The sequence below is a fragment of the Erinaceus europaeus genome, chromosome 10 (assembly GCF_950295315.1).
Source record: "Erinaceus europaeus chromosome 10, mEriEur2.1, whole genome shotgun sequence".
Classification (NCBI taxonomy): Eukaryota; Metazoa; Chordata; class Mammalia; order Eulipotyphla; family Erinaceidae; genus Erinaceus; species Erinaceus europaeus.
The window spans coordinates 27,860,781-28,000,372 of NC_080171.1; the positions used below are offsets into that span (position 1 = coordinate 27,860,781).

The window sequence follows — 139,592 nt, forward strand, 5'->3', positions numbered from 1 at the left end:
TTGGGGTTGCTAGTCATTAAGCTAACACCAGTAAAATAGAGCTAAATCAATACCTGTGGATCTGCAGAACCATCCAGACTGAGACTTAGAATGGGCAGGGCCTCTCGGTCTTGCCTTGGAGGTAGGGAGGGCCTAGTGTGTAGGTGTGGTGTGAGAAGGGACCCAAACATCTCTGAGCAGTCTTGCTATCTCAGACAGGAGCATCAGCCAGCACCGGAGAGATAGTTTGCCACATGGGAGGTGCAATGGCACTGGGGGAAGCCCCTATATTGGGATCACTGGGATCTCTCTCTTTGCCTCTCTCTCTCTCTCTCTTTCTCTTTCTCTTTTTCTCCCCTATGTGAATTAAAGGGTGGCAGTAAAATAGCATATGCATAAAGCCCCAGCTAAACACACACACACACACACACACACACACACACACACACACACACACACACACGGGCTGTAGGAGCAGGTCAGGTACAGAGAGGCAGGACCTCAGAGCCAGGTTTCCTAGGCACTTGACAGCCCTCTCCCCAGTAGAAAGTATTTCTTTAACTTAATTTTTAAAGATTTACTCAGTCACTTATTAATGAGAGAAACAGAGAAAGAGTAGAACGTCATTGGCATATGGGATGCTGGGGATTGAACTTGGTACCTCATGCTTGTGTCACATTCTCCCTTCTGGGCCTTAAATCTGAAGGTGCAGGCCATACCATTCATGTTTGCCCCTGGATACAGACTTCTGCCGTCCCTGAACCTGCTGGGACTTTATTCCTGTATTGCTGCCATCACCAAGGTCAATCCTGCAGTGTTTCCATCACCCTGGAAACTGGGGCCCGCATACGTGGGTGATGACCAAGGACTGTGTGCTGAGTCACAGAAGGACACATGCTATCAGACTTGATCATAGGAGGGCCCTAGAGGAGTCACATCCAGGGATACAGAAGGAGAGGTGGGTGCAGGCTGAGTCTCAGTTTGAGACAAAATTCTCTGTGGAGGAAGGCTGCTGACACAATGTGAATGTACTTAGTGCTGATTGGCTGTGCACAACTTCATTATTCTCAGAGCAGGGCCTTGTGTGGTCATGATTTCACCATCCCTGGCCTGACTTCTTCATTCAGATAGTAATACAGAAAGAATGAGAAAGGGGCTGGGTGGTGGTGCACCTGGTTGAGCACACATGTTAAAATGCTCAAGGACTGTGATCCGGGAGGTGTTGCAGTGGATAAAACGTTGGTTTCTCAGGCATGAGGTCCTGAGTTCAATCCCCGGCAGCACATGTACCAGAGTGATGTCTGTTTTTTTCCTCTCTCTCCTATCTTTCTCATTAATAAATAAATAAAATATTTAAAAAATGCTCAAGGACCCAGGTTTGAATCCCTGGTCCCCACCTGCAGGGGGAAAGCTTTGCGAGTGGTGAAGCAATGCTACAGGTGTCTCTCTGTCCCTCTTCCTCTCCGTGCCCCCCTTCCCTCTCGATTTCTGGCTGTCTCTATCAAATAAATAAAGGTAATAAAAATAAAGAATGAGAAACAGAGACAGAGAGAGACACCACAGCACCACAACTTGTGTGTGATGTCAGGGCTCTCAAATCCTGTTCGTGGGCCTGGCCAGCCCTGTGCCCTACCTGGTGATCCCTAAGCTGTGCACTTTAATGTGATCAACATGATGTATTTCATGTGCTATTGTTTTTAGTACTGCTTAAAACAGGAGAGCTGGGGGGCCCGGTTGGTGGAGCACCTGGTTAAATGCATGTATTATAGTGCACAAAGACCCAGGTTCAAGCCCCCGGTTCCCACCTGCAGGGGGAAAGCTTTACAAGTGGTGAATCAGGGCTGCAGGTGTCTCTCTGTCTCTCTCCCTCTTTATCACCCCCTTCCCTCTTGATTTCTGGCTGTCTCTATCCAATAAATAAAGATAATTAAAAAAAAAAAAACAGGAGAGCTGGAAGAAACCTGGGCTGCTTACACTTGTGACAGACTTGAGTTGGGTTCCTGTGAAATGCTCGTGTCCTCACCTTCCTGCATGGCTATTGCTCTTGTGTGTGTACCCAGGAGTGGGATCACTGGGTCCTACAGTTAAGCCTTGGAGGGATGGTAGTCTGGTCTACCATCCCACTCTCTGTATCTATAGGCAGTTATATGATCAAACTCGGTAGGGGAGAGGAATTCCCCTCATGAAAGATATTTTCCAGTTATCTAAAGATCAAGGGAAGGGAATGGGTGTTGGAGCACTGGGTTGAGTGCATATGTTACCATGCACAAGGACCTGGGTTTGAGCCTTCACTCCCCACCTACAGAGGGGAAGCTTCACAAGTCAGCAGGTCTCTCTCTCTCTCTCTCTTCTCCCAGTTTCTCTTTGTCCTATCAAAATAAAAATAGAGGGAAGAAAAGGGGAAAATGGACACCAGAAGCAGTGGATTCATTGTGCAGGCACTTCTTCTTCTTCTAGCGTTTGCCCTTCTTCCGTAACCAGTCAACAGCGTCAGGTTGAGCCTGATGTAAAGTTTCGAGACCTCCTTTGAATCTGGAGAGGTGGCAGTCCTTGACTATGTGGGTCATAGTCTGTCTGGAGCCGCAGGGGCAGTTCAGGTCATCTCTGGCTCCCCAGCGATGGAACATAGCGACGCAGCGGCCATGGCCTGTTCGATAGCGATTGAGGAGGGCCCAATCATAACGTGCTAGGTCAAAGCCGGGTTGACGCTTGCAGGGGTGATGAGGTGTTTGTTCTTTACCTCAGCTGACTGCCAACTCTGTTTCCAAGAGTCTGGAACAGAGAAGTTCAGTGTAGGCATAGGGGACCAGATTGGGTGACACTGAACCCCAGTGATAACCTTACTAGAAAAAAAATATATATATATCAAAGGGACAGGAAAACATCTAGTTCTTTTTTATTTCTTTCTTTTGTTATTTTATTGTTTGTTTTGCAGAGCTAAAGACTCATACATGTACATTTTCATCACTCCAGGCCACTTTTTCATTCAAATAAAATGACACAGAAAGACAAAGAAAAAGAGGGGGGGTAGATAGCTTAATGTTTATGCAAAGATACTTTCATGCCTGAGGCTATAAAGTCCCAGGTTCAATCCCCTGCACCACTGTAAACCAGCCATGAGCAGAGCTCACCTGACTGAGCACAGATATCACAATGCACAACAACCCATGTTTGAGCCCCTGGTCCCCACCTGAAGGGGGAAGGCTCTGAGAGTGATGAAGCAGTGTTGTAGGTGTCTCTCAGTTTCTCTCCCTCTCTATCATCCCTTCCCTCTAGATTTCTGCCTATAGCTATCTAAAAGGTAATTTAAAAAAAGTATTGGGGGGAAAAAGAGAGAGAGAAAGAGAGAGAGAGAGAAAGAGAGATATTAGATTTCTTCCTGTACCATAATATCTTCCCATGGTGCCAGGGATTGAACTTGGTGAGTGACAGGGCAGGCAGCCTACTCAGTGAGCATCTCTCTCTCCAGCCCCCAGTTATCAGCTGCTGAAGGGTTTGAAACAAGGAAGGATAATGCCCCATGCCACCACTCTGGACATTTCCAGTCTTTTAATCTTGCTGGTTTCCTTGAGACTGACTCTCCTGCTGGGGCAAACGGAAGTCTTGGAGGGCTACCTGCAAATATCTGCCTTTTCTCTGTGTTTCCTGCTTCCAGGGCCTCGAGTAGTCACCTGAAGGCTCTGCACTTGGGGTGTCATGTTGAGGACACAGGGATGCCATCACATCTGTATGTTGTGACTTCCTGTGTCTGCACCCCTCCCTGGCCCTGGGAGGACCACAGGCTGCCTTGTATGTAACCACAGCCTGGGGCACCAGCAGAGGTTCCAGTCACCCCAGGAACTGGTCCTATAGGGTCACTGTAGAAACTTCTACTTATAGATTCAAGGCCCTAGCCCACACCTGCTGTGCTGCAGAAATCTCTCTCTTCCTCTCTCTCTCTCTCTCTTTCTCTCTCTCTCTCCCCCCACTCTATACCTCCCCCTTCCCTCTCAACTTCTCTTTGTTTTATCCTAAAAATAAATAAATAAATCCTTTCAAAAAAAGAAACTTATGCATGCAAGGGATGTGGATCTTCAACTGACACTAACTAAAGTGTGGATGAGGGTCCCTGCGATTTGAGGGTGTGGCTCAGTGCTGGTGAAGGGCAACAGTGGGAGCCTTGTCCAAAGTTGGTGGGGCAGGCCTCCAACTCCAGAAAGAGCTTCCTTTTGCTCTGTCTCTTCTCACTCTGTCTGTCTCCATCCCCCAGAATGTGAGTGTCCACAGAAAGAGGTGTTTGACACTTGAATCCCACAAAAAATGAAATCAATTACTGAGTCAAATAAAGAACCCAGGTTTTTTAATTAAACTAAGCTTAATTAAATGACCAGTGTGCTCTGTCTATGGCTGATAGGGCCCTGGGGGCTGGGAACAGGGAAGGGATTAATGGAGTGGGGGGATAGTAGGTGTGTGGTATCACCTGGCAGACTCTGGGACAGAAGTCCATATTCCTGTCCTGGAGTACCCTGCCCTCTGGAAGGCCAATGACATTTGGCCCAGCTTGAAAGACTCCCAAGGCCGCAGAGACTAAGAGCCATGACACCTGAGGCACTGTATACAGGTAGCTGCACTGGGGTGACCCACTGGCCAAGCAGGTTAGGGGGGTGCTACCCCATTTGCTGTGGGCCCTGGGCATCAGCTCTGACAGTTTTGCAGGGGAACAAAGAGTTCAGGGCAGAGAAAAGGAGGCTTTGCTTCAGAGCCTGGTAGGGACCGGGCATGAGAGCTATAGCATCCTGTTTCTGTGCTTCTGTCAGTAAAAGGCAGGTGGAGAACCCCTCCCCAGGTGCTGGGAGGATGCAGGCCATCCTGGCATATACGCAAGGTCAGTTAGACTGAAAGAGATCTCCCCCATATTATTCCCCCCATCCCCAAGACCTTCCTGGCCTCAAAGCCAGCCTGGAGCAAGGACATGAGGGAGCTGCCATTTCCACCTGCCACCTGCCACATGAAGTCTGGGCAGGCCAGGCCGCAGGTGGTCCCTTGCCTGGAGCACTCCTTAGGTGGGACCCCACACCCCCCACCTAGCAGCTGGGGCAACTCCAGCTCACCTGCAATTCCAGCTGAAGCTCCCCAGAGGGAGCTGGCCCCCCTCCCTGATCCAGGTATCCAGCCCTGGAGGGCCTTTCTGAAGCTGCTGAGGCCATTCAGCCCTCCAGACCTCAGCCCTTCCTGGACCTCTGTCTCTCTCTGCCTCTTTTGGTTCTCTGGCTCCGAGTTCATCTGCTGCCTGGCACGGATCTGATGGATGATGCCGTGCAGGGAGCAGCATGCCCTGATGCCGGGGACTCAACTGCCTAATAAAAAGAAGAAGCACTTTCCCTGCGATTGTCTGATCTATATTTATTTCATAACATGCAGAATTAATAAGAGACTGGCTTAAGGCAACCATGGCAACCAAATGCAGAAAGGTTTGTCATGGCAAATAGATGAATTCATAAATAACCCGAGTGCTGAGATCAACAGTGGAAAGGAGGACCCTGCTCAGTGCCAATATGGGGTCCAAGTCTCTGTGTCCATGTGTGGCCAGAGCCCACGTCCCAGGGGTGACAGACACCAACTGTCACCTGGACCTAACCTGAGGTGAATGGGAGTTCTGTGGCTAAGCTTTGGACCTCAAGGGAATGGGTCTACAGATGAAATCCTTGGATCTGGACAGGGAAGACACAAGTGAGCCAGCTGTCAACCACAGTGCTGCCACCTGCACCACAGTTCACACATAAGGGTATTCTTATAAAATCATTCACTCATTGACACATTTGCTGGTCACCAGTTTGATTATATGGAGGTATGGCAAAGAGTGAGAGACCAGGCAGTGGCACACCTGGTTGAGTACACACATCACCACGCACAAAGATACAGGTTCAAGTCCCTGGTTCCCACCTGCAGGGATGATGAAGCAGAGCTGTAGATGTCTATCTTCCCCCTTCTCTCCCAATATCTGTCTCTATAAAAAAATTTTTTATCTTAAAAAGAGAGTGAAGCAGGCCAGGCAGGGGCATGGGGGAACCACTGGGCACATCTGACCCTGTGAGACACTCACCAATGGGGGAGCATGCAGGGTGGCCTCCACACTTTCCCTCTGCAGAGTGAAGGCCTTTAGGACTCTCCCTGAACTGGCCAGGCCCAGGCCTCCCTGGTTCTTCAACAGCATTTGACAGCAAGAACAACCCAGTGTGGTCATGATTCTGCCCAAGTGTGGCGCAGCTGGCCAAGGCCGAGGCCCCAAATAATAGCCACCAAACGCCTAACAGTGGTGCTCGGCACACTTCCTGGTGTGTGTACTCTGCGTGAGACTGTAGACAGGCTTCTGTTGCAAATCCACCTGGCGGCCTGTCCGAGGAGTGAGTTCCTCTCCCCAGGTCTCTGTGTCTCTGGATTGAAGAGATTGAGTTCTGGTCCTACTGACTAGATTCCCAAGACAGACTCCAGGTATGAAAGTGGGAAAGTGTCCTTTCCAGCTGGGGAAAGGACAGGGGCACAGGGATTTCTAGACTAGTGACACAGCTCTGAGAAGCACAGTTCAGTGCTGTTCAGACTGACAGTCCTCAAGATGTAGATGTTGACCACACTTATAGTGAAAGGGGAGGTCTTCAGGGGCAAAACTTTGCCCATATACTCAGTGATCAAACAGCTCTTTCCGAGCCCCAGAGTGGACTCCCACTCTACCCTCAACCCCAAGACCTATGAGACTGTCCTTTGTAGGCAAGTGTCATCCCTTTTGTTTCTGGGACACACTCTCATTTACCAATAGATGTCTATTTCAAATGCAAGGAGCTGGGTGGGCTGGCACACTCCCAGGTGGGCTGGGAGAATCTGAGGACCAGATTCAGGCTGTGCCCACACACCCAAAGAGAGTCAGATGAGCCACTCCATGGGGCTCTGGGGCTGATGTCACACCTGTAATGGAGGAGATGGATTGGCAGCAGAATTCTCTTAGATGTAGGTAGGGATGGTCCTAGGAAGCAAGTGTGCAACCAGAGAGGACCATGGGTTTCTCTGCAGCCTGGGCAGTGCTGACCCCTTCCCCAGGTCGCCTGTGCCCAGCCACTTCTGTTCTCATCCTGGGCATGAGGAGCCTTGGGGGGGGGGGGCGTTGTCCCATGGGTCCCCTGGCTACATCCCTTGCTATTTCCTTAACAGTTGCTATCCAACTCAGGCAGTGACCTACATTCACACAGTTCTTCCCCAACCTTGGCACCCACCATTCTCCTACCTGTCAGGGTTAGGAGCCACCTCCTCCCTCTCTGTCTCAGTTTCTGTTTGTCTGTCTCTGTCTCTTTGCCTTTATCTCCTTGACCCTCTGTTTTCATCTCTCCCTCTTGGCCTCTCTCTGCTCCTGTTTCTCTGTCTCTTTGTCTATCTCTGTCCACTGAACAAAGAAGCTTAGGTCTGAGTGCTGAGCACACACAAGTTGTGACCTGTGATTGGGGGTGACCCCTCCACCGTGTTGCTACACAAAAATTTGCAGCCCCCCCACCCTCGTAACCCCTATGGCAGTTCACCTTGTGCCAGGAAGAAAGCAAGGGGCTGAGGGACCTCAGTGCTGGGAAGGGACTGCTGAAGGAGTCTCCTTGTCACCCCACTCCAGGATGGCCCCCCACCTGATTCAGGGCCAGAGGCCCCTAGACAGCAGGGAAAGGGCAAGGCTGCCCCCTAGAGTCTGCAGGTGAAGTGGCCTGAGGACCCCAGCTAGTCACCCTCTGGGTACTGAGAAGGAGGTGGGCAGGATCTTCCAGGGAGGGAGGGTCTGTCCCTTAGGCCCCAAGGGACATCAACCAGGCAGGGTACCTGGGCAGTGAGCCCAGGAATGAGCCTGTGTGGACAAAGAACCCTCCTTTGGCACTGCTCATACTCTTCATTCCCTGTATCCCCACCCACAACCCCCCAGGGGTCCCTAATACAAGAGTTGTATGTTCTTTCTGGGCTCAGTGACTAGTATCACTCTTTTCTTAAAAGAAATTTATTTATTTATTCCCTTTTTTTGCCCTTGTTTTATTGTTGTAGTTATTGTTGTTATTGATGTCGTTGTTGTTGGATAGGACAGAGAAATCGAGAGAGGAGGGGAAGACAGAGAAGTGGAGAGAAAGATAGACACCTGCAGACCAGCTTCACCGCTTGTGAGGTGACTCCCCTGCAGGTGAGGAGCCGGGGGCTTGAACCGGGATCCTAAAGCCGGTCCTTGCGCTTCGGGCCACCTGCGCTTAACCTGTTGCGCTACCGCCCAACTCCCGACTAGTATCACTCTTAAAAGTGAGGCACCAGGGTTTCCCAAGGAAACCTGGGTTCTGAGAGCAGCTGTGCTTGGCCCCACCCCACCTGCCATCGTGCAGAAGTCACAAACAGAAAAGCCTAGCCAGGAAGCACTCACTAAGGAGGAAACTAAGAAATGGAGAATGCCAGAGACCTACTCTGGGCTTAGAAAGAAAAGAAGTAATTAGGGGTGGACCAAGCATGCCCCAGGAGGAGCCTGGCTCTGTGGGGTGCTGAAGCCTCCTCTCAGGTACAGTCTAGCGGCGCAGGAATGCAGCACCCAGCAAAGGCGGCCCACGACGCATGCCGAGCTGTGAGCGGCCCCTGCTGGCCCAAACTTGGCTACGCAGAGAATGGGGCGGGGCTCAGAGCATCCACAGGGCTGTATCCCCCAGCCTACTGCGCAGGCGCGGGACTTGCACCTACTCCTAGGGGCACACCTGCCGGCTGGCTGCTCACATCTGCGGGGCTCAGAATAGGCCTGCATTTGCAAGTTGTTTTTCTTTCTCCATCGTAAATAAAACAACATAAGGGGGCTGGGCGGTGGTGCACCCAGTTAAGCGCACCTAGTACTAAGCTCAAGGACCCATATAAGAATCTGGGTTTGAGTCTCCGTGTCCCCACATGCAGGATGGATGCTTCACAAGTGGTGAAAAAGGTCTTCAGGTGTATCTCTTTCTCTCTCGCTATCTTCCCCTCCTCTATTTCTCTCTGTCCTATCCAATAAAAAAATAAAATAAAAATAAAAAAATGGTCGTCAGGAGCAGTGAATTCGTAGTGCAGGTACTGCAAGCCCCAGCGATAACCCTAACGGTATTAAACAAATAAATAAAGTGGTCCTGGAGGTGGTGCAGTGGATAAAGTGTTGCACTCTCAAGCATGAGGTCTTGAGTTCGATGCCTGGAAGCACACGTACCAAAGGGATGTCTGGTTCTCTCTCTCTTTCCTATCCCTCTCATACATTTAAAAAATAAACAAGTAAATAAATAACATAATAAAAACAACATAGCAGGGGCCAGGTGGTGGTGCACCTGGTTGAGTGCACAGGTTGCAATGTGCAAGTACCCAAGTTCAAGCATCTGGTCCCTACTTGCAGGGGAAACCCTTTGCGAGTGGTGAAGCAGTGCTGCAAGTCTCTCTTTCTCTCTCTCTCTCTGTTAATATTTATTTATTCCTTTTTGTTGCCCTTGTTTTATTGTTGTAGTTATTACTGTTGTTGTTATTCATGTCATTGTTGCTGGATAGGACAGAGAGAAATGGAGAGAGGAGGGGAAGATGATAGACACCTGCCGACCTACTTCACTGCTTGTGAAGCAACTCCCCTGCAGGTGGGGAGCCGGGGGCTCAAACCGGGATCCTTAGCCGGTCCTTATGCTTTGCACCACCTGTGCTTAACCCACTGAGCTATTGCCTGACTCCCGCAAGTGTCTCTCTTTCTCTCTCCCTATCCATGCCCACCCTCTTGATTTTGATCAATAAGTAAAGATAATAAAGTTTTTTAAATAAATTATTAAAAGAATAAATAACATAGCTCGGGAAGAGAGTGGGTGGTGGCACATTTGGTTGAGCGCACACGTTATCATGTCCAAGGACTTGGGCTTGAGCAGGGGGACACTTCATGAATAGTGAAGCAGATCTGCAGGTGTCTCTCTTTTTTATCTTTCCATCTCCTCAGTGTCTCTGTCCTACCAAAAAAAATCTACTAGGAATGATGGATGTGTAGTGCCGACATGGAGTCCCATTGTTAACCCTGGTAGAAACAGGAAAAACAATATAATTTGGGCAGGGCTGGCAAAATAGCTCAACTGGAGAATGGATCTGCTTTGTCACATTCTCCATCCAGGTTCAAAGCCAGTCTCTGCTGCACTGAAGGGAGCTTTGGTGCTGTGGCTCCTTTCTACCATCCACAACTCCACTTGAGAAAACAATATAGCTAAATGATAGAGCACCTGCCTTCCACACCTGCCTGTGTGAGGCCCTGGGTTTGACCCAGGCTTGCAGGTACCTTTGCACATGCACACATGCAAACACACCCTCAAGCATTGTTGCCAACATGAACATCTCTGTGAAACACACTAGGCCAGCCCTTCTCTGAGGGCTGGGTGCTGTGATTGACTTTATTGTCCCACTGGAGTTCAGAGAATCTGCCAAGTGTACATGCTACACAGTCTCTACTGCTCCCAGAGTGTGTGAAGGCCATGGGAGGCCTCTGCAGACCCAGATCCCAAGGTCAGGTCTGCAGCTAGAGAGAGGAGCCCACTGAACAGCAGACACATAAGGTTGGTGTGGGAGAACTGGGCTGGAGCCACCTTCAGTACAGGCTGGATCCAGCATCTGAGTCCTGGGAGATGGTGGAAGAGAAGAATGTTTGGTGTGCTTTAACATCAACCCAGCACTGGTAAGAAGTAGCACTATGACATGTCTGGTGTTGGGGTAAATGAACTTGACAATTCAGTTGAGGGAAGCACTGGTTTGTGCCCACTGTAATGGAGAGGAAGCTGGGCTTCAGGGGGTGGAGAGACAGAGAAGCCCAGTGGACATAGGGGCCCAGTGAGTCATCCCTTCTCAGGAGCCACTGGTGCTGACTCAGGAGCCTCACCTATCCCACTCCAAGCCCTGGCTGATCTGCCACTCACACTCTACCTGCTGAAAGCTTGTTCCTTCCTTTGATTGTGTTGTTGACTACAGCATTCACCTCCAACCATCCCGCCCAACAGGAGAGCCCCCAGGTGCAGGGCCAGCCTCTTTGTGGTGTCCAGAAGTTCAGCTGGAACAAAGGACCAGAGGTTTGGTGAGCACACCTCAGGGACAGCCAGGGACAGCAACCTCTAAGGACTCCATGTTTAGAGATTTATAGAGGGCCACTTTGGTCTTTCCAGCCAGGCAGACACTGCTCACCAGCAGGTGAGGGACACACAGGCAGTCCCCCAGGGACAGGTTCTGGGACAGCTTGGGCACTTGGTCCAGCCTCAGGAGGTAGGAAGTCTTCCTGGAACAGGGGGCCTTGAAAGAACATTGTGGCAGAGCCAGATGGTGGCACATTTGGTTGAGCACACACATTAGCATGCTTAAGGACCCAGTTTTGAGCCCCACTTCCCACTTGTAACAAGGGGTGGGTGAAGCTTCATGAGCAGTGAAGCAGGTTTGCAGGTATCTCTCTCTAAAAATTTTATTTATTTACTTATGAGAAAGATAGGAGAAGGGGTAGAGAGCATAATGGTTATGCAAAGAGACTCTCATGCCTGAGACTCCAAGGTCCCAGGTTCAACCCCCTGCACCATCATAAGCCAGAGCTGAGCAGTGCTCTGGTTTAAAAAAAAAAAAAAAGTAGATAGGGAAAGAACCAGCCATCACTCTGGTAACATGTGCTGCCAGGGATTGAACTCAGGACTTCACACTTGAGAGTCCAATGCCTTATCCACTGCACCACATCCCAGACCACTTTTCTTCCTCTTTATCTACTCCTTCTCGCTCCAGTTTTCTCCATCCTATCTAATAAAATAGAAAGAAGGGGGAAAAAAAGAAAAAGAAAAGGCTGCCAGGAGTGGTGGATTAGTAGTGCAACCACCAAGCCGGAACCTTAGCAATAACCTTGGTGGCAAAAAATAAAATAAAATAAAATAAAATAAATTAAAATAAAATAAAAGCCAGACGTGGCTAGTGAAGGTCCAAGAAGAGGAGGACCTAAGGTCAGAGGCATTAGGCACCAAGGCAGGTAGTATGGTAGAGTGGCAACTGGCTTGGCTAGAGAGCTTCTGGAGACAGTGATTTGTCCCTCTTCAGCAGAGGTGGTAGCCAGAGGAACCACTAGAAGGTTCTAGAAGGAGTGAACCCATGAGGAAGGAAGGAAGGAAGGAAGGAAGGAAGGAAGGAAGGAAGGAAGGGAGTCGGGCTGTAGCACAGCAGGTTAAGTAAGTGCACGTGGCGCAAAGTGCAAGGACCAGCATAAGGATCCTGGTTTGAGCCCCCGGCTCCCCATCTACAGGGGAGTCGCTTCACAAGCAGGTGTCTATCTTTCTCTCCCCCCTCTGTCTTCCCCTCCTCTCTCCATTTCTCTCTGTCCTATCCAACAACGATGACATCAAGAACAACAATAATAACTATGACAATAAAACAACAAGGGCAACAAAAGGGAAAATAAATAAATATAAAAAAATTTTTAAAAGAAAGATGAGCTGTGATGTGATAGAGGGAGACAGGTCACAACTGGAAAGCTGTAAACAGTTCAGTAGTTGTTTTTTTTTATAATATATATATGTTTCATTTTATTGATGTGTGTGTGTGCGTGACAGAGAGAGAAAGAGAGAGAGAGAGAGAGAGAGATATCATCAGAGCACCATTCTGGCATAGGCAGTGATGGGGACTGAACTTGGGACCTCATGCATGCAAGTCCTATATACTGACACTGCACCACCTCTCCCATGCTTTACATCCCATGATGTAAATTCAAGCATTTAGAAATATGTATTTATGGAGCCAGGTGGTGGTGCACATGGTTGAGTGCACATATTACAATAGCTTCTGGTCCCCACTCGTAGGGGGAAAGCTTTGCGAGTGGTGAAATAGTGCTGAAAGTGTCTCTCTGCCTCTCTCTCTCTCTATCACCCCCTTCCTTCTCAATTTTTAGCTGTCTCTATCAATAAATAAAGATAATAACTTTTTTTAAAAAAGGAAATATGTATTTATGGGTGGGGGTAGATAGCACAATGGTTATGTAAAGAGATTTTTATGCCTGAGGCTCCAAAGTCCCAGGTTTAACTCCCTGCACCACCATAAGCCAGAGCTGTGCAGTGCTCTGGTGTCCCTCTCTGTGTCTTTCTCTCTCTGCATCTCTCTAAAAAATAAAATAAGTAAAATACTTTTAAAAGTAAATATTTTTAAAACTATCTAAAAATTATTTTTAAAAATATGTATTTATTTCCCCCACCCCTGCTGTTAGCTCCTGGAGGGCCATTTTGGTCTCTGAATTAAAAATTCAGCTCCAGGGAATGAACCCAGGTCCTTGTTCAAGGGCAGTTACCACTGAGTAGCGCCCTGGTCCCACCTTTTCATTCTATATACTTGGGGCAAAAGGAGGGGAGCAGAAAGAGGAAGAAACAGACTGCAGATCTGTCCTGCTCTCTTGTGCTTCTGAGGGTCAAACCCAGGGTCTTAAACATACTAAAGTATGCATTCTAACCAAAAAGCCAACTCCTAGAACTCTCTATTTTTTAAGATTTATCTTACTTATTACATGGAAGAGAGAGAAAGAGAGAGACTAAGTCAGAGCACTACTCTGGCACATGTAGTGTCAGGGATTAAATCAGGAAGCTCCGGTCTGCAAGCCCAATGATCTACCAGTTGAACTATTCCCCTGCTCTGCCCTCTCTTCTTTTTAATTGTAATAAACTACACATTACATCAAATTCCATGTGCCACATTTAAGTGCACAGCTAGGTGGCACATGGCACACACACACACACACACACACACACACACACACTCATAAGCCACTTACCCTCCTTCCACAGAACTGCTCAGTCTTCTCAAACTGACATTCAGTCCCCATAAAAACACTTCTTTTTTCTTTTTTTAAAAATATTTGTTTATTTATTCCTTTTTGTTGCCCTTGTTTTATTATTGTAATTATTATTGTTGTTATTGATGTTGTCATTGCTGGATAGGACAGAGAGAAATGGAGAGGGGAGGGGAAGACAGAGAGGGGAAGAGAAAGATAGACACTTGCAGATCTGCTTTACTGATTGTGAAGCAACTCCCCTGCAGGTGGGGAGCCAGGGGCTCAAACTGGGATCCTTATGCTGGTCCTTGTGCTTTGCGCCACCTGCGCTTAACTGGCTGCACTACCTCTGAACTCCCCTCCATAAAACACTTCTACTCCACTTCCCACTCTGCTATCTATGGGGCTTTTCTACTCTGGGCCTCATGTTTATAAGTGAAGTCTTATAGGAAGGGACATGTTTTCTTGTTTGTTGCCTCTCACTGAACATGGTGCTTTCTGGTTTCTATTAACCTGGCATCTCTACAGGCTAAGTCACCAGGCAGCAGGCTGTGGCTTGGCTGGCAGGGGCACTGTGCTGCTGCCCTTGCTGGCTGGGGCCTTCCTCAGGGCAAGGTGGATCTCCAGTGGAGTGGCTTCCACCCAGTTGGTAGTTTTTGATTCTGGCTCAGTCAGCAACAGACCAAGGCTGGTGTCCTCTTAGCAGAATCTGTCTGGCTGCCTTCCATACAGAGGAGGGAGAGAAATGGCTGCTGGCATGGAGAAACAGTACCTGGTGCTGTGTCCCTGCCCACTGCCAAGTGGGCACTTATTCATTCATCATTCCTGGTCTCTGGATTATTCTGAGCTGATTAAATTAGTGAATGCAATCACAATCTGAAGCAAGTTAATTGAGAGAATTTATTTGGGCCTGACAGTTTTATGCATATTTGATTAAGTATTATAAGGTTTGTTTTTGATTTTGCATAATTTAACTTTAAATTCTGCACTGGTGGGGGAATCAACCATTAACGACCAAAATAAACCTCTTTTAAGATGCATCTATTTATGATGGATCTCAGAATGTAATATCTTCTGGGGATTTTTGGTACTGTTGCCCCAGTGAAAAATATGCTAAGAGTAACATTTTGAGCCATTCCCTTCACCCTATAAATCTCCTGGAATATACACAATTCATTAAAAGTTTTGAAAGAAGTACAAGTTCGCATTCATATTGCAACAAGTGACATATAAATGTGTGTGTTTGTCTTCCCAGTGTGCCATAAACTATACCTGACATGTCAGCTTCTCAGAGCCAGACAAAGCACCCCCCACTCTGGGGTAATGATACGCAAGGTTACAAATCTTCACTCCCGTCAGCACAGAACTGTTCAATCACTAGGAGTGAGAGTTGTGTTTTTTGTGAAATTAGCACAGGAGAAAATATAGCTTGGACCTGGGCCTAGGCAACTGGAAGTGGCTGATGGTGGGAGGCTACCCTGACCATGGGCCTCTGCCCCTGGGCACCTGGGTTCTAGGAGGGCACATTCCCAAAAGGCCAAGTGCCTGCTGCTCTGGTGGAGGCCAGCCCCCTCTCCCTTACCCCTCTGGAGATGATGTGTGGCCTCCTCCTTCCCACCATGGCAGATGGGGTCCCAATCCTCAAGCTCTGTTGGTAGTTTCTCAGTGAACACTTTCCTGATGTGTTCACTGAGCATCAATCTGCCTCAGTCCAAGCTCAGGAAGCTGCATCTTTAAATCCTTACTGGTGGTGGTCCAGGAGGTGGCAGAGTTGGAGAATTCTGGACCTAGAAGTATGAAGTCTCAAGTTATGGTCTCTTTCTCAATAAAGATTTATTTTTTTTTTTAAATGTGACCCAGGAGGTTGCACAGTGTGTATGTGGGCACGTTAGGCTTGAGGGCATAGGGTCCTGAGTTCAATTTCTGGCACTGCATATGACAAAGCCATCCTCTGGTTCTTTCTCTATGACTCTCCTTCACACTCTGTAAAAAAAAAAAAAAGAAGAAGAAAAAAGAAAAAGAAAATTCTTAAAGGTTCCTTATTGATAGGACCAGTCATTCTGCTCTCTGCTCTCAGCTCTCATTCAGATGGAATCTGGGCACACTGGAAAGTCCACTCAGCTGCAAAGCTGCCTGTTATAGCTCCAGGAAGAGTAGGGGAGCAGTACACATCTGTAATCCGTATTTTATAGGGGCCCAGTGACAGCTCATCAGGTAGTGCACAGCCCAATTCCATGCCCTGGCACCACATGGGAGTACCACAACACTGGGGGAAATTTTAGTACTGTGTTCTCTGAAATAAAAAAAGAAACTTAAAAAAATTATTCACCAGATGGGGGGTAGAGCATAATGGTTATGCAAAGAGACTTTCATGCCTCAGACTCTCAAGTCCCAGATTCAATCCCCCACACCTCCATAAGCCAGAGCTGATTAGCGCTCTGGTTAAAAAAAAAATTATTCACCATCTTCCCTCTCTCTGTACAGCAGCAGCCATGAAGGTCAAGCTACGCAGTTTCAACAGATACAAGATATACCCTGGACACAGGAGGCACTACGCCAGGAAGTTAGAAAAGCTCAATAAGAGAAGCTATCAGGATTGCCAAGGAAGCAAAGAAAGCTAAGCAAGAATCTAAAAGGCTGAAATGGCTACTGCTAAGGCCCCTAAAAGGCGGCACCTAAGCAAAATACTGTGAAGCCTGTGAAGATTTCTGCTCCTCGATTCGGTGGGAAACTAAGTTGACAAGATCAGAATTTTGATTAAGATCTGACTGTAAATATATATGAAGAGCTGAGAGGTGGTGCATCTGTTGAACACACAGGTTACAATGAGCAAGGAATCAGCTTCAAGCCCCTGTCCCCACCTGCAGGAGGAAAGCTTTGCAAGTGGTGAAGTAGTGCTGCAGGTGTCTGTCTATATCTCTCCCTTTTCCTCTCAATTTCTAGCTATCTCTATCCAATAAATAAATATAGATTAGAAATTTCAGGGGCTGGGTGGTGGTGCACCTGGTTGAGTGCACATGTTACGTTGCCCAAGGACCTGGGTTCGAGGCCCTGGCCCCCACCTGCAGGGGGAAAGCTTCACAAGTGGTGAAGCAGGGCTACAGGTGTCTCTCTGTCTCTCTCCCTCTCTATCACCCCCTTCCCTCTCTACCACCCCCTTCCCTCTCGATTTCTGGCGGTCTCTATCCAAATAAATAAAGAAAGAAATAAAGATAATTTGAAATTGCACATGCTCAAGGCCCACCAAAACAAACCAACACTCTAGACAGTGCCTGTGTTACTCAGAGCCCCTACTTGTGGACTTGAGCACTTCTCTGGGGTCCCCCAGACTGCTTCTCTGCCCTGTCTTTACTTCCACACTGCACACAGCTGCATGTTCTTGGGGTCTGGCCAGACACTGGACACCTAAACACCTGGGAATGTCGTTGGGCCATCCTGGCTGGGTGCCACATGCAGGCTTCCCTGCTCCAAAGACTTTAGGCCCTGAGGGATGGGCAGCATGGGGGCTGCCTCACTGAGTCTGAAGGGCCAGCTTAACTCAGCTTTGATCTTGAACTTGAAGGGGGAACAATGAGGGATAGGAGGTTGAGAAGCCACGTGCACCCTGCCTGGCTCCTGGAATGGCACAGTGACAGGGAGAACTGAGGTCCAGGAGGCCTGGCCCCCAATGTGTGCAGAGGAACATAAACACAATGTGCTGGTCCAAGCCTCACCCTTCCTCATAGCCTGCAAGGCTCACGTGGTGCGTTCTGTGCCCCACCCCCACCCCCACCCCCACCCCCAACGCAGAGCAGGAACAATCAGCACCACTTCACAGACCCTTGGGCCCAGTGCTCTTGGAAACCGTGGGCAACCTAGTCAGCATCACAGTCACTGAGGGCAGCCAAAAAAAAATACCAGAAAACCCAAGACTAAGGGTTTCAACCTAATGAGCACATATATTAGTTTAAACATCAAACCAAGTCCAGTATCCTACTGCTAGCAGACTCCATGTCAGCTGATGTCCCCATCAGACTCCATCATCCTGTGTCCACACTCACCGCCCAGTGCTTATGTCCTGATAGTCCGTACTCTTAAGGACTTGGCACAAAGCACCGCTTCCCAGCAGGTGGCGCCAGGTGGCTGCTCATAGATCGGAAACTTCAGGGAGGAAGGGCAGAGCTGGAGCCCCACATCAAGAAAGCCATGAACAGACACTGCATCTTGGAGATCACCCCTTGCCCTAAGGACACAGTCCCATCCTGGGCACTGATCTGGGGAATGGTCTCATCCTGGGAATGCTTCTACCCAGTGACGTAGCCAACCATAGCAGATAGGAGTGGCAGGAGGACTATGGTTCTAGAACTTTCTGGAGTCGTTTAAGGACATGCACCTGTGGACTGGTTCATAAGGTATTAAACAAACAAACAAAAACATTGTTTGGGACGCGGTGGAAACAGCAAGAATCAGCGTCTTGCAGGTGAAGTGGGCGCCAGGACAGTCTCCGAGGAGATGCTGGAGCAGGGTCTTAACAGGGACGTGGGAACTGGGGCAAGAACTGCAGGCCAGTAAATGCAGTAAGTAGCTAAGAGACGCGAGACGGGGCAGGGCTAAGAGTGGGGAGGTGACACATCTGCAGGGATCCTCCTGGGAATGGGCCACCACGGGGCTATGTGGGTGTCAGCCGGGACCTTAGTGTGGGGAAGGAAGCGGGTTGCAGAGGACGTCAGACAGCCAGACCCGGCAACCTCATCGCTGACCTGGGAGTAGCCTCACCCACCAGGACTCATTCCTACGCACAGCTTATCAGAGCGCGTGCGCCAAGCTGCCACCCGGCAACTCGCTTAGATTCACATTTGCGCGTGCGCTTGATAGGCCGAGCAGCCCAGGGCGTGCGTGCGGGGGACTCCTCGTGCGCGCGCACGCACCTACGCACACTCGCCCTAGGGAAGTGCCAGTTCCGGGACGTTCAGTGTCTGCCGACAGTGGGGAGGGAGGCGCGCCTCGCTGTGGGCGCGGGTGGAGGGGGCGTCCTGAAGCTCCTACGGTGGCCGCAGAGGGACAGAGCTACGGCGCCCACGCGGGGACAAACGCCGGCGGCGGCGGGGCCCGCGAGCCCCTGGCCCTTCCCGGAGGCTCCAGGCAGGCGCGCGTGAAGGCCGCGCCCTCGGCATCATGCGGCAGCCCTGCTGCTGGAGCCCCGAGAGACAGAGGGGACCCCAGACCCGCCGGCCAACGCGGGCAGCCTCCCCCGCGGCGAGGAGCCGCCCCCGGTGAGCCGGCGTGGATGAAGCCGCAGCGGGGCCCGGCGGGAGGTGACCGCTCTGCTGGGTCCTGGAGCCGAGCCGCGGTTGCGGTGGGGTGGGCGCTGTCGTGGGGGGGGGGGGCGGGGCGGGGCGCAGGCAGCCCCAGAAGTCATGTGCCTCCCTGGCCTGTAACTTTTCTCCCCGCCTTTTAAACATTTAAATCGGAGAGCCCCTTGCTGCCTTTGGTGGCAGCCGTCCACTGTCAGCTGTCCATGCTCCTCCTCCCTCGCAAGTGAGCCATTTCCTTTATCACCCCTGGGGGCACAGGACCACAGCATGACTCCCCCAGCTTTGCAGAATAGTCAGGTCTTGGGTGAAATAACACCCAGCAAGTACAGTACCAGAAGCCCCTGATCTCTGATCCTCTGGCACTTGTCAAGTTGCTGAAGAGAATCACTTGTCTCCACCCTGTACCACGCCCTCCCTCACACCATGTGGGATGCCATTCAGGCATTTTATTTGCTCTGGAGGGTGAGGACTCCCCTGGCCGCTGTGGAAGGAGCCTGGGCAGCCTAGTTGGGGTGAGGGTGGGGATCTTGATTGCCTCTGGGCAGCCACCCACCCCCCACCCACGTTACTGATGTTCTAAGGGAGGGAAGGAGTGGGTGGCAGTCATATTCCCGGCCCATCTCCTGGCAGTGCTGGCAGAATAAACATGTCTCCATCCATTTTCTGTTTGTGGATCTGCCTGGAATGAAGAGTTGGGGGGGTGAGTGTGTGCAGATCCCAGACCCCACTTCCCTAGGGGGGTGGACTGCCTCTCACTGCGCTCCAGCTCACTGCCTCCCCTCCTTGCCCCTCTCCCAGCAGGCCCACGCCTTCCCTGGGACTGAGCCTGGGGCTCTCGGGACTAGGTGCCCATGCAGCCTATGCAGACCACCCCCAGGCCGCCGCTGCCAGCTAGTACTGCCTGGGCCCCAATGCCGGTGATGCCCATCCCGCGGCGGGTGCGCTCTTTCCACGGCCCGCACACCACCTGCTTTCACGCAGCCTGCGGGCCGGTGCGCGCCTCACGCCTGGTCCGCACCAAGTACAACAACTTCGACGTGTACATCCGCGCCCGCTGGCTCTATGGCTTCATCCGATTCCTGCTTTACTTCAGCTGCAGCCTGTTCACCGCCGCGCTGTGGGGCGCCCTGACCGCCCTCTTCTGCCTCCAGTACCTGGGCGTGCGCGTCCTGCTGCGCTTCCAGCTCAAGCTGTCTGTGCTGCTGCTGCTACTGGGCCGCCGGCGAGTGGACTTCCGCCTCCTCAACGAACTGCTGGTCTACGCCATCCACGTGACCATGCTGCTGGTCGGGGGCCTGGGCTGGTGCTTCATGGTCTTTGTGGACATGTGAGCGCCCGTAACTCCACAGCTCCTTGACTGTAATGGTGGCAGTCCTGCTGCCTTTCCCTGAAGGGGTAGATCAGGTCCTTGTGCCTTCTGCCCCCTCCCCACCCATGCTGCCGCAGATTTCCCCAGGTACCAGGCCTGGGAAAGGGCTGAGGATTTTCTGTTGACTCTGCTCTGCCTCTCTCCCACTGCATTCAGGTCAATGTTTCCCATGGCTGTCTGCTCCGGGCTCCTGCTCCCACCTTCTTCCCGTGCTATGTCAGGAGGTGGGATGCCCCTTCCCCATCCATGCTGTCCCTGAAGAGCTTCATTGTCCCTGCCCCCTCTCTAGGACCATATCTGGTGGTATTAGATGCCCCAGGAGAGCGTGTTTCTGCTGACTGGACCCATTTACTGCCAGGAGCTGTTCACAGTCTCCTCCACCAACACTACCACTTTCTGGCACAGCCCAGACTATCACCCTAATGAAGACTGTGGATCCTACCCAACTAGACTTTTGGGTAAAGTGGATTTGCTAAGATACAGCCTGCCTGGTTTAGGGATGAGGCCAAAGCAGGCCCCAGGTACAGGTCACAGCTGTCTTCATGCTGGGTGGGCCTGTTGAGAACTTCAAACCAGATGCTACAAATCTGTTCATAATGTGGATTTGGAGGGCTGGGGAGGTGGAAGGGAAAGCCTACTTGGTTTTTGGCTCTTTCTTTTGAAGGAATGCCCAGAATTGAGACTGAAGTGTCTGGAGTAGATGTCAGAGGCCTTGGGGTGCTCAGGGATTCAGTGCATCCCCCAGAAGTGTAAGTGAACACTTGTCAAATATAACTGAGAGCCAGGGTGTGCACCAGGCTGGGCCTCTGCAGCCCCGGCGCCTTGGATTTTGCCTCAGTGACTGTTGGAATGGCTCAGGAATGCCAGGCAGAGGTGGATGTGACCCCACAGGCATGGAGGGCAGTCCTCAGGGAGGGCCTCCAGTTACAGAGAACTCACACCAGAGGGCATCCTTGTACGCAGGCCCCTTAGCCTGGCCATTCTCATTAGGGGTGTCCCTGTCAGGTGGGCTGGTTGTGTTGCTTGGTGATCATCACAGGTAAATGAGAAAACCTCTGGGTAATTATTCCAGGATGACAGGGGAGACTCAGCCACCCAAGGGCTGGGCTTGGGCCTACACTGAGGATGGCAGATGAACTTGTACAGCTGCTCCTCATTTGATCACATCCCCTGAGCATGGGCCCTTTTGACCCTGCCTGGCCAGGTGGTGGGTGGCTAGGGGAGCCAGGGGACAGTAATAGGCTCCTAGAAAAGAAATCAGGTAGAGTAAGCAAAACAAACACTTGGCTATAAACCATGCTCTCTAGTTTGTAGCCAGAGTCTGATCCACGAGCCTAGCTATGAGGGGCAGGGGGACCGCAGGCCTTTCCCATTTCCTGGGCTGGAAGAGCCTGGCCCCCATTTCTCTGCTACAAAGCTTCTCTTGCACTAAACCACGCTGTTTCCTGATAGCTTTGTCTTGCATTACTAAGCTCAGAGTCCCCAAAGCCCCCCTACTAGAGGCGGGCACAAATCCTGGCGTGGGGGCAGCAAGAAGGGTCTGGCTGTGCCACCTGGAAGGTAGGCAGTGTAAGGAGCTGACATGCCCAACATGCTGCTGCCCTTTGTTGCGAGTGCCTGTCCCCAGCTTTATGAAATGAGCCACCTGCATTAAACTTATTTTTTTAACATGTCGATAGAGTGCTCACTTACCTAGCAAAAAGTTTAGCCCCTTCAGAGATCTAGTTAACCAAAAGCTCTGCAAATGCCGTTTTTCACAAGAACCTGGAAGCATCCTGAAGCAGTCATCCCCTCCTCACTCCCCCACACACCGGAGGAGAAGTCAGTGTGATAGACAGTGGAGAGGCCTCCATTGACCTTGACTGTGAGCCAAGGAACTCCAGGGTGGGATCCTATTCTGAGGTCTGCTTGTGATGGCAGTGAGGCCCAGATTCTTCCAACTGAGAGAAAGAGTGTATATATATGTGCGTGCCTTCAATAAGGAGGGGTGCTGGCATCTCTTATTGGGTAGAAAGATTAGTAACTGTTCCCAGGTGATGAGCTCAACATCAGGGGTAGACCCAGGTGGCTAGGACACAAATGCATAAAACCGAAATGACAATTCTCATTCAACCAAAAGAGCATCTGGAAAGTGAAAGACACACTAGCACACTAGCTTCTGTGAAGATTTCCCTGCTTGGTTCTCACTCCTCACCTGCAGTGACTCCTCCCCACACAATGATGACCTTCCAAGTAACAGGATGGCTGCAAAGTTTAAAAGGACCTGAGCTCAGCTTCAGAGCAAGCTGTCTGCAGAACTAGCTAAGGAGAAAGTATACCTGGTCATTCAGGAACTGTGCTTTGCATGACAGAGAGCTGGCAAATCCTCACAAGAGCCTCTGCTCCAAAAAGCAGCAGAAGTGTCTCAGGAGCAAAGCTTCTTTGAGGAAATACGGAAGAGGTTGTGAGGAGGGGGTGTGAGGTGACTTCATCTCACATGGGGAGAGTAGGTCCCAGAAGCACTCAGCTTCCTGGAGTAGGTGTCGCAGGCTTGTCCCTCACCACCCTTCACCCCATTCCCATTTTTGGGGGGCCCTTCTGCAGCTTCCAGGCTGACTTTCCTTGTTGGAGGTGACCAGAGCTATCCAGTAGTACTTGCTATCCCATGTTGGGCTACCAGCCTGATGCTGTGAGCAGGGACTGCACTGTCATGATGGAGTAACCACAGTTGGGTCACTCATGGGAGACAAATGTGGCTCATGGTCACCTCACTGGGCAGCAGGCTTACTGGGTTATAATGGGTTAATAGGCTCTGTAAGGTGGGCAGAAGAGATTCTCCAGCCACCTCCTGCCCTGGGCTGAATGAGCCACATGTCACTGTGTGACATCACCAATGTCAAGTTCTGCATCTTACCTACTGAACCACCTCCCTGATGATATGCTGAGCTGGCCAGGCCTGGGGTGTAGAGTTGCTGGTATTAAGTTACTGTCATTCTGAGAGGTGTCAGGGATGTTGAGGTACTGCATGGGTGGTGGGGGGGGGCTGATTGTGCATCCAATGTGAGGGCCCGCAAGGGTGTGCTGAGAGAAGGTAAGGATTAGGCCAAGGTGCCATTGGCATCTGGAGCAGGTGTGTGCACTCAAGGCCTGCCGTCTACAGGAAGAAATGGTAGTCACCATGTGCTCTGAGGTTTCCAAGGCTGAGCTAAGTAACCCAACTGCAAGGCAGCAGGTCAAGTCTGGAGCCCCAGCCCTCAGCCCTCAGCCCTCAGCCCCCAGGCCCTCCTGCTTCATAGTGCACAGCAGGACCTGAGCTGCCCAAAGGGTTCTGGCCTTGGTGCCTGGGCAGTGCTGGCGGCCATGAGTCGCAAATGCACACCAGTAACCATAAGAAGGCAGGTAGCCAGGGGCAGAAGAGTGGTGCTGGGTGGGCAGGACCAGTGATTTGCCTGCTTGGGGTAAGGGCTGTTGGTAGTCATGTAGGAAGTCAGTCAGGTTTGGGAGTCAGGAGTAGAAGCTGGGAGGTCAGGGCCAGAGGAAGCCCAGTAGGGAATCGAGGGAAAGAATGAGGGACAGGGAGAATCATTTCCATGGAGCAAAGAGCAGCTGAGGGGGGTTCCCTGCAGGCCATGTGTTAAGTGCAGGGGAAAGGCCACACTGATGTCCTCAGGCTGAATGCCAACCTTTTGGGCCTCTCCCAGGGTAGCGTTCTGCTGGATATACCCAGGTGTGAACTTCCTCCAGACCAGCCCAGAGGGTATGAGAGTGAGGGCCTGCAGTGGCAGAAAGAAATGGTACTTTGGGAATTTCTAGAAACCAGATGCTTTGAGAAGGTCTGGGTGTTGTCTGGTCTTCAGGCATGGGGTGAGTCTGGCCCTGATCAACCCTGGATCCTTAGCCCCTATAAGGAATAGTCAGACCCTGTACCCCCCTCCCCCACTCAGTGAGGCAGCCAGTGGACAGCCTGGGGGAGTCTGGACTCTGAGCACAGTCCCCAGCGGGAGACTGTGGCCAGCCCTGGATAGGAGCGTGACCCTGGTGCTGCTATGCAGAGCCCCAGATATTGATGTGCTCTGACCTTGAGAAGCCTGTCCCTCGCAGCCTGTGATTGGACAAAATAGGATGGATGGCAGTGCCCGGATGCTGACTCAGCACTTTGCAGAGAGGGAGCTGCCCTCTGCACAGCACAGTGCTCCTTCTCCGTTTTTGGTCTTGTTTGAAGGACCGTTCCAGCAAGCCCCTTCCAGGAAGGCATCCCTCCATTCCCAGAGGCCGTCTGACCGGCGCTCTGCACCAGTCTCCACAGGAACCAGTAGTCTGGCATACCTCCATAACAGCTCCCGCCTTGCCTCACCAGCATCCTGGCGGGGTGGGGGACAGGAGGGGGACACAGGGCAGCTGACTCAGCACTTGTGAGTTGGCACACCCCTCCCCCTCTCCACGGGCAGCATGCCCAGGCTGGCTGGCAGCTGTGTCCTGTGGGCCTCTGGTAGGAAGGCTGTGGCTCTCTGTGTGTGGCCCACACTGCGCCAGGGGTGGTGGGCTGACATGGGGAGACTGGGTGCTCCCAAGCAGTGGTGGTATATCCCCATAGGAGAGGTTGATCCCCACCCTAGTCTCAGGCTGAGGTCCCAGAAGCTCAGAGGGGCAGAGTTCCAACACCCCTGCCTGACCTCAGGCCTCCAGGGATGGCTGGGGACCACCCATGGAGCTTCCTTGCCCAGAACCACTAAGGATCCTGCATGGGTTTGGGCCACTTGTAGCTGAGGTAGGGAGCTCCAAAATGACAAGTGGCCTCTGGGTGCTGGTGGCAGGTCCCTGCCTTGGGCACAGGAAGATGTGTGTGTGTGTGGGGAGGGGGCTATGGTCAGAGTGGGTTTGGCTTGGGGCACTTCTATAGTGTTTGTCCTCCTGGAGGTGCAGTCCCCCACTCACCTATGAATGAGTGTGAGTGTGGTGTCCCCAGCCCCGGTCACCAGCCCATCTGACTGTCATTCATCAGAGGGCAGTGCAACACTCTGCTCCTAGAATATTAATGATGACTTCTGGCAGAAACAGCACATGAATATTCATCCAGGAATCAATCAAGTCCAGGCTGGTGGTGACCTCACGGGAGGGGACAGACACAGGAAGTGACCAGGTGGCCTGAGAGGAGGTGTGTCCCCTGTGCCTTTTGGGGAAGGGGGTGTTGCAGACCCCTTTCTTCCAGGGGAGCTGGGAGGGGGGTCTGTCCTGTAGCTGGGGTACTGCTGCTCAGACTGGAGAATTTCCTGCCTGGCACCCACTGTCTGGGACCCAGGTGGGGGGTCCTCAGGCTTGAGTATGCTGGGTGCCAGAGGCTAGTCCTCCCAGAGAAGCCCCAAACACATACAATCTGGGGGCTCTGTCACTATCCATCTGCACACTCACTGTAGGGATGTCTGCTCACCCCGGTGATTCTCCTGACCAGGAAGCCCAGCTTCCAGCTCTTCCCAGGGGGCAACAGTTCTGTCTCTGGCATAGCTGGCTGCCCTGATCTTCCTGGCTCTGATCCACAGGGCCCAATTCTCGGCAGGGCTCACCCACCACTCAGCTCTGCCCCCACCCCAGAGCTGCCACTCCATGTCCCATGACTGCCAAAGGGGCCCCTGGTGGCAACCAGGGCAACCCCTCTGTGATTCAGATCTGGGTTTTAAGTGTGAAATGGCTATTTACAATAACACTATGAATGACGTAATGTTGGTATGAATTACTGGGTTTTTTTTTTTTCAAACTGTACTGCCATGTCCTGCTTGTTTTTCCTGGCTTCCTCACTGCCCAGAAACCCCACAGTGAGCACACTCCCCCTTGTCCTCCTGTTACCCCTGAGCCCAATTCAGCCAGCTTGGTGGCCCCTTAGGAGGCAAGTAGGCTGCCGAGACTCAGTAGGCTAAGGCTGAGGCTGTGTGTGTGTGTGTGTGTGTGTGTCCGTCCCTGTCCCAGTTGGATCTGCTCTGTTCTTCTTCCAGGTGTTCCTGGGGAGACTAAGGGCTGGGCCCTGTGAAGAAGGCTGAACATCATAGACATTAGTAGCCTCACTCCTGCTAAGAGGCAAATGCCCTGACCTTCCCCAAATTTGGGTGGATGGTTCCTGTGTGAACTGATCTGAAGAAGGGCCTTGCTCCCTGGCCACCACACTGTATGGCAATTGTCCCTGCTGGACCAGCATTTCCTGCCAGATAAGGAAGGAAGCCCAGGGCAGCCAAACTGCTGCTTGAGTGGACAGAGCTGCTGGACACATTCTCCCACAGGGAGGAGAAGGGCCCTGGGAGTGCTGCCCAGGTGCCATTTCCTGCCAGCAGAGTTGCAAGGGGGAGGGCGTGGGGGAGTGACCAGGATTCCTGCCACCCAGACTACCCATTGCGCAGAACTCCCAGGGACCCTCTGCTCAAGGACAGGAGCCAGAAGTCAGAGGCTGAAGCTGCAGACTCTGACTGGAAGCAGATAAAATGGTCCTCAGTGTCCCAGACCCATCCTCTGGTCTTGCCCTCAGGGACATATTCCTAGGGACCAGCCTATAAGAGAACACCTGATTTCGTGGCACACCTTACTGTCAGCACACAACTGCTGTGTAAGTGAGAAAGTGAGTAAGTGAACGAGTGGCGGTGGTGGCACACCTGGTTAAGTGCATGTAGTACTATGCAGAAGGACCTGTGCAAGGATCCGGGTTCAAGCCTCTGCTCCCCACCGGTAGCGGGGATGCTTTACAAGCAGTGAAGCAGGTTTGCAGGTGTCTGTTTTCCCCCCTCTTGATCTCCCCCTCCTCTCTTAATTTCCCTCTGTCCTATCAAACACAATAGAAAAGAAATGAAAAAAAGGAAAAATAGCCACCAGGAGCAGTGGATTCATAGTGCTGGCACCAAGCTCCAGGGATAATCCTGGAGGTAAAAAAAAAAAAAAAAGAGTGAGCAAATGAGTAAGTGAATGAGTAAATGAATCAGCAAATGAATGGGTGAGTAAAAGAATAAATGGATGGGGTTTTCTGCCTCAAATCTGTTGGACTGCTATAACAGATAGATAGACGTGTGTTATTTAGGGGCTGGGCAATGGTACAACTAGTAACCATGCAGAAGGATGTAGATTCAAGATCCTGGTCCCCACCTGCTAGGAGAAAGTTTCACAAGTGGTGGAGCAGTGCAGCAGGTGTCTCTCTTTCTCTTTCTCTTTCCCTTTCTCTTTCCTGATCTCCCTATTTCTCTATCATAATTGAAAATTAAAAACATATATAACCAAATTTTTTTTAAAAAACGTGTGTTACTTATAAACAACAAATATATGCCACTATTTGGAGACTGGAAGTCCAAGTTCAAGATTATGGTAGATCCATATATGATGAGACCCATGTCCTGTCTCCTCGCTCATAGGACAGATAGGCAGGGATCTCTAGAGTCCCTCTTATAAGTGCCCTAATCATATTCACGAAACTCAACCCCTTCTCAAAGGGGTTAGCCCCTTCACTTTGAGCAGACAGGATTTGCTGCGTGAATGTAGAGAGCATAGATGACAGCATGTCTCTGTGTCCTTAGGGTCCAGGCCCTGGTCAGCTCACTTTCTGAATGCCTGTTGAGGTACACAAGACCTCTAGAATCAACTTCACAGGTCTGGTGAGCCCTCCACCCCAGTCCATGCTGGGAAGTGGGAGGTGGCCTTGCACTACACTGGCCTAAAAGGCAGTCCCCCACACAGAATCTGCCCCTGGGAAGTTCTTCTACCTGCCTCACTGGGTCTCTCTAGCTGCAGTGCTGGGTGTCTTTCCTGAGTCCTGCCCAAGAACCCCAAGGATCCTGTGCCCTGCAGCAGCAGCGACTCTCCCTAGGCCGCCTGCCCCTGGGCCCCACTCCCCTAGGCCTGCCATCCCTCCTGGGAGGAGTCAAGTCCTGCAGCCGCCTAGGACTCAGCCTGCTCGGGAGCAGGAGGCAGCAGCTGCTGAACAGCTGCACACAACGTTAGAGGGAAATTTAGGACAAAAGAGGCAGAAGATTGGAGTGTCCAATTTAGACCGAGGGGAGGCATTCAGAAGCCAAAACAGCATGATCCTAATTCATGCACAGAGATAGCTACGGGTTCTACAGCGGCTGCAGAGAAACCAAAATACTCACCCAGTTTCCCTCTGCAAGAGGCGCAGGTGTCCCCTGTCCCCCAAGGGGGCCAACTCAGCTGACTGGAGTCAGGCAGACCCCCAGCACTGTCCTTCTAGGAACAGTGGGGGTCCACGGGGTCAGGGCAGCAACCTGGCCAGTGCATGTGCCCCATGGATGGAGCAAGGCTACGAGGGGCTGAGTGAGGGTCAGGAAGCACCTGTGCAGACAGGTACCTGGCTTGCTCCAGCTCTGTGCCCCAGCCTGCCCAACTCCAGGCTTCAGGCAGATGGAGCCTGACCCAGGTCTTCCTGGGTCCTCTCCTGGGTAGGGGGTGGGGGTGGTTAGCTCTGCAATGCTCCTGGCTATTATTCTCTGCTGGAGAAGATGGTCCAGTGGAAGCAGAGACTGTCCCATCGAGGGATTTTTGGGATGGAGTCTCACTCTCCAGAGCAGTCCTTGGCAATGGCAGCTGCTAAGTGGGGACCCCTCTCTGACCTGTAAGCAAGAAAATGGCCTTAGGTGGGTCCTCGTTCTGGCTCATAGATGCAGCCTTGAACCCCATGATCCCCTCAGCAACCCTGCAGGAGAACCTCTGGGCTCCTGGTCAGCCTCAGGTTCTTGCACCAAGGCCAAGTCAGTTGGGTGGGGGTGGAGGGTTCAAGAAGCAGACTCCCCACTGGGAGTGCAGTTGCAGGGGCCCAAGCCACTGGCTCTTAGTCACAGAGTTTCTGCAGCCCCCAACAGGAACTGGGGGGTTATGACTTATCTCCTAAGTGATGTGACACTATAACCAGTCTCCCTACCCCACTCCATGGGAATAAAGACATCCACCCAGGTTTCTGCACCTATTCACACACTTGCCAAAACTGCCGAACAGGTGAGCTCCTAATCCAGGGGGCATGGTACCCTAGTCTCTCATACAGATGCTTTCTGCTGATTTGGCCTGCATCCCTAGCCCTGCTTCCACCCCTCCCAGCAAGTCATCAGACAGAGTACTGAGTTGTATATAAATCCTCCCTGACTATGCTCCCTGAATTCCTGGGTTTTGTGGGCACCTAGTTCCCCAGGTCAGCACTTCCTGTGTAACAGTTCCTAGAGGCTTTGCTTCCTGTGCCCTGGCAGACACAAGCCACAAAGGTGGGTGCTCCTTGGTGGAGCTTGTGCCCCACCTACCTTGTACCCATGTCATGGATGAGCACGTTCATTAGCACCAAACCCAAACCTGAGCTGAGAACCCATCTGGTGACAAGAAGAATGGGCACCCCATTCATGCAGGCAGCCTGATTCTGAGCCACCAAAGCCTCATCCAGAATTTTCCAGAGCAAAGCAGGTGACAAGGATGATGGCAAAGGCCAGCATGACCAGGGAGCGATACCCATGGCCAGGGCTGAATGCAGGGATCTGTGTGACTCCAGTGAAGAGAGACAAATCATTCCCACCTGTCATTACTGTCTCCTTCCCTGGGAAGTCTCAGACTGGGGGAGGGGGGACTGAGATGACTCCAAGGAGGGGGCATGACTTCATGACACACAGGCTAGGAGACTGGGGTGATGTGCACCCTTCCTACCCTAGTGGAATGTGAGAGTATGAGAAGAAAGATACTCAGAGGGTCCCTAACTCAAGGTTGGAGGATCTGGAGGTCACTTTCTCTCTGCTGTCCTGAGCCCTAGAGAATCCAGGGTGGGAGGTAGGGGTGGGGGAGGGACAAAAGTCTCATTTAGGTCAGGGAGCAGAGAGCCTTGTGCCCTCTCTTCCTGCTCCCCTCTGAACAGAGAACAGATCCTGGACCCTTGTCCAGAAGGGAAACATGGGAGCGGAGGAAGTACCGAGCAGAAAGCAGAGGATTCTTCCCAGAGAGGGGGTGGCTGGAAGGAGTAGGAGCCAGACTGGGGTGTCCTGCAGTGAATCAGGGCAGGGACAGGATTGGCAGAGCTCAGAGGGCACTCACCTCCTGGAGGAGCAAGCTTGGTAGAAGACCCAGAAAGGGTGGCTCACACAAAGCCCTTGTTGTGGTGTTAGGTCCCCTCTGAAGTCACAGAACTCAGCTACTACTTGGGGGGGCCTCCCAGGCTGGGAACAGCCACCTGGCCTTGTGCTACCTGAAACTCCCAGCCTCCTACAGGAAAGGGGATATTATACTTGGGGTGCCCGGCTACTTGTTAGCTAGGGGTCATAAACCATGAGGATGGAGCTGATGCACCCCCCTTTGTCAGGAAGGGCTCCCCCACACACACACACACACACACACACAACCTGGTCTCTGCTTAGTCTGGTCCAGTAATCACATCATCTCCAGGCAGGCTAGGAGGAGAAAGGCAGGACTTAATCATACACAAGGTGTGTGTGGGGGGGGAGGGTCTACATGGATGTAGAGACTAAAGCTGATGAGGCTAAATGAGGGTGCTGATTTATATCCTGTTTGAAGGGTGGGATGGATCCTGAGGCTTCCAGAATGGAGGAGGGAGTGATAAGAGAGGGACTCACATGACAAAGACCAGATGCTCTGTAATCACGTTTGCCCTGCCATGCAGAGAGGTTCCTCTGATGAACAGGTAAAAACTTCAGTTCCAGGTACAACCCCCAATTTTTAAATTTCCTAGGTGGGATCTTCTCAGGCTAGACAAGTAGGTGAAGCAGCTAGAGATAACCCTGATGATAAATCAATAGATAGATAAATATAATTTTAAAACTCATTATCAGACAGAAAATACACTTAATAACATGCAGGTGGGGAACTTAAGTGGCCACAAATGCTGAAGAAAGATGGAGGATAGAAATCTTGTGCTGAGGGAACTGGGGCATCATGGAAAAAGAGTGGGAAGCTACACATGGCAGGGAGAGATGACGTCACTGTGAGAGGAGAAAGGTGAGAGTCTCGGCAGAGTAGATGTGTGCACTGACAAACCCAGCCCCGATGACACCCCCCCAAACTACACACCCCAAGTCCTCCAGGTAGTAAAAGGGTATCTGTGCTTGCTTCTTCTATTGGGAAAAGGATTAAGAAATGAAACATGGATGAGAGCTTCTTCTTGTCTCTTTCATCTTTCTCCTTGTTTCTCTTTCTTAATTAATTAATCTCTTTATTTCTAAACTTGTTATTTATTTATTTATTTGCCAGCAGGGATTTTCTGGGGCTTTATACTTGCACAATTCCACAATACCTGTGGGACTATGTGAAACCTTGGTAGAGCTTAGGGGAGCTCTCCCATCCATGGATGGACGTCTGGAAAGACACCCCACTTGTTAGCCTCTCTCCTTACAGAGATGAGCCAAGAGTAAAAGTCTCCCAGACTCAGTTTCTCCTTGTTAATCTCTCAAGCTCACAGAATACCTACTGCCTCTCATACTTAGTTCATTCTCCTGCTAGCAGACTAACTGGCTGCTTGCTTCAAAGTTCATTCAAAGTTCACACTTCACTATAACTTCACCTTTTGATCATATAGGAGAACACACTCTATCATACACCCCTGCCAGTACCCCGGCAGTGAGACCAACCCCATATTCTATTTCCTTGCGCTCTTTGATATCTATGATTTACATCAAGTTTTGTTTTTCTCCTTCTCTACCTCACCTTACTGGTTTAACCCCTATGCTTTTTTCAAATACCTTTGGATAATTAACTTGCCTGCATCATGGAAACTAATTGTCTTGACCTTTATGTATCTCATCAATTCTTGTCATACTAACCTCCTACCATGGGACAAGCTGACCTTTAAAAAACCTGTAATTTCTGACACATGTGAAAAATGTTCTTTGTTTAACTCAATATAAAAGCCTGTACCCATATCCAAATAAATGAATGTTCATACCAGAATATCTCCCAATGCCTCTTTCTATATCCACAGTCACTAGAACTGGTGAGGGAGGGTCAGAGGCTTACCCCCCCCCCGATTGGAGCCACCTGACATGAGCACCAGCAAATACCCAGTGGCCTTTCTCTCTCTCTCTCCTATATTTTTTCACAGGTAGAGGAAGGGACAGAGAGAGAGACAGAGAGACAGAGACAGAGAGAGGAGGAGGAATGCTGCTTCACTGCTTCCCATTTGCATGGTACTCCCATATGGGTCAGGGGACTCAAACCCAGGTCTCCATTCATGGTTGTGTGTGCTCTATGGCAGAGAGATAAAACATTTCTCTCGAGCCTACAGGGCTGCATGACTTCAGCTGGAAACATCCCATGTGCCCAGCAGCATATCTATGGGAGGCCTGTTCTAAACATCTTTTTAGGTTATCTGTCAGTCTCCTACTCCTTAGGAAACCCCAGCTGAGCACCCTCAGCCTTCAGGGCACTGCCTGCCTGGGTAAGCTGGGCGGGCTGTCCCACAGGCACTGAGACCTCTTTCTCTAGATCTGAGATGAGCCTGGCCTTGCCCTCTGGTTGTCTCCTCTGGCACCAAGTGGACCTCCTACCTGAAAAGTTGCTTGTCCCTCTGCATTCCAGTTATCACATTCCTTCCTTTCCTCCCATGTGTGAGCAGGGCAGGTTGGCACCCAGGACAGCAGCGAGCCACTGGAAGCCACTAGAAGGTGTTTGGAGGAGGAGAATGGGCGGCTGTGTGGCTAGATGTGGAGAGGAAGGACAGGGCCTGAGATCCAGGACCTCCACCCATACCAGGGACCCCCAGTGGCCTGCCTTCACAGCACTGGTAGAACAGAGGCATGGACCCCAACAAATCCTCCAATTCTCTCCTATGAGGGCAGGGCAGGCCACTTTGCTCTTGTTCTGCATTCAGCCCCCGTCCTCTTGAGAGCCCTCTTTGGGTCCCCAAGAGTTCTCAGTGGGTCTAAGGGAGCATTCCTCTCCACCCAACTGGGGGCCATTTTATCATGTTTGTGGGGGAGGCTGTGGACTGCCTGGTATTGGGAATTAGGCTGAGCACCAACTTGTTGGTCAATACTACCCGAGGCCCTCCTGCCCATTGGGGTGCTGTGCCCTCAGCCCCTACCTGATCTGCTCATACCACAAACCCCCATCCTTCTAGTGGGTGCCCAGCACAGAAACTTGTTCCTTCTTGTGGGAAATACGTGTAACTTAACATACTCCACCATATATCTGCGCTTATCCTGCAGCTTGCTGACATCAACTATGCTCACATGTGGTGGAAAGAAATAACAGGACCTTGAAAGGAGGTGCTTGTGCCATGACCCCTTGAGATGTACTCCTCTTAAGTCCCCTTGGGACTCTGTCCCAGCTGGTCAGTGTGGAGTTTGCTGGCCAGCACCAGTGAGGTCCCCTTCCCAGCTCCACAGTTAGCACTGAGGCCTGAGAGAGTGCTCTTCCCTACACTGCTCTCATCTACCACAAAGCTCTTGTTTTGTACCACTTTCCCAAGCCCCTTTCTGCTCGCCTCATGGGCACTGCCTAATTTGCCACTCAGATAACAAAGCCAATTAAAGCTATGGACACACGGGCTTGGATTTTGTTATTGAACACATCTTTGTGCAGCCAGCCCCAGCCTCCACTTTCAGAACTCTCTCCTCTTCCCAAACTGACTCTGTCCCTTTGCACATGCCCCACCACTCCCCCAGACCCACACCCGCCAGTATAGATTCAGCTCCCCTGGGTCCCTCCTATGAAAGAGAACTAGCAAGATGTCCTCCGTTCACCTAGCACAGCCCTCCAAGTCCACACATGTATGTAGCAGGTGTCAGGATTCTTTTCTTTTTCTTTACTGCCACCAGGATTATTACTATGGCTTGGTGCCTGCACTACAAATCCACAGCTTCTGGCAGCCATTCCTTACTCCCTTTCTTTTTTCTTTTTCTTTTTATCTTCTTTTCTTTCTTTCTTTCTTTCCTTCTTTCTTTCTTCTTCTTCTTCTTCTTTTTTTTTTTTAATTTGACAGAGAGAAACTGAGATGGCAGGGGAGATAGATAGGGAGAAAGACACCTGCACCCTGCAGGTGGAAAGCTGGGCATCAAACCCTGGTCCTTGTGCATGGTGACATGTGCACTTAACTGGGTGTGCCATCTACCCCTCCTTTCCTTTTTAATTTTTTAATTATAATTCCTTTAACTAGAGTACTGCTTAATTCTGGCATACAGTGGTGCCAGGGACTGAACCTGGAACCTCTACGCCCTAGGTATGAAAGTCTATTGATAAACTGCTGTGCTATTTCTCTGGCAGAGGATGCTTTCCCTTGTTCTTCGTTTGTTTTTGTTGTTGCTGTTGTTACCAGAGAGCCTCAAAGCTCAGAGCTAGTTTTTGTCAGCTAGATGGAGAAAGACACAGAGAGAAAGATACCACAATACCGGAACTTCCTCTAATGTGGTGGGGGCTGAGCTCACACCTGGGTCATGCATGTGGCAAAGCAGGTGCACTAAGTGAGCTACTTGTCAGTCCAATTCCCTTCCTTGTTAAGGTTGAATTGCATTCCACTGTGCACACCTGAAGCCGAACAGAGGAAGGTCATCTGCCCAGAGCTTCAGAAAATCAAACTTGGTTGCACCAGTTTTTGCACTAAGAGGAAATTTTGTTTTTTATAAAGTCCAAGGCTAGAGACCAAGCCAGCATCCTCCCAGAAGTGTCAGCCTTTGACATCTCTGGAGGTGGGGGAGGCTAGGAAGGTCAGGAGCTGGATTTGGGATAAGAGATAGGTCAAAGGCCCCCAAATCTTCCCCATTTAGAGTCACAGCTGATCATCAACAAAGTCCTTAGTGAGTAGCTAGGAAGGTGGTGCAGTCAGGAAAGCACAGGACTTGCAATCATGAGGACCTGAGTTCAGTCCCAGGCAACATGTAGACTATCTCTCTCTCTCCCTCCCTCTCATTCATAAACATACTTTTAGGGAAAAAAAAACTTTAAAAAAATATATATATATTTATTTATTTTAGATAGAGAAATTGAGAGGGAAGGGGAAGGTAGTGAGAATGAGACACCTGTAGCCTTGCTTCACTTGTGAAGCTTCCCCCCTGCAGGTGGGGACTGGAAGCTTGAACCTAGGTTCTTGTAGATGGTAGTGTGTGTGCGCGCAACCAGGTGCATCAGCATCTAGCCCCTGAAGAACTTTTTTTTTTTTTTTTTTTTTTTACCAGAGCACTGCTCAGCTCTGGCCTATGGTAGTACTGGTGTCTGAACCTTGGACACGGTGCCTCAGGCATGAGAGTCTTTGCATAACCATTGTGCTATTTACCCCTGTTAAAGGATATTTTTTTAAAAGTCCAGGTCTAGCTTTTGCCATATAGTTGACTTTTGCCTGGTTTCTTCAATCTACCAGTCTCTTAACTTCCTGTGACCACAAATTTGATCTTATAGTCCAGAAGTTTCTTTTTTTCACCCACTTGTTTGGTATCTCTAGGTATCATAGATGAGTGACATCACACAGCATGAATAATTTCACAGATGAGTGAAATTTCTAACTTACTTCACTCAGTGCAATTCCCCCAGGTTCACACACATTGTTGCAAATGGCAGAATCTTGTCTCTTCTTAAAGTCGCCAAGTGGAGCAATGAGACAGCTCACTGGTAAAGGGCATGCCTCACTGTGCATGGGGACCTGGGTGTGAGGCATGGCAGTATATGGGAATACAATCAATAGCACATGGGAATGGTCCACGGACAGTGGAACAGTGCTGTGGTGTCACTCTTCTCTCTGCCCCTGCTCCTTTCTCTATTTGAAAGAAAAAGAAAAAGAAAAAGCTTTATGTGCACGTGGCGCAAAGCGCAAGGACTGGCCTAAGGATCCAGGTTTGAGCCCTCGGCTCCCCACCTGCAGGGGAGTCGCTTCACAAGCGGTGAAGCAGGTCTGCAGGTGTCTATCTTTCTCTCCCACTCCTCTCTCCATTTCTCTCTGTCCTATCTAACAATGACAACATCAATAACAACAACAGTAACTACTACAACAATAAAAAAAAAAAGGGCAGCAAAAGGGAAAATAAATATAATTTTTTTAAAATTAAAAAAAAAAGAAAAAGAAAAAGCTGTGGATCCAGGAGCAGTGCAATCAGCATGGTGAAGAACCAAATCCCATAGCATAGACGCTAGTTTGATCACAGTCTGGATGTTCTCTCCTGTTGGACAAAGCAGAACTCTGTGTTCACAGCATTTTTCAGTCCTTGACATTTGGGGCATGTTTTTCTCTTCTATTTCCCCAAGAGGACAGAGGGCCAGGAGACCAGGGTCCTGGTCCTGCTCTCCATTGACTCCATGGGATATGCCAGAGTCAGCTGTCACAGGGGATGGGGGTTTGTCCATGTGGTATGCTGGGAGCAGGGGTGCAGGTCATCCCAACCCCAGGGGAGGGGGCCTAACTTGCATGCCCCAGCTGTCTGCTCTTTCAGTAAGTAATTCCTTGCCCAAAAGTGGGTTAACCCTTAGCTCATGTGTAGAAATGGAGGTAGGGGACTAGCTATGTGATGGGGCATGGCTTCCCTAAGCATCCAGTTCCCCCAGGGCTGAAGGATGAGGGGACATATTAGATGAGTTGTGGCAACAAGAACAGCAGGAAAGAGGCCCGAGCTTTGCAAGAGTGGCAGGGGAGAATGGAGGCCGAGGAGGGCAGGGGCCAGCACAGAAGAAAGAGAGGCCCACAATAGGTCTGGTCAGCCGTCATTGAAGGACTTATAGGAAGTTTATTCAGCCAGGCTCTCCCTTGTCTTTTCCTTTTTTCAGAATCTAGAATCAGCATGTCATAGCTGTGCAGTCAGGCCTGGGATGGGGGCCTTACAGGGCACTATCATAGCTGCTCAACATCCAGGCCTGTTACCCTGGCCTGCGCTGTGACTTGAGGATGTCCTGAGTTGGGGACAGATGGCCAGTGAGGTCCCTGCTCCACTATTTATTTATTTATTTATTTATTCATTTATTCATTTATTCATTTATTCATTTATTGCCACAAGGGTTATCTCTGGGGCTTGGTGCTTACACTAAAAATCCACAGCTCTTAGCAGCCTTTTTTCCCCTTTTCTTTCTATTTTGATAGAACAGAGAGAAATTGAGAGGGGAGGGGGAGAAAGACCCATATAGAACTGCTTCATCACTCATGACGTGTCCTCATACAGGTGGGGAGCAGAGGCTCGAATCCAGGTCCTTGTGCATGGCGATATGTATGCTTAACCGGGTGTGCCACTGCCCGGCCCCTTGCTCCATTTCTCAAGTCACAGTTACCCAGAGCAGAGGTACTGTGAAAGCAACCTGCCTCATGCTCCCCTTAGAGGCTCAGCAGGACCGGCACTGCACTGGGGGGTGCAGAGCAGATTCCCTGGAGGAGGGGGTGCTGCCCACCTGGGGCAGTCTGCAGGACTGGAGAGGGGCTACTTGGTATGCAAAGAGGTGCTGGCCTTGGTGAAGCCCAGCATAGGCAGGAAACACCCAGCTGCCAACAGGGCCTGACTTATACTGCAGCTTTGGGAACTGGGGCCTTGGGCTCTGGCCTGAGCCAGTTCCTGCCTTGCTTAGGTCCCTGAGGCTGGAGGCCTTCTCCCTAGGCCCACAAACAGGGGAAAGCCGGGCCACTCACCCTCACCCTCCACCCCTGCAATGCCCGGCTGGCATGGAACTGGGACCTAACAAAGGGGTGCTTTGTGAAGTTCTGGCATGACCCCAAAATGGGGTAGCCATGCCCTCCCTTGTTTCACTCTGGGGTTGGGGAGAATGGGGCTTCCCTCAGGGGAATAAACTGGATCCTTTCTCTTCTTTTTGAGGGGAGATAAATCTGGCTTCTAAATGAGTGACAGTGGATTTGGATGAAGGCGGGGGGGGGGGGGGGGGGGGGGGCTAAGAAAACAAAGTGGGGCCCTTTGGTGGCTGAGGTGGAGGGAGTCAAGGAGGCCTGAAGCAAGGAGGGCAGTGGAGTGCAGGAGAAAGGGGTGCACTTCCAGGCAGAGGGACAAAATATGCAAAGGCCCTATGGAGAGCTGGGAGCAGAGGTGGTGGTAGCCCAGCATTGTGAATGTGCTAAATGCCCCAGTGCACGCATCAGAATGGTTACCTACAGAGGGCATATGGATCTCACAGTCTCACCTCAACTGTCTTTTTGTTTGTGTGTTTGCACTGCTGCAGTCTCATGCAATTTCACCAGTCCCCCATTGACTTTCTTCAGTCCTTTTACTTCCAATAAAGAGAGATAGAGAGAAGAGATACTACAGCGCCAGAGCTTTCCCCTAGTTCTAGGGATCAACCCAGGTTGGGTGTATGGCAAGGAGCTAATCCTATTGGTTGAGTTATCCCTCCCTCGTTCTCCAACTCCAATTCTAATAAAGCCTGGAGGAAGAGTGAATCCACCCCAAGACCTGCCTTGGGCCTTCCTATCCAGTCTGGGCTACCTCAGGTGGGTCGCTGTTCACTGGATGTGGGCTCCTGAAGGTCAGGTTTGGAGAGCCTTATTCTCAACAACAGGGGACTGGACCCCCAGGTAACTGGGGAGGTGGGGGACAGGTGCTCTTGTCACTGCATCTCACTCTGCAATCCCCCAAACATCACCATCCCCCTCACTGCTCCTCCCATTCATGGGCAGGAACAGCTTTCTTAAAGAAAAACAAAACGAAACATTTGTTTTATTTATTACATATGAGAGGGAGTTTCCTATAAGACAGAGGGAGAGAATCCAGAGCACCATTCTGAAATCTGTATGCTGGGGCTTGAACCAAGCAAGAATCTTGGTTGAGCAAGCTGAATGTTCTACCAGTTGAGCTGATTCCCCAGCAGCAAAACAGTCACCTGACTGTCCTCACCAAACAAGGATTTTTTTAAAGATTTTTTTTTTTTTACATATTCCCTTTTGTTGCTCTTGTTGTTTTATTGTTGTAGTTATTGATGTCATTGTTGTTGGATAGAACAGAGAGAAATGGAGAGAGGAGGGGAAGACAGAGGGGAGAGAAAGATAGACACCTGCAGACCTGCTTCACTGCTTGGTGGGGAGTCGGGGGCTCGAACCAGGATCCTTAACGCTGGTTCTTGCCCTTCGCGCCACATGTGCTTAACCCACTGTGCTACCACCCAACTCCCAAGGATTTTTTTTTTTTTTAATTTAAGAAAGGAGACATTAACAAAACCGTAGGATAGGAGGGATACAACTCCACACAATTCCCACCACCCGATCTCCATATCCCATCCCCTCTCCTGATAGCTTTCCCATTCTCTAGCCCTCTGGGAGCATGGACCCAGGGTCGTTGTGGGTTGCAGAAGGTGGAAGGTCTGGCTTCTGTAATTGCTTCCCTGCTGAACATGGGCGTTGACTGGTCGCCAAGGATTTAAAAAAAATTTTTTTTAATTTTCCCTTTATATTGCCCTTGCTGTTTAACATTGTTGTGGTTATTGATGTCATTGTTGTTGGATAGGACAGAAAGAAATGGAGAGAGGAGAGAAAGACACCTGCAGACCTGCTTCACCGCTTGTGAAGTGACGCCCCTTAACACAGGTTTGTGTCAGAACACTGCTGCTGCATGTTTTGTTCTGTGAGATTATTGGTGATGTTCGTGGCTTCATCGATACAGGTGTGTGTGGGTAATGGCCACAGGACGTGCTGATTCCCTTCTGGGGAAGGGTCACTGCTGGTTGTGGTCCAGGATATGGCACTGCTGACAGGAAAGATGGAGTCCCTCCTGTGCAGCCTGTGTGCTGACTGGAGAAATGGGGTGGGTGGATGTGGTGGTATCAGAGTCAGGAGAGGGATGACCTGGTATGTTCAGAGGCCTTCCTGCCTTCCAGGAGGAAGTCACACAAGTGACCAGATCCATGTGCATTGTCTTTGCCACCAGATGGTGCCTCCAGGAGCCCTTCTGAATCTCCCAGGCTCATGAATTTCTTTGCGTATTTCTCTTGTGGCCTTTCCCAGTTCCTCCAGTCTGATACTAGAAGGGGTAGAGGGAATCAAACTGCAGTTTATGGAAGCTCAGGACAAAATGCAGCCCAGCTTTACCAAGTTAGTGACCTCTCAGAGGGGCTCGGGAGTAATCAGAGTCTTCAGGAGAGGACTGTGGTCACCCCCCTGTGTGCCTATCCACCACAGGTTAAGGGAACTTGGAGTATGAAGGAAGCAGTGAAGGAGCAGATCAGACAATGAGTTCAAGCTCTGCTCTGCCCAGCCTGTGGGTCAGCTCTGAGTGAGTTAAGCTCTGAGTGAGCTTCAAGGTTGGGGAGGGACTGAGGAGGCACTTTTGAGTCTCTGGACTAGCAGCAAGATTGATTTACTAGTACCTGTTTTAAATTGGTGCCCTGGGGGCAGCAACTCAGGCGCCAGTGTTCCCTGATCACACCCGGCCTGAATGCAGAGCCAAGGCGTCCACGCAGCTCGCGCTTCTGTGCCGGGTTTACCTAAAGGAGTCCCGGCAGCCCGGTGTCCAGGTTCTGTTCCAGCGGCAGTGGTGGCAGAGGTCGCGTGTCCCCTTTGGCGGCAACCCCACTCGCGCTGCATCCCGGGGGACTCAAGGTGCAGATGCCGGGAGAGCGCTTCAGGGCTGGGGGGTCTCCCCGGCTCCTCTGGTCCGGGCAGGGTCGGGGGGCTATTGTTGGACTGTCCTAACAGGGTCTTCCCGCGAAGGGTCGTGCACTAGGCGCTCCTGGGATGACGCAGAGTGGGCGAGGAGCTGCCTCCCCCAACTGTCCAACGGCCCAGGACCCCCGCCCTTCCTCGGGGGCTCGCTCTCCAGGCCCCTCCGCCCAGGGCCCCAGCCCCTCACCTGGACCCCCAGCTGGGACCCCCGCACCAGGGCGCCCCACCTGGAGGTGGGGCGGCGCAAACCCGGGCGGCGAGTGCGCGCGCGCTGCGGGCGCCTGTCCCTTTAAACGGCCCGGGGCGCCTCCCCCGCGCGCCCCGCCCCCGCCGCCGCGGTGCGGCCGGTGCTGGGCGAGGTCGGAGAAAGTCCGTGCGAGCGGAGCGGGGACGCCGGAGCACTTCCTGCCGCGGCGCCGCAGCTGCCGCAGGCCCCGGGCCGGCGCCCGCAGGTACGCGCTCAACTTCGCCGCCGCCCGCGGGTCCCGCGCACTTCCCGCAAACTCCGTGTCGCCGCTGCCGCAGTGCCGGCGCCGGGCCCGCAGCCCAAGTTCGCGCCCCGCGGCCCCCGGGCGGGGCCGGGCCTGGCCGAGTCGCCCCGCCGCCGGGCGCGCACCCCCAGCCCCCGCACCCCGGGAGACCCTGGGGACCCCGGCAGGCGCGCCTCCCTCCCACCGGCGCCTGGGAGCCCGGGCCTCCCCGCCCCGCGGGGCAAGTCGGGCCCTGCGGGCGGGGAGCCGGCCTCGGGGACACACCCCTCCCTCCCAGTCTGGTCCGAGCCAGCCGCGCCGCTGCGCATCCCCAGACCCGCAGGGCACTGCGTCTCTCCCTCCCCCCCCCCCTTCTCACTTTCAGCTCGGGTTGGGGGAGCCCGGGGGGGGGGGCGGCCCGGCACGCCCCCTACTCCTTCAGCTTGCGGACCCCCTCTGGGGTGGGGGGCTGCTGCTGTCCTGGGAGGGAGCCCACCTGTCCAGGCCCCTTCCGCTGAACTCAGCGGTGAGCTCCCAGCCCGCTGCCCTCCCCCAGGACCCAGCCCAGTAACCCAGCCCTTCGGATGTCTGCTGGCTGATCTGTGTGTGTGTGGGAGGGGGGGTGTCACGAGGTCAGGGGTCACCTCAGAAGTTTGGTCTTGTGGTGGGTGACTGCCAGTTCCTTTCTGGCGCCCTTTAAACCTGTGGATTGCCTCGGTCTGGCCCTAGTAGCTGATCCTAAAGGGCTTCCATGCTGTCTTGTCTGATCCCCCCAACCCCAACCCTCCTCAGAGATGTTTTATCCACAGTGGCCTCTCAGTGTCTTCTTTCTCGTGATATTTCTTGGGACCCACGAGACACCTGGCTTTGTGTCCCCTAGCTGAGCTCCTTGCGTCCTGGGGGGGGGGGGTGAGTGGGCAGGGGCCCAACTAGCTTTCATCACCTCTTCGCGTAGCTAGTCTTTCTGAACCTCCTGCTTGCAAGGTGCCAGCCCCCCCATTTTCTTGTGTCAATCTGTGTTCTGGTTGTAGCCTTTCTCTCCAGGGTCCTCTTTTTGCTCCCCTCCCCCACCTCCTCTCAGCTTTTGAGCTAATTCTTACACACACACACACACACACACACACACACACACACACACACGCGCGGCGCCAGTGGAAGTCAGGCTTCACATCCACTCAGCAGAGTAGCTGATTGCTGGGCCCATTTCACAGGTGATAAAGTAGCGTTGGCTGGTGGCAGTTAGGTGAGTGGTGGGAAGTTGTCACTCCACCTACCCCTCCCCCAGCTCCTATGGTCCCCCAGACCCCTTCCTCTGGGTGGTGCCTATCCCTGCTAGGCGGAGTCCCTTTTGCCCCCACTCCCTGGACTATTCCTCTGTCGGGTGCCTCCCTCCTAGCTGATGTCTGCCCGCACCAATAGGAGGCCAGGCTCAGGGCAGCTGGTCCCAGTTCTTTTGGTGAGCTAGTTGGAAGGAGCACAAAAGTAGAACAAGATATCACTTGTCACCTCTTGGTGGCCAGGGATCTGTTCTCGGTGGTCACACCCAGGGTAGGGATGGTGCTGGTTGATGTCTGATACTTGCTGACTGTGGGTTGGCTTACCTCTCCTCAGCTCTGCGGACCTCTGCTCTCTGATGATGCGTGTGCAGTAGCTGATGCTTGGGAGCAACTGGGTGTTAATGAGAGACTTTCCAAAGACATACTGGGTACTCAGAGGGGCTGCACCCAGGAGTGGACTCCAGGGACTGAACTGAATCCTTCAAGCTGCCCTGTTTTTCCAGTTCAAACAGGTGCATACACTTCTCTCTTATAAGAGAGAAGGTGAGAGTGGCACTTAAAGCGGAGCCTCTCCTACCTTTGCTCTTGGGGTCCCTGTGCCTGGCTTGCATTGAGGCCTGGGGGTGGGAATTGTCCTCCACGCTTTATGCGACAGTAGGTGAGAACTGACCTTGATCCTGGAAGGATGTTCTCAGGGCTCTTCCCTGTGTTTCTTCATTTTGGTCTGTGATTGCAGAGCTGGATATGGGACTAATGCCACAGTGCACCTGCTACTTCCCCTTACTGTGCATGCTCTACCAAAAGGATTAGAAGCCTCAACCACCAAGGCCTCTGTCCCCAGACACCTCTACTGAAGACTCCCAGCCCCATGCTCAGTCTTGTCTATCCTCTCTTCTGCCTGCTTGTGGGTCAGTCAGGTGGCGGAGGATGAGTGGGGGGATGTCTACAGGACACTGAGCATAGCTCATGATCTCTCATTCTGGAACTCTCTAGAGTGTTTCCCTCCAGAATCATGGTCTTCTGGTATATAATTCATCCCCCCCACCCCCAGTATAAGGGGCATACATGGGAAGTTTGACTGTGACTGAGTTCTGGGGGTGATACAAGCCACACTTCCATTTCAGGACAGTGTTTAGCTGTTCTGGGCCTCTCTCACTCCTGTGGCGCCCCCTGCTGAAGGAGAGTAAAGCCCTTTGGTGTGGTTCCATGCTGGGTGCAGGGGCTGTGTGTGTCCAGGGGCAGAGGTTGAAGCTGTCAGCATTGGGGAGACCCCAGACTGCTCCTGTTGGGCAGGGGCTGGCCAGAGAGGCTCCACCACGATCGGGGGAGGGGACAGCAGCTGAATGAACTCTGGGTCATCCATGTAAGGCCTCCCACTTGCCTCAGCCACATCTCCTGTCCACAGGGTCCAGTCCTGGCCTTCCCTAGCTCTTCCTTTCTGGATGCCTCTCTCCTCAGGTACTTTCAGATGGCTAGACCAAAGACCCCACTGGTTTGTACCCCAATTCAAAGTTGTATACCAACCCCCCCCACCACCACCACTGTGACCCCTGAGGTGAAGCCTGTATCTAGTGCTTCCTTCCCCTCTCCCATTTTATTTCTCTTTACCTACACTTTTCAGCAGGGCCTTTTGGGAGAAGCTGTCCCTCTGGTCTTGGCCCCGGGCCCTCAGGTCGTGGCTGGTGGGCATTCAGCTCTCCAGCCTTAAAGCCCCACCCATAGGGCAGGGATTTGGAGCCCTCTGCTTCTCTTTTTCTCCACTAACAAATCCTTGCTTTCACTCCGCCTGTTCTGGATGAGATCATCTGCAAAATATGCTTCTCAGCTGGCCAGTGGGCTCCCTTTGTCACCTGCAGCAGCCTCTCCGCCAACCCTTCCTCTGAGCTGGCCTCTGGCTGCTCCTGTGAATTCAAGTTTAGGAGTGGGCACCTGTGGGAGTGACTGTTCTGCAGGTGGGGGGAGGGAGAATCTGGAAGTATGGGACACGAGCTCCCTGGTGACTACCTCCTGTGTTGGCATCCTCAGAATTTGGGGGCAGCATCCAAGAGGACAAGGCCCCAGGGCTCTCATTTCTTCTGAGCAGGAAGAAGGAGACCCTCACATTCCTCTATTCTGATAGCAGCCTGGGTCCTAGCGGGAAGACAGCGATGGGAGCAAGAGCTGCAAAGTCTCTCCCAGGTCACATCTAGTCCAAGGCTGTGTGACCTTGGATAAGTAACTCCTCTTCTCTGAGCTCTGTCTTGTAGAGTTACACAGTAGCTTCCTTATTTGTGCTGGGTCATACCCTGGCCTGATAAGGGGCAGGGGGGTGGCAAAAGGGGGGACTCTTGACTCACGCCCTCCCTGGAAGCTGGCAGGAGGCAGTGCATGCCCCTTTAAGAGGAGTTTGTTTCTGAGTCTCCAGGGAAGACCAAGGCATGCTTTTTCCCTGAGGCCCAGGGGGAGGAAAGGCTGGCTCCAGGTCTCTCTGAAGGAATCTTAACCCCCACCCTAGCAGTCCTGGCATCCATGGGCACATGGCCATGGATGGGCCCAGAAATCCTGGGCCCCGCCTGTGTGCCTGGGAAGCAGGCACAGTTGGGGCGGGACAAAGGGGCCTGAAAGTGCCCATATATAGTCACTGGGGTGAACAGTGGCGAGCTGAGCGACAGGACTGTATCCCAGGCTGATGGGATATCCCAGGCTGGCCCATCCCTGGGTCCTGAGGTGGGGTAGCCTGGTGGGGTAGGCAGAGGCCAAGGGGAGATGGATGGAGCTGAAGCATCTTATACAGTAGCTAGCACAGGGTTGATGCTCTAGGAGTGCTTGTTGATTGAAAATAAAAATTTGGCCAAGGCATTCAGAGTATTCCTGGAGAGAGCATCATTGACAGTCAGAGGCTTGTCTGCAATCCTAGACTTAAATGTTCCCCCTTGCTCTGAGTCCACTCATACAGGTGCCTTCTCAACCCCCACAGAACTAAAGGACCTTCTGCCTGGTATCTGATATTTTTCCTCCATCTGTCTGTCTGTTTGAATGTGGCATGGAGGTGGGCCAGAAGGGAGGGTGGGGCCTGCCAGCTGCTGTTGGAAGAATGGGCACTCCTACCTGCCCTGGGCTTGAGGGAGATAAGGATAGTGGGGTCTTCTCACCTTTGAGGTCCCCCCTGAAATTGTCCCCAGGGCCATGGGAAATTCCCTTGACCATCTCCCCTGGGGCTTGCCTCCTGTCCCCCTCTGCCCCCTGGACACTCCTTCTCTCTGGCAGGAAGGCAGAGAGCCACCCTTGGCCGCAGCTCCCATTTCCAACTTCTGTGCTGCTAAAAATCACAATGTTAACATAGTTTTGCTCATTTAATTTAGTTTCCATTCCACTGCTAAGCGCCTTTGTTAAATTTTGTATATCGATCCTTTTTGTTGTTGTCAGCAGTTTTTCTTCCCCCCTTTTTTTTTGATATAAAGCCATTAGGATGAGAGAAGATTAAAAAGATACATTACAATTAAAATGTTAATGAAATCTGCATCATACAACTTTTGAAACCCTTTAGGCATTAATCTTGCCTGTGTCATGTCCATTAACTTTGGGGATTCTTATTCCACACTGACCCCTGCTGAGAGATTTGTGCTATAATTGGATTTTTTTAATAAAAAAAAAAAGAAAGAAAAAAGCTTTTAAGAAAATAGAGGTTGAGTGGTCGGCCTGGGCTCTGAAATGGAAAGAAGGGGAAGGAGAAAATGGGGGCACATGACTTTAATTGTTGGGGCTCCCCTTCTGGCCTAAGCACTAAGCTCCTCCCAGGCATGTAGCTATCTCCCCCTCTCTGTAGGCCCTGGTTTTCCTGCTCCCCTGCTGTTCTCTGCCTTAGCCCCCTTTTCTGGGGAGTTCTGGGGGAAGGAGTACACCCAGAATGAGCTCACTGGGGAGAGGGAACCTGAACTCAGATTCTAGGTGAGGGGTGGCAGTAGCCCCTAACCAGGCCTGTTGTACACCCTGAAAGCTTGTGCTTTATGGAGTTGTGCATCCCCCACATTACTGTGAATTCTAACAATGTGGGGTTGGGGTCTTCTGCCTGTAACCAGGATTGGGGGTGTGTGAAGGGGATGGGAGCCCTATTTACCAAGACAGTTGGTGCTGGTGAACTTTCCCACGCAGACACGCCCTTGCCCAGTGGTGATGGAGCTGTGGGCAGCAGCCCTGTTAGGTGGGGCCCGGGCAGTGAGGGCCCTGGGGCAGCCAGAGCTGTGGGCGTCTGGGTCCGGCCACTAGTGCTGCAATCACAACCGACAAGCCGGTCAGGTGGTTGGCAGCGAGGCTGCAACAGACAGATTTCATGTCTGTGTGTTTTTGCAACACCTTTCTATAAAGGGAAACATAATTTAAAATATGATTACTTAGTGTTGTAACAGCCGCCTCAGCTCCACGCTATGCAGAGATCATTATCAGAGGCTGATATTAACTTGCAAGAATATTATGCAAATTGCCCACTGGCTCCCCTGGGAAGCTGCACTTCGAATGGGATGCCTGGTCCCTCCCAGGACAAGGACAGGCCCAGGTCCCATGGGCCTCCAGCCACCACAGGGCTGGAAGGTGACTCACCCAATTTCTGTGCTGGCTTGGGCCCTTGTCTGTGAGGGGAGAGCTGGAGACTGGGTTGCAGCAGACCTGAGCTGGCTGCATCTGCCAAACCTGTGTTTGCTCCAGGTCCAATGTTTGCTGAGTGAGCATAGCCTCTGGGATGGGCCCTGGCAGGTGGAGGGCCACTGAGGGCCAGGGCCACAGACTGACCCGCCTGCAGGGGGGTGTTGGTTTGAGAAGGGCCTGAGTGCACGTGGCAATTATCAATGCCTGCTGGCACCACAGTGCTAGCAACCAGGAGCCTGGACACCAGTGTCCACATGACTGTTAAAGTGGCCTTATAAGTGGGTGAGGTTAGGAAGTGGGGACCTGGTGTGGGGGGTGCTGCTAGCCCTCCAGGGAGGGAACAAATCTTTCTCTCTCTAGGACAGCCAGAATTGGATGTGGCTTTGGTGTTCCCCAGAGGCCCTGTGGGGGTGCCAGGGATATCAACAAGCAAGTGACCACATGTCCACAGAGTCAGTTTGACCCAGTGTCATCTTGTGACTTGAACACTGTGCTGACATGGGACCTTGGGCACATTCTGTGACCTCCCTGGGCCTCAGTTTCCCCATTGCCAAGTGTGTGCATGGAGATCAGGGGCTTTAAAAGAGACACAGAAGTGGGGTACAGCATACTTTCTGGGGTCAAAAAGGGCCATATCGTGTTTGTGCTGGGAATCTCCTCATCTGCTTTTGTCCCAGTGCACTGGCACTGCCTCCCATCCAGCCCATTTTTGTCTGCTCTGGTCTTTTCCCCCATTTTTTGAGCACTTCTCTGGGGGTTTCTATTGGGAGCAATTGCATTTGCATCCTGTGCAGAGATCACAAACAATATATGGACAGTCTGTGACCACCACCCTCCCCCAACTGTATGGAGGTGGTGAAAACTGGAAGGATGTTACTTTCTTGGGGTTGAGTAGAAAATGATCATGAAACCTGGCAGCTGAAAACAACTGAGATGTATTCCCAATTCCGGGAGATGGAAGTTCAAAGTCAAGGTCTCAGCAAGATGGACTCTTTCTGGATACTTGTGGTGGGGTTTGTGTATGTGTTTGTGGGGGGAATGGGGGGCTAGTGACTTCAGCTTCAGTTATTGCCAGAAGCCATTGCTGTTCCTTGGCTGTAGCTCTGTCACTCCCACTTCTGCCTCCCATCTTGGGGCCTCTCCCCTCTGTTCTGAGTCCAGGTGCCCTTCTCAGAAGGACCCCAGCCAGTGGATGAAAACCCACCCAAGCCCAGATGATCTCCTGCCCAGGTGCTTCACTAATTATACCTGCAAAGACCTGGTTTCCAGATGTGGTGACATTCCAAGGCTCCAGATAGACTTGAGTCGGGGGGAGGAAGAAGAGGACATGATGCGACCTGTGTGGTGGGGTCACAGAAATGCTTCCATGCTGGAAAGGAGGGTGCCTTGGAAGGGAAGTACACCATCTGAGCTGTATCATCAGGCTTAAATCATTGGCTTCTCAGGAGGTTGAACAGCTGACCAAATGACACCCAGGGGTGTGTGTGTGTGTGTGTGTGTGTGTGTGTGTGTGTGTGTGTGTGTGTGTAGGGGTGGGGAGTGCAGGCTGGGGGTTGAGGAGCAGAGCTTAGAAACAAGACCACAGGGCAAGAGGCTTTCCTGAGCCGGTGTCTGTTACATAAGTTTTGGGACAGGAGCAGATTTGTGTTAATTGTTGTAACCCAGTTTAGTTGTGAGGCCACAGCAGCAAAGGGCCTGGAAACAGAAGTGTGGGGGGCTTGGGGATGCTGAGGGTGTGATTGGGTCCTGAAATGCATGGGACATGGGCACCCAGGCTGTAGGGTGTGTGTGGGGTGTGCTTTGTTATCCCTGGGGTTCAGACAGCCAGATTTTAGGCGTGCCAGCTATTCTAGGGCCTGAGTGCTCTCAAGGCTAATGGGTGACCAAGCAGGCTTAGGAATGGGGGTGTCATAAGAGGCTGTTCCCCTCATATACCCAGGATGTGGGGGTCTCTCAGAGGAGGGCCAGTGCCATTTCTCTCATGCCTCCTACCTGCCCTCTATGTCTAGCCTGGTACTTTGTGCCAGTGGCTGCCCACAGGGGGGACTGGCAGGGACCCCAGTCCAAGAGGCCACTCTGGGCCTCTCAACAGATACCCACTGACCTGGGAGCACGGGCAGTCCCCCGACCCAGACACCTTTGGGGACCGCCCTTCCCCATTTGGCAGGCCTGTGGGGGTGTTTGGAGATGCATCTGTCCAGCTGCCTGGAAAAGGCTTCATATGGGGAGGTGAATATAAACTGGGGAAACCTTGTCTCCACTTCCCCAATCCTGGAGGAGCACCAAGGTGCCCCCATGTCCTTCCATCTTGCGTTGGCCCCTGACCCTCTGACCTCCCATCTAGGCCTTTGCTTTTCTTTTAGCCACAGGCACTTACTGCACCTCAGCAGCCTTTTGTTTGTTTGTTTGTTTGTTTTATTCTCTCAATCTTGGAGAGACAGACAGACCGACAGAGAGCAAGGGAGTGACAGCACAGCACTGTACCATCTCTTGCAAAGCTTCCCCTGTGTATGTTGTTTCCATACAGTGCTGGGGCTTGAACTCAGATCCTCACAGTAGTAAAGTATGTGCTCTATAGGCTGAGCTTCCTGCTGACCCTGCCACCCAGTGCCCGGGCCCACTCTCTGTGGGGTATACATGTGTGTGGGGGTGGGGTGGTGACCTGGCAGGTGACTCCTTTGACAGGGCTGGGAGGGAGGAGGGTTGGACTTCTCCATGGAGAAAAATAGTCACTACCATTGGGGTCTGCTTGCTATCTAGTGGAGCTGTGGGGATGAGGCAGTGGCACACATGGTTAAGCACGCACATCACGTTGCACAAGGACCTGGGTTTAAGCCTCCATTTCCTACCTATAGGGAAGAAGCTTCACAAATAGTGCAACAGTGCTGCAGGCATCTCTCTTGCATACCCTGTTTCCTTCTCTCTCTCTCTCTCTCTTTCTCTTGCTCATCTTCCCTTCCCCCTATCAATTTCTCACTGTCTTGCCAGATAAAAAGATGAAATATTTTTTTTAAAAATAAGGGAGCGAGGTCACTATACTGACAACTAGGGCAATTCTCACCACTCTGAAATGTGACTGGGTGAGGCTGTGCATGGCCGCATCAGAAAGTGAGCTGTGCATGTGCTAGTGAAGTTCAAGCAGGAGTACTCTTGGGGGCAAAGGGAAGGGTCCTGCCTTTACTTCCCAGGAGCAAGGTGCAAAGACTGGGCACAGTCTAGGGCCTGTTGGGCTGCACTGATACCACTGATTGGCTACTTGGCCAGCTGCCTCTTGGAGGGACCAGTGTGTGTGGGGGAGGCAGTGTGATCTCTTTGCGTCCGGGGGCACCATGGTGGCCATTTGGGGCCACTCCCTCTGGCCTGCAAGGTTTTGGTTCCTCCTCCCACTTCTTTTTTTTAATTTTTAAAAAATATTTATTTGTATTTATTTTTCCCTTTTGTTGCCCTTGTTGTTTTAGTTATTTTTGTTGTATTTGATGTCATCGTTGTTAGATAGGACAGAGAAATGGAGAGAGAGGGGGAGAGAAAGACAGACACCTGCAGACCTGCTTCACCGCCTGTGAAGTGACTCCCCTCCTGGTGGGGAGCCGGGGGCTCGAACTGGGATCCTTATGCCGGCCCTTGCTTCGTGCCACATGCACTTAACCCGCTGCACTACCACCCAACTCCCCCTCCTCCCATTTCTTAACTGTCATGATTAAAGCTAGGAAGCCAGAGAGGGCTGGTGCTTGGGCTTGCAGCTGTGATTACAATACCAAAGACACAGATTTCCAAAAAACTTCATGAGAGAATTTGGACGAGCCTACACACCTGCTGTCCATGCCCCCAGAAGGCTGGGAGGAAGACTGCCACCTGCACCAGGGCAGCTTTGCCCATTGGAGTGGGAGGGAGGGCAAGGTCAGGCCACACACGACCCTCCTGCAGGGGGCTCTGAGTGCTTCAGCCCTTGTGCCAGTGCTCCACGGGAATTGTTAGGGGATGCAGGAGGTGCTGCAGCACATGGTGACTGTGGTGCACCATCGTCCCACTCCTCCTGACAGTGATACATGGTGGCCCTCAGCATGTCCATCTTGCTGCTGCATGGAGGGGAGAGTGGAGACTTCCTATCCCATCCAGTCCAGCAGGAGTGAGAGGATCACAGGTTTTGTGCAGGGGGTAGGGCAGGGCCATCTGGACACTCGTCATGGAGTTGTCCACTATAGTGGTGGAATTTCCCGATGCCTGGGTTTGGGGTATCTCATGAGGGTCACCCAGAAGGGTAGCATGGGAGTGGGAGCAGAGAAGGTGTCAGGGATGGGAGTCCTAGTGATACTTCCAGGGGGTCTCTTGTGCTGGTGACTTCATTGACCTAGGTCCTCACTGCCACCTCCATTCCCCAGGTAAGGATAGTGGCCTGGGGCTTCTGCAGCCTGGGGTCTGGTCCTGATGGAGCCACAACCATGATCATGGTCACAGGCTGAAGGAGCGGGAAGCCTCCAGGGGGTGTCCTGAGCAGATGGGGTCTTCAGACCCTGCTTCACTTGCCCAGACACCATTGTCTAGCCCAGAAGTCAAATGGGTCATATCCCTGTCAGATCCCTGGAGTCTGCCCCACCCCACACCCCAGGCTCCAGGCTCACTGAAGCTCACACCTGGTGAATTTAAGTCCTACTGTGCTGCTTTCTCAGAGTGTCCCCTCTGAGCCCCCTCTTGACCCTCATGTGCTCCCTAGTTCCCCCCTACCTCTCTGTGCCCACCCCCTGAGTCCAGGTCTTCCTTATGCAGGATGGGGTGCTGAGACACACGTGGGTGCCTCCTAAGTCTGAGCCCTAAACTAATGGAGTGTGCACTTGTTTTAAAAAGCCATGATTGAAGTCAAATTAACATATTTACCTTCAGTGCTCCCTGGGGAACTGTTAGGGAAAGGGAGCCGTGTGCCGGGGCTGCAGTCTGTGGCGACAGTGACAGCATGGTGGCCCTCAGCCTTTTTTACTTCCTGCTGCTCAGGCCCATGCTCTGGTCTGGGGTTGCAGGATTAAGACCTGGTCCATCTCCTATGAACACCCCCCTCTGACCTAGGGTCTTTCTCCTACCTCTCTGTGGTACGAGGTGCCACCCACACCGTGGTGCACTTTGCGTTGAGTCCTGCCAGAGGATGGATATAGGTCCATCAGGATCAGGCACCACTTCCTGGTACCTTGTACTCTGGGCCCATATGTAAGGTGAAATGGTGGTATTGGCTCTGAAGCTTATTAAAGCTGGCAGTTGAGGGGGCTTAAGCCAGATACCCTCTATAAGTAGAACTTTCGTAGAACTAAATCCTTAAGTCAGAGGGATAGAATTCTTGGGAACCCTAGACTGGGGGAACCAGTGTTCTGGGGAGCCCCAAGAGGTCCATGGCTTTGGGTGGGCAATGTCCCCAACTCCCCACCTCCTGCTGCTGTTTTTTTTAACTTGTGCATAGTGGAGGGGATGGGAGCTAGCTCACCGGGTAGTGCCCATGCCTTACCATTAAGAAGCTGTGAGTTTGAGCCCCGGCACCACATGGAAGCATCATGGACAGTCCTGGGCATTCTACACGAATAGTGGGGCAGTGTTATGATGTCTCTCCACTTGGTATCTTCTCTTCCTTCCTCTCTAAAATAAAAAGTGAAAAAAGTGAGCCAGGGAGGTGATATCCCATATTTGTGAGGATCTGGTACTGCATTACAAACAAAACTTATGCACAGATTATAGATTATTGATACATGATAGTGACATTTTTATGATTAAGAAACTATTCATAGAGTGTTATCATTTACCTGACTTCCACCATTAAGCACATCTTGGGGGGGTTCATGAGGTGACCCAGCAGTAGAGCACAAGCCTCCCATGAACCAGGTCCTGGGTTTGATCCTGGGAGCACCCTTGACAAAGTCGGGTGGAACTTCATGGATGGTGGAGTGGTGCTTTGGTCTGTCTCTGTCCCTCAATCTCTCCATGTCTATAAATGAAAAAATTAGGCTGAGGAGATGAGTCAGCATTACTGGTGGTTCGCGAGGCCCTGGGTTTGTTTTCCCAGCACTGCATTAAAAAAAAAAAGGCATACCTTTGTGTAATGAAATGCAAATAGATGTTTAAATTCACCACTCGGTTTTCAAACTGCTTTGGTGTGCCTTTTCTTTCCATAAGTGGGTATCTGAAGCTTACTTGGCATGCAGCCTCTTAGGGGAGTGTGCAGACCTTAAGTGCACAGTTTGATGCCTCTCTCTCGACCAGGTTTTCTACTGTGGCTGGTGCCTATGTGTAACTACACCACTCTTGACATTCAGATAGATACAATGAGAGAAGAAACACCACAGCACCACTCCATTGCTGGTGGAGCTTCACCCCTGCAGGTGTTCCCATGTGGTAGCCCAGGACTCAAACCCAGGTCCTTGTGCATGACATTTGCACTCCATTGCGTGAGCCACCAGCTCGCCACCAGCTGGTGGCAAGTTTGCTCTATTTTTATGCAATGCAGGTGAAAATCAAGGTAGGCCCCCAGACCACATTTCCCATCAGACACGGACCTTCCAGTTCCAAATGAGCTTTCTATTCTTAGACTTCAGATGAGTGGGCCACGTTGGTGCTGTTCTGGAAGCTTCTTACGCTTGGTGAGCTTCAGGTGTGAGCTTCAGTGAGCCTGGAGCCTGGGGTGTGGGGTGGGGCAGACTCCAGGGATCTGACAGGGATATGACCCATTTGACTTCGGGCTAGACAATGGTGTCTGGGCAAGTGAAGCAGGGTCTGAAGACCCCATCTGCTCAGGACACCCCCTGGAGGCTTCCCGCTCCTTCAGCCTGTGACCATGATCATGGTTGTGGCTCCATCAGGACCAGACTTCCAGATGTGCATTGTCAGACACTTGTCATTTTCAAGAGGTTCTTTTGTTGTTGTTGTTGTTCTTTATTGGGGGAATTAATGGTTTACAGTCAACAGTAAAATAAAATACAATAGTTTGTACATGTGTAACATTTCTCAGTTTTCCACATAACTGCAAGAGGTTCTTGGTAGATGGTATTCTGTGAATGGTACGTGCACAATTTTGGTAATTGATCTATTTTGTTGTCACCAGGGTTTTGCCACTCTGGATTGACTATTTTAGATTAAAAGAGATAGAGAGACACAGAGGGAGAGAAACCACAGCACTTACAGTGCCATAGAATTCCCATGTGGTATACCTGGGGCTCGAACCTGGGCCACACACAGTAAAGCAGATGCTCTCCCAAGGGAGCTGTCTCACCATTACTAATGTATTGTTGATGGACTCAGTGGCTCACCTCCTGGTATGGTTCAAGACTCTACTGGGAACACTCTGGTGTTCAGTTAGGTCAGTAGCTGTGAGAGGAATTGGCTGCAGGTAGACAAATGTTTGGCTGTTGACCTGAACCCCCATTTGTTCACCTCTGTTTTCCACCCCCTCTCCCTGGAGCCTCATTGGCTTGTCCCCATGACCCCTGCATGCACACCCCCTTCTGTTTGCTGCTGCTAGGTGTTCTCTTCCAGATAATTGTCAAGATCCTGACCTCACGCCCTTTGCTTTCTCACTAGTGCAAGTGTCTTCTCCTTGGCTGTCCTCTTATTCCCAATGGTGATCTCATGAAATCTTGTTTTTCATGAAATGCAGCCCATCAACAATCTCTTTAATGGTTAATGCTGTTTGTGTAGTATCTGGGGACTGTTTGCCAGAGATGATGTCTGTCTCTCTCTCTCTCTCCCTCTCTCTCTCTCTCTCTCTCTCTCCTTTTGATCATTTTCACTGCCCTCCCTGTATTCAGTTTCGGTGGGGTGGGGGGAGTGGGAGAGAGAAGGCAAGACACCTCAGTGCTGTTCCACCATTTGTAGAGATTCCCCTGATGCCGTGCTAAGTGCTCTAAGGACTCAAACCCAGGTCCTTCTTTGTGTATGGCAGTGTATATTCTGCCAGGTAAGTCATCTCCTGGCCTTCTCTTTGTCTTGAAGCTTTTAAAAAAGCTGTTAAACACCAGGTAATGAGCCCAGGGCTTGTGCGAAATACTACTGGGCCAGATTTTTTTTTCCCCAACAGAGCACTGCTTAGCTCTGGCTTATGGATTGGACCTCAGAGCCTCAGACATGAGAGTCTTTCACATAACCATTATCTTTTTGCCCATATTTATTGTTTTTTTTTTAAATAAATAAATATTTATTTTATTTTAATGGGGGGGAAGAGACAGACAGAGACTAGAGAAGTGGCTCAGCTCTGGCTTATGAGGCTGCCCAGGATTGGACTTAGGACCTCAGAGTCCCAGAAAGGAAAATAATTTGTATAACCATTATGCTCTCTCCCCTGCACCCTCCCCAGCCCAATGTGTAAAAATTTCTGTAGTTCTTTAGAGAGAGGAAGAGTTCAAGGGCCATCAAAGCCCCACTCCACCACCATCTGTGGAGTTTCATTGGTGCCATCCGCGGTGCTGCCACATGATGTCTGGGATGGGACCCAAGTCCTGAGGCTTGCAAAGGTAGGAGCTCTCCCTCTTGGACCTCTCCCCATTCCTTTGCCTTTGAACCTTGATTCTTGTGCCTGTCCCATGTAGGTCTAATAGAGTTTTAGTGAAAACACTGCTATAAATTCAATGAGTGTAAAGTCTCAGAAAACGTCACCCTCTCCACATGCACAGCCCAGCAGCATGAAACACTCCCACATAGTTGTGTAGCCACAGAATCTGTGCATCTTCCCCACCTGGCCCCTGTCCCATGAGACTTCCTGCCTGTCCCCTGCACCTCCATCCTTTCTCAGCTCCAGGGTCTGACTCCTCTGGGAACTTAATAGAAGTAGGGTAGCGGTGGCCTTTGTGCCTCTGTCGGGGCTCATATTGCACAACCCAGTGGCCTTGAGGTGTAGCTGCCACTGGAGCTGCATTGGGCCTCCTTCCTTTTTTCCTTCCTGAGTGGTACTCCATGCCTTGGGCCAGACAGCTTGCTCACCTCATTTGAGGAACTGAGTATTTATAGTCATTGAAGAATATTGGACCCAGATTGTTCATTTAGTTACAACACAGCCGAACATCCCACAGGGACAGAAAACCACACCCTTTGAGGCTCTCTCTGCTCCCAGACCGGACAGAATTCATTTGCATCCCTTTGGGGCACAGATCTGCCAGCATCCAATTGGGTCCAGTCCCTGGAAATAGTTGACCTGCAGCTGTCCCTCTTGAAATGGGAAGGGGCACTGGGCCACCCCTGGCCTTGTTTTCAGTAATCCTTTTTAAAAAACTAACTTGGGTGAGGGAGATAGCATAATGGCTATGCAAAGGGACTGTTATGTCTGAGGCTCTAAAATCCCAGGTTCAATCCCCAGCACCATCATAAGCCAGAGCTGAGCAGTGCTATGGTAAAATAATAATAATAACAACAACAACAGTAAGTAATGATGTGTTTTTATTTTTGTGGAGCCAGGGAATAGTGTGTGTATTTTTTCACCATTCCTAAGCTTTTTTTCATTCACACACACACACACACACACACACACACACACCCCAAACTCACCCCTACCCACCTCATAGTACCAGAGCTTTCCCCAGTGTCACAGCACTTCTCATGTGGTACCAGGGTTTGATCCTGGCAAGGCAAACCTCCTGACTAGTGAGCTATCTCTTGGTTTCCTTTTTTTTTTTTTTTTTTTGCTATCATGGTTATTGCTGAGGCTAAGTGTCAGCACTATGAATTCACCACTGTCAGCCATTATTTTTCTTTCTGTTCTATATGATAGGACAGAGAGAAATTAAGATGGGGAGGGGGAGATAGAGATGGAGAGAGGAAGCTATCTGTAGACCTGTTTTAGTGCTCGTAAATCATCTGCCCTGCAAGTGGTGAGCAGGGGATAGGGGAGGGCTTGAACCTAGGCTGGCAATGTACATGAGTGGGGACCCCCCCAATGTGAGAATATAGGGACTATGGAGAGGTGTAGAGCCCCCTCTGGAGCACCTAGGGTGAAGCTGGAAGAGTTAGGTTTGGATGGCCTGTCACTGGATTGTGTGGGCTCTTTCTGGATGGGGTATTTCCTGTGTAGTACCTCTGTATCTGGGAAACGAGTGCATCAAACAAGCCCAGCACCCTGACTTATACACTGACGGCTAGCAAACAGCTGTGGGACCCCTCAGGAATCGACTTTATTGGTTCTAGGTCTGATTTGGGATAGGTGAAATCAGCATTGTTATCAGTAGAGGGTGGGCTGGAGAAGAGCAAATAGAACAATGAATGGTATTTTTTTGTTAGTTTGTTTGTTTTTGCCTCCAGGGTTATTACTGGGGCTTGGTGCCAGCACTAGGAATCCACTGATACTTGAGGCCATTTTTTCCTTTTTTTTTTTTTAATAGGGTAGGACAGAGAGAAATTGAGAGTGGAGGGAAAGATAGAGAGGGAGAGAGAAAGATAGACACCTGCAGACCTGCTCCACTGCCTGTGAGGCAACCCCCCTGCAGGAGGGGAGCTGGGGGCTCTAACTGGGATTCTTGAACTCTGCACTGTGTGCACTTAACCTGGTGTACTGTCACCCACTCTCCAAGTAGAGAATTTTCGAAAGACTTTATCATATACAAGAGAGGAAATTCCACACAAGACTGAAAGGAGCCACTCTGGGATACACAGTGCTGGGGACTGAACCCAGAACCTCAGGCATGCAAGTCAAATGCTCTACCAGTTGTGCTATTTCCCCAGCCATGGAGAGTGAGGAACTTTTAATTATACTAAAGGACAGTCAAGAACTCAGCATAATGCAGAGCCCTGAAAGTCAGCCAGAAGATCCAGGATCTGCTGTTGGAGCAGCAGGTAAGAATTTTCTACTACCTGCTCCTCTGAGCAAACTCAAAATCTTACCAGTCGCTGTTTGACCAGGATACAGATTCAGGCTTTACAATAATGTAATGTGGGCAGTAAAAGATTCATGAGCTCTTTCAAAAATTTATCATGAGTAAAACCATCAAAACCGAGCAGATTTTGCCAAAACTTTTAAACATTTTTTGTGGCTTCTTGTCAGACTCATTACTGTACGTTTTATAAACCAAGGGAAATAGAGATCACTTTCAGTGAATGTGGTAGTAGCATGGCCCATGTATGCACACATTTGAATTTTAAAAAAAAATTTATTTCTTGCTTTTAGTTGCTGGGGCTCAGTGCTGGTACTATGAATCCACTGCTTCTGGTGGCCTTTTAATTTCATTTTTCTTCTTATTCGATAGGAGACAAATTGAGAGGGGAGGGGGAGGGAAAGAAAGACACCTGCAGACCTGCTTCTCTGCTTGTGAAGCATTTCCCCTACAGGTGGGGAGTGTGTGGGGGGGGTGGGACTCGAATCATGATCCTTGCCAAGTAGATCCATGTATGTTTAACTGAGTGCACCACCTGGCCCCACATTTGAATTTTTTTTGGTCTCTTCCCCTGTCCCTTTTCATACTCTTCAATTGCTAGATGATCACTTTAAGACAACATGTCCATTTCCCAAAACTGAAACACATTCTGTGGCCCCATCTCTTTCTTGGCCACCATAGTCAAATGACCGTCTTATTGATTATACCTTTGAACTTTGCTTTGTGTTTTAAGATTTATTTACTTTTATGAGAGAAACACAAACACACACACACACACACACACACACACACACACACACACACACACACACACACACACCTGAGCACTGGCTGGGGTTTGGACCTGGGACTTCAGAGCTACAAGCATACAAGTCTGGTGTGCTATTGCTTTGCAATCTCTCTACCCCTTTATCTTTGTATATTCTCTGGCAAGGGTTGCAGGTGAGAAGAGGAAATACTGCCCTCCCGTGCATTTCCACACATGGGTGGCCAGGGCATACCTGATAAGGTCCTTCCTCTCTGACATACTCACCTACACGCACACTCTTGCCTTTCACACCTCAGTAAGGGGGCTAGAATGTGGATTTCACCAAGGAGGAGTATAGATATAAAGGAAGAGGACTTTTTTTTTTTTTTTTTTTTTTTTTTAGTTATTTAATAATGATCAAGAAGACTGTGGGAAAAGAAGGGTACAATTTTGCACAGTTCCCACCACCAGAGTTCCACCTCCCATCCCCTCCATTGGAAGCTTCCCTATTGTTATTCCCTCTGGGAGTATGGACCAAAGAGCTTTATGGGGTGCAGAAAGTGGGAGGTCTGGCTTCTGTAGGAAGCTCTGCTTTTTTTTAAAGCTCTGCTTGCTGATCTCTGCTTTGATTCATACTTAAATCACTCAGCTATGGCCAGAGAGAGAGAGAGCGCTCACCAGGTAAGGCAGGCGCCTTTTCATGTGCCCAGTCCAGGTTGAACCCCAGTATCATATGGGAGGTGCCTTGGCACCAGGGGAGCTCGGGGGTTGTATCTTTCCTCCCTGCCCTTCTGTGTTTCTCTGAATGAAAACGCAACAATCCTGGGCTGAGAAACCATGCATGTGTGAGGCCCCAGGTCCACCCAAAGTAAATCAATCAAAGAATAAATAAGGGAGTCGGGCTGTAGCGCAGCGGGTTAAGCACAGGTGGCGCAAAGCACAAGGACCCGGCATAAGGATCCCGGTTCGAACCCCGGCTCCCCACCTGCAGGGGAGTCGCTTCACAGGCGGTGAAGCAGGTCTGCAGGTGTCTATCTTTCTCTCCTCCTCTCTGTCTTCCCCTCCTCTCTCCATTTCTCTCTGTCCTACCCAACAACGACAACAACAATAATAACTACAACAATAAAACAACAAGGGCAACAAAAGGGAATAAATAAATAAAATAAATATTAAAAAACATTAAAAAAAATTAAAAAGTGGCTCAGGCGGAGGAGGACCTAGGAGGGGGGTTAGATTGTGATGTGGAAAACTGAGAAATATTACACATGTACAAACTGCTGTATTTTACTGTTGATTGTAAACCACTAATCCCTCTAATAAAGGGGGGAAAAAGTGGCCCAGCCTGCCAATGGAATATTCTTTGTCCATGAAAAGGAAGGCACTCTCCCCTTGCAGTGGGAGAGTTGTATGCTACATGAATTAGAGTTCAGTAAAGCTGTTACTGAGATTTGGCCAAGAGGTGTAGTGCACCATTTACTAAACCGCTAGCACCCCCACTCCCATGTTTACCATCCTGTCTCGTCAGCCCCCTCTCATCCCTAGCCCCCTGACAGTACTAGTGAGGCCTATTTCCCCAGGGACCTTCTTCTCCCATGCCTACTCACCAGCCTTTGGTGTGATCACTGTCATGTTGCCACCATTTTACTGGGCACTAGGGGCACCTCTTGGCATTAATTTGCATTTACCAGTGGCTGATGGGGAAACACTGCCTTTTCATGAGCTGCTCCTCCTTATTTTTTATTTTATTTTATTTATTTTTTTGTTGCCACCAGGGTTATAGCTAGGGCTTGGCACCAGCACTTTTTCCTTTTTCTTTTTCCCCTTGTTTTATTTGACAGGATAGGGAGAAACTGAAAGAGGAGGGGAGATAGAGAGGGAGAGAGAAAGATAGACACCTGCAGACCTATTTCACAAATCATGATGCTTCTCCCCCCTATATGTGAGGAGTGGAGGGCTTGAATCCAGATCCTTGTGTGTGATAGTATGTGCGCTTAGCTGGGTGTGCCACCGCCTGGCCCCTGTCCTTTATTATTTTTAAATGAAGTTTACATTTTATTTATTTCTACTTATTTATTTATTCCCTTTTGTTGCCCTTGTTGTTTTATTGTTGTAGTTACTATTGTTACTGATGTCGTTGTTGGATAGGACAGAGAGAAATGGAGAGAGGAGGAGAAGACAGAGAGGGGGAGAGAAAGACAGACACCTGCAGACCTGCTTCACTGCTTGTGGAGTGATTTGCCTGCAGGTGGGGAGCCAGGGGTACGAACCGGGATTCTTACTCTGGTCCTTGCCCTTTGCGCCACCTGCGCTTAACCTGTTGTGCTACCGCCCAACTCCCTTTATTTATTTTTTGATAGAGACAGAAATTGAGTGGGGGGGAGAGAGAGACACCAAAGTACTACTTGGGTCCATGCATCTCCAGGCATAAAACTTTTCTTGCAAGTCCTGAGCTCTGCCATTGAACTGATTTATTTATTTATTTATTTATTTATTTATTTATTTATTTATTGCCCAGAGCTCTGCTTTGCTCTGGCTATTGGTGATTACCATGGTTAGAGTCCCAAGTGTCTCATATGTGAGCCCTGTGTGTGACCACCACTGTGCTGTCTCCTTGGGGCAAATTTTGATCAGAATTGTGCTAAACTTATATATCAATTTGGGGAAGAATAAATATCTTCTTGTTGTTACCAGGACTTCACTGCACTGAGTCAGCTTTCTCAGGTAGAGACAGAGGGAATGGGTGGGGAAAGTGGCTCCTTGTGTGTAGTCCAGGTTTGAGTCCCATCACACCACAACACCAAAGCTGCCCCCAATGCAGTGGAGAACAGAGCTTCAAACTCAGCACCCTCCTAGGTGAGCCGTCTCGCCGGCCCTAGAATCAATCCCTTTAGTGTGTGGGTCTTTGAATTCGTGAGCATCATTTCTTCAGGTCCAGATCTCTTACTTATTCACATTTAAATCCCTTTTATTAGCAATGTGTAGTTTTCAGCACACAAGGTTTCTACATCTTTTTTTAGATTCACACATTGTTTTATTGCCGCCAGGGTTATCCCTGGGACTTGTTGCCAGCACTGTGAATACACTGCTCCTAGTGGCTATTTTTTCTTTTTCTTTTTCTTTTTCTTTTCCTTTTTATTTGATAGAATAGAAGAAATTGAGTGAGAAGAGGGAGATAGAGAAGGAAGGACAGGGGCCAAGTGGTGGCACACAGGGTTAAGCCTGTATCAGATTTTTAGCCTATATCTGATGGCCTAGAACTCACTAGTTTTACAAGGCGTGTGTGTATGTTCCCAAGAATTTCCCATGTAGACAGTGATAACATGAAAATGGAGCATCTAACTCTACCTTTCCAGTCTGCATTTCCTTGCCTTCCTGCCACGCCTGGGTCTTCCACTATGAGTTGCGGTAGAGCTGTGAGAAGCCTCCTTGCCACAGTATCCATCTTAGGAGAAAGGCTAGCTGGGAAGGCTTGCTGTTTATCAAGGGAGGACGCTCTCTGAGTTTTTACCTTGGGTGAATGCTAAGTTTCATCAAATGCTTCCTTTGCAGTCAAAGGATGTATTCATGTGACCCAGTAGAATGAGACAGTGGCTTTCATCAATTAATTTCTGAATACTAGACTAACTTTATACCCCTGGAATCAATTTTACTTGGTCATGACTTAGAATTCCTTTACATGATGAATTTCTTTCTTTTTTTATATTTTTGTTTATTTATTTATGATTCTAGGGTTATTGTTGGGACTTGGTGCCTGTACAACAACTCTACCACTCCTGGCAGAGTTTTCCTTTTTTTTTTTTTCCCTAATGGAGAAAGAGTAAGGGGAGAGAGCTGCAGTACTTACCTACTGTTTGTGAAGCTTCCCTGCTGCAGGTGGGGACAGGGAGGAGGGAGTTGAACCTGGGGTGCTCATGCTTAGTAACATGTACTATACCAGGTGTGTCACTGCCCAGTTCCTTTTTATTTCTCTTTTATTCAGTGCTGGGGAATGAACCCAGGCCCTTAAGTGTGACATCACTATTGAGTGACTTCTCTGGGTAGGTCCAGTTGTCTCATTCTTTATTTTAGAGAGGAAGGGAGAGGAGTGACACTGCAGCCCTTCTTCATCATCCATGTGATACAGGTGCTCAAACCTAAGGCTTGTCCTCATCCATGGTAAGCATGGCCTTTACAGAGTGACTATTTCTTAGTCCTTCAGTATTATTTGAAAGTTTTTTTTAAAAAAAACAAAAACTGATTTTTTTCTTGCATTTGAGAGAATTTCAGTGAAAGAGAGAGAGAGAGAGAGAAGCCAAAGCACCACTCTGGTCCATGTGTTACTGGGGATTGAACCAGGAACTTCAGGTATACAATATGATACTGTCAGTTATTTCCCCAGCTGCTGTTTGGCAATTTCTGTTAAGATTTTGCATCTATATAATGAGGGACACTGATCTGTCCTTTTCTTTTTTGTACCATATCTATCTGGATTTGGTATCAGACTAATAAAATGAACTGGGAAGTCTCCCTTCCCTGTTTTCTGGAAAAGGGCTTTGTGTAAGTGGTGTTAATTTTTCTTTAATCATTTGGTAACATTCCACCTTCTCCAGGGAAGCCATCTGGGCTTAGAAATTTCTTTTTAAAGAACTTTAAAATTACAAATTCAATTTCCATGATTGTTATAAGACCATCCAAATGCTCTTGTTTCATGTTGGATATTTCCCCCCTAACAATTGGTTCATTTAATTTAGGTTGTCATTTTTATGTGTGTAAAGTTGTCTGCATTATTACCTTATTATTCTTTAGACATCTGTGTTGTCTGTAGTGATACTCGCTGCCTCGTTCCTGATACTAGTCATTAATTTGTCTTCCTTCTTTTTTCTTCTCAGTATTCTAGAGGTTTGCAGTTTCATTGATCTTTTCAAAGAACTAGCTCTTTATTTCATTGATTCCCCCCCCCCCGTTGTTTTTCTATTTTCAATGCCATTGATTTCTGCTCTTATTATTTCCTTCCTTCTGCTTGCTTTGGGTTTATTTTGTTCTTTTCTTTTTCTAGGTTCTTGAAATGGGAGCTTAGATTATTGATTTAAAACTTTTCCACTTCTCCAGTCCATGCGTTTAGTGCTCTCCTTAAGTGGTGTGTCAGAAAATTTCCTATGTTGTATTTTCCTTCTCACTCAATACTGTTTCCTTGAGACTTCCTCTTTGACAGAGGGAATATTGAGATATCTGCTGTTTATTTCCAAGTATGTTGGCGATTTCCCTGTTACTTTTCCTGTATTGATTTCTAGTTTGGTTCCACTGTGGTGGGAGAGCCCTAGATGTTTTCACTTGTCTTAAACTTGTGGGGGGTTGTATTGTGACCCAGGAGTTACTGACTTATCAAATTTAAGTTCCATGGGCACTGAACTAGGTAGGGTGTGTTTTGTTGTTGGGTGAGTGGGTCTGTAAGTGTTGATTAAATCCTGTTGTTAATCTAATTCTCCGTGTCTTTGCTGATTGAACATCAGAGAAGGTTGCTGAAATCTCTAGATTTAGTTCATGGATTTGTGTTTTCTTCTTAGTTTTGTTTCTGCTTTATCTATATTGCTGTCTGGAACATATATATTCAAGAATTTTCTTTCTTGGTAGATTGACCATTTGATGATTGTGAAATGTCTCATAATCTGTCTCATAATTTGCTCTGCTCTATAATCTTCTTTGACAGTAATAAAGCAATCCCTGCTTTCTTTTAAGTTTTTAGGATTTACCTTTTCACTCTGCCTGTATTGTTAAACTTAAAGTAACTTTCTTGTCAACAGCATATAATTGAATCCATATTTCTATTTACTGTGCCTATCTCTGTCTTTGCGCCATGTGCGCTTAATCTGCTATGCTACTGCCCGACTCCCAGTCTCTGTCTTTTAATAGGTATATTTAGACCATTCATATTTAACAGGGTTATTCTGTGTCATAGCTTACGTCTCATGTTTTATTTTCTTGAATCTGTTTGCCCTGTCTTTTTGTTTTTTTCTTTATTTGCTCCCACCTTTCTGTAGTCACTTGGACATTTTTTTTTAAATTTCATTTTAGTTTAGTTGTCATTTTGTTATAGTTGTTTGTTTGTTTGTTTTAGAAATTACCACTTTGCTGCAGTATCACTCCCATAGCCAATGATTCACCCACACAGTGTACAGCCCTATGGGTTTCTAGTATATTAAGAGTTTTACAGTCATCACCACCACCATTTTAAGTACCTAATTATTTTTAAACATTTTTATTTAGTTATTTTAAATATGTTGTTTATTTATGAAAGAGAGAGAGAGAGACCAGAGCATGGCTTATGGTGGTGTTGGGGATTGAACCTGGGACCTCCAGACCCTCAGACCTGAAAGTTTTTTTGTGTAACTATTGTGCTATCTCCCCAGCTCTATTTGTTTAGTTGATAGAGACAATTGAGAGGGAGGAAAGAGAGAGAGAGAGAGACAGACATCTGCAGTCCTGCTTCACCACTTGTGAAGCTTCTGCCCTATAAGTGGAGACCAGGGTCTTAAACCCATGTCCTTGAACACTGTAACATATGTTCAACCAGATGTGCCCTAATCCTGACCCCTAATTTACTTAGTTTTTAAATACTTATATATTACATATGAGAGTCTCATATGAAATAGAGAAGCCAGAGCTATACATGCAGTGCCAGGAATCGAACCAGTAACCTCCTGTATGCAAGTCAGTGGCACACAAATTTTGTAACATTTTCATCACCCCAGAAAGAAACACATACCTCAGCATTCACTCCTCCCCCTGCCACCTCTCTGCCAACCTTACCCACCTCAGCTCGGGGCAGACATTGCTGTATTTTATGTTTCCCTAAGTGCCTGTTACGGATTTTTTACAGAAATGGAATTATATAATATATGGTCTTATGACTGACTTCTTTTACTCAAGATGGCATAGTGTGTAACAGCACTTCATTCTTTTTTGTGATTGAATAATGTTCCATTACAGAGCTAGACCACATTTTGTTCATTCATTCATTGCTGAGCTTTTGCAAAGTGCAAGGATGGCATAAGGATCTCGGTTCGAGCCCCTGGCTCCCCACCTGCAAGGGGGTTGCTTCACAAGTGGTGAAGCAGATCTGCAGGTGTCTTTCTTTCTGTCTTCCCCTCCTCTCTCAATTTCTCTCTGTCCTATCCAACAACAACAACAACAAGGGCAACAAAAATGGGAAAGATGGCCTCCAGGAGCAGTGGATTCATAGTGCAGGCACCAAGCTACAGCGACAAACCTGGGGGGGAAATCAGGTGACTGGATACCCAAGTGACTATAAACTCTCCTTTTTGTTTCATTGATAAGTATATCAGCTCTTAGCAAGCACCACACTTTTTGTTGTTGTTGCTGTTGAAGAGATGTTGGCTTTCAGGGTTGTCATTGTCACAGGGTATAGTGCCACATCTCCCCAAGACTAGCTGTCAGCATTAAACTCTCAGTTTCTCTAGCTTTCTATTGATAGTAAGTTTTGATATTGGAAAGTATAGGTGCTCCAGTGTTGCTGTTTAATGATGCTGTTTGGCTGTTCTGAGTTCCTTGCATTTCTATATGGTGCTCCCATGTGGTGTCAGGAAATTAAATCCAGGTCCTTGCACTCTCAACTCTAGTCATGCATTTTTAGATGACAGAATTCTAGAAGGCCAGCAATGGGTTGGCAGGGTAACTCACCTGGATAGTGTATGTGCTCTGACCAGGGCATGACCCAAGTTCGAGTCCAGCCTGCAGTGGAAGAAGCTTCAGTGCTGTTGTATCTATCTCTGTCTCACTCTTCCTATCTGAAAAAAGTCAGCCTAGAGCAGTGAAGCCCCAGCAAAGACAAAAGAAAAAATGTTAGAATAATTTGAGGTTTTGAAGTATGACTCTAGTATTCCATTATTCCACACTCCTAGAAGTAGAAATTGAAAATGATTTCAGTATCAGCCTGCCAGAATTATTATTATTATTATTATTTATTATTATTTATTTCTCTTGCCTCCAGGGTTATTGCTGGGGCTGGGTGCCTGCACTATGAATCCACTGCTCCTGGAGGCTATTTTTCCCATTTTGCTGCCCTTGTTGTTGTGCTTGTTGTAGTTGTTATCGTTGTCATAGCTGTTGTTGCTGTTGAGAGAGAAATGGAGACAGGAGGGGAAGACAGAGGTGGAAAGAAAGATAGACACCTGCAGACCTGCTTCACCACTTGCAAAGCAACCTCCTACAGGTGGGGAGCCGGGGGCTCGAACCGGGACCCTTACGCTGGCCCTTGTGCTTTGCGCCACGTGCACTTAACCGCTGTGCTACCGCCCAACTCCCTAGCCTGCCAGAATTATTATGAAGATTAGAGTTGACTGTAAAATTTTATACTTTTTCATAATCTTAAGCATAGTGTAAAAACAATGCTAGCTTCTCTGATTGATACCATAATATAAAGATACCATAATATAAAGAGCTTAGGAAATTGAGAGTGACTATGTTTTCTTTTCTATCTGTTAGAGAACCAAAACATCTCTGAAAAAAATGCAGGGCCAGGGATCAAACTTGGGACTTCATGTTCTCAGGCCCCATGATCTGTGTTTGTACCATCTTCCAAGCTAACAGATCAACTATTTATACCTTCTTTACACCCAGATATTTAAAAATAAATTATGTATTGATTTTTGAAATCAGAAGAAAAATCCCCCAGAAAATAATGTTTCCTCCCATTTTGGTTGCTCTTGTTGCTATTATTATTGTTATTGCTGTTGGATAGGACAGAGAGAAATGGAGAGAGGAGGGGAAGATGGGGAGAGAAAGATAGACACCAGCAGAACTGCCTCATAGCTTGTGAAGTGACCCCCCTGCAGGTGGGGAGCCGGGGACTTGAACCAAGATCCTTATATTGGTTTTTGCACTTTGTGCCACGTGCGTTTAACCCGCTGTGCTACCGCCTGACCCCTCAGAAAATAATGTTTTTAAGAGAGTTACCATACTATTTTCAGAGAGAGAGAGAGAGAGAGAGGAGAGGAGAGAGAGAAAGAAGCCAGAGCACTGCTGCTGCCCATGCAGTGCTAACAAGCAAACCTGGCGCCTTAGGCATGCAAGTTCTGTGCTCCACTCAGTGAGTCATTTCCCCAGGTGCAAATTATTTTTTCTCCTGCTTTTAAATTATTCTTTTGAGGAAACATTTTACAAGACTGTTATGTTTTGTTTGTTTTTAAGGATTTTTAGGGGCTCATGCACAATTTCATCTTTCAGAGTCCACTGTTTTGTTCAGATGGAGAGAGGGAGAGACATCCGAGTGCTGGAACTTCCCCCAGGGACATAGCACTCCTCATGTGGTGCCGGGGCTTGAACCTGAGCTGCACACATGGCAAGGCAGGGGAGATGTATATGTATGTATGTGTGCATATATGTGTGTGTGATGGGTCTTATTGATTGTCACTGGAATTATTTGTACTGTGTGGCTCCATCATTCCTGGCAAACTTCCCCCCTTTTAATATCAGAGAAAAAGAGAGAGACACCACAACACCACTCCACCAATTGTGAAGCTTCCCCTGTACATACATATATGTGTGCATTTGACTTAAGTTAGTCATCTGCGCTGTCCATGATTGCCCTTGATTGTAGATTGTAGATTTTGAGGTACTGCACTTTTTTCTTTTGACGGCTCTGAGAAACTAACCTGTGGCCCTTTCCATAAGTGATGCTCCCCCATCTCCACGTGCCAGTGTTCTCATCCTCTTATGTAGAGGGAGAGGGGGGTAGCTATCACAGCACTGCTTCCCCACCTCTGGTTTTCCCCTAGTGTTATCCATAGTGCTTCCTGTGGTGGCCTGTTTCCCATGACACCAGGAGGTATTACTCTGGCCACAAATATGGGATCTGTGTGCCTTCCCTCTGGACTCTGTGTGGTCAGGCAGGATAGCTCTCTCCAGTCACTGCCACTCTGTCACTGGCTCTGAGACCTCTAGGTGCAGCTGGGACTGCTCACCTGGCCCCTGATGTGGAAAAAGAACCCAGCAGAATCACAGGTTACACTGGACACAGATAGATTGGTGAGTGGTCACAGCCAGGAAATGCTGAGGCTTGTTCTTGGGGGGTGGGGGTCTTTCAACTATAGGTGAGTTGTTTAGTGAGTTTTGAAAAGTTGTACACTAGGCCTTCCTACAGTGTGAAGCAGGTGTGGACAGACCCCAAGACTGGAGCAAACACCCGGACATTGAGAACCTGAAACTGTGGACCGTGTGTTTTTATTCTTTCTGTTCTTTGATACAGTGACGCATTTCAGGGTCAGAGATGGGCAAAGAGTGAGTGCCCACAATTCCCACCGTGTCTGCTGGCTCAAGGCCTGATCACTGGGTTTTATTTCCAAAGTCCCCATTATCCTTCTGAGCAGTGACCATCCATCTGTATCTCCTAAGCTGCCCTCACCCCACCTGCCTGTTGCTCCCTCCACCTTTATTGGACCTGAAGGGTCTCAGCCCCTATGTCACTGGATCTGGGTGCTGCTGCTAGGTGGCTCTAGGGCCCCCTAGTTCCATCCCTATAGCCCCTGCTACCTGGGGCATGAACACTCCTATTCTCTCTGCTCCCCAGCCTGTCATGCAGTGGGACTCCCCATGGACCTCTGGACAGCCACATCCCCACCATGTCATGTCCTATAGACATGTGACACACTGAGTTAGGCAGGCCCAGGGCCCCACCCACCAGGTAGGTGTCTGGCACAATGTGGGCTTACTGCTGTGGCTCCCCTGACTGCAGGGGACTCTGGGGCATTGGGGACTGGAGCTGAGGAAGGGTCACCTGGTACTGTGCCTTCTCTTAGAGGGGAGGAACTATTCCATCAGGAATGTGGTGGTGCCAGTGGGCCTTACCTCTTCCCTTAGGAGGGCCAGGAGAATCAGGTGACCTCAGGCTCACCCCTGACAGAGTCCCACTCCCCCAAATGTCTCAGGGACTGGATGGAGGGGTTATAGCAGGGAGGTGTCCAGTGAAGGGTTGACCAGATGGCCCTCTGGCTGCCCTGATAGCTGTATAACCTGGAAGCTTAAACAGGTGGGCCAGCTTGGACCCTGGATATTTGCATAAACAGCTGGCTACCTACCTAACCTGACACCATCAGGTCGGGGGCTCCTGAGGGTTTTCAGGGCACCAGCTGTCTACCACAGCCTTGGAAACCTTTCTCCTAAGAGCACCTGTCAATGATTTGTGCTCTGCCCTCTACCCTCTGCCCTTCAGCCTGGGAAGTTGAGGATTGGGATCTTGGAGGATCTGGGATCACTGCTGGCTTGGGAGCAGAAGCCCTTGCAGGCTGGGTTGCACCTTATGCTAGATTTTCAAGGGCTGGGTATCCCAAGGTCCAGGCTGGTAGTAGGGAGCTAGGAGAAATATCAAGGTGGGGAGGTCAGGGTTTGGAGTCACAAATCATAAATGGGCACCTGTTAGAGGGGATGCCCTGAGGGTGCAGGGTGGCCCCCTGAATGCCTGGAAAGGAAGAGCACCTGCTTCCTGGCATGGGCACCTACTTTGGGTAGTCTGCTCTCCGGTGTGCCAACACTGGGTGTGTGCACCCTTTCTTATCAGTGATTACCTTTATGGCCCCAACTTCAAGGCCCCCAGGCCTTGTGGCCCGTTACCCCTGTGGCAGGCACGTGCCTGGAGCCACGCCTGGACCCCACCCCCCACCCCAGCCCCCGCCTCACCTGCCTCTGGCGGAGATGCCACGGGTGGCATGAGCACCAGGGGAAGTCTGCGACTTGTGGTTGAAACTCTCACACTGGAGCACAAGGATGATTATGTGTAGCTTTTATTTGGCCCCCAGGATCCTGACTGCATTACCCGTATTTCCTTTAATTTGTGGGATTTCTAGTAAATGGACTTAAAAATAGGTCTGGGCGTGGTGCCAGGCAGATGCGGGCAGCAGGCATGTGTGTCCCTCCGAAGGCAGGGTGGGAATCCCTGAGCCTCCAGGCCCAGGCCCTCAGTGCCTGAGGTGGCCTCGCTTGGCACCCCAGAAGGGGACTAGGTGCCTCTTTGCTGGCACCCTGCTTACATAGTGCAGGAAGTGGTTGCATGGGTGTCTCAGACAGGGCTGCACAGGAGGGCAATTGGTGCTTTCTGATTAAGGGTGTATTTGAGAGAAGAGAGGGTCCAGGGTTTGGAGCACAGGGCAGAGCGAGCCTGCTGATCTGTTGCCTCTCTGGGGCTGGCTTTGCTGAAATTGAGCCCATAGGGACCCCCTCAAAAAGCTATGTTTCAGTGCCATCCCGGCGTCCTGACACCTCGTTGGTACTCACCATAGGGATTGGTGCTGTGTGGGGCCCTGAGATAGGGGGAACCTGCCAAATGCCACTCCCCAGTACTGGAGCCAAGGAGACAACCCCCCCACCCACACACACCTAGAGTGCATCAGCCACAAGCAGCCAGGTTTCCTGGGCAGAGGGAGAGGCAGTATTGGGGCACAGAGGGGCTATGGTAATCCCCCCCCAGTCCCACATTGCCCCTTACTTCCTAGGTCGATGTGGATGAGGGTGACTGGGAACGCTGTCTTGCCCCAGACCCAGTGAGCCTGGAGGTTCTGGGCTGTGGCCCCTGGGCAGGGAGCAGGGAGGTGGGGGTGGCAGTGGCCCCATGGCCCTGTTTCAGCTTAATTGGACACCCCCCTCCCAGCAACTGATTTAGTATTTCTGTGTCGCTCTGATTTACATTAGATTTTTCAGCATAATTAGAAATGCAGGGGAGCTTTGTGTCTTACCTCAACTATTTATGGCATGATATGCAAATGAGGGAGCTCTGAATATTAAAGATGGGAGTGTGTTGTGGAGCTGCTGCCTATAATGAGTGGGGTGACCGGCAGGGCCTGCCCCAAGCCTCCTGGTACCCATCTCCTCCTGCCATGCTGGCTGCCGCCTCCTGGGTGCCTGCCAGCCCAGGTGCTCAAACACCACCACCCTTGCCATCATCAGGTGCCCCCAAGAGGGGAGAGCAGGTTTTAGGTGGCTTTCAGGGGGCTGCTGACTTAAGAAACTAACTCAGGTGCTAGCATCCAGTACTGTCCCCCCCAGTGTCCCCACCCAGAGTGGGGGTACTTGAGGGGAAATCTTGCCTCTGAATAAGTGGGGAGCAGAGGGCACTGCCTGTAGGAGTAGTGCTGGGTTTTGAAGTTATTAAACTGGGCCCTAGGGAGACACTTCCAGCTTACGTTATTTGAATTACAAATGCAGAGGGAAAGGGTGTCGGCTCTACTCAAAAAACACTGCTTAATTCTTACAAAACCTTCTAGAACAGTTTTGTGGCTGGTGCTGAGCCGCAGGGCTTGGTGGACGAGGGGGAGGTTGCTGAGCAGGGCACCCCTGCTGCTCCTCTGAACATTGCTGCTGTTTCTTTAGGTTTATCCACCCCTCACCCCCATCCTCACGCTGAAGTCCAGGCATTGGCATGGAGGGTTGGTCCTGGCCTGTTTGGGGCAGACAGATGGTGGAGATAGAGCTGGAGCCAGGAGGAACTACAGGCTGTATCACACCCCCCTGCCCCCACCCCAACTCCCCAAAAAACCCTATCCAGCTGGATCATGGACCCCTAGATTTGACCCTCCTTCAAGTCCAGGCAGAGTCCCAGTGTTGTGAATGGAAGACCTGCTGTCCTTGCAGAGGGCATGGACTGTGGGGACCTGGAAAGTTGTCTAAAGTCCCCAAGGCACCTACACAGGTGCCAGTGTCCCTAGGACAGTGCTGCCACCCTGTTTCTCTCCACAGGCATGGGGGGGGGGTGATTGAGAACTTATGAGCACATTTGGAATTTGCAGGTTCTAGCAGACTGCCCCAGTCTAGCTGAGAAAGTAGCTCCTTGCAAACAGTGGCAGGGTGACGAGAAGGCCTTTGATGGCAGGTGTAGGGCAGGCTGTGGTCAGGGGGTGGGGGCTGCCCTGTGCCACTGGCCTCTTATGCTGGAGCATGGGGTTGGGCATGGCAGATAGAGTCTTGGGAAGCAGGAGTGAGCTTCTGCCTCACTATTGCTCTGTTCAGGGAGGTCTTCTCACTCTTGTCTCTTGGAGACCCAAGATGTTCTTGACAGGGGTGGGGTGGGTGGGTGGTGAGCTGCTGGCAGGCCCTGCCTCCCACCTCTATCTAGAGACAGTTGGGTGGCCAGCACAGAGTAGGTGCAGTCTATGATTATGGGAGAACATGGGGAGGGAGGCCGGGGCAGTTCAGCCCCTACCCTGCATCCCTGTTTGAGCATAGCCAGCCCCCTGGGGCCATGGGCCCTTCCATTAGCAGCTGGGCCCAGCGGCTGCCTGCCTTGCTTTGTGCTGCATTAAAAGTTTAATGCAAACCTGAATCGAGCTGGCTGCTGCCTCGCCCAGTTCCTGGGTCCTGGGCACGCCCCAGCTGGGCAGCCGGTTGCAAATGGCACCTCGCTCCCTTCCTCCGTGAGGGGGCCCTTGCACCTCGCCCCCTCACAGGGGAAGAGCTCCACAGCACAGTGCTAACATTAAGAGCAAGGGGGTCAGCCCTGCCTGGGTTCCAGTTACGCTGGGGTTGGGAAGTGAAGGCCACTCTCTGAATCACCCCCACTCCTTCTAACAGCCTCCATGTGACCTGCTATTCACAGTAACATGCCAGACACCACCCTCAGGAGGAGACCCAGGGCTGCCCCCAAACTCCAGAGCAGGTCCCCCTCTAAGAGGCTTGCTTATTGCCAGGCTGACCTGTCCATGCAGTGGCTGGTCTCAGTGGCCAGGTGGGTGCTAAGGGGGGGCTGCAGTGGGCGCCCAGCTAGGGCCAAGGGCTATGGGACAGGGAGAAGGGGTCTTTTGTGGCTGCCAGAGTGTTCCCTGGAGCCCCCACCTTGCTCCCTCCTTCCCTGCTGTGGGTGTGTTTAATGGCTATGCGACTGCTGAGGTCCAGACCTCTTATTAGATTGGCAAAATTAAATCCTGCAAAATAATTTTATTTAATTTAATTTATCTCGCTTGCCTTTCCCTTGCTGGGAGTGATCCTGCAGAAGCTAAATGCAGACCCCTCTGCCTCCCGTGCATGCTGTCCTCGCCTCAGGAAGTGTTTTAATCTCTGGGGAGGGCGTGGGAAGAGGAATGGTAGGGTGGAGGCACCCCAGGTAGGACCTGCAATGGTGTGAACAGTGTGTGTGTGTGTGTGTGTGTGTGTGTGTGTGTGTTGCAGGGGAGGGGGTTGCTGGAGAGGCTACCTCCTCCTAGTCTGGTCCTCTGGGTGCTCTGGGATTGTTATTAGCACTTGGGGTGTAGAGGGGCCACCCTGACCTCCCTCCTGCTCCATACCTCCTACCATGCCTGGACTCTGGAGCTCACATCCCATTGAGCTGCTCCCTTAGTCCATGTACCTGCCTGTCTCCAGCTCTTGGGGCCAGTACCCCGGCCCCTCCTACCAGGGCTGTACCCCACCCCACAGTTTCCGCTGCTGCTGCTGGAGAGGGTCTCTGGCTGACTATCCTGACACGTTGGTTGGGACTACAGAGAAGAGAGCCCCATCACCTTCATTTTCTTATTGCAGGGTAATTGTGCAGCCTGTATGGATGGGATGGGGGTGTCCCCTGAGGCTTCACAGCCACTGGGTGGACCCTGGCTTTCTGGCACCAACAGGGCTTTCTTGGTTTCTATTCTGAAGGGCACGATGGCAGGGAGGGCTCCAGGGTGCCCTGGCTTTGAGGACAGTAGGAATGAGCAGTGAGAGTTCTCTGATATTCCAGCACTTGCCACAGGTCAGTCTCACAGGGAAATGGGATAGGAGGCATTGCTGGGAAATCAGGGAGGTGGGGAAACTGAGGCACAGAAAGAGGAAGAGATTGTAACAGGATTGGGCTCCTAGGCCCAATTGACACCACCCCCACCTCCTGCCTGTCCTCTGGCGACCACACCAGGCAGCCTGGGCTTGCCCTGCTTTCAGAGCCCTGTGCATGTAAACTAAGCTCCAGTGGACTCTTTTCTCCTAAAGTTCAGCTTTGTTGTCACTCGGCCCAGGCTTCTAAGAAAGCAACCTAAAACCAGCTTGTATGGGTTTCTCCTGAGTGGCCATGGGGCCACAGCCTGGCCATACACAGGTGACCTGAGGACATGGCAACAACAGTGCCAGTTGTCACTGCCCCCCTGAGACCTAGGCACTGTGGCTTCTAGGGGAATAATGGGCCCTTCTCCCTGGAGTGGGGCCAGCCTAGCCATGGGGTACCAGATGCAGGGACATGGGCACAAGGCAGCTGGGAACTAGTGCAAGTTTCATCCTAACAGCTCACCATGCCGCCCCCACGCCCCATAGCTCTGGCCGGGGCTTCATTCTAATGGTCTTCTGAGCCCTGTGCTGAGCTTTCAGGGTAAAACCCCAGTTCCACTTCCAGCTGAGTCTCCGTCTCTGGCTGGAGGCTGTGGCAGTGGATAGGAAGCAGCTCCCCCAGTGTGTGAGGGTGGTGGTCTACACAACCCAGGACCTGACCCCACCCATAGCTGTGGCCCACCCTACCTGCTGGGACCCTCTGGGTCACTCACATCACAGCTTTGCCAGCCTTCGGCCACCAGGCCAGGCTGAGTGCCCCATCTAGTTCTCTGGGAGGCTCTAGGGCTGCGAAGGGAATCATTGGGGGCCCTTTCTGACTGAGCCCAGCTTTTGGTCTCTGCCAGGCAGGGACAGCCAGACTCAGAGACTGAGGGACAGCTAAGCAAGGATGTGTACTTGGAGGGGGGGGGGATCTATTCCTGGGGGCAGGCACAGAGTTCCGAGTCTTGCACCCAGACCCTGGCTTCCCTCCTCAACTTAGGGCCCTACTTCCCCATGTGGGCCCCCCTCCTTTTTTTTTTTTTGCTGGGTACAGGCATGGTTTTCTGCCTTGGATTCAGGAAAGGGGAACACTGGAACTATATAACCCCATGGAGGGCCGGCAACAGTGTCTAGGGGAGGGCCTGCTAGTTCAGGGGCAAAGGTCAGGGGTGGGAAGTGCATGTTCAGACACCTGTGAGTGTGTCTAACTGGAGACCTGTACTGAGGGAGGTGGCCTGAGTGTGTGGGACCTCTGGTTCTTTGGAGCCCAGTGGGTATAAACCCAGACCCCTGTGGGCTACAGTGCTGCCCTCTTTTTTGGAGGAGGGAGGGCCTTGGCTGGTGCTGGGGCAGGGCTGTGGCATATTCGGTGGCCGCCAGATCCTGGAGTAGCCCCATTTCTGTGACGGCCCCATCACAGCCCTTTTGTTTGTCTAGGGCCCTGTGGGAGCTTCTGTTGCCCGTGGGGGGTCGGCCCCCCACACCTGCACAGCCTGCTCCCCCTCAGCACTTTGAACTGGGCTCTGAAGTGGAGGCCATAGTGTGAACACAGATGTGCCAGGTGGCTCTTCCCTGGTGCCTTAGGGAGGCCAGAGGGAGGGTGTCCTGTCGCCTGGCCTCACCCCACTGTTGATTCCAGGTGGCGGTGATGCTTCATCATCCTGTCTCCTCTCTGTCCCTTCTTATCTGCTGCATCTGCATTCCTCAGGCAGCATTAGGTGGCTGGTAGAAAACCAGGGCTGGACAGGGCAGTGGTTTGTTCCAAGTCCACAGGGTCCTGCAGGTGGGGGACATGCACTCAGACCAGCAAAATCTCCCCCTCCCCCACACATAGCTGAGCAGTCACCCTCCCTCCCTTGGAGGACCAGCAGCAAGGTGCCTCTGATTCCCGTGGCCTTCCTGAGCTGCCGATCTACAATCTGGGCTTGCCCTTTAGACAGCAGTGGGCCACCAGGGCCCTAGCCCAGCAGCACCCACTCACAAAGTTGTCCTTTTGAGAAGGACTGACCAGGCTGGGTCTTGGGACACAGAAGGTTGGCTACCCTGGTGAGTGGGATGGGGTGGAGGGGCTGGACTGGATGAACTGGGCCTGCTGCTCTGGAGAGGAGGGGGCTGCCCTGGGCCTTATGGGGCTCAGGACTTCTGCCCTGGCCTGTCTCTTTGTGCCCCTTTCATGCTGGACCCCTCTCATCTTTCTGCCTCATTTTCTCCTCTCCTTCCACTATTTCTCCCATCCTGAGCTCCCCACCCTCACACAGCTTCTGTCCTGTCCCCGAGTCCCTCCTCAGCCCCTTGGTCCTCTCACTGCGCCACCACCTCCCCCCACCCCCCCAAGAGTTGGACGGCTCTGCCAGCCCTGCAGACTGTTTGGAATAGTTTAAATGCTTTGACACTTGGGCTGTACTGGATGGCAGGGCAGCCGTTTAGTGGGTAATTCATATGCAAAACTGCACTATAAATTTCTAGGCTGTCTCAGTTGCCGTGGCACCACAGAGCATTTCTCCACGTACAGTACAGTATTTCTGCCATCTTTGTTTGCATTGCAGTGAGTCATCAAAAGTCTGTCTTGTACCAACACCCGGAGCCGTGCATGCCTCTGGCACCAACACTCCTCTGTTTTTAAAGCTGGGGCTAGGATCTGGCATTTACTTGGGCTCCCAAATCAAAGGCGGCTATTCATTCCGGAGAGCTGCCTGAATGTCCGTCTGCATCCGGCCTCTTCATTTAGATGCTGAGCGCTGCCCGGGAGAGCGGGAGAGCGGGAGAGCCGGGCTGGGTGCAGCTGAGCTGCGGCCGAGCCTCTCTGCCCTCCTCCTCCTCCTCCTCCTCCTCCTCCTCCTCTTCCTCCTCCTCCTCCTCCCCTTCCTCCTCCTCCCGGCTCAGCGCCCTCCCCACCCCAAGGGCTCCCGCTCTGTTTGCTGCATTCCCGGAGCAGCTGGTGGCTGCGGGCGGCCAGGCGTGCGGGTGAGCTTGCCCCTGCCAGGCGGAGCAGCCAGTGCCTGGGCCACCGGCGCAGCGGCCAAAGGTAGGTCTCCCCGCTCACCGGCTCTACCTGGCTGGACTGGCAACTTCTCTGCAATGAGGGCGCTGTGGGTCCTCCCTCAGTAGCGACCCACCTGCCCAACTCTGGGTGAGGGTCGTCCGATGCTCTGCCCTCAGCTGCCCACCCTCTGCCCTTCTCCACTGGCCGCTGAGTGCCTCTGCCGCCCGCTACCGCTGCAGCACTTTGCTCCGCGGGACAGAGCGGCCCTTTGTGCTGGTGCCACCCCTGCCCCCCTCCTCCGGTTAGACCTCAGATCTGCCGTGGCACCCAGACCATCCCCAGCCCCCAGTCTCCCCATGACCCCTTTAGTCACCTGGGCTGGGAAGCAGCCAACAGGGATTGGCCGCTGGGAAGCAGGGAGGGAGGGAGGGGTGAGCAAGTGGGGCTGCGACAGGCTTATAACTCCAGGTCCTTGCCCCGCCAGGCCTGGATCTGGGTCCAAGCTCTCTGGGGAGCTAGACTGCAGGCTGAGGGTGCCGGGCAGCAGACTGGGGGTGTTGGTGAGTCTCTGAACACCTCCCTTCTCCCTGGGTTCTGCCCTGAAGGGAGAGGAGCAGACTACTCCCAGCTCCAGTTCACTTCCTGGGCACCCCCACTCTGACCTGGGGACCTGAGGGAGGCGGCTCAGCCAGTGGCTCCTATGTGCCAGCCTTGCAAGGAAAAGAAGAAAAACAACCCCAAAACTAAAAGCCTCCAAGATACCCCCTAAGTCCCCTACTTGAACTTGCCCTCCCTGGGGAAGGGGCAAGGGCCTGTGTCACTAACTTTTTTTGGGGAGGAGAGCTGTGCAGACCTGGTCCTGGCCCTCAGAAACCCCCTGCAGTGGGAGTGGTGAATGAGCCTGCTTCTTCCCTGCTCTGCCCCCCCCCCATCGCCCTTCCGCCTCTGTACCTATCCTCTGCTGAGACAGGTCTAGTCCTGAGCACTCATACTTGCTCCAGGGGCGGTGTGGGGGGCACCCCCCAGCTGGGAGCATCACATGAGGCTTTCAGCATCCTGTGCAGTTTGGAGGTTGGCTTAGTGGGGGTCCCACTATAACTGAGCTTGCCGCCCAACCCCTGAGTTGTTCTGGCTAGAAGGGGGGGAGGACTTGCTTTTGGGCCAGGGTGGACTTGGCAGAAAGTGAGCTTTCTGAGGTTTCAGCAGGGGTGAGGTGTAGGGGGAACAGGGGTGGGGTGGGTGTATATGGGTACTGGGGAGGGTACAAGGGTGTGGTGCAGGGTATATAGAGGAACATACAGGAATGGGATCTAGGGGTGAGCTAGAGTGGGGTATGTATGGGTGGGTACAGGGGAGGGTGCAGAAGGAAATGGGTGGTGTGCAGGGTATGGGGGGAGGATGGATGGGTTGAAGGGGGTATGTAGGATGGTGCAGAGGAGTATAGGGAAGGGTGCAGGGGTAGGGGCACAGGGGTGTAGAGGAGTATGCATGGAGTATAAAGGATACAGGATGGGGTTAGGGGGCTACAGGAGTTGGGTAGGAGGAGGATCTGAGTGGGGTATAGAGGGATATGGGGGATGCAGGGTGGGGAGAGAGTTCCGGCTCTGCCCTCCGTGGGTCCTGACCAGCATCCTCTGCTGTCTCTGCAGATGCGCCCCACTCCAGCCACACCGGCACCAAGAGACTGAGGGAGCCACCCGCCTGCCCACCATGTCGCAGATGCTGCACATTGAGATCCCCAACTTCGGGAGCACCGTGCTGGGTTGCCTGAACGAGCAGCGCCTGCTGGGCCTCTACTGCGATGTGTCCATCGTGGTCAAGGGCCAGGCCTTCAAGGCGCACCGGGCCGTGCTGGCAGCCAGCAGCCTCTACTTCCGAGACCTGTTCAGTGGCAACAGCAAGAGTGCCTTCGAGCTGCCGGGCTCGGTGCCTCCCGCCTGCTTCCAGCAGATCCTGTCCTTCTGCTACACAGGCAGGCTGACCATGGCAGCTAGCGAGCAGCTCGTGGTCATGTACACGGCTGGCTTCCTGCAGATCCAGCACATTGTGGAGCGTGGCACGGACCTCATGTTCAAGGTGAGCTCGCCCCACTGCGACTCACAAACCGCCGTGATTGAGGATGCCAGCTCCGAGCCCCAGAGCCCCAGCAACCAGTTGCAGCCAGCCGTCGGCCCCTACGTGGCATCCCCCTCCGTGCCCATCCCACTGCTGACCCGAGTGAAGCACGAAGCTATGGAGCTGCCACCGGCTGCTGGCCCAGGCTTGGCCCCCAAGCGCCCGCTGGAGACGGGGCCCCGGGATGGGGCAGTGGTGGCAGCGGGGGGCACAATGGCCACAGGCACCGCCCCTCTCAAGCTGCCCCGGGTCTCCTACTATGGGGTGCCCAGCCTGGCTACCCTCATCCCTAGCATCCAGCAGGTGCCCTACTCCCAGGGGGAGCGGACCAGTCCCGGGGCCAGCAGCCTGCCCACTACCGATAGCCCCACCTCATACCACAACGAGGAAGACGAGGAGGATGATGAGGCCTATGACACCATGGTGGAGGAACAGTATGGCCACATGTACATCAAAGCCAGCGGCAGCTATGCAGGTAACCAAGTTTAGGGCAGGTGGGGATACTTGGCAGGAACCAGGAGCCAGAGCTGGGTCTCAGTCTGGCTCTCAGGACCCGAGTGCAGGATTTTGCACTAGACCTGGGAAGGGAGGAGAGGCCATGGGAAAGTGGGAAATGGTGTGAAAGCCTACTAGAAACTACAGTGTAGCCTATGAGACTGAGCCCTGTCTTGCACTGGTCAGAGAAAGAGTCTGAAGTTGGGCCAGCAACTAGCTTGAGGGCTCACAGGATATGGCGTGATGCAGGCTAGCCCTTGACCTGCTCATGGGCTCATGCCCTACCTGAAGTTCCTGCACCAGGAGCCACTTGGACCCTCAAGCCCATCCTCTTCCCTTTAACCTCAGCCTGTCTTCTTTGCCTGGTTTTGACTCTCCATGAAACCAGAGTCCCTATCGCCCCCATTTGCTACCAACTCCTTGGGCCCAATACCAATAGGCAGATCTGAAAACACCTGCCATACTGAATGAGCTGCCCCCCACCAAGTTATTTGGGGAGCTCCTTATGTGAAGGCTATAAACCTGAGGTGCCCTAATTTGAGACACCTGGCATTACAGACTGCCTCTCAGTCCCCAGAGAATGTCAGGCCTTTCTGGGCAGGGAGGTTGTAGTAGGGGTCCAGGATCAGGTATCCCCTCATTTCCCATGGTGCCCCCAAACTGGCTGTGCACCTGGGCTGGTGGTTCACCTTGATTTGCATGTGGGGCCACATCCAGGGGCTGGGCCTGGCCAGCAATGTAGGGGGCAGTGATATCCCAGAGCTGACCCTTGTGGGTGGTATGGAGATACCTTCCCTCTGTCCCCCATATCCAGTGTCCCAATGGGACAGACACTCCTGTGTTCTCTGTTCCTCATTCTCCTGGCAGGTGCTGGCCCCACAGTGCTGAGACCAGGGCACTGAGGGGCCAGTTCCTGGGGCTGCTGCAGGACTGGGTGCATCAGCCTCTGCTAGCCCCCTAGCTCCTGCTCAGAGGTGTCAGGAAGGAAAAGGTACTGTGACTTTACAGAAAGCCTGTCTCCATATTTGCGTGAATGCTGCAAGGGTCTAGCATGCAGGCCCCTGGGTCTGGACTTGGTTTTTCTTCCTAGAGGTAGTGGGTAAACCCATGAGCCTATGTTTGGCTCTCTGGGGCCCAGGGGGGTCAGTGTTTCCAGGAGCCCTGGCCTGTAGGGTCTTCCAGCCCTCACTAACAACAATAGAGAGCTGAGGGGGTTCCTGAACCTCCCACCTACAGTGCAGACTCAAAAACTCAGACAGGTCCTTAGGTCCCTAAGAATTCCCTCACAGTAGCTACTGGGCAGGGCTCTGCAAGGGAGAACCATCTGCCAAGTGCTCTGGCAGGGGGGCCCACCGGTGCCCCACAGTGCTGGGAGCGAACTTCAGATTTCCAGATGGTCCTCCATGTCCTCTCTGGCCAGGGAGCCCTTGGACCCAGGAAGGCTCAGAGAGTTTCTGGGTGCAGGGGCATTACTCAGGGGCATCCAGGGGTGATGGTCTCTGTGAGCCCAGAGCCCTTAGCTGGACAGGTGCAACCCGGCCTGCTGGAATAGTGGCTGCCAGAGACAGGGTGAGGACTAGGGTGAGGGGTGAGCTACTCCACTGCCTTGCTGGTCCCTGGACCTGCTTACCATCATCCCTGCCCCCCAGAACTCAGACAAGGCACCGAGGTCTAGCCCATACTGTGTGCCCACAGGAGCTCCCTGTGCCTCGGGTGACAGGAGGGGAAAGGGACTTGACCACTAGGATGGCAGCCCCTGGTCTTCACCTCCCTGGCGATATAGAGGTAGAGGTGTTTGGGGGAAGCCAGGAGGCCAGACAGGAAGTGGATGTGTATGTGGGGGGCTATCCCTGCCTCTTGGGGCCAAAAAGCTAGTCTGAGGCCATAAGTGGAGCAGGGAGGGGGGTGACTTCTTGGCTAAAATCTAGGTTATTGCAGTGACGTCACTGGCATCACTGGGTGCCAGGCATGCTGGAAAGAGGGTGTGGGGGAGAGCCAGCAGGGAAGGAGCTGGCTGCCTCTTGGCTGCTGGCACCTTTGACCCCAGGCTCCCCCATTTGGAGCACCTCCTCACACCCCTTTGGGCTTCGAATGGCCTATGGGTCCTGGCATGAACTGGACAAGGGTTGAACAGATGAGCTCTGTGCTGGTGAATCCAGGAAGTACTGGCTTGGCTGGTGTGTCTCTAGGACACTTCAAGTCCCTTCTCCCTCCTGGCTCCTTCACTTGGAAGGTGTCTAGGGAAATCAGCGTGGGGCCTCTCCAGGGTGACTCTTCCCTCATGAGAACTGCTCCTTTGGTTTTTATTTGCAGAACTGGGGCCTCACACAGGAAGGATTTCACCACTCTGCACCACTTAATCATTCAGAGACAGAGAAAGGGAGCACCACAGCACCAGAGCTCCCCCCAGTGCCGTAGCATGCCCCCTTGTGGTGCTGGGGTCATGTGCATGGCAAGACATCACCTCTATTCAGTGAGATTTCACTAGAGCCCAAAACCACTCCTATAAGATGAAGGAGTGTAACATCACAAAGTGCTTTGACTTCCCAATTCCTGTGCTGAACGAGTGTTCAGTCACGGCTGGTAGGGTAGTGGCAAGGCTGTGGGTGTCAGATACTGACTGTCTCTCAATTCTCTGAGGGCTTGAGGGCCTTTTTGAAACCCCTTTCCTCAGGTACACGCATTACTGGTCCCTCCTAGGCTTGGGCAGATGTTGTCCCTGAGGGTCAAGGGTGTCTGGTATTTATATTCTTTTGGTATTTATATTCTTTCTAGGAGGGCACCACTGGATGGTGTGCTTGTGTGCCAGCTGATGGCTGTGTGTGCACCCCCTCTGAGGGTCACAGGGTGCTTCCAGGCCTGTTCCCCAGTCCCTTGGAGCTACCCTACAAGGCAGGGTTCAGTCATAGGCCTCCATTCAGCTGTGATGGTTGCAGGCCCTTCACAGAAGATCAAGCACTTGCCCCTGAGAGCCCACATACACCTTCAACCACCCCCCTCAAACATACCTGGACATAACAGACACTGACGTTGCTCAGGAATCACCTGGTATCTGGAAGCACACCTGTCCCCAGCTCCACCATCCAGCAGACCCTTCAGGTAGCCCCTGTACCCTGGGGCAAGAGAGAAGTGTGCCCCCACCCAGTCCTTGGCGGAACCCTGGAGATCAGTACTGCTCGTTCTCTTCCACAGTACCCCTGCCACCAGCAGCCAGCAGGGGCAACTAGGAGGGGATGCTCAGAACTCCAGGCTGTCATGTCATTGGGCCCCACAGAGAAGAGGAGGGATTAAATTTGTCCTGCAAAGCTCCTGCCCTCTGCCCCACCCACCCATATACTTCCTGGCCTGGGTTGGGGTCCAGTCAAAATCTGGGGGTACCAAGGAAGCAGGGTTGGCCTTGCGCCTGATTGGGATAGGTTTAGAGGATTTTCTGGAAGTATATCCTTCCCTTTAACAACAGCTCCAGCCAGGTATAGGAGGTGCCAGAACCCAAGAGTAGTCCTTCCTGCACCCCCCTCCCATACTGGGAGGCTGCTCTAAGGGTTGACTGCTCCATCTGTGGGTCACTCCTAGAGCCACAGCTTCTTCCAGGCAGGACCAGGACTCAGATCTCCCTGAAGCCTTGCATGGAGCCCTGAGCTTCTCTCTAAATCATGTCATTGAGGTATGGCTTCCATACATGGAAAAACAGGTTTAGAACGCCCCTGCTGGCACTCTGACTGGCACCAATAGTGTTGTCAGATGTGGCATTTCTCTTCTCACGGACTGGGGAATCTTCTCTCTCCTTCTCCCTCTCTCCCTATCTCTGAAGGTCCTGTGACCTGAGGCTTGGATGGGCCTACACTGCTTGTCAGTCTTTCTTTTCACACCTACTTAATATTTAACATGGGGAGTCGGGCGGTAGTGCAGCGGGTTAAGCACACATGGCAAGGACCGGCATAAGGACCCCAGTCTGAGCCCCGGACTCCCCACCTGCAGGGGAGTCGCTTCATAGGTGGTGAGGCAGATTTACCCCTGTCTTCCCCTCCTCTCTCCATTTATCTCTATCCTATCTAACAACAATGACCTCAATAACTACAACAACAACAAAAAAAGGGCAACAAAAGGGAAAATAAATAAACATTAAAAATTATTTAAAAAGTTAACATGAAGGTTCCAACTCCAAGTATGCAGGTCGATTAGTGAGGGTCATGGGCAGTGATCCCCTAAAATGTCCTGGTTCTAGGGTGTTGCCTCCCTGCTTGGCTTCAGGAATCCCCTGCCTTTCTCCAGAATGTTTGCAGCTGTGACTGGACAGCATGGCCTTGCACTTAACTTCTTATACACCCAGCTTTTGTTACACATCCATGTGGTTCTGAGTGATGTCCTCAGAGCCTTTTTGCTGAATCTTCTCCCATGTGTGAACCTATGATTGATCTCCAGCTCAGGGCTGTGACAAAGGACAAAAGCCATAGGGTCTGTGTCTAGGTAAGACTGCTGGTCACAGCAGGTCTAGCTTTAGCTTCCAGGTATTCTTACTAAGACTAGTTTTTTCTTTTCTTCTAATTTTTCACAAATAAGGTTTGAATTTGTCCAGTACTTTCTCTTCAGCTATCAAAAGTGATTGTGTGAGTGTTTTTTTCCTTAATTTTTATGAATAAGGTCTGTTGCATTGGTTAATGTTCAGATGTTGATTCAGCTGTACATTCTTGGGATAAACCCCACTTGGTCACATTGTATTCCAGTTTTTCTATAATGCAAGATTCAGTTTGCTAATATTTACTTTAGGAATCTTGCATCTTTGTTTAGGCAGTTAATTCTCTGTGGTTTTCTTCAAAATCCTCTGGCTTAGGGAGTGGGTGAATGCTAACCCTGTTTTTTCCTTAAGTATTCTAACAGTTTACGTTCATTAGTTGGTATTTCTTTTTAAAAATACTTATTTATTTATTTATTTATTCCCTTTTGGTGCCCTTGTTGTAGCTATTATTGTTGTTATTGATGTCATTGTTGTTGGATAGGACAGAGAGAAATGGAGAGAGGAGGGGAAGACTGATAGGGGGAGAGAAAGACACCTTCAGACCTGCTTCACCACCTGTGAAGCGACTCCCCCTGCAGGTGGGGAGCCGGGCCATCGAACCAGGATCCTTACACCAGTCCTTGCGCTTCTTGCCACCTGCACTTAACCCACTGCGCTACTGCCCGACTCCCTAGTTGGTATTTCTTTTGTGAAGTTTCTGCAAATGCTCACCTGAAGCCACTTGGGCCCACAGTTGTTAATTGTGGAAATATTCTTAATTATAAGTTGTCTAGCTTTATCTTTCATCTTGCTTTCACTGTGGTCATCTGTGTCTTTCATGGGCTTGATCCATTTCAAAAGCCTAGCTGATTTTAATGTAACTATCCCAACTTCTTTGTGTTGATATGTGTATGGTAGTGATTCTTTATATCCTTTTTAAATATTTTATGTATTTATTTATGAGAAAGATAGGAGGAGAGAAAGAACAGACATCATTCTGGTACATGTGCTACCAGGGACTGAACTCAGGACCTCATGCTTGAAAGCCCAGTGCTTTATCCACTGTACCACCTCCTGGGTGTCACATTCTTTTTATCCCTTTCCTTTTAGACCTAGTGCCTAAAAGTACACTTCTTATAGCTATCAGATGGCTGTGATTTCTGTTTTTACCCAGCCTGACAGCCTTTTAGTTTGAGTCTTTAGACCATTTACATTTAACGTTATTTCCCACGGAGTTAGTGTCTACCATCTTGCTATTTTATTTGCCCTTGTTTTCTTTTCTTTTCTTTTCTCTTCCCCTTCTTTTATAATTGTTTTCTAGTATTAGCTCTACTGTTGATTTTATGGTTATGCCTTCTCTGTGCTTCAGTTCCACCTCTAGTTCATTCCAATCTGCTTTCTCAATTATATCAATAAAGCACGTATTAAGTATGCTATATAATTATGTCAATTATAACACCAGGCTCTAAAGCAGTTTCTTCGTTGCAGTTCCAAGTGAAACTGTTGTCTGATATCTTAACTTCTTCACATATTGTAGTTTTTATAATATGTTGTCTTTTTTTTAACTTCAGTTATCTTTTCTTCAATATAATAGCCTTAAAATTTAACTTTGTACAGGTCTCAGAATTGAAGCAAAGTGGTCTCAAAATATGCCCCCTTCCTGTGGCTCCCATAGTTATTTCTTGCCCAGGATCTGTTTTCTGTCCTATAATTGGAATCCTATAGTGCGTGGGCATTTGACATCAGAATTTTTTTCACATTCATATGTGTTGTATGAATGTTTATTTTCTCCATTACTATTGAGTCCTATTACTTTGTGTCACTGTACCACAATTGTTTTGTTACCTGCCTGACAGTTCAAGGACATTTAGGTCAGTTCTAGCCTTTAATCAATGGTGAATGTAGTTGCTCCCCACAAATGCAGTCAGGTGTCTGAACTCAGCACCTCAGCTTTGCATTCCATTGGGTAAATTCACCCAGAAGTGAGAGCATGGGGTTGGTCTTGTGGTAAGAGCATATTTAACTTTATAAGAGATTGGCCAAACTCTTTTCTAGTGCAATCCTAACATTTCCCAGCAATCATGAGATTCTAGTTGTTTCAGATTTATGGTATTTCCTGGGATTGAACCTAGGACCTCTGAATCTCAGGCAAATCTGTAAGTCACTGTGCCATCTCCCCAGACCTTGATCAGATTTTAATTTGTACTTTTCTAGTGTCTGATGATGTGGAACATATTTTCAGATATTTATTTGCCATCCAGTCTTCTCTGGTCAGGTGCATCTTGAAGTCTATTTCTCGTTTTTATTGGGTTGTTTAAATCTTTTAAAATCTCATGCCCTTATATATTCTAGAAGGAGGGAGCTGTCTTGATAACTGATTCATCAGAATTTCCCCCCAGCCTACAGTTTGTCTTTCTAATTTCTTAGTGATGCTGTTTTTAGAACAGGGATCTTAAATTTTTGATAGAGGGTAGTGAAATAGTTCATTTGGATAGAGTGCTGCTTTGCCATGCTTGCAACCCAAGTTCAAGCCTAGCCCTCACCATGTTGAAGGGAAATTTAGTGATGTAGTCTTTTTCACTTTCCCTGCCTCTGTCTATCTAAAATGAGCCAACGCACACTTTTTTTTTTTTTTTTAAGTGAAGGTAAGTAATTAGTTATTTCTCTTACAGATCAGGCATTTCGTCATGTACTTAAGCCTTTACCAAACTTGATCACAGGATTTTCCTCTTGTTTTCTTCTAGATGTTTGATAGAATTGGCTAGCATTTAGTCTCTGGCCCATTTTGAGTTGTTTCTATATAAAGTGTAAGGTATAGTCATTAGTTCTTTTTTATGTACATTTCTGATTTTCTTTTTGATTAAAATATAATTAAGATATAGCTTTACAATCTCATGTTTGCCACGAGTCAATTATTTTTTAATGTTTTTTTTAAAAATATTTATTCCCTTTTGTTGCCCTTGTTTTATTGTTGTGGTTATTATTGTTGTTGTTATTGATGTCATCCTTGTTGGATAGGACAGAGAGAAATGGAGAGAGGAGGGGAAGACAGAGAGGGGGAGAGAAAGATAGACACCTGCAGACCTGCTTCACTGCCTGTGAAGCAACTCCCCCGCAGGTGGGGGTGGGGGGGGGCTCGAACCGGAATCCTTACGCCGGTCCTTGCACTTTGCGCCACTTGCACTTAACCCACTACGTTACCACCCAACTCCCAGAGTCAATGATTTTTTTAAATATTTTATTTATTCATTAATGATAATGATAGGAGAGAAAGAGCCAGACATCACTCTAGTATATGTGCTGCTGGGGATTGAACTTGGGACCTCCTGCTTGAGAATCCAGTGCTTTACCCACTGTGCCATCTCCCGGACCACTCAATTATTTGTTTATACTTCTAAATGATTGACACAATAAATTCAGTTACTATCTATCACCATACATAGTGATTTCACAGAAATTTTTAAAAGGTTGTTTTTGTTTTTGAACTGCCAGGGTCTCACTCATGCACATTTGACTGTACCCAGGCCCCTTTTTCTGTCTTAGTTTTAGTTCTACAGGACAGAGGGAGACTGAGAGGGGATGGGGAGATAGAAAAGGGAGAGAAAAAGAGAAACACTACACTACTCATGAAGCTTACCCCCTGCAGATGGAGACCAAGAGCTTGAATCCAGATGTTTGTGCTTGGTAACCTGCATGTGTCCAGCCAGATGCACCACCATGCAACCTCCTGTTTCCCTCATTCTTTTTACATATTACAGATACAGGGGGGAGAGAGAGAAACATGCGCACACACACACACCATAGCGCTGTTTTACCATCTGGAACTGCTGGAGCTCCAGTGGTGCAATCAGTTAGCGCGCGCGGTACTTATATACCATCTGGAACTATTTCTGGTGCTTGTGGTGCTCCCATGTGGTGCTGGGGACCAAATCTGGGCTTTACACATGGTAAGGTGTGTTCTACCAGGTGAGCTACTCCCTGGATTCAGAAATTAAAAAAAAAAATTAAAACTTCTTTTATATTTACTTTGTCTATTTCTTTATATAGATTAGAGTCTCTACCTAGTAGCATTTAAAATTTTTTTTTCAGGAGTTTTTTAAAAATTATTTATTTATTTATTTTTATTTATTAGAAAGAAAGGAGGAGAGAGAGAAAGAACCAGACATCACTCTGGTACATGTGCTGCCTGGGATTAAACTCAGGACCTCATGGTTGAAAATCCAATGCTTTATCCACAGTGCCCTCTCCCGGACCATCCTAGTAGCATTTTTTTAAAAGACTTATTTTATGCATTTTTTTTGTATGAATTAGAGTTTCACAAGAAAGAAACCAGTGTATCCTTCTTGTATAGGCAGTGGTAGGGATTGAATCTGGAGCCTCAGTCATATATGTTCTGCTGAGGTATATACCAGGTGAGCTGTTTCTTCTGCCATGTGGTAGCCTTTTTTTCTGCACAAAGAATCTCTTTTGACATTTTATTATGGCCCAAGTGATGGACTGGTAGTGACTTCAGAAAACATAAAAAAGGACCTTGTCATTTTTCAAAAAAAATTCTGCCGTATCCAAGTGTAAGTTATATGCAATGAAATGAGTCCATGTTATTGTAAAGTTGACACCTTCACTTGTAAGGGCTATACTTTTGCTGGATAACAAATTCTTTTTTAAAGATGTATTTTTACAAAAGTGAGAAATAAGGACACCGGTTAACTCTGGGTTATGGTGCAGAGCTTGAATTTGTACCTCTGGGGTCTCAGGCACTTAAATCCTGCACTCTAAGAGCTATCTCCCTGGTCACTGTTGGGTATAGAGTTCTAGGTTGACAATTACTTTTTAGGGGCTGTCATTCTCTGGTTGTGTAGGTGACACTTTTCTCATAGAGAATCAGCTTCTCTGTGCTAGTGCTTTTCACCTCTGATAGAAACTTTGGTTAAGAGATAAGTTTGGGTTTATTTTGCTGAGGGTTGGCTGAGATACTTGGACATGTGTTTATACCATGTTTTCAACTATTTTTTGTGTACCTCCTCTCCCCCGAGCCTCAGTTAAACATGTTTTTGTCTGTTTTAGTCATTCAGTTTACTCTATCAGTTTTAAACTGAACAGCTTCTGTTGCTGCTTCTTCACATCCGCTGATCTCTTTCTGCAGTCATTTTGTTCTTACTTCCCCCATTTGTCCCCCTGGGCTCCTCCTCTTATGGGAATGAACAGGGCTGGTCTGAGTCACAGCCCTATACGTTTCTTCACCTGTTCCTACTGACTCATGTTTCTTTTCTTAGGGTCACTGTTTTGTGGCACTTCACTTACCTAGTAAGTATTTAGATCAAAACAATAAATATGGCTTTGTGACAATGTTAACATCACAGGGCATTTTGTGTCTTGTTTTGAGTTTCTCATAGGGTGTTAAGTAGGATTTCTGTAATGAATGGTGTGCTGAGCACCATTTCATTTTCTTAAATCCATTGGTTACACTCCTTTGTGTAGTGCCTCTGGGATCTCTGTTTCTTTTAAATATCCACTTCATTTATTTCCTATGCAGTAGAGAGTTTCACATGAAATAGGGAGAAAGAAAGAGAGAAGCCAGAGTGCCACTCCAGCACACAATGTGCCAGGGATTGAACCAGGAGCCCAAGGCATGTAAGCCCTACAGTCTACCAGTTGAACTGTTTCTCTGGCTGCTTTTCCTTCTCTCTCTCTCTCTCTTTATTATCTTTATTTATTGGAAAGAGACAGCCAGAAATCAAGAGGGTGATAGAGAGGGAGATAGACACCTGTAGCACTGCTTCACCACTCGCAAAGCTTTCCCTCTGCAGGTGGGGACTGGGGACTTGAACCCATGTCCTTGTGCATTGTAATGCGTGCGCTCAACCAGGTGCGCCACCACCCGGTCCCCGCGGTTTCTTTTTTCTATAGAGAGCTGTCTATCCTTAAAACTGTTCCCCGCCTCCATGGATGCTAAATAGACATCTTTTGTTGGCCAGCTTTTTCCCACGTTGCAACTTGTCTTTCCATTGTCTTAATGTATTGATGTAATGAAGTCTATTTTTTCTTCTTTGATAGTTATTATTGCTTACTTTTTATTTTATATGAAGTAGAGAGAATTTCATATGAGACAGAGTTGTCAGAAGACCATTCTATTTATGTAGTACTGTAGATGAGACCCAGAGTCTTAGGTACACAAGTTCCATGCTCTATTGAGCATACCTTGGCCACCATACCTTAAAGAAATCTTTCTTTACTACAAGAGCACCACCACCATGATGTCCTCCATGTTATTATTAAAGAAAAAAAAGGGAGACACTTTGATTTGAAATACTCTTTGACTTTCCAAAATGTTTAAAGGTAATCATAAAGAGTTCCTGTCTACTTTCCCCCCTGGCTAACTAACTTCACACTTGATAAAGCATGCACTCTTCCTGCTGAGCTACCTGTCAGGCTCATGATGTCCTTCCTTGTCCAGTGTTTGATTCAGAACCATAGCTTGCTATTTCTATGACACTTCTTAGTCTCTCACATGGACTCTCTTATCTGTCTGTATTGTCCAGGACAACATTCTTTTTGAAGTGCTTTCAGTCCCATGGTGAAATGCCCTGTTGGGTAGCTCAGGGTTTGTCCCACAGTTGAGCTTCATTTGTGATTTTGAGCTGGACTGTGGGGGTGGTTAGGGGTAGAGTTGGATACCATCTCCTTTTATATTCATTTGTGGCAGGAGGCACCCAAACCCAGATTGCCCTATTGTTGGACCCTTTGGCCTTTGATTAAAGTGACTCCATGCATGGTCTATTTTCCATGCTTTGAGGAGAGGTTGTGTGCATCCTCAATCACTGACAGTTTCAGTGCTTATACATGAGTCTCCCCTGGATCCATTCTCATAGCAGAGGAGACCGTGAATGCTAACTCCACAACTATACATTTATTAGTTGGAGATCTTTCATGGGGAAGAGTTTACCTGCATCTTCCACTTACTGCATAAATTCATTTACTGAGTAGAGTGGTTCTCCTCCTCCTCCTCCTCCTCCTCCTCCTCATCATCATCATCATCATCATCATCTTATCCCTCAGCAAGTTATTCCAGGTTCACCTTCTTTTCTCCAGTCTCCATTGAGGAGTGGGGTTTAGAAATCAGGATCTTGGTGCAGGAGTTGCTTTCTGCCCTTAAGGTTTCAGGGTGTTAGAGCCAGGAATTTTTGTCTCTAAAAACTATGCTCAGCAACAAGGGAAATAGCACAGTTGGTAGAGGGCCAGATTGCATGCCTGAGGCTCCTGGTTCAATCCCCAGAGCCACATGTGGCAAAGTGCTGCTTTGGCTTCCCTGACTTGCTTGTTCTCTCTGTCTATCTCTAGCTCTCTGAATTTCTCCATCTTGATGAAGTAAGTCTTTAAAAAACTAATTCCCCTTTCTGCATCCCATAATGACCCTGGATCCATACTCCCAGAGGGTTAGTAAATAGGAAAGCTATCAGGAGGAGATGGGATACGAAGTTCTGGTGGTGGGAATTGTACCTTTCTTAACCTATGGTCTTGTCAGTGTTTCCGTTTTATTAATAAAATTTAAAATAAATAAATAAATAAACAAAAAAGTTTCCTGGAATCTATCACAGTAGATAATGTATTGTACTCTGTTTATTTTGACCAGAGCACTGTTCAGTGCTGACTTATAATGATGCCTGGAACTGAACTGGGGACCTTGGAGCTTCAGGCATGTTTGTACAACCATTATTCTCTCTCCCTAGCCCTGAGCTCTCAGTCTTAAACATGTGTTTTCAAGTTTCTGGGTACCACATGTGCCAGAGTGATGCTCTGGTGCTATCTACCTCATCAGTCAGTCAATCAATCTTTTTAAAATTTTAAATATCTTATGTATTTATGAAAGAGAACCAGAGCATCACTCTGGCATGTGTAGTACAAGGGATCAAACTCAGGACTTCATGCATAAAAGTCCAGTGTTTCATCTACTACACCACCTCCCACACCACTAATTTTTCTTTTTTTTCCTTTTTCTTTTTCTTTTCTTTTTTTTTTTCAGAAAGTAGAGGGACAGAGAGAGAGTGAGACAGACCAAAACATTGAAGCTTCCTTCAGTGCTTCCTCAGCTTCCTTCAGGCTGGGCTTGAACCTGTGTTGTGCACATGGCAAAGCAGTGCACTATCCAAGAGATACTTAGCCAGCCACTAAATCTTTTTAATAAAAAGAAATAAAATCCATGCCCATACTAACATCTTCAGGCCTGACTCAACACCCTGAACCCCCCCCCAATCCTTCCTTATGTCTGTCCACATTCCCTCCAGCAGTTAAGAGCCTGGTCTTCTTGTTTGCTTATTTGATTTAGTTTTTCTTTTTAACGAATTGTCCCATTTTTCTTTTAAGAATAGATTGGCTCTGTATCACACCCGGAGTGGAGTTTTTAATGTGGTGGGGTGTGAGCTGGAGATGGACTTTCCACACTAACAGTTTTCCAGTCATCCGTCACTGCTACTGAGAAGCCATCTTCCTCTGCACCACTGGCCCCTTTGTTATGTGCCAGGAGTCTGCAAAACATGTGACTTTCTAGCTCAGCTCTGTTCCACTGGTCTCTGTTCTTCTATGTGCTAGGACACATTATCCGCTTTTCTGCAGAGTGTAAATCTTTCAGGGTTTTGTGCTTTGCAGTTGCCTTGGCTACTTTTTTTGCATTTTCATGAGCCTTTTAAAATCAGGTTGCTATCTGCCACACAAGCATACCTGCTAGAACTTGGCTAGGATTTATTTCATCAGCTCAGTGCATCAGTTGGGAGTGAACTGACATGACATTTTTACAATATTGAGGTTTCTCATCCATGAATACTCTGTGTCCCTATGTTTCTTTACATCTTTTTCAGTTCTTCTTAGGGGTGTTTTGTAGTTCTCTGTATATCTTGTTAGATTTGTTACTTGAAATTTGCTTTTTATTGAATCTGCATATTATTTTTCATGCTCACTAGTGTATATAAATAACTGTGTTATTAAAAACAATTCTACACCTGACTAAATTCAATGTATTCTAATAAGTTAACCTGCAGATTCTTTTGATTGTTCTCTGTATTTAGTGCCATCATCTGGTAACACTGACCATTTTATGTCTTCATTTTTGAAAAAAGATTTATTTGTTTGTAAAAGAGAGGGAGATATATGTAGTTCTTGGAATTGAACTCAGGACCTTGTGCTTACAAGTCCAGTGCTTTACCCACTGTGGCATCTTCTGGGCCACTTATTTCTTAATTTCTAGTTGTTGTGGTTATCTTTTATTTATTTATTTTTTTTGCATTATTTTATTTTAGATACCAGAAGACTGATTAGCTCTGGTTCATGTGGTGCTGAGGACTGAACCTGAGAACCTGAGGCCTCAAGCACAAAGTCTTTTTAATATAACCACTACACTATCTCCCCAGCCCAGTGCCTATACCTCCTCTTTCTCCTCCAGGGAATGAATTCAGGCAGGGCCTTGTACAGACATGATACCTCTGCTGAGTGGCCTCCCTGGGCTGATTTTTTTCTATCAAGGGAAGAAAGGGAAAAGAGAGGAAAGTGGTAGAAACACCACTTCACCATCAATGGAGATCTCCCTGCTGCTCCCATGAGGTGTAAGGGTTTGAACCCATAGCCTAGCCCATGACCTAAGGCACGGACTCTGCCAGGCAAGCTACCCCTTGACTCCTCTTTATTTATTTTCTTACCTGGATGTACTGGCCAGTATCTCTTGTTCATTATTGTTTCATTTCCAAACTCAGGAAGAACTTTCAATATTTCACCCTTGAGTAGGATATTTGCACTGCTTTCTTGTGTCATACTTTATCAGATGAAGGAAATTTCTTTCATTTCCTAGGTTAAGAGTCTTTTTTTTTTTTTAATAAGTGCTAGATTTTTAACAAGCATTTTTCTCTTCAATATTGAACTAGCCATATGCCTCTTCTACTGTCAGTTTCTCAATTTACATGGATTGTTTTTTTAAGTACTAAAATCTTTTACATTCCCAGAGTCATTTCAACGTAGCAGTGATGCAGTATGCTTTTTACATACTTGGATCTGACTTACTGACATATTCCCTCTCCCCCCCCGCCCCCCACTCACCTTCCTATGGTATGAAGCCCTCCTGCATGTGAATCCTGGAAGAGGCTCATCTAGGGAATGTGTGGAACCCTTAGATCCTCAAGCTGAGCTGTTAAGTCAGGGGAACACCCCCGCCCCCCTCTCACACCCAGTCCACACCCTGAGCACAGACCCCAGAGGCACTGCAGAGCTTCTCTCTCCAGCCATCCTGAGTACCGGGTCTTAACAAAGAGAAACCTGCTGCATGTCCACCCACCCTGGGTATGCACGGCACACAGCTGTGGGCACTAGGAGGCAACCCCCCAAACCCCCAGCAGATAGGCAGGGCTCAGAGCCAGTGCCTAGAGAGGACAGGCAAAGGCAAGTGGGCTCCATCTGCTTAGTGATTGGCCATCCAGTCCTGTGTGGTGAGCCCGTGTTTTTCTTATTTATTGTTTGTTTCGATAAAGTCAGAGACCACAGCACTGAAGCATCCTTCAATGTGGAAGGGGCCAGGCTCCAATCTGGGTCATGCACATGGCAAAGCAGCACACTATCCAAGTGAGCTATTTCATCAGCCTTGTACTTTTCTTTTTTTAAATTTCTTTATTGGGGAATTAATGTTTTACATTAGACAGTAAATACAATAGTTTGTACATGCATCACATTTCTCAGTTTTGCATATAACAATACTACCCCCACTAGGTCCTCTGTCATCATTTTTGGACCTGTATTCTCCCCCCACCCATCCACCCCAGAGTCTTTTACTTGGGTGCAACATGCCAATTCCGGTTCAGGATCTACTTGTGTTTTCTCTTCTGATCTTGTTTTTCAACTTCTGCCTGAGAGTGAGATCATCCCATATTCATCCTTCTGTTTCTGACTTATTTCACTTAAGATGAATTTTTCAAGGTCCATCCAAGATCGTCCGAAAGTCTTACTTTTTACATAGAGATAGAGAGAAATTGAGAGGGGCAGGGGAGATAGAGAGGAAAAGAGACAGAGAAACACCTGAAACCCTGCTTCACCACTCATGAAGCTTCCCCCCTGCAGGTGGGGACCAGGGGTTTAAACCCAGGTCCTTGTGCACCATAATGTGTGCACTTAACCAGGTATTCCACCACCTAACTCCCAGCCCTGGGAGTATTTTTCTTATCTGCTGATATTTGGGTTTTACCATAACGTTGACTTAGTTTTCCTATAAGGCACTGTCTCAGCATTGTTTTGTCAAGGTTATCTGGCCTTATAAAAATGCACTTATTTCCAGAATGATCTGGAAGAGTTTAGATAGATGAACTATTTTTCTTTATTCCTTCTTTCTTCCTCTCTTTCTCTCTCCCTCCTTTCTTTCTTCCTTCCTCTCTTTCCTTCCTCCTTCCTTCCTTCCTTCCTTTCTTTCTTTCTTTCTTTCTTTCTTTCTTTCTTTCTTTCTTTCTTTCTTTCTTTCTTTCTTTCTTTCTTTCCAGAGCAATGCTCAGCTCTGGCTGATGGTGGTGAGGGGGATTGAACCTGGGACTTAGGAGCCTCAGGCATAAGAATCTCTTTGCATAACCATTATGCTATCTACCCACTGTCCTAGATGCATTATTTCTTATCATTAGAAAGGAGTAGGGGCTGGGCAGTGGTGCACCCAATTAACTATACGTAGTACTAAACACAAGGACCCACACAAGGATCCAGGTTCAAACACCTCTACTCCTCACCTACGGGGAAGAAGTGGTGAAGCAGGTCTGCATATGTCTTTCTCTTTCCCTCTCTACCCCCCCCCCTCAGTTTCTCTCTGTCCTACTGAATAAATAAAAATTAAAAAGGAAAAAAGGGCTGCCAGGAGTGTGGATTCATAGTGCTCTGGCACTGAGCCCCAGCAATAACCCTGGAGGGAAGCAAAAAAATAAATAAATAAAATAAAGAAAGAAAAAGACAAAAAAAAAAAAAAAAAAGGAAGGAAGGAAGGAAGGAAGGAAGGAAGGAAGAAAGAAAGAAAGAAAGAAAGAAAGAAAGACAAAAAAAAAAGATGGAAGGAAGGAATAGAGTTCTCTGCAGAGGAACAGGTTTATTGAGAGTCGTTGTCTTTATCAGTTGCAGGACAGCTTCAGATTTTTGCTCCTTGTGTCCCTTTGGTAAGTTGTGTCTCTCTGCAAGTTTACCAGCTTTCTCTCTTTCAGTTTTATAAACATGAGTTTGTTCCTAAACCCTCAGAAGAGCTTTCAGTTGTCTATAGCAGGTAGCTACTGAGATGCGGATGACCTGGTTCTGGCCTGTTTTTATACAGCACACAAACTATGAATGCTGTTTTTGTTTTCTAACTGGAGTTGTGTGGCCTGGGAGGTGGCTCAGTGGATAGCATGTTGGATTTTCAAGCATGAGTTCCCCGGTTCAATCCCTTTTATTGTGCCAGAGTGGTGCTCTGGTTCTCCCAAATAAATAAATCATTTTAAAAATTAAAAAATAAGTCATTTTTTAATGAAGCAAAAATTGAAACAGAGAGAGAGAGACAGCAGAAGCAAGCTGTGGCCCAAATAGTCTAAAATAATCACTTTCTGGTCCTGTAAAGTAGCAGTCCATTGATACTTTTTCTATAGAATCTGTTGTGTGGTATGGTTTTCTTAATATTCTTAATTTGTGTCTTTCCTATTTTTTTTCACTTCTTTTAGATGTCCTAGAGATAGAAGTCTTTTCAAACAACCAACTTTGGGATTTTTTTTTCTCTTTCACATATATGTATGATTTTATTTCAATTTATTTCCACTTTGAATATGCCTTGCTATTCTTTTCCTGCTTTCTGAGCTGTACTGTTAAGTCATTGGTTTGTTAGCCTTTGCATATAAAGACTTGGCACCTTGTTCCCTGGTCAGCACTAGTGAATTTTAGTAAACACATCTTGATAAACCATGTATTCATGGTATGATAGTTAAAATCACTTTTATTGGGTGGGAGTAAGTAGCATAATGGTTTTGTAAAGAGTATCTCACGCCTGAGGCTCCAAAGTCCCAGGAGCTGAGCAGTGCTGTGGCTTAAAAAATAAAATAAAATAAAATAAAATAAAATTATTTTCTTTATTTTTTATTGGAATATTAATGGTTTACAGTACAGTTGTTGGCTCATGGGTACAATTTCTCATCTCACCAAGATAGGTGTCTACAAAACATTGTCACCCCCAAATTGGGCCCATCATCGTGTGCTCAGCGGTGGACTATTTGCCCTGTGATTTGGCCTCCTGGATATACATCCCAGCACCACATTAAAAAATGTTTTCTAATGTATTGTGATTTCCCCCCCTTTACCCTTGGGTAACCTAGTAGTATGTTGCCTAGTTTCCAAAATGTTTTAGACTTTCTGGTCCTCTTTTTTTTTGTTGTTGTTAGAATTTCAACATTAAGTTCCCGATAGTCATAGAACATAGTCAGACTACTTCATTACTGTAGAATTGCTGAGACTGACATTACGCTCAAGCTATCTCTCAAATGCGCTGAAAAACAATTGTTTCGCTGAGTGATCTGCACCAATGATTAAGTCAAATGGTGTGTACTTTCTCTGGTGTGCTCATATCCCATTGTGTTGGCCAGAGAGGGAGTGCTGGATCTGCAAGCATGATTGCAAATATGTCCTTCATCTTGAGCCTTTGACTTGGGCCCACTTTAGGTTTTAGAATCTATAATCTATCTTCCGGCTGAGTTGGTCCTTTTGTCATTATGAAACCTTTTCTGTTCTTTTCTTTTCTTTTTTGTCTTTGCTGGGGCTTCACTGCTCCAGGCCAGCTTTTCGGATAGAAACGGAGACACAGAGGGAGAGAGGGGGGAGATAACATAGCACTGGAGTTTTCCTTCAAATGAGGCCAGGTTTGAACCCGAGTCATGTGCATGACAGAAAAAACACCTTCGGTGACACAAAGACCATTTCTTGCTTTTGGGGGGGCTACTATTAGCATGGTTCCCCCTTGTCTAATGCACCTGTGCTCACCTTTCTCTTCTTTGTGCTTCCAACCCATCTTTGACCTTTGGTTTAGGTTATCTCTGACATTGTTTCTTAATCCAGTGTCACAAGCTTGAATTTTTCACTGCCGTCTTTGGTCCCTAGCAATCTAATGTTATTGCTGAGATGTTAGGGCCCCATCTACCCTCTTACTTTTCCCATCTGTTCCCTCTGATCTTCAGTTTCTCCGTCCCCTCTTCTTTTGAGCTAATAATGCATTTCATTCTGTTTATTTCCCTCTCTAGGCTTATTACAAGTTTTCTCCCAGTCTCTTTTATTTATTTATTCCCTTTTGTTACCCTTATTGTTTTATTATTGTAGTTATTGTTGTTGTTATTGATGTCGTCATTGTTGGATAGGACAGAGAGAAATGGAGAGAGGAGGGGAAGACAGAGTGGGGGAAAGAAAGAAAGAAAGATAGACACCTGCAGACCTGCTTCACCGCCTGTGAAGCGACTCCCCTGCAGGTGGGTAGTGAGGGCCTCGAACTGGGATCCTGACACCGGTCCTTGCGCTTTGCGCCATGTGCACTTAACCCGCTGTGCTACCGCCCGACTCCCTCTCCCAGTCTCTTAAGGGTTGGAGATGTTAACATTACCGGGTTCATAATTTCTCTTAAGTAAGGGCTGCCCCTGGCATCACCAGCCCTTCTCCCCCTACCCCCAGTTTGCTGTGACTGTGTGTATTTTAGTTCTGTGTACATTGGCAGCACCCCCAATGCTTTTGCTGTTGTTCTAAATAGTTTTATTTATATTTATCTGCACATTAAATTTTTCCAGCATTCCTGCCTCACACACCCTCCCCCCCCCCCCCCCCGCCCCTGCCTGCTCTGGCATCACTACACTGTCTCCATGTGGCTTTATGTCAGATCTGCTCGGGGGGAATTCTCAGTGATCACAGCCTCACATGCACCCCCTTTTCCTGGGGCTCCCCTTCCATTTATGTACTGCTTTCCCCTCAGCTGACAGAGTCCACACTTACCCAGTTCTCGAGTGTTCCTTTTCTGCTTCATTCTGGATATTTTGTACTGAGTTGTTTTCCAGGTCACAAATTTTTCTCATCTGCTCTGTTTAATTTCTTCTTAAGCCTATCCCATTTCTAGTATATGATCCTCTTTATTGATTCTAGCTCTCTTTGTGAAATTCTCAGTTTCAATTCTTGCATTTCTTGTATATACTGATGAGTTACTCTGTAGGAGATATTAGATTAGCAGTTAGTTTAAACACTATCTGCTCTGTGCCTAGCACAGGTCACCTACCTCTATGTCTATATCATGTTAACTAGGCTTTTTTGCTTTTTTTTTTTTTAATCACCTGTACATTTTAATACCTATCCAATTCCACCATTTCTGATGCATTGTTTTCCTTTTTTTTTTTTTCCCAGATAGCAGTGACAGAGTAAGAGGAGAGACACCACAGCACTGCTCATGGGCCACCCTTTTTATGGTGCTCCTCTGTGGTGGCTGGGGTTTTTTAAACCAGGTCCTTCCACACAGCAAAGCATGCTTTCCACCTGTTTCCACCCCCCCATAAACTAGTTTTGATTGTTTAGTTTTATTTTCTCATATTCCTGGCATTTTTGTGTTGACTGCTTAGACACTGGAAGCACCATAGAAGATTTCAGGGGCAGTGCTTCACTGAGGCCTGTGAAGTGTTCTTTTGCTTGTTTATCTGTTTTCTTAACCAGAGCACTGCTCAGCTCTGGCTGATGGTGGTGCAGGGCATTAAATCCGGGACTTCAGAGTCCCAGGCATAAGAGTCTGTTTGCATAATCATTATGCTGTCTCCCTTGCCCCTGAAAATGTTTCTGAGAGATGCTTGAGAGAGGCCTGAGGTTGACCCCTCAGGTCAGCTGGTACCCAGCTTCTCTGCCAGAGCCATCCTGGGTCTCGGCCTGCTGTCCCCAGAGCTGCTCCTCCTTGGCAGCCCCGAGTCCAGTGTTGTCCATTCCACTCATGAGTAACCAGATTCCTCCTCTTCTCCTTCTCCTTCTCCTCCTTCCTTCCTCCTCCTCCTCCTCCTCCTCCTCCTCCTCCTTCTTCTTCTTTTTTACTTTATTTTATGATTTTATTTATTAACAAGATTGAAGAGAACCAGAGCATTACTCTGGCATATTTGATGGTGGAGCAGAAACTCAGGACCTTGTGCATGCAAGTTGGGTGCTCTCCCCACTTGCCCCAAGCTCACAGTTGCCCCCTGTCCTGGGGGTTTTACCTGCAACAGAGTGTGCAAATAAAGTGTCACATGAACACAGTCTCAGGCACACAGTGCCATGGGCTTTGGCAAGAGTGGGAGATACATAGACAATAGAATCCACAGGGTCTGGGAGGGATGTGTTTGGTGATGGGGCTGCACTTTGGTGGGGACACAGGCAGATGAGGAGATACTCAAAGGGATTTCTGAGTGGTCTGAGCTGCCACTCAGAGGGCCCAGTCAGCAGGGCTTGGTGGCTAGCTTGCCTGGGGAGGGAGAGGTTTAGGATGTGACTTCCCAGTCACATGCCCTCCCTGGCAGCTGTCACGTGAGTGCAGGAACCAAGCACCACTGTGTCCTGTCAGTCTGGGTTTCTGGAAACCTCTTGTCCCCTCTGTTTTGCTTCATTCCTGCTTCTTTTCTCATCCAGGTGTTTGTCACTCTATGCTTAACGATACTGCATTGGTTCTAAGTACATTTTGTCCCTGCATTGTGCTTTTTTTAACCTCATGCTTGAGAGTCCAACACCTTATTCACTGTGTCCCCTCAGTCCCCTCCCCTTTACCTTTTGCATCCATGAAATGGGGTGAATCCTATAATTATAATTGGTGTGTGACTGGTACACCGTTAGCAAGTCTGGTCACCCACAAGGACCCCCAGCTTTGCTGCCTCCCTGTTCATCCCTCCCAGCCTGAGTGTCCTGCAGGCCCTCCCACCTGCCTGTTATCACATGCTGACATAGTGATTCAGATGGACAGATGGCCATCCTTCACCACGTGGCCTTTTCAGAACTGTCTATCATGTATGTGCTGAGCTGGCAGCTGCAGGGATTCTGTGCGAGTGGTGGCCACCTGCGGGATGGCAGAATTGGCAGCTACGTGGGCAAAAGGCCATGTGGCCTCAGCATCACCACACAGAGCAACTCCATCATCCCAGAGCTCCATGCTATCCTTGATGGCCACAGATGAGTTGTACCTTTTGGAATGTGCTGTCGTCCAGAGCTAGCCCTCAGGGCTTTGTCCAGTCTGCAGAAAGAGTATAAGGAGCAGCCAAGCTTTGTGTCAGGGACTTGCTTGCCACAGGGCTGAAGGTGGTCACTAGGTGGGCGATGGGTGTCTCCTTAGACAGGAGGGTTGTGTTTCTGCTGAGGAGCATTTGTGGGTGAAGCTGCTGCAAACATTTCTGTCCAGGATTCTGATAGGTGTGGTCTTCCCACTCGGCTCCGCAGTTAACGAATACCGAGAAGTAGAACTGCCGAGTCATCTGCTGCATGTGTTTAGCCCTACAGGAGGTTGCCGGGCTGGTTTTTGGGGTGGCTGTGCCTCCCCACACACCCACCACCCAGGCACAAGGGCATGGTTGTGTCTGCACTTGGTGTGGGCTGGGTTTTCCCCTGCACCCTTTCTAGGAAATGCAAAGTGGCATCTCGTCGTGATTTCAATTTGCTTTTTCCTAATGGCTAATGATGCGGAGCATCTTTTCATGGGCTCATTTGCCATCTGGATGTTCCCTGGTGAAGTGTCTGTTCAGATCTCTTAGCCATTTTTAAAGTTGGGCTGTTCATTTCATGGCTGAGCCTTGAGTGTGCTCCACCTTCACACAGGTCCTTCATTGGGTTGGGGTTTGAAGCCCTTCCCATCTATGGCACTTTCCCTTCCTTTCCTTTCCTTTCCTTTCCTTTCCTTTCCTTTCCTTTCCTTTCCTTTCCTTTCCTTTCCTTTCCTTTCCTTTCCTTTCCTTTCCTTTCCTTTCCTTTCCTTTCCTTTCCTTTCCTCTCCTCTCCTCTCCTCTCCTCTCCTCTCCTCTCCTCTCCTCTCCTCTCCTCTCCTCTCCTCTCCTCTCCTCTCCTCCCCTCCCCTCCCCTCCCCTCCCCTCCCCTCCCCTCCCCTCCCCTCCCCTCCCCTCCCCTCCCCTCCCCTCCCCTCCCCTCTCCTCTCCTCTCCTCTTCTTTCTTTCTTTTCCTCTTTTCTTCTGTTCTTTCCTTCTTGCTCTGTCTCTCTCCCTCTCCCTCCCTAACTGCCTCCCTCCCTTTCTCCTTTTCTTCCTTCCTTTCTTTCTTTTAAATATTTATTAATAAGATGGGGTCAGGGAGAGAACCAGAACATCACTCTGACACATGTGATGCCAGGGATCAAACTCAGGGCCTCACGCTTTGAGAGTCCAACTCTCTGTCCACGGCACCATTCTCAGGCCACTGCAGCCAACTTTTGCTCTCACAGGTCTTCATTCTGATGAAGCTGGTTTGTCCCTCCTTCTCTCATGGAGTGTGCACTTGGTCAGGTCTTAGCTTACAGCCCACCCCCAGATCACACAGGTTCCCCACCACTACCACCACCACCAAGCGTTTGCTAGTTGTTCATTTTGCATATTGGGTTGCGATCCATTTTGGTTGACTTTTGTGTAAGGTTTAAATCAAGGGTGTGATTTTTGTCTTTCGCCTGTGCATGAACAACACGGATGGCTCACACACTTGTCAAAATCAGCCGAGTGCCGTTGAGTGGATCTGTTTCTGTGCGGTGAACGTGGCCTCTCTCTGTCTGCAGCACAAACACATGAACACCCTTTATAGTAAATCTTACATTCCCATCATGTGAGTCAGCATTTTCCCCTTTCCATCTGGGTTTAAGCCGCATTGTTCTGTGTAACTAAGGCCTAAGGGTTCCCTGTCCTGTTGTGCCATTTTAACAGATGGGATGGGTTCCTTCCCTCCCCGCTTATGCCCCCCCAAACCTTAGCCTGACTCCCTGTGCTTGATCAAGGTGACTTTGTCATCTGCCAGTGCTCACTCCCCAGGACTGGGGCTTCTTGTGATGCTGTCACTTGGATGAGTCCCAAGAACACACAAGGAATAGGACTCACCCTTTGGGACCAAGGGACTGCATCATGACTGGGTTCTTGCTGTCCTTTGCTCCAGGAGAGAGTCCAGAACTTCTTCAGAGTGGACGCTCTGACACACAGGGCTTGATAAGGATCAAGGACTGAGGCCAGGCAACTGCCCTCCTTCCCCAGTAAGCATGCCTTACTGATTCTTCCTTCTACTTACTTGTCTTAAAACAAAAAATTTATAGCAGTAGAATTATAAAATATAACATTTATTGTTATGACCATGCTTAAGTGCACAGCTTAATAACACGACATAACTTTTTAAAGGCTTATTTATTTGTTAACCTGAGAGGAGAGAGAAAACCAGAGCATCACTGTGGCACCTGAGTTGCCAGGGATCAAACTTAGTACCTCATGCTTGAGAGTCCAGTGCTGTAGCCACTGCACTACCGCCTGGGCTATGGCATCACTGTTTTCTTCCATGTCGTGCTGGAGCTTCACACACATGTGATCTCACCGGCCAGCAGCCATCCTGGAGTCAGCTTTTCTCATTCTTTGATTTCATAAGTGTCTTGTGTGTGGAGCTGGAGCCTAACACATGTGTGATTTCTTTTACTCCTGGGTTATGTTTTCATTCAGATAAAGACAGAGGAAGGAAGGGAGGGGGAGACACCATAGTACTGGAACCTCTCTAGTGCTTATAGTACCTCCCATGTGGTGCTGAGTCCTGTGCATGGCAGAGCATGCACCTTACTTGGTGAGCTTTCTCTCCAGTCCTCTTCTATATGTGGAGAGAGAGAGAGAGAGAGAGAGACACCACAGTGCTGCTTTATCACCCTTAGAGCTCTCCCAGTACCACCCATGGTGCACCCACGTGATGCCAGGGCTAGAATCCAGGGTCTTGTACAAGGTAAGACATGCAGCCTTCTGGGTGAGCTATCTCCTGGCCTAAATGTCATATAGGTGTGCACTGTTTCTGCTTTCCATCAGCAGAACCAGTTCATCTTTCTAAATGGACACCTCACCCCACCTCCCGCACCCACCACCCACTCTAAGATCTGAGAGTTCTGTGGCCCTCTCTTAATAGAGACCCCAAGGTCTCACTGCACAGGAAGTAATGGAGGTCCTCTTCCTCTCTTGGAGTTGCATCCAGGCAACATCTCTAAAGCAGAGAGCAGCAGTTGGGGCTCTCTGAGGGCCTCCCACTCAACTGTGACCTCCTCATGGAGGTGTAAGTACAGGGAGACCATTTGCCTGCCACCCCCTTCACAGCGCTTCATTTGCCTGCATGAGCGACTGTTCCTGATCGAGTGAACACTCTGCTGAGACCTTTATGACCATGACTCACCCTCCTGCATTGAGCCGATTACTCACCTCCCCATACAAACATCTGATTGCTCTTCTCTGTGCTTCTCTCCAGTTTCCAGGGCACCCAAGGTGCTGCTGCTAAGAAAATGGGGCTGTCAATGCCCTGGGGTAACAGGAGATCCCTCTGGGTCCCCACTATTGGGGGGACTTCAGAGGGAGCTGCAGGATTAACATCCTTACTGTCAGACACCAGAATAAATGTCCACAGGCTGCTGGGGACCCAGAAGGATCCACATCACTGTCTCTTGGTTTCCCAGCCAGGTTGTGACTTGGTCTCCCCTCCTCCCACCAACCCCCACCTCCCACCCAAAAGAGAAACATTGAATTGGGGGCCAGACTAGGGCAGGGGCACGTGGAGAAGTTGGGAGCACCTTTCCAGATGAGCCATCACTTGTGTCGGGTATTTTTAGCTGGCACAGCATCCAGCACATGGCAGAGCAGAAATAGAAGAAGCTCCTGGCTGTTCTGGATCTGACAGCTTCTGCTCTGGGGAGGTAGGCGGCGTGGGGAGGCACCCGGCTCCTGCTGTTTTGAGAGCTGTGGCAGGAGTGGAGTTGTGGCCAGCTCTCGTGTGGGGGCACACTCAGTATGTGAAGTGTCACGTTCCCGTGTTTGTGTGTGTGATCACAGGACTGGGGTGGGGGGGTGACGTTTTCAAATATCATCTGGATTGGTTTGCCTATCCTCCCTAAGCCCCCAGTACCTCTGGGTTTAGAAGATTCTCTGGTGCTCTCTGCTGATCTGCCCTGCCCCACACATGTTTGGTGGAATGGCCCAGGACCCCCACCCCACCCCCCAACTCCTGCTCTGATCTGACCACAGCCTCCACTGCACTGTCTGTCATCCGGGGAGGCTCCAGATGTGGGATGTGACTGCTGTATCCTGGCAAAGGTGGAGAGACCCTCAAGAAGGGGTGGGTCACAAAGGGAAAGGATAGAGGCATAGCCCAGGGGTCTCTGGGTGGGGATTTGACTCCACAGCGTTAATTCTCGCCAAGAAGGGAGGAGGGATATGGCTGCAGGTGCGTCTCAGCACCCTCCTCTACCTTGTTGCTCCCTTAGGGACCCTCCCTGTGGTTTCCAGGATGTGGATTCTTCAGGGACTGGGTGACCCTGACTCTTTCCCCAGCCCCTTTTGGTGCCAGCAATAACTTGGGCTAACTGATGCTGATGTTGTCCAGGTTCTGGAAGGCTCTGCTCGGGACCTTCCTCACCACCCTTCTTCCTGAGACCTCTTTACAGCTGCAGCCTGGTGCTTCTCCCAGCCTGGTTCTTCTACCGCACCCCCACCCCAAGGATCAGGTGCCCAGGGGGCTGTGGTGCCAGGGGATGGCCTGGCCCCCCTGGAATTTCCAGTTCTAGTAGATTCTTTAAGCCACTGGCACCCCCCTACCCTGGGGCTACTCAGGCTGTTAAGAAGAACTGGGCCCGAGGACCTTCCCTCCAGGCTGAGGGAGGGAGGGCCAGCCCCAGGGTCCCTTCCTGCTGCCCTCTGTGCTCAGCCAGGTGTGCAGCCAGGGCCACCTGGAGCAGCAGTGATTGCTCAGTGCTGACAGCTGGCCTGGAGCAGGTGGCTCTCCTGGGAGGTGGCCTGAATCTTTCATGTGCTGGGCACCCTGGTGAAGGGTTAGCCTTAGTGCCAACCCCTGCAGGGAGGGTGGGTGTGCTAATGGGTGTGGGGTGTGCTGACCTGGGTGGGGCTGGGCCGGGTCCCATTCACTGTGAGAGCCTCCCTATGGCCTCTGTCCACCCCCACCAACTAGGTGCCCCCCACATCAAACCAGTTGCATCTTCCTGTAGCCCCCTCCCAGTGCTTGATGGGTACCCAGCAAGGACAGAGGGAGCACAAACACTAGAAAGTAGCCCCCAGCCTGCTGAGAGAGACTCACCCCTGAGGCCCTGTGACCATGTGGCCAGTACGGGCAGTCTGGGAGGTGGGTGCCACCTCTGCAGAGCTCATGGTTTTGCAGGTGTCCCTTCCCCACACCCTTAGTTGCAAGGCTGCTTGGAACAGGGTCCCTGACTGCTCCCAGCAGTGGTTTGTGGGGAATGTTCCCAGATGACTGGAGTGCTGGAACCAGCACTGGTGACATGGTGTCTGCTCTGCCCACTGTGCCACCATCTGGCTTGACCACTGACAGATATTTATGGAACAAATCGGACATAAAGGCAGACTGCAGGCCACTGGAGGAAATGACTGGTGGGGGCTGGTGTTGGGGGAGGGATTCAGTGGCTCCCAGTCTCTCCTTGTGCCCTCCACATTCTCAGCAGTTTATTCCCAGCCCAGGCAGGTGGCCTGCACCTCAGTCACCCCCCAGCAGAGGGCAGTTCCCTAACGAGCTGAGGTTCCCAATGGCCACTCACAATCAGAAATGGGCACTGTGGGCACTGAAAGGATCTGAGCTGGTGGGCCAGCTCCATTTCCCATCTCAGACCACAGGGTTTTGTGTCTCTAGTGCAAGAGAAGCCAGAGCCGGTGCCACTGGAGAGCCGTTCGTGTGTCCTCATCCGCCGGGACCTGGTGGCCCTGCCCGCCAGTCTCATCAGCCAGATTGGGTACCGCTGCCACCCCAAGCTCTACTCTGAGGGGGACCCAGGCGAGAAGCTGGAACTGGTGGCAGGTGAGCCATGGCTTCTGCCATACCCACTCACAGTATGCAAATGCCCTCATTTGGTGGTGGTGGGGTATTTTTTTCACCCTCAGAGCCATGCACAATGCACTCATCACCAATCAGTCAAAAACAGATAGAACATCTTAAATTTCCTCTAATTTCCTTTTAGAAGAATGTGTCATTATGAGGAGTTATTCAATTGAATTAATTTAGCATTTTAATTGAATCCCCTGGGCTGGTCGAGCTTCTGATTGGCAGGGGCTACAATCACAATTGTGTTTTCATTTAGGTCGCAGAGAAAACCAAGCAGTCTAGTTTATGCTTCCACCCACCCCCAGCAACCCTCCAGCCCTCTAAGTGTTCACATCCTGCATGTGTGGGCTAACGAGCTCAGGTTCTGGATGGCCGCTCACAGTCAGAAATGGGTTCTTCTGGGGCTGGGGGGTTGCGGGGGGGAGCTCAGTTAGGTTCAGAAGCCCATCAGGAGTTGGACTTTGAGATTTTCATCTTCTCAGTGTTGGGATTTACTACACCCCACTGCTTCCTTTTCCTTCCTCTCCCCCATCCCACCTCATCACCACGGCTTCACTGTCCAGGCCAGCTTTTTCAAGTAGAAAGACAAAAGAAAAAATTACACAGGGAAAGACCACAGCACTGAAACTTCTTTTAGTGCATTAGTAGCCAGGCTCCAGCCTAGGCATTGTGCCTGACCAAGCAGATGCACTCTCCAAGTGAGCTATCTTGTCCCCTTCTTGTCTGTCTTTAAAGCCGTCAATGGAAAGAGAAAAGTTGATGGCTTTTAGCCAGGCTAGTTGGGGGCTGTCGTGCTGTTTTCCAGTACTCTTTCCATGGCTCATCAAGGGAGCCCCAGACAAAGGGCCCTACTGACAGTACCCCTCCAGACAGAATGGCCTGGAAGTTCCTCTTCAGGAGGGCTCTGGCTCTCTCTGGTACCCCACTGCCTCACCCCAGTGGGCAGCTTCCTTCATGGGTTCCCCCTGAGCTAACTCTCTCACTCTTCCCCTCTGCAAAGCTGCTGAAGGGTATTCTCACATCTTTGATTTTGGGGTAAGGTGCAGCTAGGGGTGTGTGTGCAGAGCTTCTTCTGGGCCCTGATCCCTGGGATCTGCAGGGTTTCCCCCACTTCTTGGAGCACTGGTGTGAAGCCCCTGCAAGTGCTGGTTTAGGGTCCTCACAACTTTCTTTCCTCCACTCCTCAAGAAAGAAACTAGTCTTCTTCCCCGATGAGAATCAGTGTATCATCCATAAAGCCTGAACAAGAGAAAGGGCCAAGTGAGACCTGAAAGCTTCCTGAAAACCTCTGCTCCATGGGAGCGTGTAAATGACCTGTGGCATTTTTCACCATTTCCTCTTCTGTAAAATTAGGGTGCAATTCAGCTTCCAGGAGCCTTTTTTCCATGGGCTGCACTCCTATTTGAGGAGCCCTCCTATGGCCTGACTGATCTTACCACAGTCAGCTCAATCCTGTGCTCACTAATGCTCTGGGGCCCCTAGGCTTGCACCCCCCATCTGCCCTCCCTCCACTCTCCACCTCCCTGGTTCCCTCACCATTGCTGAAAGTGCTTTGGTATTTGAAGAGGGCTCCAGAGGCCAGGTGGTTGCTTCCCAAACCCAACCCATGGGCCAAGTTAGGGAATCCCTAGAGGCTAGAAAGGTAGTTTGTAGACAGCCCTTTGAAGCATGTGACCAGGACACGCACATGCACACGCGCGTGACAAGCCCTTAGCACAGCTAGGAAAGCCTGCAGTGACCTTCCTCAGCCCTGGGTGTCCCTGGCATGTGTGGGAGTCTGCCGGGGTGACACATCCAAAGAAGCTGCTCTCCCAAGTTCCTCCCTCTCCCATGCCTCTTGACCCCATGAGCAGCCCTTTTTGGGTCTGAGCAGCCTCCCAGGAAGGTCATGGCCCAGAGTGCTGGGGGTGAAAGTGAGGACCTGATTTCCTGATTGGGGCTCTGCAGGCTCTGGGGTCTACATCACACGCGGCCAGCTGATGAACTGCCACCTCTGCGCGGGGGTGAAGCACAAGGTCCTCCTGCGGCGGCTGCTCGCTACCTTCTTTGACAGGTAGGGGCCCCACAGGGAGGGCGGCTGGGGGCCCAGAGTCTTCTTTAATAGGGCACCTCTGTGATCACATCACTGGGACCAGGGATCTCTGGCTTTGTGTGCATTTGGCTGGGTGCCTCTGGACACAACTGGTGTGGGAAGGGCCTGGTCTTTCTGGTACTTCTCAGGGGATGGCACCCCCCAAGACAGTGAGGAGACCCTCTCACTCCACTAGGCAAGCAGGTCAGAAGAGTCCTGACCTTGCCTAGTGGAGTGAGGCAACCTGCTCCACCAGGTCTCTTAAGAACATTGGGACTCACTCCTCCCAGACCCCCTGGAAAAATGCCACCCAAGGGTACAGCAGGGTGGCCTCCGCTGTCGGGCTTTTAACTCCTCTCTACACCAGTAGATGGCCAGGGAAGGCCCCTCCTGTGGATGCAGTAGCCTCACTACCTCCCCTGTGTCCCTTGGGCAGGAACACTCTGGCCAACAGTTGTGGCACAGGCATCCGATCATCCACCAGCGACCCCAGCCGCAAACCACTGGACAGCCGAGTCCTGAATGCTGTGAAATGTAAGAGGGCCTGGGGCGGGGTGGGGCAAGTCCCCCAGGGGTTTGGGGCTCAACCTGAGAAAGTCTTGGGGCGGGCAAGGCCCAGTGCCAAGCCTTTGAGGGGTCAAGGGGGAAAAGGAAGGAAAAGAGCAGCTCCCAGAAGCCAGGTCTCTAGGTGTTAATGTTCTTGGTAGGTTTCCAAGCATGATGAATTCAGCTGCGAAACTATTTTAATATGTGAAATAGATCTAATTTTCCTTTTTGAACAAAACCCCTTATTTACATTTGGAGGTTATTTTGAGCCTCTGCCATCTGCTGGGCCGACTCTGGTTCCCGTTCCTGGGTGGAGCCGGTCCGTCTCAATGCAGACCACTGCTGCCCCTATCCGCACCCTGTGCCTGAACCCCCCAGGCTCAGGAGAAGTTGACCAGTGCCCATCAGGGCCAGGACTGCTTGTGAGCACTGCTCTTAAAGCCTTTGACTCATGAAACCCTTTTAAGTTGTTTCTAAGTTTCGAAGCCCCCTCTTATGCAGCTAATTCCTTATTAGAGCAAAGAGGAGGGGCCTTTGCAGTTTTGTTTTTTTTTTTTTTGGGGGGGGATAATTAAGGCCTCAAAATTGGGGTAATGGTAGGCTCGGAAAGAGACTGGGGAGTAGCTTCCACCAGTGCTTGGCCATCTCGGGATTCAGGCATGAGGGACCCTGGGGTGGGGGGGCTCCCTGAATTCACACAGTTTGCAGAGTTGGATCAGGAGTCTGCTGAGAGAGAGCAGAGGCCTTTGCCATTGTTCTTGGGGCTTTGCCTGCACTGGTTGAGTTACTCAGACAGAGAGCAAGAGACCCCACAACATCAAAGCTTCCCCCAGCACCACATGGAGTGCTCCCACATGGAGTATCTGGGTCCCACAGGTGGTAAGGCCTGTTCTTGCCCATGTGAGCTCTCACCTACCTCCCCCCCCCCATGGCTGTTCTTATTAATGACAATGGTGAATTGCTGACCTCTGCCTTGGCCTGCCTGAGCCCGAGGCCTTAAGGTAGGAGAGGGTCTGCTCCTTGGCCCCAGACCTGTTCTCACGCCCTCCTCACCCCCACCCTTGCAGTATACTGTCAGAACTTCGCCCCCAGCTTCAAGGAGAGCGAGATGAATGTGATTGCTGCGGACATGTGCACCAACGCACGCCGTGTCCGCAAGCGCTGGCTGCCCAAGATTAAGTCCATGCTGCCCGAGGGCATGGAGATGTACCGTACCGTCATGGGCTCCTCGGCGGCCAGTGTGGCCCTGGACCCCGAGTTTCCGCCCACTGCAGCCCAGGTGCTGGAGCAGCGCATCTTCGCTGAGCGCCGGGGTGACGCCGCCGCCATCGTGGCTCTGAGAACTGATACTGTCAATGTTGACCTGAGTGCCTCGAACCCCACCTTCAAGGCCTGCGAGGAGGCCGAGGGGGCCGGCTCGGTCATCCAGGAGGTGGCTGCCCCTGGGGAGCCACTGCCCTCAGAAGGCCAGAGCCCCCCGCAGCCCTTTGAGCAGGGCAGCGCCAGCTCCAGCCGGCCCCCAACGCCCGCAGCCACACGGAGACAGGAGGGCTCTTACCCCGGGACCTTGTAGAGGCGCAGGGACGGTACTAGCTGCTTGCATGCATTACTAATACAATGTGATCAAGCCACTCACCTACTGAACTGCTACTGTTGCCTGAAAAAAATGTGATTTTTATTCTGCTTGTATTTAAAATTTATGAAGGAAACAAATGCATTCGTTATACTGTAAATGATTAGGCCACTGGGGACCGAGTGGCAGAAAGGTCCCAGGGCTTCTTTTTGATATTCTCCAGGTTAGTCTCCAAGAGGTAGCTCCTCTCCCCCTGCTCGGGTAGGGAGACAGGCCCACCCATGCCCCGGCATCCAACCTGCCCGAGCCGCCAGCTTTCCTGCTCCCACCATCCACCACCTGGGGACACAGCCAGGGGCTGGTGAGGCCTGTGGCACAGGAGCCCCTTTCTAGCCCACAGGACCCAGCCCACCTCTCTGGGGCCATAGGCCTCAACCCCCAGGGCCAAACTCCTTTTTTCCCTTCTTCCTGGGGGTCAGGCCTGCCGAGTCCAGTTGTGTGTGTGTGTGGGGGGGGGGGTGTAAGGGTACAAGTGTGTGTGTGGAGCTTATGTGAGCTCAGATTTGAGCATGTGTAGGCACACAACACGTGTGTGCTGGACGTGTGTACAAGTCTGCATATGATGAAGGTGTGCATGAGTGCATGTGGGTATGTGTGAGCACATGGGGTATATGTGCTAAGTGTGTGTGGGAGCAGCTATGATGGGACAGCAATGGGCCTTGTAGGTCTCTGTGGGTGGAGATGGCTTCTGGGCTAGACCTCCTCTCCCTAGCACCCTTCCATGGCATCTGCCAACCACAGAGCCCATGCCCCTCCATCCATCTTGACCCCCGGCCAGTGACCCAGCCCTGAGCTCCGTTCCCCAGGTGCCTGGGTCTTGTGCGTGGGCATCCTGAGGGTGGGCCACTGTCCTTGCAACCCTTGGCCTCCTCAGCCACACTGGGATTCTTTGTTGGTTTGTTTTCATCTAACTCAGATAAGATTTCATACATGTTTTTGGAAACTTTCAGACCCAAATAAGCAAAAAAGCTGGGGGGTGGGGGGGGTGGTGAAGGGGAGGGATGGATGTCCCTGCCTGCCACCTACTTGGGCTTAGAAAGTCCCCCACCCTGGGCCAGGTTCTACTCACTCTCTTAGGAGGCAGGTGTCTGGGGTGGGTGATGAAGGAGGTTGTGGCCTGGAAAGTGGAGTGGACCCCTTCAGCATCCGACTCGCCCATTTTGTGCTGTGAGCCTTGGGTGTGTGCACCTCTGAGGATTTAGGTGGGCATAGGCCTGAGCCTGGCAGCTTGTAGAGGGCACCTGGGAGCAGCAGGTGAGCAGCTTCCAGAAGGCATGATGGGGGAGCAGCTAGGAAGAGCCCATGGGAATTGTTCCCTTGAGGCTGGAATACTCACTTTGAAGTATAATTGCTGTTTTTTTTTTTTTTTGGGGGGGGATGAGGAATACAGATTTTGAGCTATGACCCAGAGAGGGTTGTATCTCTGTCAGGGGCTGACTTTCTTCAAGTCCCGGGCAGCTCTACAAGTGACTAGATATGTCCCCTCTATTCTAAGATGGAAGAAACAGCTGCTTCCTCTCTGCCTAACCCCTGCCCCCACCTGTGTGTGTGCAGATCCAGCAGGTGGCTCAGAGCTTCCTTGAGCCCCAGAGCTGCCTCCCACACCCACAGAGCTATGCCCGGGGAGCCCACTGTGGGACTACTCGGGTGCTTAGACTATCCCATGTGGGCTCCTCCTTCCCTAGTAAAGAGACCTTGGGCCTTTCTAGCAGGCCCTAGCATGCCTGATTCCAGAGAGATCTGGTGGCATCCAGAAAAGGATGAGGACCCAGGTACCATGGGGGCACAGTCCCTGTGCCCACCCATCCCTGCCGAAGTCCCAAGGCAGGCTTTCCCCCTGCCCTTTTTCTGTCTTGGACCCTGACAGAGGTGGAGCCCACCTGGACCTGGATCAGGTCCTCCCACCATGCAGTGGCCATACCCCCTGGCAGTTAGGTAGTAGAGGGGATAAGGCTAAGCCCACCCTGTCCCCTCTGGAGTTTCCTTCATCTGCACCCCTCCTCCCCAATTTGCACTTTAATTTGACCATCCCTGGGGACCTTCCGGGACAGTCCCACCTGTCCCGGCTGCTGACAGAAGGGCTCTCTCCCTCTCCACTCCAAAGTGGGCCTGTCCCCACTGCGGCAGGAATGGGGAGTCTGCCGCTGGCCCGCAGGGACAAGGAGTCACACAGAGAAGGCCTGACCACCACTCAGGCCAGCACAATGTCTGTGACCTCTGTCCCTTTGTCGTTTCTGTAACTGCAGTCTTGTTTTGTTGTTCTGGGGAAGGAAGGCAAGAGCTATAGGTAAAACTGTAATACTACTTAAATGTGAATGGGTTCTGAGCTCTCCCGGCCCCCGGAGGGCCCGGGCTGAGTTTTTGCACTAATGTGCCCCATGTGGTGGACACAGGGGGCCGGAGTGTTTGCAGGCTGGCAGGGCTGATGATTGTATCTGCCGGGGCGCTCCCTCCGCGTCCTGAATGTTCCTGAATGTTCTGAGGGGCAGGCGGTGGCAGGCCTGGGCTCGGAGGGGCCTTCCAGAGTGCCTTAGCATCTTTTGATCATTTTTTTTTTTCCCAAGGAAAACCAATTTTGAAAACCAGACCCTCCCCCCTCCTCTGTTTACACACCGACTAACCCCTGTTCCTTGAGCGAGCTCCTGACTCACCCAGCCCCTGTAGACCAAGAAAAGAGCCACTCAGTATTTATGAGATGTCCGCACCTTTATCCCTAAGCTTGACTATTAGCAATACGCATATACTACATAGAGTCTATTATAGAGCTAAGTTATATCAGCGCCTTCAGGAGGAGAGAAGGGGCTGGACTGTGCTGGGGCTGCAGTGGGAGCGGCCAGGGATCAGAGCCACTCCTGCCCTCCCCTGCCCTCCCCAGTGGGCAGGAAGCTGGGACAGGAGTGCAAAAGGTCCAGAAGAAGGGACCGGGAGATGTGACAGATACTGTGAGCTTAGGGGTGGGGGGGAGGAGGTCCCTGCCCGCCTGGCCAGCATGCCTCGGTACTTGAATTCTATCTTGTTTTCTGCACTGTATCTGGTCTTGCCCAGAGTCCTCTGTGGTTGCTTCACTTTGCATTGGGTTTAATTGTCTTACCTTGCCCCTGAATGTGACCAGGAACGCAGCAGTGGACAGACAGGAGACAAGGGAGGAGAAAGCCCCAAGTAGACGGCCTGTAGCCCCATCCTGGGGTCTTGCTGCTGCTGGCACCCCAGGCCCGGGACTGTGAACCTGGATACCTGAGTTTTATCCCCTTCAGTAGGAAGACACATTCTTGAGCCTCAGAATGGAGAGCTGGGTGAGAAGGAGGGGCTGCTAACATGGTGGCTGGTTCCTATCTGGCCAGACCAGCAGGGAGCCCCAAAGCTGCTTCTCCTCTGGGACACTGGTATGCCCAGAATGACCTGTCACCACGGTGGCTGGAACTTTCTAGTATCAACCAGTGGCCACCCCAGCTGCTTACTGCTTATAATGCTCAGCAGCCAGGTTATTTTTACAGACGTGATCTGGCTGCAGTTGGAAAAAGTTCTGTGGCTCACTGACCATCTGAAAACTCTGAGTAAACCTCTGTTTGTCTCTACTAGCGGTAAATCCTCAACACAGAATTGAGAGCTCATAGCTGTCTCGAGCTTTAACTACTGTTTCAGAATGCCACTGCTGCATAACCCTGTCATCATGCCAGCCAGCTTAGTGGTGCATGTCACCCTCTGGGGACCGGAGATCATTAGGGCTTGGTACAAGATGTTTCTAAAATGGCAAAGGTTTTTTTGGTTTGTTTGTTTTTTGTTTTTGTTTTTGTTTTCTTTTTGTTTTTTGTTTGAGTTGTTTCTTTGAAAAAGAAAAAAAATTTATGTAGAATTGAAAGCATTTAGATTGGACAACCTGCTTGAATTCTGATCATTCGCTTCCATTGTTAGTGTTTTGCACATGATTGTAATTTTTATGTCAAAATAAGCCAAAACTTGCAATACTATTTTTAGGAGATGACAAAAAAAATGAACTAAGCATACAATGTATAAATATTTTTGACTTGAACATTTGGACGGCACTGGTGCAAACAGACCATTCATCCTTTGGACGGAATGTTTGGGCAAAGAGACTTTTTAAACGGAGATTTTTTTCCCAGAGTCTGTTGAGGGGTTAAACTAGTACTGTAACTCATGACTGTTAGAAATAAATAGGTTGTTCTGTGCTATGTAGGAAGGTTTGTTCCACAGCACCACTGAGTTAGATTTCTGCCGCAGAAAATGCGAGCCATTTGTTTGTTTATTTGTTTGTTTGTTTGCTTGAAGGAGGGAACCTTTGTTTTGTTCTTCCTGCCTCTTCACTCTCCTTCCTGCTGCTACTCAGCAGAATCAAGACTGTTGCTTTGTAGCCATGGCTGACACTGTATCAATAACTCAGACAACAACAACATCCAGCGACCAGGAAACCCAGGGCTTCGAGCTCAGAGCGTTTGGTAAGGTGGAAATCCGTTACAAACGGGGATGTGATCTTAATTGTAAAGCGCTTTGTAAAATTCACATTTACAAAATAATAAAGTCAATTCAAACCCAGTTGCTTTCATTTTATTTTTCCCCCATGGCTAGTGGGTTCGGGAAGAAGACCTTGAGAAAGGGTAGGGGCTTGGGGGGTACAGCAAGCCCCACAATACCCCATAAGCCAAGAATCCCCACCCCAGGCTTATAGTCTCCACCTACCCCCCAAGCGCGCGCGCGCGTGCGTGTGTGTGTGTGTGTGTGTGTGTGTGTGTGTGTGTGTGTGTGTGTGTGCGTGCACACACACCTACCTCTCCAACTTCTTACAAAAGAAGGGAGCTGGGCATCCTCTTGGGGGAGGGGGGAGGGTGCTGCATTGAGCCCTATTAGACCTGAGCAGGGGCTCCCCTTTTTCTATTTCTTTCATACTTTCTCTTTCTCCTCCTCCTCTTCCTCCTCCCTCTCTTCCTTCTTCCTCTTTTTTCTCCTTTTCCTCTTCCTTCTCCTCTATCTCCTCCTCTCTCTCCTCTTCCTCCTCCTCTCCCACCCCCTCTTTAACCAAAGTACTGCTGAGCTTTGGCTTGTGGTAGTGCCAGGGGTTTTTTGTTTGTTTGTTTGTTTGCATAACCACAGACTTCTATCTTCCTGATGTCCCTTTTCTTTTTCTATCTGCAACCTGGGGCAGTCGCCTTACCTGCCTGCCACCTTGTTCCAGGTTTGGGACAGCCTCTGTCCCCTGCACCACTGCCTCTCCCTGGGCCAGATCTGCCCCCAGATGGAGGGAGAGGGAGCTGCAGCAGTATGGAACAGAGCTGGACACACAAGTGGAATTGGGGGCGCCCTGAGGCCAGCCTAATCCTCCATCTCCAAATTGACTCTGAAGCCAATCCTTCAGGTCAGCTTCAGACTAGGGTTCAGATCTGGAAGTGTCCCCCCACCACCACCACTTTGCTTCTTTTGCTGTGTCAACAAAGACCTTTCTGGACCCCCATGTGACTTCACATCACTATTCCCCTCTCTGTAGACCTGGCTGGGATTTTGGCCGCACAAGTACTCCACTTCTGCAGAGGTCTCTTCCAGAGGGGGTGCCTGGTCTTCTTATAAAGCAGCCCATCCCATCGCCCCTTTTCCTGGCCTTGCAGCACCTGTTCTGCAGAACCAGGCTGTGAAGGGGTTTTTTGTTTAAGTGCTACCAGTATCATTAAGGCTCAATACCTGCTCATCAAATCCACTGCTCCCCGTAGCCTTTTTTTCTTCTTTGATAGGACAATGAGAAATTGAGAGGGGGATGGTGATAGGGAGAGAAACAGAGATACCTGCAGTACTTGCTTCATCACTCATGAAGCTTCCTTCCCTGCAGGTGGGGAGTGGAGGCTCGAAGCTGGGTCCTTGCACATGGTTACATAGGCTCCTAACCAGTTGCTCCAGTGCCCAGCCCCCTAGCTGTGGTTCTTTGGTCGCTGCTCCATCATGACACCCTTGAGGACAGGGAAACTAAATTTCCTCAGGAAGTGTCCCCTGGAGCCACGGCCAGTGCTGGGAAGGCTAATGAAATGGGTGAACACAGGTTCCAAGTAGGCCCTCTGCACAAGGGACCTCACAGTAATGAGCGCTTCAATTTAGGGTCACCCTGAGTCTCTCTACATGGTCTATCCTCATCCCAGGGCAAAGGCCACCAGGCTAGAGGTTTGGGCTCTTGTTTAGAGAGCTGTCCTCTAGGGCCATCAGAGTCAGTGGCTCTGTGGTAGCCCACTTCCCCCTAGACCTCAGTGTTGCAGGATTCTGCAGAGTCCTTTGGGATTCTGGGCTCCCAGATCCCTGCCTGCATGGATGGGCACACTTGGGAACCCCACCAGCCTCCAAATGCTCCATAACAGCCAGAATATGGGGGTGGGGAGAAACAGGTCATTGGAAGGAGGGTCTCACCCTGGAGCCCAGCAGCCCTGCCACTGTGGAGCCAGCCTCCCAGCCCCCTCTTGTTTAGGGGGGTATCCTGCACTTGCAGCCTGTGCTCTCCCCAGGCCAGTCCTTCAGTCACCTTCCTGCCCTTGATCCAATGACAGAAACTGGCTGAGGCATCAAAACCTCTGGTTTATACCCTCACCCCTTTGTCCTGGCCCCATGGGAGGAGGATGCTGCAACAGCACCAACCAGCTCTGCCAGGCCTTTGTTCCACACAAAGGCCCCAAGCCCCTGCTGTGGGTCCTGGGCTGGGGGAGGGTTCTGCTGGGGGTGGGGGGGGGGGAGGAACTGGCTGGATCCTGGGATGCCAGAGGTGGGGAAGGCTAGACTGGAGTGGGGATGTTGAAGAGGGATTCAGCTTTTGCATAGCTCTGCCCATGATTGGTAAACTTTGAGACCCCAGTTTCTCATGACCTCCCACTTGTGGGCACCCCACCTTTCTATGGAAGTGTCGGTGAGAGTAGCCCCAACCCTTGACTACTGACCAGCAGCATTGAGCTTCTGCAGGCATTAGTCTTGCTGGAATGCAGCCCCCACCCCTCACTGTCCACTCATGTGAGGCTTGGGAACTTCTCCGAAGTGGGACACAGGCACTTTGGAGGGAAGTCGGAGGACAGGTAGGCAGTAGCCCAGAGGTGTGTGGTCTTCTCCCCTCTCCTGGTCAGACAGGGAGGGATGACAGGACTAAGGGAAGGAGACCCCTCATGGCCCCCACTCTGGATAGGCACAAGTGGGGCTGAGGCTGGAGCAGGAGCAGCTTCACCAGGGCTCTCCAGGGACAGAGTTAGGAGGTGTGGCGCTGCAGGACACATCCTTACACTCATCAAAAAACACTGACTCCCTCTTGGGGTCTGGCTTTTGAGGATCCCTGGGATCTATGGACAGTAGTAGGGCTGAAAAATCAGGGAGGGGCCTAGGAGGCAGTCTTCCAAGATAGAGGTTGGTCTGGAGGTGAGCTTCCAGGAGCTCATCTGAGTGACTGCCCCCATCCTCCTCCTTTGGGGTGGGATTGGCTGCAGGAGTATACTCTGAGGGCCTGGAGAGAGATCATGGTGGCTGGGGTGGGGCATCCTAAGTGGGCAGTGCTGGCCCAGGTGGCCAAGTTACTGAACATACCTGAAATGTTTTCAGACAGACCCCAAACCACCCACCTGCCCTAGGGGACAAGGGCCTCCTAAGTGAGCAAGCCTCCTGGGGTGATAAGTAACTAACAGCTCCAGACAGTGGGGTCAGGCTGAGGGTAGCGACATTGCTGGAGGCTGTATTTCCCAGAAAGCAGCCTGTTCCCCAGGACCACCCACTGGAGCAGACAGGGTAGAGATTTGACTGGTAACCACCAGACTGGGCCACAGCCACTTGCCCTGGACTGGGTATGTAGATCAGGCCTCAATTTCCCCATATTTATAAGGAAGGTCCTGGCTCATGTGTGCAGACCCATCCTAATTGCACTGGGTAAGGACAGGAGTGGCCCCAGGAAGTGGGCAGCTCCCTACTGGCTGGATAGCAGCACAGGGTCCATAGTTACTGCCAATTCTGCTTACAAGCCACCCCCTTGGGGATTCCAGCTGGGAGAAGAACTCACCCTTCAGGCCGTTGGCCAGCCCTTATCTTGGGTATGGGAACAGCAGAAGCCCCCTCAAAAAAGCAGTCAGAGCACAAGGACCCTCATAAGGATCCCGGTTTGAACCCCGGCTCCCCACCTGCAGGGGAGTCGCTTCACAGGTGGTGAAGCAGGTCTGCAGGTGTCTATCTTTCTCTCCTCCTCTCTGTCTTCCCCTCCTCTCTCCATTTCTCTCTGTCCTATCCAACAACGCCAACAACAATAATAACTACAACAATAAAAAAAGAAAAAAAGAAAGCAGTCAGGGCTCTCTGGTGGGGAGCTGCATGAGGACCAGATTGCCTTACATGCATGTGACCCAGTGTTCAAGTCCCATCCCTTCTATGTAGTGCTGTTGCAACTGGAGGGAGCTTTGGTGTTGTGGTGTCTCTTCTCCCTCTATCTGTAGCTCTCTGTCTCTCTATCTGAATGACAAAGCAGCCCAAAGTGGTGGCATCATGTCTGAGGCCCCTGACTCAGCAGAATAATACTGAGTCTAAGCAGGATTTCCTAGGCAGGTGCTAGTTACCTCCAGAGGCTGTAGGTTTGGGTCTCTAGTTTTTGTTTTTGCTTTTTTGGTACCAGGGTTATTGGGGCTCCATGACTGCATGATTGTACTGCTCCCAGTAAACTTTTTTAAAAAAACATAGAGGGAAAGAGAGAGGTGAGAGACATCACAGCACCACTGCATCACCATAGTGGTCAAGGGCTCACACCCAAGTAAAGTGTGTACTCTACTGGGTGAGCCATCTCCTGGCCCCTTGGGCCTCTATGTTGAGCTGTCTTCATCCTGGGCCCTTCCTTCTAGGTCCATGGGGATCTGGGTGACATTGCTGGTGGGTAGGAGGGAGGGCATATTCCTGACTGGATAGGTCCAGCTGCCAGAGGAGTTGCCCATCTCACCCCCGACTCCCATCATACAGGATCACAGCCACAAGGCAGGGTCTGGGATTCCAGCTGTCCCAACCTCTCTACCCACTGTCCCCTCCTCACCACATGGTGTGGCATTGATGAGACCCTGGGCAAGATGAAAGCTAGAGGTCTTCTAGCTTGAAGCCTTGATGGAACACTCTCACCCTCAACCTCCAGAGCCTCTATGAAACATAAGGACTCATGACACCACAGAGGCAGAGGCAGACTTGATCCTACCCATGTGCCTCTGGTCCCTAAGCTGGAGGCAGGACATAGCCTCAGAGCTCACCAAAGCAGTCATGACCCTAATGACCTCAGCCAGCCCATAGCCTACACAGAGCCTGATGGGTGACCCCATCACAGCCCCTTTGGGGACAGGGAAATAAGCTCTGTACAGGGTTCTGGAAGTCCCCTGGCTATGGTCTGGAGGCATTTCCAGAGTAGCTTCAATGCCAGGGTGGACTCAACTGGACAGTCAGGGATGGGCTCATCCATGTGCTTGCCCCCTACCTCCAAGGGCCCACATGCTCCTCCAGGAAAGGGTGAGACCCATCCTGCAGTAACATAGAGGAGCTCTGAGAAGAGATGGCACAGCCAGTCTCACCTGGGTTACACACAAGGGATGAGGTGCTTGGCACTGAGGCCCCCCCCCCATCCTAGGAAAGGAGGGGGAAATTGTGTGGTTTGTCCCTTACCTGTGAGGGCGTCAAGCACCCTGAAACCTGGCTGGTGACTGTAGGGTCCTTTCAGACACACTACATGCCCAGTCAGAGTTCCCAGAGAACTGCCGTACAGGCTAAGAGGCAGAGGAGGCCCTGCACCACTCATTGTGTGACGTGTCAGCCAGATGTGGGTGCCCCATCATGAGGGCCATCTCGCCCTGCATCCTAACTTTCCCAAGGTTTTCCTTTCTGAGGAAAACCACACAGCAGCAGTCCTGCACATGGTGAGAAGGGGCACCATGCCAGTGTGCCTGAAGGGTCTGTACCCCGGCATCCTAATAGAGGTCCTGACCCTAGCACAGCTGGAGCCTGGCTGTTCCACAGCCATCTTGGTGTCACCTGTCACTTGTCACCAGCAATTGGGGCACTTGCAGAATGCTTGGGAGATAGTAACTGTCACCCCTGGAGGACAGGCAGGAGGTCCAGGCTGGGGTTCAGGGAGGCCATCTGGACCCAAGTCAGAAGGGACACTGGCATCCAAGTATGCAGGTGGGGGTGTAGTTCTATCTCACCTGTGCCTTCACAGATACCTCCCCTATTCTGATTTCAGTTTCTGGGACTCCTGGGGAAATGGAACCTCCCCAAAATGGAGCTGGGAGCCTTAGCTGAGCGCCAGCAGTGACTGAGGTCTATGGTGATGCTTTATGAGGGACAGCGCATCCTTTACAGATTACGGGGACTCACTGGGATGGGGGACCAGGGCTTGCAGAGGGGCCACCAGGACCTTCTGTCAGTTCAGAGAGGTCTCCAGCTCCCCAGAGCACTTGATCCCACCAAGGTGTCCCAGTAAGTCACACCCCATCACAGCCTGCAGAGGTGGGAGCTTGTCGTTTGCAGCACAGCCTGGCACAGAATCAACGTAGAGAGCCATGCCCTTGACCCTATATTGCCCCCTTGAGAGCCCAGAGAGCCCCTGTTCACCTCAACGGACACACAGCCAGGAGGACAGATGAATAGGTAGGCACTAATGGGCCTATGTTTCTGGCTATCTGCCAGTTGGGATGCTGGGCAGGAAGCTTTAGGGCATGAGAGTCATGACAGGAGAGGTGAGCAGTGCTGTGGAAGGTGGGGAGAGTCCCTTTGGGCTGGGGACTGTATGAGGGATGGGGGCTAGATCTACAGAAAGGGATTGGGATCCTCCCATACACATCTCAAAGATGGTGGCTCTGGCAAACACCCCTATTCCCAAGCCCCCCCATGCCAGGCTTAATTCAGAACCAGAGGTTGCTTTAGTTCAGCACCCTTGGGGATGCCAGATTTTGTTTTGCCTTTTTGTAAAAAATAACTTTTATTTTATTTATTATTTATTTCATAGAAACAGAGTGAAATTGAGAGGGAAAGGAAGAGAGGGAGGGAGAGAGAGAGAGAGAGAGAACTGTAGCAGTGCTTTACCACTCTTGAAGCTTTCCCTCAGCAAATGGACATGGGGGGGCATGAACCTGGATCCTAGTGTATTATAACATGTATGTTCATCCAGGTGTGCCACCCCCTGCCTCCCTTTGTTTATTTGTGTGTGTGTGTGTGTGTGTGTGTGTGTGTGTGTGTGAGAGAGAGAGAGAGAGAGAGAGATTAAGAGTATCACTCTGGCACATGGGATACTAGGAATCAAACTGGGGACCTCATGCTTGAGAATCCAACATTCTATCCACTTTGCCACCTCCAAGTCCATGAGATATCAGGTTTCGTATTCAGCCAAGCTTGGTGCAGAAACAGGCCTGTGCAGGAAACTGGGAGAGAAGGAGCTCCCTGAAGCAGCCTGCAATGCACAGGAAGCCCCCTCAAGCTGGGCTCCCGGCCTGCCAGGGACTTTGCCAGAGACACCCCCCTCCATGAGTGGGAGCTCATCTGTGATTAGGCCTAAAAGCCCAGCCATTTAGCTTTTATTCAATTGGCAGAGAGGCCCGTGGTGCCCTCTGCATTTCGCCGTTTGATTACACGTCTGTGCTCAAAATACCATTCCTGGAATGGAGGCGGCCGGCATGACGTGCTGGAATGGAAATCAATTTGATTAGAGAGCAGTCAATTACCGCTCAGCCCAGGCCGCCGTCCAGGAGGAAGCTGGCTCCGCACATGTCTGTAGCTTTCTGAGGAAATGCCTCTGTGTATGTCAGATAGGAAGGGGGTGGGGCAGGGGTTCCTCAGGGAAAGCCCACATGGGGTGACTAAAGTGTGGAGGGTCCTGGGCTAGCTCCCTACTGGAGCCTGGGTTCTTCTCAGTATCCATTTCTCCTCTTCAAAGTGAACTCAAGTTCAACTTCAAAGTCGTCCCTTGGGGTTCACAGAGCTCAGACAGAACACTCTTGGGTAGTACACATTGGTGTGGAGGCCCAGGTATAGTCAGTGAATGCCTGGCCAGCGACTCTGCTCCAGGGCAAGTCCTGATCCCCCTCCAAATACCCACTCCTGCCCCAAGGATTTCTTAGGGTGAGTCTGTACTCAGAACCCAGGGAAAGCTGGGTCTTGCAGCCTGAACCATCCCTGAGCCAAGTCTAAACAGGTCTGGGACACTGCAAGACTCTAATGGGGAGGCAGATGTGAGCTGAGTATGGGTTACTGTGTACTGGGATTCTCTCATATGGACCCCAAGAGCCTAGCCTAGGCCTCTACCTCTACTCTGTGCCCATCAAAGATGCCCTGTGCAGAGGCAGCACCTGGGCACATGGTTGTGTGTAGGGGAGACAGGATAGACAAGGAACTGGAAATTCACTCTGCTCACCCATGAACCCAAAGCTGAAGGCAATGGGTTCCTGAAACCTGGAGCACTGTGGCCCTGCACTAGGGAGTCAGATGGGCCTGGGCCAGGACCCCCACTCTCTCTTATTCTGCTGCTGGTGGTGGTGGTGGTGGTTTGGAGGGTTGTTTTGGAACCCTTCTTCCCTGGAGAGAGCAGCCATCCCAGGCCCAGCAACCCTGTGCCCACCTCCCCACTGGTGAAAGTGGAAGCCAGTAGAGTCACTGCAGAGCACAGCCCCTGAGAAGCCAAGCGTGAGCGTACTCACAGCAGCACAGATGCTCATCAGCACTCAGGGGAGGTGTTGGCCTCTGTGGGCAGCCTGACTGGTGGGGCACTGTAGGTGCCTGGTGCTGATCAGGAGCTGGGGGTGCTTGGGGGGCTGGATCTGCCCAGGAACTGTGGTCTTATACCCAAAGAAAGGAAGAGCCAGCAGGGCCTCTAGGGTTAAGGGTTGGGGGCTCGGCTGGATGTCCATGCCAGAGACACCCCTCATACACAGGGCAATTGGGGGAAGAGCATACAGGCCACCCTGCGTCATCACTGGGTTTTCAGGAAGCTCAAACAGGATAAAGAACCTGATAACGTCCCCCTCAGTGCTGAGGTTGGGGGGGTGGGGACAAGGGAGGATCAGGCTTTCTGCACTAGATGCTAAACATTGGGCTCTCTGGGCCTTACCCTGGTCCCTCCAAAATCAAAAACAGGTGTTCTTGCTCAGTAAATCCTTCTAGGAACACACAGACACCTGGCTCTGCTTGTGGAGATCCCCCATTCCTATTCCCTTCCCTCCACAACCTCCCCACGGATCCCCACCCTCACATAGATATCCTCAGTGCTCTCTCCAAGTGGACTCCCATACCTGCACTGACACTCAAGGTAAGGGTCCCTCACTGTGTGCTGTGGGTAAGGCTGGGGATAGAGACCAGTGCTCACAAAGCGGAAGTGTGGGGTCACAGGAGGAACTACAGCTTGTAGGTGTGAGACAGTCAGGCCAGGAGAGGAGGCCAGGACTGAAGTTGAAGCCCCTATCCTTCCAGACTTTCTTTGCCCTGTCCTACCTCTACCCCAGATTGGAGCCCTCCCCCTGCCCCACAAACACATGCTGGAGGATTCTTACAGACTACTCACAACCCTGCTACTCTCCAGAGAGCCCTGCTGCCAGCTGAGGTCACACGCACACACACACACACACACACACACACACACACACACGAGTGGGCTCACTCAGGGAAACTGAGGCAAGTCCCTCTGTGAGAGGCAGATCATGTGAAGGGTGCTGAGAAAGGACCAGGTGGCTGAAATGGTTGGCTCTGAATCCCACCCACCTGACAGCCCCCTTGGAAGAGTGATCCCTGTCCAAATTCCCCTCCACTACTCACACCCTGTGACCTGGAGCCCAGAGAGGGAAAGCCTGGACTGGGGAGACAGCCCTGCGACTTCCTGCTGGCGCTTTGCTCGTCACCGTGGGCGCTGCTCACTTGTGTGTGTAAGCGGGGAGCTTTCAGCTGGGAAACTGTCGCCTGCAGTCTGCAAACATCTCCCGCTCGCTCTGGTGCCTGCCAAGACCGCCAGCAACAGCTTGGCTCAGGCACCCGTTCCTTTGCACAAGCTGCCCTGCCTGGTATGGGGCTTCCCTGCACTGCAAGGCTGCCCCACACACACATGCCCCAGAGGCCCCACTGCCTCACTCAGTTGCTTCAGCTGACTTAAGACCCTGTGGACCCAAGAACAGGCAGCATGGAACCCCAGGAACAGCTGAGGAGAGAGTCAGTGTCCTCAACCTTGGGGGACAGGCCACCATTTGCCATCAGCCCCATGCTGGCACCCAGCTGATTTGGCTTCCCTCTGCTGGCCCCTGGGGACTAATCTGGGTCCCTATGACCTTTAGTTTTGAAGTGTCCCTTCCTACCCATCCACCTGACCACCAACACCCACTCTGGCCTGAGTAGTGACTGCATCCAGGACTCCCCTAGCCTAAGCCTGACCGCTGTCCCACCCAGCCTCCACCCCCTGCCTTCAGAAAGGGAAGTCTGACTTTGAATTATGTCATTGAGCCTGCACCCTCCTCCTCCCCTGCAGCCCAGACTATGCTCCAGTCTGCAAACCCTGTCTCCAGAGTCTTCCTCTGGCAAAAAGAGAAGTTTAATGACCACCTGGAGGGAACCCCAAGTTCTGGTGCCCAGAGCCTGTGGATCTGGTGTACCCCACCTCTGAACTACACCCATTTCCTCCAGGGCCCCAGCCTCCAAGCCCTCCTCCAGGTCCTTGGATGCTCCCCAACTCTGAACCTCCAATCTCTGAACACCCCCCAGCCTCCACCCACCTAGCCCTGCCTCAAGATCCCGGGGGTAATTCCCAGCCCAGTTTCAGAACTGTAGCACACAATTTAAAATTAATACTTGTGCTGTCTCAAAGTCTCATAATTAAATGTCTGTTCATCCCCATTATCATCAGAGAGTTATTTGTTGCTCTCTAGGCAATAATAATCTACCTGCCAAGGCAGGGGTCTGGGGATGGCTCTGGCCCCTCTGCCTGCAGGTGGGCCCATCTTGGGCTAGAGAACCCTGGTCATTGCTATATTTGCACACTGGGGAGGGAGGAGGTTGTGCCAGAAACTCTCCAATTGCATTTGGTGCTGGCTGGCAGTGTGACTAAGGAGAGCTGTTCCCTGCTTCTGGACTGGAGCTCAGGGGCTCAATGAGAGCACACGGAAGGCTCTCCATAGGGCCCCAGCAGTTAATAGGGGTCTCTGAGTCGGGGGCCTCACTGTCCCTCAATTTCTCACTGTCAGAAGGGAACTAACAGCCTCTAGAGGGAGGGGTCTGTCAGTTTCTGTGCTAGCAGGTCCCCAAACCCTAGTCCTTATAAACCTCTTCATAGCCACAAGTTGGACATGTTGGGGTGAGGGCTACCCTGACTGCTCCCAAGCAGCACCCCCAAAATTGTTCCAGGAGCCATTACTTCCAGGGACCCCACTTTGAGCCAGATCACAGGGCCTGGGTTGTGCAAACATAACTAGCCATTCACCACCCACACAGCTTCAGTCATTAGTTCCTCATCTGTGGATGCAGGTCCTGGAAGTGCTTATGCCTATGCCAGGTACCTATGCCCTCTTTCTACACCTCCTAGGCCAGGCCCCTTGCAGAGGTCACCTCAAGTCATACTTTGCTGTGCCCATGGGCTGCAGGGCCACCCCAATGGGGGAGGAATAGAATTCCTTTCAGACCCCCATGCAACCAGAGGGTTGCCTTAGGAGCCAGACAAACTGCAGGGGTCTGAGCCCACCCCCACCACCTCAATTCACCAGGTCACCCCCTCCCCATTCTGTAATCTGGGCACCTTCTCCACCCCCCCATACCTCTCAGGACTACACACACACACACACACACACACACACACACACACATGCCCAAAGAACTACTATTGGAAAATTGGAGCCAGAATATACATCAAAGATGTTTGTGTGGGAAGAGAAATTGTGAAATAATGAGCTAGCAAAAGAAACTTGGTCAAACATGATCTCCTAATGAGAATTAACTTCAAAATTATGGTTATTTGCCATATTTCTTTGCAGGAGCAGTTAATGCTGCCTCCAAAGGTGAGGCAATTAATTTTTAAGTCTATATCGCACATTGTGGTACAGCAAGCAGTTAACCCAGCAGCTCCCAGCCCAGCAGGGAGGTGCCTGGAGCCAAGAGTGTAAAAGTAGGTGGGCCACACAGATCCCACCATGGACACAGAGGCGAACCAGTGAAGTCAGAGGTCATCATTGGGCCTGGGGTCTCTCAGAGCTGGTAGGTAACTGGGAACACTGATATCCCTAGCTTTCCCTGGAGGTTAATGGTGGTCTCTGTCCCCACCCCAGCCCAAAAGCCTGGGTCTACAGACACCGTCAAGTCCTTGCAGTACTTTGTAAGACTTTCTCCCAGAAGTTCCCCTGCCCAGGCAGGACAAGGAGACTCGGGGTCCTGTGCTGAGAGAGAGAATGGGAGCAACATGCTGGTACATTTGATGCCTGGGATCAAACTTGGGACTTCACGCACACGTCTAGCACTCTAGTCACAGCACCACATGGCTCTTGCTAGAAATCCTTCTGAACCAGGGGAGGTAGCACAGTGGTTTAAGCGCATGTGGCACAAAGTGCAAGGACCAGTGTAAGGATCCCAGTGCGAGTCCCCAGCTCCCCACCTGCAGGGGAGTCGCTTCACAGGTGGTGAAGCAGGTCTGTAGGTGTCTATCTTTCTCTCTGCCTCTCTCCATTTCTCTCTGTCCTGTCCAGCAACAATGACATTAATAACAATGATAATAATAACCACAATAATGGTAAAACAACCAGGGTAACAAAAGGAAAAAAAATGGCCTCCAAGAGCAGTGGATTTGTGGTGCAGGCACTGAGCCCTGGCAATAACCCTTGAGGCAAAAAAAAAAAAAAGAAAAGAAATCCTTCTGAACCAGCATTCAGGGGACTTAAACATGTAGGAATCAGTGGGCAGGACATCACAGGCTTCTCCAGCTGTTTCTATCAGCCCCCTCTGCTGTTCTCAGCCTCCACCAGTCATGATATTTTTGGAGGTGGTACTGAGCCTATAGGCCTAATTCCAGGTGAGGAAACCACAGGTTAAGAGCTTGGGAGAGGGGCTAAGTGGTGGCGCACCTGGTTGAGCACATGTTACAGTATGCAAGGACATGGGTTCGAGCCCCCAGGTCCCACCTGTTGGGGAAAGCTTCACAGGTGGTGAAGCAGGGCTACAGGTGTCTCTCTGTCTCTCTCCCTCTCTACCCCCTTCCCTCTTGATTTCTGGCTATCTCTATCCAAATACATAAATAAATAAATAAATAAAGATAATTAAAAATATATTTAAAAAAAAGTTTGGGAGACAGCTCTCCCAACCTGTTAGGGCACACACTTTTACCATACATGTGGACCTGCGTTCAAACCCTTGGCCACCATATGGAGCACCTTGCAAAGGGGGAGCTTCATGTGCAGTACAGCAGTGCTGTTGTGTCTCTTTCCGTCTGTGTCTCTCACCCTCAATGTAAAAAATAAATAGGGGCTGGGTGGTGGCACACCTGGTTAAGCACGTGTGTTACCATGTGCAAGAAAATGGGTTCAAAGTCCAGGAGGTTGTGCAGTGGATAAATAATTAGATTTTCAAGCATAAGGTTCTGAGTTCACTCCCCAGAAGCACATGTACCAGAGTGACTTCTGGTTCTTTCTTTCTCTCCTCCTGTGTTTCTCATAAATAAATAAAATATTTTTTTAAAAAAAGAAAAGATATATTTAAAAAAAGAAATTGTGCTCAAGCCGACTCACCCTGGTCCCCATCTGCAGAGAGGAAAGCTTCACGAGCATTGAAGCGGTATTGAGGATGTCTCTCTGTCTTTCTCTTCTTTTTATCCTCTTTCCCTTTCAATTTAACTCTGTTCTATCAAATAAAAAATCTATTTTTTATTTCAAATAAATGAAAAGAGTCTGCTAGGAGTTGTGGAGTTGTGCAGGCACAAAGCCACAATAACCCTGGTGGGAAGAAAGAAAGAAAGAAAGAAAGAAAGAAAGAAAGAAAGAAAGAAAGAAAGAAAGAGAGAAAGGGAGGGACGAAGGAAGGAAGGAAGAAAGAAAGAGAGAAAAAGAAAGGAAAGAAGGAAGAAAGAGGAAGGACTATAGACAGACAGACAAATTACAGGTTAGTGTGTCCTCAGCCATTACCACAACTCTGGTACTTTCTGCCTGGAGGGGAGTCCAGGGACCTCCTTCCAGAGAGTAGAGCTGCATGCATCCAGGTGCAAATGGGTTCCAATGTGCACCCAGAATCTGGCCAGGCCCTCCTCCCTCGGGGGGCAAGGGGATGCTTGGGCAGCAGCCCCTACATCCTGCCGTGGGCCTCTGCCAACAAGACGCAGATGGATCTAGACGAGCCGGCAAACCCTCATACCTATAACTTTAAATTAAAAAAGCCATGTGCTGTTTATGGGTTCTCCCGGCAGCTCAGCGCCACAGCCCCATAAAGACCCTATTATAGCACAAGCCATTATGCACCGGGTTTACTATATATATGTTTCTAAATGGCTCGGCAAACAGCAGCCAACTTATGGGCAGGGAAGAACTGGTTCATTTGGGGTAACAAATGATCCTTGATTTGATTTTAAATGCAATGACAGCCAAATTTATTTCTTATTTAATCACTCCACTGTGCTGTTGAGAGAAGGGTGATATTAAACTCCACTAGGCAAAGCAGGCCCCGGAATCCGCCGGAAGAGTCCAGCGCATAGATTATGTTTATGGGCAGAGCAGCCCAGAGTGAGCATGGCATCTGAATGGCAGTTTTTGTCATTTATACAGTAGCTTACATCATGATTCCTTCCTACTTCCCATCGTTCAGTCATAAAAATATAGGCAATGTGATTCTCTTTGCATTACAGATAAACCATCTTGATTCTTTATTAAATATTTTTATTAGTCTCAAGTACCCCAACGTACGAGTGTGGATAAATCAGGCTGGGGGCTGGGGAGGGAAGCTGCTTGGTGCTCTCCATGTTGCCAGGCCCCCTACCCCACCCCTAGCTCTTAGCTATGCAGCTCCTGTTTATGAACCTGAATCCCAGAAAGAAGGCTTCTGTCCCTGCTCACAGCTGAGTGCTCGGCACAACTGCCACTTGTAGGTTCTGAGTAATGATGGCACAGGCCCTGGTGTGAGCTCCATTTAATTAGGAATTACCCCTTTGGTGTCACTTGCTGCCTCTCAGCAATGCTGGAGGCTAATGGAGACAAGAATGGGGGGGTCTGCATGGGTCTCAGAGGAGTGCTTGGGACCTAAGAGATCTTCAGGGCAGCCTGGACATGGGATGGGAGACAGGTCGAAGGTTAGCTGTGGTGGCTTTAGTCATGGAGTGGGGATAGCCAGGGAGGGGCCCTGTGGAAGACATGGGAACTCAGGACACAGTGCCACCATGATCCTGTCCTGTGAGCTCTGTGGGGATGGACCAGTGAGCTGGAAGCATCTAGGGCCATCCTGGGGCCAGTTTCTTGCCAGAAAGTTCTCTTTGCAACCCCTACTGCAGAACCTGGGAAGTGATACAAGGCGGGCCCCACTGCCTTCCTCTACCTCTCTCTAGCCCATCTGTTCCCCTTGGAAGAGGGTTATAACATCTGATAATAGCCTAATAGAGGAGATCCTTGCACCCTCCTCCTGGCTTGTGGGCTCAGCCCTGCTTACTAGTCGTGGGAGGTTCTGCCCTCAGATGATTTGAAGAATCAGCCTCTTCCAGCTCACAGGGGTGTCTGTGAGGGGTGAATATCTAGGTTGGGGCTTTGTTTGGGAGAATTGTAAAGATTCCCCATACTGGAAATAGAGGTGAGAAAGGGGGTCTTCAAATGGCTCTGGGGGCATTGCAAATGGCTGGCCAGAAATCAGAAGTGGGAATGGAGCAAGCACTGGGTTGCAACCTGTAATGACCTATATCCTATGATCCCAAGCCCAGTGTTTCTTAACTCCAATGCTCCTCTGACCAGGCCAAGCCCATGGCCCCAACCTCCAGCCTGCTCCATGTACCATAAGGCCACACAGCCTCTCACATCCTCCCTCTTGCAAGAAAGCCCTAGAAACCTTCCTACAGAGGTGGGCCCAACCAGTCCCCATCCAGGACTAGTGCCAGGCTTAGGTCAGGTCCCTGTTCTTCTATTGTAATCTGGAGACCTCATAGAACCCCTATTCTATGCCCTCACTGCCCACCTTCCTGGCCTGGCAGGGCTGTTGGGGGGGCCTTGGGACAGAGGGAAGGAGTCTCAGGCTTTGAAAGGACAGCCCGGTACACTACTGATGGGTGAAAGTAGGGGAGTGGTTTGGGGAGGCACATCATTTGCCAGGACCAAACCTGAAGAAACAGAGGATGTCCAGAGAGGCAGGAGGAAGAGGTACCATAGTGGCCTCACACCAGTACTCAGACCTGGACGAAGAGCCATGTGTCCCCACCACCTCCTGTAAGGTAGAGAGTTGGGCAGAGCCAGCAAGGGTCAAGGTCAGGTCTGAGACCAGGCCAAACAGAACTCAAGAGGAAGGGGAGAGCCATGTAGAGTCACAGAGTCAGCCTTAGGCCCCATGGGGCTGCTGTCACCCCACTGCTTTGGGCAGGTAGAACTTACCCCCCATCCCCCACTTAAACTCTGGACCAAGGATGTGGGAGGGGGACAGTGCTGCTGCTACTGCTGCAGAGGTGAAGAGTGGGTGGCTAGCTAGCACCAAGGGACACTTTGCAGGATTCAATGTGAATTCAGCATTTCCAGTGGTGGGTGGGGAAGGGGAAAGAGGGGATAGAAGAGAGAGTGAGGCTGGAGGCCCCCAGGCCACTTTCCAGGGGAGCCCTCTGATTCTCAGGAAGGAAAGCCTTGAAGCAAAATTGTTGGCTGGGATGGGGACTCTTGGCACTCCACCCATCTTCTTTCCCCAAAGCTCTGGCCTCACTGAAGGAGTGAGAGACCAGGGCAGGGGCAAGAGAAGGAGTCAGACTCCAGGTGACACCTCTGATTGGCGTTCACTCCCAGGGTGGACACAGTGACCATGTGAGTATTGAATGGGCACAGTCACAGCAAGTGTGGGACCCCAGTCACTCAGCCTACCTGTCACTGCAGGCTTGGGGGCCATTATCCCTGGTAGCCCCACTATCAGTGGTCTGTGTCTAGGGTGGGGCAAAGATGAGCAAGCAGTGAACTACCTCTGGGGGGGGGGCAATACCAGGCAGAGAAAGGCAGGAGGCATAGGAATAGGTGTTCCTAGGGAAGCCTCCCCACCAGTGGTGGAGGCTTATAGCCCTGGGCAAGACAGGTGGGGTAAAAGGTCCACTGGCCCATTGACGGGAGGCCCACATGGTAAGCTGTGGCTCCTCGACTGAAAGCTGGAGTCCTTGTGCTCAGCACTGCAGGGTCTCATTCATAACATCCATGTGGAGTCCTCGTTCCAGTGAGGCAGGCAGGGTGCTGTCCTATCTGGGAGGGTGGGGAGGGCGCTCTGGCCTCCTTCCCAGCTCTATGTGCAGCTGCCTGCTCCCAGGCCATGGCATGGGGACACTAGAGGTACCTTGGCTCTCTACCTAGGATATTTCAACCCTAAGGACACTGCTGGCCCAATGGGTGTCTGCCTGTGTCCCAGAGAAGGCACTTTCCCACTGAGACTCAGAGTGCTCACCGTCTGCCCAGCCTTCAGTTACTAGGTGGTGTGACATAGGCACCTGTGCTGACAACCAGGGTCATTCACATCCTCATGGTCCCCATGGGGCTTCCTGTGCCTGGGTGGCTGGCAGGTGTGGTGCTGGAGGGAATAGCAACCCCTGCTGATGCTGTGCCCCTGGCACAGGCCAAGTTGGATGTCTAATGTCACAGAGTCTCCTACCTTCACATGGGAGACCAACCGTGATCAAAACTATTGGGGACTGCAAGTCCCTCCCTGGCCCATAGGAGCAGTCCCCCAAAGCAGTCACATCTCCCTCCTCACCTATGCTGAGTCCTGGGACCCCAGTGGTTTAAAAACCTGTAAAGTGGTCACTAAAAAAACTGAGTATGATTTTAAAACTCTGATAAAGTATTGACTGAAGTTCATTTACTTTGGGGGATACCAGGCATATCTCAGTGGGGGTATAAGCTGGGTGAAGGCACAGCCTTGAAGGTGGGGCACCTGATGTTACGCCAGGCTCCAGGTCACTTTGCAGGGACAGTGGAAGGCCTCTGTTCCCAACCCTCCCTCAATTGTCAGGTACTCCTACTTTGGGTCCCAGCACCTGCTACTGGGATCATGCAGGGGAAGGGCATGGGTCCTGGGCCAGGGAAGCTCTTTTAGGATATGTGGGGAGTCAGGTGGTAGCGCAGCAGGTTAAGCACACGTGGCGCAAAGTGCAAGGACCCGGTAAAGATATGAGGACTTGAGGATCCTGTGAGCTGAGGAGAAGGGAGGCAAGCAGGGATGGGCTTTCAGAGGAAGAGTGGCCGGAATAAGAGTGTCTTAACCCATCATCATGTGGACAGTTTTGTTATGAAAAACACCAGAAAGCCATTAATGTAAATCATGAAATATTCAGCAAGGAAGTCACTTAAATGTCTGGTGTTCCGAGAAATGGTGCCGAAGATTTTCTGCCTCAGGGGCCAAATATCAGTTCCCTGGGTCTTTGGGCTGTTATGTCAGAGCTGGGAAGTGTGAGGTGAGGTCATTGCTCAAGTGCTGCCCCACTCCTGGTCATCCCACCCACTTCATGCTCACATGTGCTTGTTTGCGGGACTCCCCCAGAACGCCCAATGCTTGGCTCACACAGGTGGTTGATCTTGGGCCCAAGATCAAGGGGACAGCCCTCTTATGCCCTCACACTCTCTGTGCCACCCCCTCCTGGGCATCTTGGTTTCTCAGCCACTTACCTGAGCATCCTTGGCACAGAAGGGTAGCCTCAGTGATGATTACAAGAAGCAAGGCCATCATAGTTTCATGATGACATTTGGCTCCCCTCTAGAAATCACAGAGCTAGAGATCCACTAGTCCAGCGTTTGAGTTCCGTTTAACTCTAAAATTACTCTTCAGCCTTGATCCTGCCTGTCTTTGAACAACTTCTACAAAAACTAGAGATGATGAAAAACCCAAATTCAGTGATCACAAGGCTGCACCTGGTAGGATGCACATGTTAGAGACATGGAAAACAAGTGTAGGCAAGGAGGTGAAGGAGCCAGAGCCCTTGTGTGAAGTCAGTGGGATGGACTACACATTACAGCTGCTGTGGGAAACTGTATGATGATTTCCCCAAAATGTAAACACAAAATTAACAGCAGGGCCAAGAAATAGTAAAGTGGCAAAGGACTTTATTTCTTTTTTTATATATTTATTTATTTCCTTTTGTTTCCCTTGTTTTATTGTTGTAGTTATTATTGTTGTTGTTATTGATGTCATTGTTGTTGGATAGGACAGAGAGAAATGGAGAGAGGAGGGGGAGACAGAGAGGGGGAAAGAAAGATAGACACCTGCAGACCTGCTTCACCACTTGTGAAGCGACCCCCCTGCAGGTGAGGATCTGGGGGCTTGAACCAGGATCCTTATGCCAGTCCTTGCGCTTTGCGCCACGTGCGCTTAACCCACTGCACTACCGCCCGACTCGGCAAAAGACTTTCATGTCCAAGGTAATAAAGATTCCCAGTTCCATGAAGGATGATAAATGACATAGTGGGGGTTGTATTGTTAAATGGGAAACTGGGGAATGTTATGCATGAACAAACTATTATACTTACTGTTGAATGTAAAACATTAATTCCCCATTCCCCAATAAAGAAATAAATTTAAAAAAAAAGATTCCCAGTTCAATCCCCCACACTACCATAAGCAGAGATGAGCAGTGCTTTGGTGAAAAAAAAAATCCCAGCAATCCCACATCTGGTTATATACCCAAAATAACAAGGAGCAGGTCTTGGTAGCCATCTGCAGAGCAAGGATCTAGCTCACTGGGAATGTGTTATGGCAATGGAGGCCATGGAGGAAACTTTGATGGTGTCGCCCCATCTCATTATCTATCTTCTCCTTTTCTTTCCCTTTCTGAGTGAAAAAGCTGATCTGGAGAGGTGAAGACACACATACACTAGGCCCTGGTTCTACTAAAAGAATAGCAAAATTACTAAGCAGACAAGCTCATGGCATTACCCCCGCAGCCCCAAAGTGAGAGCAACTCAAGTGTCTGTCAGCATGTGAAAGGATAAGCCAATTGTGGATAATCCAGAACATGGATGGCTGGTAGTCTTTCAAGGGGAGTGGGATTCTGACACGGCTACAATACAGATGAACCTGGAGCACCTTGTGCTGAATGAAATTGATCCGGCACAGAATGGACAGCCCTGTAGGAGCCCACTCATGTGAGGTTCTTTAAAGGAGTCAGGTCCAAGAGACAGAGTATGTGATGAGTATAGACTAGGGGAAGGCTGAGGTGGTTGCTTAAAGGGGATAGAGTCTTACTTTGGGGCAGGTAAACAGGTCACCATCTCACCATCTGAGATGAGGGAGTGTGTGTGGTTGCATTACAATCTGAGAGCTTTGTGCTGCAGAGCTGTGCACTGACATGGTGAACATCTGTTATGTGTGTTTTGCCATAATCAAACTCTGTGGGGAAAAAAAAAAGATGAGGATAAAGGGGCTAAGTGTCCAAGGAATGATGGTGAGGTGGGGTCTTTAAGCAGCCCCAGTGTAGCCAAGACCTGGTTGGTTTTTTTCAGCACCTTGGAGAGAGGCCATCACCTTCCTGCCTGGGTAAGAGTACCTAGGTCCTTGAGCAGAAGAGTAGGAGGGGTGGGATTCCTCTGCAGTCCAGCCCCCAGGTCTGGCTGAAGCATACATCTGACTCCACAGGGCAGGGTAACTGAACTTGGTTTCTGACTCTGAGGCTAATATTCCCACTGTGTCACCTGGTTCACAGATGGTGACACAGTTGTAGCCCAATGCAGAGTGTGGCTGTGAAGACACAGGAGCTGGAGAGTGGACCTGCTATCAACTGTGAAGTGCAAGGGGAGTGAAAGGGGCCCATTAACTGTTTACTCAGTTCTCTGAACAGGCTGACTAGTGTGTATGTGTGTGTTGTGGGCGGGGGGAATGTTCAGCAAGGCCAGGCACCCTGTACCCCAGCTCCTGTGGGCAGAGACAGGTGCTCATGGCCCCAGAATTGCCTGACCAGACCAGTCACTGTATTTCCTGGCTTTTAGGCCTGGAAAATTACTATTCATGACAGCAAACTTAAAAATGAAATAATAAGTCTGTCCTTTTAGAAAGCAAATTGTGGTACTGGAATATTCATGAACTGTGACTTCATGGATAATGGCAGTGGCTGGGAGATTATCATTCAGTTAAGTCAGCAGCGGAGGAATTTAGGGAAATGCGCTTGTCACTCGGAGGAAACGGATGATTAATACTATCCTGTTAGCAGGGCCCCTCAACGGGCGCATTTTAATGTAATAATTAATTAACCTTGGGACCACTCACATTCCCCAGCTCCCAGGGCCTGGTTCTTCAAGGGCAGAGCAGCAACTCCTGTCTCAACTCTGCCCACCATGGTCACTCAGAACTGACCACCAGGAACAAGGGTAGGCTTCCCTGGGGAAAGTGGGAGACAGCTCTGGGTGTGGGGTGAGTGTGTGTGTGCACACATACACACACACATTCACCATTAAATGCCTGTGAACTCTTGGTTGGGATGTATGGTTTTCCCAAGATGATCCCCATCAGAACCTCAAAATGACTTTATTTGGAAGCCAGGTCTTTGCAGGTATACTGAGAAACCTCAAGAGATGATGTAGAATTAAGGTCTTGAATCTCATGACTGGGGTCCTGCTGAGAGGACACAGAGAGAAGGGTAATTGGAAAGATTGTGTGGGAAGGGGGTGTCAGGCCAAGTAGAGGTGAGGGCAGGACTGGAGTTGTGTGATTCCAAGGAATCAAGGATTTCTGGAAGTCCTAAGAGCTGGCAGAGGCCTCCCTTCCAGCCTCAGGGAGATGCCACCCTGCCCACACCCAGACTTGGGAACAGAAATTCTTGTTGTGTGAACCCCCTAGCTTGTGGGGATTCATAACTGGGTACTACCTTCTGCAGGTGGTGGAAGTCCAGGTTAGCCATGCACATGCTGGACGAGGGTGTGTTCCCCATTGTCTCTTAGGCACCTGGGAAGTGGAATTTTTTTTTTTAATTTCTTTATTGGGGAATTAATGTTTTACATTCGGCAGTAAATACAATAGTTTCTACATGCATAACATTTCCCAGTTTTCCATATAAAAATACAACCCCCACTAGGTCCTCTGTCATCCTTTTTGGACCTGTATTCTCTCCCCCAACCCCACCCAGAGTCTTTTACTTCGGTGCAATACACCAATTCCAGTTCAGGTTCTACTTGTGTTTTCTCTTCTGATCTTGTTTTTCAACTTCTGCCTGAGAGTGAGATCATCCCATATTCATCCTTCTGTTTCTGACTTATTTCACTCAACATGATTTTTTCAAGGTCCATCCAAGATCGGCTGAAAACGGTGAAGTCACCATTTTTTATAGATGAGTAGTATTCCGCTGTGTATATAGACCACAACTTGCTCACCCACTCATCTGTTGTTGGACACCTGAGTTGCTTCCAGGTTTTAGCTATTACAAATTGTGCTGTCAAGAACATATGTGTACACAGATCTTTTTGGATGGGTGTGTTGGATTCCTTAGGATATATCCCCAGGAGAGGAATTGCAGGATCATAGGGTAGGTCCATTTCTAGCCTTGTGAGAGTTCTCCAGACTGTTCTCCACAGAGGTTGGACCAATTGACATTCCCACCAGCAGTGTAGGAGGGTTCCTTTGACCCCACAACCTCTCCAGCATTTGCTGCTGTTACCTTTTCTGATGTATGACCTTCTCACAGGAGTGAAGTCGTATCTCATTGTTGTCTTTATTTGCATTTCTCTGACAATCAAAGACTTGGAGCATTTTTTCATGTGTTTCTTGGCCTTTTGGATCTCTTCTGTGGTTAATATTCTGTTCATGTGGGAAGTGGAAGTTTTAGGAGGATAGAATGGGCCTCAGAAACTGAGCATAGCTCCACAGGAAAATCCCAGGGCTTCGTTGTGAAACGAGGGCTTCAGAGCTCTGCTGTTCAAACTGGGTTTTCCAGCACACTCACAGGGGAGAAGACATTTTCCACCAGTTTTCCCACCACCACATGCCTCCTCTGACTTCTTGAAGAGCTTCTAGTCATTTGTGATAGCACTGTTCCCATTACCCACCTTGAATGAGAGAGAAAAGAGAAATCTGTGTATCTGCAGATTTCAGCACCCCCAGTCATTCCTCATGCCCCCAACACACACACACACACACACACACACACACACACACACACACACACACACACACACACACACACACACACACACACACACACACACACACACACACACACACACACACACACACACACACACACACACACACACACACACACACACACACCCCTCTCTCATCTGTTCCTCTCGCTGCCATACCACTAGAACTGCAGCTCGCTGCTGCGCTCTAGTGGTTGTCTGATGGCATTGTCTGGCCACACCAATGGGGTTAGCACCTCTGGCAGCCAGTGTACTGGAGTGGGGTGAGTCCAGGAGGCAGCATGCAGGGAATTGAGTCCACCAGAGGGAAGGTTATCTCCCTGGCCCTCACT

General features: G+C 50.4%; 2 protein-coding genes across 5 annotated transcripts; both read left to right on the forward strand.

Moving 5' to 3' along the window:
- The first annotated feature begins 18,689 nt into the window (after positions 1–18,689).
- Positions 18,690–22,101, forward strand: TMEM250 (transmembrane protein 250). 3 transcript variants are annotated; one of them, XR_009551989.1, is made up of 3 exons: positions 18,690–19,103; positions 19,864–20,587; positions 20,721–22,101. XR_009551989.1 is itself a non-coding variant. In XM_060199389.1 (2 exons), exon 2 carries the CDS (start codon positions 19,914–19,916, stop codon positions 20,391–20,393), a length of 480 nt encoding a protein of 159 aa, XP_060055372.1. In that variant the 5' UTR covers positions 18,690–19,103; positions 19,864–19,913; the 3' UTR covers positions 20,394–22,101. The 3 variants fall into 3 exon arrangements, 2 of the variants coding, with proteins under 2 accessions (XP_060055372.1, XP_060055373.1); XM_060199389.1 differs by having other exon boundaries at positions 19,864–22,101; XM_060199390.1 differs by having other exon boundaries at positions 19,030–19,103; positions 19,861–22,101.
- Positions 22,102–41,250: 19,149 nt separating this feature from the next.
- On the forward strand, positions 41,251–116,557 carry NACC2 (NACC family member 2). 2 transcript variants are annotated; one of them, XM_060199392.1, is made up of 6 exons: positions 41,251–41,392; positions 79,264–80,204; positions 107,568–107,732; positions 109,704–109,809; positions 110,264–110,361; positions 111,441–116,557. In XM_060199392.1, the coding sequence occupies exons 2-6, from the start codon at positions 79,325–79,327 to the stop codon at positions 111,944–111,946; spliced, it is 1,755 nt and encodes a 584-aa protein (XP_060055375.1). In that variant the 5' UTR covers positions 41,251–41,392; positions 79,264–79,324; the 3' UTR covers positions 111,947–116,557. The 2 variants fall into 2 exon arrangements, with proteins under 2 accessions (XP_060055375.1, XP_007521528.1); XM_007521466.3 differs by lacking the exon at positions 41,251–41,392 and adding an exon at positions 77,552–77,656.
- Positions 116,558–139,592: the final 23,035 nt, after the last annotated feature.

Coding starts and splice junctions, on each gene's coding strand:
- TMEM250 (XM_060199389.1), top strand. CDS start 19,914: ATGCAGCCTATGCAGACCACCCCCAGGCCGCCGCTGCCAGCTAGTACT.
- NACC2 (XM_060199392.1), top strand. CDS start 79,325: ATGTCGCAGATGCTGCACATTGAGATCCCCAACTTCGGGAGCACCGTG. Junction 80,205..107,567: donor AGCCAGCGGCAGCTATGCAG/GTAACCAAGTTT, acceptor TTGTGTCTCTAG/TGCAAGAGAAGCCAGAGCCG. Junction 109,810..110,263: donor CTCGCTACCTTCTTTGACAG/GTAGGGGCCCCA, acceptor TCCCTTGGGCAG/GAACACTCTGGCCAACAGTT.